General features: G+C 44.5%; 2 protein-coding genes across 6 annotated transcripts; one reads left to right on the top strand and one right to left on the bottom strand.

The window, feature by feature from the left end:
- The first annotated feature begins 4,678 nt into the window (after positions 1-4,678).
- On the top strand, positions 4,679-57,598 carry LOC134348259 (tubulin alpha chain-like). Its single transcript, XM_063051362.1, has 4 exons — positions 4,679-4,835; positions 51,779-52,001; positions 53,621-53,769; positions 56,213-57,598. The coding sequence occupies exons 1-4, from the start codon at positions 4,833-4,835 to the stop codon at positions 57,188-57,190; spliced, it is 1,353 nt and encodes a 450-aa protein (XP_062907432.1). The 5' UTR covers positions 4,679-4,832; the 3' UTR covers positions 57,191-57,598.
- Positions 57,599-73,295: 15,697 nt separating this feature from the next.
- stk16 (serine/threonine kinase 16) lies at positions 73,296-132,440 on the bottom strand. Of its 5 annotated transcripts, none has more exons than XM_063051367.1 (8): positions 112,373-112,480; positions 111,701-111,755; positions 110,707-110,926; positions 98,380-98,513; positions 95,382-95,502; positions 92,188-92,283; positions 83,135-83,256; positions 73,296-80,564 (listed from the first exon to the last, which is right to left on the bottom strand). In XM_063051367.1, the coding sequence occupies exons 1-8, from the start codon at positions 112,377-112,379 to the stop codon at positions 80,426-80,428; spliced, it is 894 nt and encodes a 297-aa protein (XP_062907437.1). In that variant the 5' UTR covers positions 112,380-112,480; the 3' UTR covers positions 73,296-80,425. The 5 variants fall into 5 exon arrangements, with proteins under 5 accessions (XP_062907437.1, XP_062907434.1, XP_062907436.1 ...); XM_063051364.1 differs by lacking the exon at positions 111,701-111,755 and adding an exon at positions 132,307-132,440 and having other exon boundaries at positions 73,297-80,564; positions 112,373-112,483; XM_063051366.1 differs by lacking the exon at positions 111,701-111,755 and adding an exon at positions 123,961-124,014 and having other exon boundaries at positions 73,297-80,564; positions 112,373-112,483.
- Positions 132,441-144,179: the final 11,739 nt, after the last annotated feature.

The following is a 144,179-nucleotide window of genomic DNA, read 5'->3' as shown; positions in this document are numbered from 1 at the left end:
ACATCTTTAGGGAGCGGTGTCTCAGAAAGGTAGCGTCCATTATTAAGGACCTCCAGCACCCAGGGAATGCCCTTTTCTCACTGTTACCATCAGGTAGGAGATACAGAAGCCTGAAGGCACACACTCAGTGATTCAGGAACAGCTTCTTCCCCTCTGCCATACGATTCCTAAATGGACATTGAAGCTTTGGACACTACCTCACTTTTTTAATATATAGTGTTTCCATTTTTGCACATTTTTAAAAATCTATTCAATATACGTAATTGATTTACTTGTTTATTTATTATTATGTTTTATTTAATTTATTATTATTATTTTCTCTGCTAGATTATGTATTGCATTGAACTGCTGCTGCTAAATTAACAAATTTCATGTCACATGCCGGTGATAATAGACCTGATTCTGATTCTGCAGTAATAACAGGGTTGTCGTGATGGGGATTTTAATTTCCCCAATATTGATTGGCATCTCCCTAGAGTGAGGGGTTTAGATGGGGTGGAGTTTGTTAGCTGTGTTCAGGAAGGTTTCTTGACACAATATGTAGATAAGCCTACAAGAGGAGATGCTGTACTTGATCTGGTATTGGGAAATGAACCTGGTCAGGTGTCAGGTCTCTCAATGGAAGAGCATTTTGGATATAGTGATCATAATTCTATCTTCTTTACCATAGCATTGGAGAGGGATAGGAACAGACAAGTTAGGAAAATCGTTTAATTGGAGTAAGGAGAAATATGAAGTTGTCAGGCAGGAACCTGGAAGCTTAAGTTAGGAACAGATGTTCTCAGGGAAATGTATGGCAGAACTGTGGCAAATATTCAAGGATATTTGCATGGTGTTCCACACGGGTACGCTCCAGTGAGACAGGGAAAGGATGGTAGGGTACAGGATCCATGGTGTGCAAAGGCAATTGAAAATCTAGTCAAGAAGAAAAGAAAAGCTCACGAACGGTTCAAAAAACTAGGTAATGATAGAGATCTAGAAAATTATAAGACTAGCAGGAAGGAGCATGGGAATGAAATTAGGAGAGCCAGAAGGGGCCATGAGAAGGCCTTGGCGAGTAGGATTAAGGAAAACCCCAAGGCATTCTATAAGTACGTGAAGAGCAAGAGGATAAGACGTGAGAGAATAGGACCAATCAAGTGTGACAGTGGAAAAATGTGTATGGAACTGGAGGAGATAGCAGAGGTACTTAACAAATACTTTGCTTCAGTATTCACTATGGACAAGGACCTTGGAGACTTACAGTGGACTGAAAAGCTTGAGAATATAGACATTAAGAAAGAGGATTTGGAAAGCATCAAGTTGGATAAGTCACTGGGACCAGACAAGATATACCCCAGGCTACTGTGGGAAGCGAGGGAGGAGATTGCTGAGCCTTTGGCGATGATCTTTGACATCGGTAAGTTGATGGAGAAGGTCCTGAGAGGCAGGATTTATGAACATTTGGAGAGCCATAATATGATTAGGAATAGTCAGCACAGCTTCATCAAAGGCAGGTCGTGTCTTACGGGCCTGATCGAATTTTTTGAGGATGTCACTAAACACATTATTGAAGGTAGAGTAGTAGGTGTAGTGTATATGGATTTCAGCAAGGCACTTAATAAGGTGCCCCATGCAAAGCTTATTGAGAAAGTAAGGTGGCATGGGATCCAAGGGGACATTGCTTTGTGGATCCAGAACTGGCTTGCCCACAGAAGGCAAAGAGTGGTCGTAGATGGGTCATATTCTGCATGGAGGTCAATGACCAGTGATGTGCTTCAGGGATCTGTTCTGGGACCTGTACTCTTCGTGATTTTTATAAATAACCTGGATGAGGAAGTGGAAGGATGGATTAGTAAATTTGCTAATGACACAAAGGTTGGGGGTGTTGTGGATAGTGTGGAGGGCTGTCAGAGATTACAGTGGGACATTGATAGGATTCAAAACTGGGCTGAGAAGCGGCAGATGGAGTTCAACCCAGGAAAGTGGTTCATTTTGGTAGGTCAAATATGATGGCAGAATATAGTATTAATGGTAAGAGTCTTGGCAGCGTGGAGGATCAGAGGGATCTTGGGGTCCGAGTCCATAGGACTCAAAGCTGCTGCGCAGGTTGACTGTGTGGTAAAGAAGGCATATGGTGCATTGTCCTTCATCAATTGTGGGATTGAGTTTAGGAGCCGAGAGGTAATGTTGCAACTATATAGGACCCTGGTCTGACCCCACTTGGAGTACTGTGCTCAGTTCTGGTCACCTCACTACAGGAAGGATGTGGAAACTATAGAAAGGGTGCAAAGGAGATTTACAAGGATTTTGCCTGGATTGGCGAGCATGCCTTATGAGAATAGATTGAGTGAACTTGGCCTTTTCTCCTTGGAGCAACGGAGGATGAGAGGTGACCTGATAGAGGTGTATAAGATGATGAGAGGCATTGATTGTGTGGATAGTCAGAGGCTTTTTCCCAGGGCTGAAATGGCTAACACGAGAGGACACAGTTTTAAGGTGCTTGGAAGAAGGTACAGAGGAGATGTCAGGGGTAAGTTTTTTACACAGAAAGTGGTGAGAGCGTGGAATGGGCTGCCAGCGACAGTGGTGGAGGTGGATACAACAAGGTCTTTTAAGAGACTCCTGGTTAGGTACATGGAGCTTAGAAAAATAAAAGGCTATGGGTAACCCAAGGAAATTTCTAAAGTACATGTTCAGCACAGAATTGTGGGCCGAAGGGCCTGTATTGTGTTGTAGGTTTTCTATGTTTCTTCCTATAATGGGGAGTCCAGAACTGTATGCAGTACTCCAGATGCGGCCTAACTACAGTTTTATAAAGCTGCAACATAACTTCCTGACTTTTGAACTCAGTGCCTGGACTAATAAAGGCGAGCATTCCATAAGTCTTCGTAACCATCTTATGGACCTGTGTAGCCACTTTCAGGGACCCCATGACCCCTCTGCTCATCAGCACTGGTAAGGAACAGTGTCCTGTCTTTCCACATTTGGACCTACCAAGGTACAACACTTCATACTTGGCTAGGTTAAACTCCATCTGCCATTTCTCCACCCATATCTGCAACCAATCTATATCCCGCTGTATTCTTTGCCAGTCATCTATGCTAAGTGCAAGGGCCACAATGAGGTAGGCTGTGGAATTACAAGCTCATCTTTATCGGCTGGTAAGATTTTCTTTTGAGGGCATTGTTCATTTAAGATTAATCCTACTTGGTGAGTTATAAGACTGTATGAGTTAGGAGCAGAATTAGGCCATTTGGCCTATCAAGTCTGCTCTACTATTCAATCATGGCCTATTTTTGTCAACCCCATTCTCCCACTAACCCCTTTTAAGCATAAACTTTTATCAATCTCTGCTTAAATGCCCCTAATGACTTGCCCACCATAACCATCTGTGGCAATGAATTCCACAAATTTACCACCCTCTGGCTGAAGAAAGTTCCCCTCATTTCTGTTCCAAAGAAACATCCCTTTATTCTGAGGTTGTGCCCGTTGGTCCCAGACTCTACTACAACTCTCCAACATTGATCTGATTGAGGTGTAGACAATGGTAAGAGGCATAGATGGATTGGACAACCAATACCCTTTCCCCAGGGTGGAACTGAGATGTCAGAGGAATTTTTTTTTTACACAGAGACTGCTAGGTGCATGGAACATGCTGCAAGTACTGGTGGTAGAGGCAGATACATGAGGGTTATTTAAGAAACTCTTAGATAGGTACATGGATGAAAGAGAAATTGAGGGAAGGGTTAGATCGATCTTGGAGTAGGTTAAAAGTCAGCACAGTGTCATAAACCGAAGGACTTGTCCTGTGCTGTACTATTCATGGAAACATCCTCTTCATGTCCACTCGATGCTATCTTGGTTGTCACATCTACTCTATGTCCTTTCCACGTCCTCTCCATGTCCACTCTATGCTATCTAGTTCAACATGTCCACTCCACATCCACTCCACGGTAGTTCGTTCACCACATCTACTCTCCATGTCCACTCTATCGAATTCTGTTCAAATGAAAAGCTTTCTCTAACCATACTCTCCATTAATTGCGATCCTTCCCCTCCCCGCAGATGTTGTTCATCCTGCAGCGTTCCCCCACCTCACTGTCTACCTGCACTGCATTTCCTGACCTTTCACCTCACTGTCTACCTGCACTGCATTTTCCTGACCTTTCACCTCACTGTCTACCTGCACTGCATTTTCCTGACCTTTCACCTCACTGTCTACCTGCAGTGCATTTTCCTGACCTTTCACCTCACTGTCTACCTGCACTGCACTTTCTCTGGAACTTTTTATTCTGCACCCCGCTATTGTTTTATCTTGCAGCTCAATGCACTGTGTAATGATCGGATCGGTATAAACAGTATGCAAGACAAGCTTTTCACTGTATCTCAGTACACGTGACAATACTAAACCAATTTATTAGCAGATTGTCAGAGATTCTGCAGATGCTAAAGCTGTCGACTGTTTATACCCCTGCATAGATGCAGCCTGACCTGCTGAGTTCCTCCGGCATTTTATGTGTGTTACCAGCAGATTGTGTGCTGCTCTAGATGCCAGTATCCGCAGTGTCTTCTGACTCCTTCTGACCCTCGCCCCGAAGCAGAGGTGGGAATGACCGGTACATCTGAGGCAGGGGGGAGCCCGGTGAATGGTGGGCGGTGTGGAACAGGGGACTCCGCCCTCTCTCTCTCTCTCTCTGCCCTGGTGCCAGTCGCAGCCTTAAAAGCGACAGGCGGCGGTGCGGGCGCAGCTAAGTCAGCGCTCACCCGGACGCGTCACTGGTTCTGAGTGTGAGACCAAAAGGAGCGAAAGAGCCGCCACCTCAAATCCCGCACCGCAGATCAATCCAAGCATGGTGAGTCGCGGGAACTTTACAAAATCTTTCTGCTAAATTGCTTTAAACAATCCTACAGGACAGGAGGGGGGTTTAAAGGGTCCAAATGTCTAATATCAGAGGATATGCATTTGAGGTGAGAGCGGCTAATTTAGAAGGAAATGCGAGGGCAAGTTTTTTTTACACAGAGTGGCGGGTGCCTGCAATGCGCAGCCTGGGGTGCTGGTGGAAACCGATACTGCAGGGACTTCGGATAAGACACATGAAAGTGGAAAAAGATGAAAGGATATGGACATTGTGCAGGCAAAGGGATTAGTTTAGTTGGCCATTTGATTACTATTTTATTTGGTTCGGTACAGCATTGTGGGCCGAAGGGCCTGACTGTACTGTACTGCTCTATGTTTTTAAAAAAACACCGGTGTCATGAATGTTTTGGTCAAATGAAGTTGTGTGGTTAAACACGGCGGGAAATAAGAGTTTTAAAGACGTGTCGAAAATGTCGCTGTTGATTTAAATAAATAATGAATTAATCCGCATGGGGAAAATATTCGCAGTGGACGTAAATGCATTTTATATAAGACAGCGAGGGCGGACAGTCACACGGATGGGGCTGGGTGAAAGTGACACGTAATCAGCCTGAAATTGACAGCCCCCGCGTTGCGTAATTTACACCTTCGCCGGTGGCACCTCTCCGGGCCTTTCAGCTCCACAACCACCCCTCCATTCCCCCATCCCCGGGAGGGGCGACTTGTAGCCGATGCGGTAGCCCTGTATTTTCTGGAAGTGATATGTACAGTATATTCCCGGGATGGGAGGTTGGCCGATTCCGTCCACCTGACCTCACACCCTCTTCCAAAAAAACATGTCACTCAGTTACTGGAATAGATGTGGGGTGGTGAGCAGAGCCCGCTCGGAGTCACGGCGTGGGGAGGGCGAGGGCGAGCTGTCTGCCTCCCCGTCCCGGGTTCCATTTCGGGCTGAGCGCTCGTCACCGGGAGGGTCCCGCTGGCGTTGCAGGTGTCGAGACCCGGCTTTACTCTGAGTCGGAGCTACGCCTTGGCCCCTGCGTCCGTCGTAGCGCCGACCGAAGCAGGTGACTGCGTGAGGGCTCAGGCGAGCGATCTCCGGACTCCCGTCTGGTCCGCTGTTCGGAGGCGCCCATCAAACCTCCTGGGAACGCCGGAGCCTGGGTTCTCCCTAGGCACCACCCAAAATGCTGTTTTGTTTAATTTCAAACCCCAATTCACAAGCAAAGCACATCACTAAGGTGGGACACGGCTCCCTCCGTGAACCGGTGCAGTCTCTCTTACATCGGCTGATAGAGTCATATAGCACAGAAACTGGCCCTTTGGCCCAACTAGCCTATACTGGCCAAAATAAATCCGAATCTGGTTTGATATCATCGGCACAGACTGTGAAATGTGGTGTTTAGGGACAACAATACAGCGCGCTACGTAATTTAAAAAAAACCTATAAATTGCAATAAGAAAAAAAAAGTATATTAAGTTCTTTGGGCACCATGCAGTTAGTGTGATGCTATTACACTGCGGAGTATCAGGCTTTGGCATTCAATTTCGGCTTCCTCTGTATGAAAATTTGTACATCCTTCCCGCGTGTGTGTGGGTTTCCTCCGGCTGCTCTGGTCTCCTCCCACAGTCCAAAAACAGACCGGTTAGTAGGTTAATTGGTCATTGTAAATTGTCCTGTTACCAGGCTAGTGTTAAGTAGGGGGTTGAGGGGAGCTGCAGCTGAGAGGGATGGAAGGGCCTTTTCCACATGGCATCTCTAAATAGGCCCCCTAGGCCTGAGTGGTATCTCTGAATATCTTCAGGCTCTGTACCTCCTCCTTGATGGTAGAAATGAGAAGAGAGCATGTCCTGCTGGGAGATGGGGTTCATGAATGATGGATCCACGTTTTCTGAGGCGTCTCTTTTTGAATGTGTCCTCGATGCTGGGGAGGCTAGTTCCCATGATGGAGCCGACAGAGTTTGCATCTTCCTGCAGCTTTTTCCAGTCCTGTCTGGTGGCCCCTCCAGACCAGATGGTGATGTGACCAGTTAGAATGCTCTCCACGGTACATTTGGTATGTCTTTGGTGACATACCAAATCTCCTCAAACTGCTAATGTAATATAGTCTTTGCCGTGCCTTCTTTGGTAATTGCACCAATGTGTTGGGCCCAGGATAGACCTTCAGAGATGATGACACCCAGGAGTTTGAAACTGTTCACTCTTTCCACTGCCGATCCCTCTGAGGAAAGGTGTTAGTTCCTCCACTTCCTTTTCCTGGAAGTTCACAATCAGTTCTTTGGTGTTGTTGGTGCTGAGTACAAGTTGTTGTTGCGACTCAGCTCAACCAGCTGATCTACCTACCTCACTCCTGTACGGTGCCTCGTCACCAACAATAATTGTCAGAATTTGTAGATGGTGTTTGAGCTGTGTCTAGCCACATAGTCGAGAGTAAAGCAGTGGGCTAAGCATGCATCCTTGAGGTGCGCCAGTGTTAATTGTCAGTGAAGAGGAGATGTTATTTCTGATCCACACTGACTAGTCTTCTGATGAGGACATCAAGAATCCAGTTGCAAAGGAAGGTTTTGAAGCTTGTTGATTCATACAGAGGGTATGATGCCCATCTAAGCCAGTTCCATTTGGCCCATATCCCTCTAAACCTTTCCTATCCATGTACCTGTTCAAGTGCCTTTTAACTGTTATTGCCTGTGTCTCAACCACTTCCTCTGGCAACTCGATCCATATACTAAACACTCTGAATTATGAAGTTGCTCCTCAGGTTTCTATTAAATCTCTCTCCTCTCCCCTTAAATTCATGCCCTCTAGTTTTTGATTGCCAAACCCTGGGAAAAACACTGCGTGCATTCACCCTATCTATACTCCTCATTCGCCCTTATTCTCCTAAGTTCCAATGAATCAAATCCCAGCTTGTTCAACTCTCTCCATAACTCGGTATCTCACTTTCGGACAACATCTTCATGAGTTTCCTCTGTACACTTTCTAGCTCATTGTCATCGCAGGGCGAGCATAACTGGACACAATATTCCGAATGCTGGCTCACCAATCGCCTGCACAACTCCAACATAACCTTGCAACTCCTATACTTAGTGTCCGAAACACAGGAGTCCTGATAGAGGGTTCTGGCCGGAAATGTTGATTGTTTATTCCCCTCCATAGATGCCGCCTGACTTGCTGAATTCCTCCAGTATTTTGTGTGTGTTACTAAATGTCCTGAATGATGAAGGCCAGCATGCCAAAAAATCTCTTCACCCTGTCCACTGTACCTGGAAAGGGGGTGGGGATGGGAGTAGAGGAGGGGGGCACATTAGTGTAGCAGTTAGCTTAATGCTTTGTAGTGCCAGTGTTTGGGGGGGGGGTCAAATCTGACCACTGTCTGTAGTGAGTTGTACATCCTCTACATGACAGTGTGGGTTTCCCCAGGGTGCTCTGCTTTCCACCCACATCCTAAAGTAAGGGCTAGGATTAGTGAGTTGTGGGTATACTATGTTGATGCTGGAAGCATGGCAACACTTGTAGGCTGCCCCGGTACATCTTCGGGACTGTGTTGGTCATTGATGCAAATGTTGCATTTCACTGCTTCAATGTACGTGTGACAAATAAAATGTATAATGCTTGGTGGGAGAGGGTGGTACCAGAGGGGCTGAGGGGTAACCCATACCAGTAACTGCAGACTGTGTGAAATGCTGGTGAAGTTAGTGAATGTCTTGCTGGTGGATGGGATAATAAACTAGCTTTGCTTTGGATGCTGATGTTATTGGTACTGCACCTTCTGGAGAATGCAGGTAGTCCTTGAGCACTACAACACAGAAGCAGGCCCTCCAGCCCAACTAGATTGTACCAAACTGTTATTCTACCTAGTCCCATGGACTTGCGCTGTTTGCACTCCAGCCTTGTGCCTTGGAAAGCCATAAAACATAGGAGCAGAATTCAGGCCCCGAGTCTGCCCTGCCATTTGATCATGGGTGCTTTATTCCCCCTCAACCCTATTCTCACCACAACATTTAGTGTCATTACCAACCAAGAACCTATCAACCTCTGCTTTAAATATACCCAATGACTTGGGCCTCCACAGATTCACCACCCTCTTGCTAAAGAAACTCCTCCTCATCTGTTCTATCGAGATGCCCTTCTATTCTGAGGCTGTGCCCTCTGGTCCTTGACTCCCCAATTATACTCTCCTTGTCCACTCTATCTAGGCCTTTCAATATTCAATAGGCTTCAGTGAGATTCCCCCCTCATTTTTCTAAACTCTGGTGAGTACAGGCCCAGAGCTAGCAAATGCTCCTTGTATGTTAACCCACTCATTCCCAGGAAAATTCTTGGAAATCTTCTTTGGACCTTAGATGAGGGGGCACAAGACTGTAACAAGGGTTAGTTGCCAGGCTAGCTTTCAACTGGGTCAGTTAAGGCAAAGTTCAGTAGCATTTACCTGTGGACTATCAGAAGCGTTGGCACGTGGCCAAGTGGTTAAGGCGTTTGTCTAATGATTTGAAGGTCGCTAGTTCGAGCCTCAGCTGAGGCAGCGTGTGTGTCCTTGAGCAAGGCACTTAACCACACATTGCTCTGCGACGACACCAGTGCCGAGTTGTATGGGTCCTAATGCCCTTCTCTTCGACAACATCGGTGGTGTGGAGAGGGGAGGCGTGCATCATGGGCAACTGCCGGTCTTCCATACAACCTTGCCCAGGCCTGCGTCCTGGAAACCTTCCAAGGTGCAAATCCATAGTCTCACGAGACTAACGGATGCCTATTATTACCAGAAGACATGTAGACCAGCTGGACCCAAGCACAAAGGAGACGAGAGACAAGGATGGAGTTGAACAAAGAATGTTTGCTAGAGGATTGGTTTGCAGGGAACTCAGAAATCACTGCAGACAAAGTAGGTAAACTCAAGACTGAGCAAAGGCAAATGAAACAGAGGGAACTTAAATAGAGAAACAAACCAAGATAGAGGTGCAGTGATAACTGAAACAAGACACAGGTGAACGTAATCAACTAAAAATTGGGGGAGGTGGTGTGTTGGAGCCTGGAGCACACCAACAACCCCTGGTGATTGGTCCAAAGCAGGACAACCATAAAACCACAAAACACGGGTTAGGCAATTCAATCCATGAGCCTGCTTTGCCATTTAACCTTTGCTGATTTATTTTCCCTCTCAACCCCATCCTCCTGCCTTCTCCCCTAACTTTTGATGCCCTTACTTATCAAGAACTTGTATCCACCAATTTGAATATACCCAATGACTTGCCTCCACTGCTGTCTGTGGCATTAATCCACAGATTCATCATCAACTGGCTAAAGAAATTCCTCCTCGTCTCTGTTCTGAAGAGATGTCCTTCTATCTAAGGCTGTGCCCTCTGGTCCTAAACTCCTCCCACAATTGGAAATACCCTCTGCACTTCCACTCTAGATAGGCCTTTCAATATTTGATGGATCTCAATGAATCTCTTCCCCCCCCACCCCACAATTCTTCTAAACACCAACTGTGGCATGCCCAGAGCCGTCAAATGCTCCTTACACAGTGCAGGCTTTTTGGCTGACAGTGTTGTGCAGGCCTTTTAACCTGCTTGGAGATCAATCTAACCCTTCACTCCCACATAGCCCTCTGTTTTTCTTTCATCCATGTGCCTACCTAAGAATTTCTTTAATGTCCCTGATGTATCTGCCTCTTCCGGCACCCCAACAGTGCATTCCACATACTTGCCACTCTGTAAAACAGGGGACAAATCTCCCCCTGATGTCCCTGTTCTTCCCCCACCCCCTCCCATACTTTTCTCCAATCACCTTAAAATTATGCCCTCTCATACGAGCTACTTCTGCCCTGAAGAAAAAGTCTTCTGGCAGTGACACAGTCCACTAGATCCATACCTCTTGTCATCTTAAACAGCTCTATCAAGTGCTGTTCTGTGTTCTATGGTGGAAGGATTCTGGAGTGTCAAGTGACTGCAGGATAGCCAGACTTGGACTTGTTGATATTGTACTTGTGTGGTGTGGATGCTGGGGAGTATCTGTGCACGTCACGAGTGAGTGGTTAGACTTGTTCCTCTTGGCCTGTGTCCAGCGCTTTTGTGTAAGAATCCTAACTTCCACTTGTGAGCTTGTGGCCATTGCCTGAAGCGCACACAAAACAACACATTGCAGTCAAAGAGTTTTACAGTGCAGAATCAGGCCCTTTGGCCCACTACACATATGCTAACCCTTTTCTCATCAGTATTAATGTCATTTTATATAATTATTTACAATCGTTGAATGTTGTTTTTTGTTACAATCATGGCAACACACTACAAATTCCTATACACGTTAATGTACATTCAGTGGCCACTTTATTAGGTGCCCTGATCATAAATGCAAAAATCTAACCAGTCAAACATGTGGTAGCAACTCAGTACAGAAGAACATGCAGACATGGTCAAGAGGTTCAGATGTTGTTCAGACCAAATATCAGAATGGGAAGAAATGTGATCTGAGTGACTTTGACTGTGGAATGATTGTTGGTGCCAGACAGGGTGGGTTGAGTTTCTCAGAAACTGCTGATCTCTTGGGACTTTAAAGAACAACAGTCTCTAGAGTTTACAGGGAATGGTTTTTAAAAAAAAAACTTTTAGTGGGCAAACGGCAGTTCTGTGGGCATAAACACTTTGTTATTGGGAGAGATCAGAAGAGCATGGTCAGATAGTCAAATAAACAGGAAGGCAACAGTAACTCAAATCACCACATGTTACAACAGTGGTGTACAGAAGAGCATCTCTCAATGCATAACATGTCAAATTTCGAAGTGGATGGGCTACAGCAGCAGAAGATCAGGAACAGACACTCAGTGGCCACTTTATTAGATACAGGGGGTACCTTGATGTGCACCCATTTGGCAACTTTTTCTTCTCTGCCTTGTTCTCTAGTTGTCTGTTAAACGTTGTGATTGTTTCTGAAGGCGCCACTTCCTCTGGCAGCGATTTCCTGACATCAATCATTCTCAGTGTGTAAGATTTTAAAAACTTGCCTGTGATTCCCTTCCGAACCTCTCCCTCTCATCTTAAAACCTTTTTGCTTTTTAACACCCTGTCAGACCTGCCAGCTCTGAGCCCTCCCAGCCCGCAAATGCAGACAGCTCCCAGTCTCCAGACAGCTAATAGGATTCACCTGCAGCCTATTTAACTCCATTCTCTGTTCACTCATCAAACCAGTTGCTCCGAGCCTTCGCTCTCCCTGCCAAGTGTTTACATGGATGTCTGTTCTGTTCTCCCTTGTCTTGTAGCTTCTTGTGGATTGTTATTTTGTGGTGTATTACTAAAACTCCTGTTCACTGCTGAATCATCTCTGCTGCTCTGCTTTTAGGTGAAACCTCCTCTACATTTCCTGACAACCCCGACTATAGTGGTAAAGATATTTTTGACATTCTGTGCTGTCTATGGTTTTCAAAACCTTGTTCATAGAACACTACAGTCCCTTCTGCCCATCTTTTGGTGCTGGCCTGGTCATCTGCCCAACCCCCTCCAACTGTCTCCTGACCACAGCCCTCCATACCCCTCCTCATCCATGTACCTACTAGACCTCTCTTCAATGTTACAATTGAACCCTCATCTACCACTCCCGCTGGGAACTTGTTCCACACTCTCACCACCCTCTGAGTGAAGGAGTTGCCCCTCAGGTTCCCCTTGAACATTTCACCTATTTCATCTTGTACACTTCTGTCAGGTCACCTGTCAGTCTCGGAAGCTGCTGGGGAACCAAGCCCAGCTTATCAAATCTCTTCCCATAAACCTTCAATCCAGGTAACACTCTGGTGTATCTCCTCTGCACTCTCTCCAATACAACCATGTGATCAGAACAGCACACGGTAGTTCAAGTGCAGCAGATGCCAGAATAAGATGTGGGAGGGGAAGTGTACTAGCTGGCAGGTGATGGGTGACAGCAGAAATCACAGGGAGCGGTGAGAGAGGGTCCCACGGAGCTTGCGTTGAGGAGAAGATTTAAATTTCTTCAGTAGGCAGGCATCCCTCCAAGACTTTACAGTGGAGCAGCGAATCATAGACACAAGCGATTCTGCAGATGTTGGAAATCCTGAACAATAAGCACAAAGTGCTGGAGGAACTCAGCAATTCAGGCAGCAACTATGGTGGGGAATAAACAGTTGTTATTTCAGGGTGAGACCCTTAAATAGTATACTGGGACACATCTACTCTCCCCACCTACTCTCTGCTTTCCCTTGTCCAATCATCCCTCCTGGCCCATATCCCCGCAAGCGACAGCTATACCTGCCCGTTCATTTCCTCCCTCACCTCCGTTCAGGGCCCCAAACAGTCCGTCCAGGTGAGGCCACAGCTCACCTGCGAATCTGGTGTGGTCATCTAATATATCCGGTGCTCCTGATGCAGCCTCCTCTACATGGCTAAGACATGACATAACTGCTTTGCCAAATACCTCCACTCCATCCACCAAAAACAGAATTTTCTTGTGGCCAACTACTTTAATTCATATCCCCATTGCCTCCCCTTTTGCCACGAGGAGGCCACTCTCAGGGTGGAGGAGCATAACCTCGTATTCTGTCTAGGTAGCCTCTAACCTAATGGCATTAACATTGATTTCTCCTTCCAGTGACTTTTCTCCCAGTTCTCTTCCCTTCCCCCCCACCCCTTTCTCCAGCCCTTTACCTTCCCACACATCTGGCTTCACCTGGCACCTTCGAGCTATCCACCTTCACCGCCCCCCCATCTTTTTATTCTGGCGTCTTCCCCCTTCCTTTCAAGTCCTGAAGCAGGGTCTCAGCCTGAAACATCGACTGTTCGTTCATTTCAGTAGATGCTGCCTGACCTGCTGAGTTCCTCCAGCATTTTGTGTGTGATGCAGGGGCCATGATGTGCTGATTAGGAGATCAAGTAGTTATCTTTAACATACAAGAGATCCAATCAAGAGACACTTTGACCCACTACCATCAGGACGGAGGTACAGGAGCAGCAGAATAGGGTCTACCAAACGGGGTAACAGCTCCTTCCCTCAGGCTGTGAGACTATTGAATACACTGCTACCACTGAGGGCTCCTCACTAGGATACCCAGCTGTCTACTGTTTACCTGTGCTGCACACTTTTTAAGCTTTTTGGATTATATTTTATTAACTCATTTGTGGTAATATTTTGGTTTACAGTATGTGCTGTGTGTGATATATTCTGTGGGCACACTGTGGTTTGGATGAATGTTTTTGTTTGGCTGTATAATATATACAGACAGATGACAATGAACTTGAACCTGGAAAGGTGCATTTGAGCTGCAGGCAGTGTAACAATGGTTCGTTAGGTTCATTCCATGATTGGAGGAGGAAAGGGTTGATTAATAAGGAAACCTTCCCTAACTTTAATAGTATTTACAGCCACCTCGTGTTAATTGAGGTTGCTACACTTGAGTAAGTACATCTTGGACTGTACAAAACCTAGAATATCCTCAGGTCATGAAAACATAAGCTTTTCCATCCAGTAATAAACACAAGAGAAGAGGGTAGATGGGTCCTTAATTATTCTTGCTGCTTTCCTGAGGCAGGGGTTAGTGTAGATGAAGTTAATAAAAGGGAGGCTGGTTTGTATGATGGGCTGGGTTGTGTACACAGTTCTCTGCAGTTTTTTGTGGGTTTCAGCAGAGCAGTTGCCATTCTTAGCCATGATGCATCCAGACAGGATTTGGAAACACTTCATGGTCTGAGGTTCTGTCTTTGGATAGTACTGAATTTCTCTTATCTCCTTCCCTGAGATGGAGTGGAAGTTGTTTGAATATAGATCGCAGAATATAGCACTGGACAAGCCCTTCAGCTCTGACGTTATGTCAACCTTTTGACCTAGTCTAAGATCAATCTAACCCTTCCCTCCTATGTGGCCCACCATTTTTCTACCATCCATGTGTTTATCTAAGAACCTCGTAAATGTTTCTAATGCTAATGTATCACCACCCCGGCAGAGCATTCACGCACCCCCCATTCTGACATCCTTCCACCCCCATTCTTCCCTCCAGTCACCTTAAAATAATGCCCTCTTGTATTGGCCATTTCCACCCTGGGAACGTGTCTGTCTGCCCACTCTGTCTGTGCCTCTTAACATCATGTACACTTCTGTTACCTTTCATCCTCGTTTACTCCAGACCTCAAACTGTTCTCATAAGACATGATTACTAATACCATAATGAGCTTTATTTCTGTCAGATTTATTTATGTTCAAAGTAAATTTATATTCGATGTCCATGTGTCACCATAAACTACCCTGAGATTCATTTTATTGTGGGCATTCACAGTAAATACAAAGAAAGAATAAAATGATAATAAGCAATAAATATTGAATACAGATGAGTCCATAGATTGTGGGACTGTTCAGCACTGGGGTGAGTGAAGTTATCCCCTCTGTTCAAAAGCCTGATGGTTGTAGGGTATAAATATTCTCGAATCTGGTGAGGTGGGACCTAAAGCTCCTTTACTTCCTTCCCAATGGTAGTAGCAAGAAGAGAGCTTGGGCTGGATGGTGGGGGTCCTTGATGAAGGATGTTTCTCTCCTGTGACAGTGCTGCATGTAGATGTGCTCAATGGTGGGGAGGGTTTTACCTGTGATAGACTGAGTTGAATCCACTACATTTTGTAGGCTTTTCCATTCTGTCCATCATTAATCTCTGGATCACTGTTCCAGGTCTGTGGTGTCCAGTAATGTAACTGTATCAAGCCACCTGACCATCTCCCATTGCCCTTAAGAATATGCTCTTGGTACTGTCATCACCATCTCAAAACAATAAACTCAAAAGATTACAAATCAATCTTATGCAAAATATTCTAATATTTGCATGATTTTAAACATTTGAATTTATAGATTTGAATTTTGAGGGAGGAGCTTGATAAACTTCTATTAAGTCAATAAAATTGAGAGGCAGAGATAAGGTAGACAGCCAGAACAATAGACAAAATGCTGGAGGAGCTCAGCAGGTCAGGCAGCATCTATGGAGAAGGGCAAGCTGGGAGGTGATAGGTCAAGCGAGAGGGAAGGTGAGAGGGAAGAAGTGAGAAGCTGGCAGGTGATTGGTGAAAAAGGTAAGGGGCTGAAGAAGAAGGAATCTGATAGGAAAGGAGGGTGGACCATTGGAGAAAGGGAAGGAGGAGAGGAACCAGAGGAAGGTGATGGGCAGGTGAGAAGGGAAGTGGTACAAGTAGAAGAAGACTATTTTTAATTTAAAGGTACAGCAGAGTAATAGCCATTCTGAGCCAATTAGTCCGTGCCACACACTTACACCAATGTGACCAATTAACCTACTAACCTGTAGTCTTTGGATTGTGGGAGGAAACCCACAAGAGATCGTACAAACTCTTTACACACAGTGGCAGAATTGAACCTGCGCTACTGGCACTGTAGTGGTGTTGCTCTGAGCACTATGCTGCTGTGACACACTGGGGCAGAGATGTCAAATACTAGAGTATTTGCATTTAAGGTGAGAGGAAAGGTTCAGTGAGATGTACTGGACAGGTTTAGGTGCCTGGAATGTACTGTATGGAGTGGTGGTAAAGACCGATACAACAGAGGCCGAAGGGCCTGTATTGTGCTGTAGAGCCACGGGCATAGACGGTGCTGTTAGGCATGTGAATATAGAGGGATATGGACAATGGATTAGTTGTCTTTAGCTTGTTTTGCTCTTGTCTTTGTTGTTGCTGCTTGTGGTGTTCTGCTGAACGTGGTGGGCATGCTCTCTTGGTGTCAGAGTGTGTCCAACACTTGTGGGCTGTCCCCAGCACATCCTTGGGCGTTCTGGTCATGAATGCAAACAACAGGTTTCAATGTTCTTGTGATAAATAAATCTGAGTTACTTTAGCAAAACACGATGGACTGAAGGACCTGTTCCTATGAGGACTTTCCTTCTGTCTACTTCCAAATCTTTGTTGTTCCTGTCCTAATATCAATGAACAATAATGTGCAGGGTGGGGAATGCATTGTCAAAGTTTAAGGTTAAGTTTATTGTCAAATGCACAAGTGCATGTCTGCACAGGTGCAGTGACTAACTGGCAGCAGCATTGCAGGTGCAGAACATCAGATAAGCAACATTCACAAGGCAAAACGTAAACATAAATAACACCACTCTGCAGCCCCGTCTTCCTCAGATCCCACCGTCAACTCCTGGGCCCTCAGAGGCTCCATCTTCCTCTCACCCCAACCCTCCCCTCTCCACTGACACCCCCAGCCTCCCCCCTCCCCCCTCTGATCCCAGCTCTCAAGATTCCAGCCTTGAACTCCAGGCCGGATCTTTATGTGCTGCTATTGTGACTCCCGTCTCCCCTTCCCCCACCAATACTCTGCAATCCCGTCTCCCTCAGATCCCACCGTCAACTCCTGGGCCCTCAGAGGCTCCATCTTCCTCTCACCCCAACCCTCCCCTCTCCACTGACACCCCCAGCCTCCCCCCTCCCCCCTCTGATCCCAGCTGTCACGATTCCAGCCTTGAATTCCAGGCCGGGTCTTTATGTGCTGCTATTGTGACTCCCGTCTCTCCTTCCCCCACCAATACTCTGCAATCCCGTCTCCCTCAGATCCCACCGTCAGCTCCTGGGCCCTCAGAGGCTCCATCTTCCTCTCACCCCAACCCTCCCCTCTCCACTGACACCCCCAGCCTCCCCCCTCCCCCCTCTGATCCCAGCTGTCACGATTCCAGCCTTGAATTCCAGGCCGGGTCTTTATGTGCTGCTATTGTGACTCCCGTCTCTCCTTCCCCCACCAATACTCTGCAATCCCGTCTCCCTCAGATCCCACCGTCAGCTCCTGGGCCCTCAGAGGCTCCATCTTCCTCTCACCCCAACCCTCCCCTCTCCATTGACACCCCCAGCCTCCCCCCTCCCCCCTCTGATCCCAGCTCTCATCCGTGCCGGGTCTTTACCATCCCCTCCGACCTTCAACTGTCGGAGGCAGAACGCTCTGTCCTCAGTAAGGGCCTCACGTTTGTCCCCCTTCGCCCACACCTCAGCGAGTTCCGTGTTCGCCATGATGCGGAACTTTTCTTCTGCTGTCTCCGTCTCCGAGCCTACTTCTTCGGCAAGGACTCTTCCACCCCCACCGATGACCCCTTCTCCCGTCTTCAACCCTCCTCTTCTTCATGGACACCCCGCTCTGGTCTTCTGCCTGCTCTGGATCTCTTTATTGCCAACTGCCGACGGGACATCAACCGTCTCGACTTCACCGCACCTTGTCCCCATTCCAACCTCACTCCTTCGGAACGCTCTGCTCTCCACTCCCTCCGCACTAATCCTAACCTTATTATTAAACCCGCTGATAAGGGGGGTGCTGTTGTAGTCTGGCGTACTGACCTCTACCTTGCCGAGGCACAGCGACAACTCGCGGATACCTCCTCTTATTTACCCCTCGATCGTGACCCCACTAAGGAGCACCAGGCTATTGTCTCCCACACTATCACCGACTTTATCCGCTCAGGGGATCTCCCATCCACTGCTACCAACCTTATAGTTCCCACACCCCACACTTCCCGTTTCTACCTCCTACCCAAGATCCACAAACCTGCCTGTCCTGGCCGACCTATTGTCTCAGCTTGCTCCTGCCCCACCGAACTCGTTTCTGCATACCTCGACACTGTTTTATCACCCCTTGTTCAATCCCTTCCGACCTATGTTCGTGACACTTCTCACGCTCTTAAACTTTTCGATGATTTTAAGTTCCCTGGCCCCCACCGCTTTATTTTCACCATGGATGTCCAGTCCTTATATAGTTCCATCCCCCATCAGGAAGGTCTCAAAGCTCTACGTTTCTTTTGGATTCCAGACCTAATCAATTCCCCTCTACCACCACTCTGCTCCGTCTAGCGGAATTAGTCCTTACTCTTAATAAATTTCTCCTTTGGCTCCTCCCATTTCCTCCAAACTAAAGGTGTAGCTATGGGCACCGGTATGGGTCCTAGCTATGCCTGCCTTTTTGCTGGGTTTGTGGAACAATCTATGTTCCGTGCCTATTCTGGTATCTGTCCCCCACTTTTCCTTCGCTACATCGACGACTGCATTGGCGCTGCTTCCTGCACGCATGCAGAACTCGTTGACTTTATTAACTTTGCCTCCAACTTTCACCCTGCCCTCAAGTTTACCTGGTCCATTTCCGACACCTCCCTCCCCTTTCTAGATCTTTCTGTCTCTGTCTCTGGAGACAGCTTATCCACTGATGTCTACTATAAGCCTACTGGCTCTCACAGCTATCTGGACTATTCCTCTTCTCACCCTGTCTCTTGCAAAAACGCCATCCCCTTCTCACAATTCCTCCGTCTCCACCGCATCTGCTCTCAGGATGAGGCTTTTCATTCTAGGACGAGGGAGATGTCTTCATTTTTTAAAGAAAGGGGCTTCCCTTCCTCCACTATCAACTCTGCTCTTAAACGCATCTCCCCCATTTCTTGTACATCTGTTCTCACTCTATCTTCCCACCACCCCACTAGGAATAGGGTTCCCCTGGTCCTCACCTACCACCCCACCAGCCTCCGGGTTCAACATATTATTCTCCGTAACTTCTGCCACCTCCAACGGGATCCCACCACTAAGCACATCTTTCCCTCCCCCCCTCTCTCGGCATTCCGCAGGGATCGCTCCCTACACAACTCCCTTGTCCATTCATCCCCCCCCATCCCTCCCCACTGATCTCCCTCCTGGCACTTATTCGTGTAAGCGGAACAAGTGCTACACATGCCCTTACACTTTCTCCCTTACCACCATTCAGGGCCCCAAACAGTCCTTCCAGGTGAGGCATCACTTCACCTGTGAGTCGACTGGGGTGATATACTGCGTCCGGTGCTCCCGATGTGGCCTTTTATATATTGGTGAGACCCGACGCAGACTGGGAGACCGCTTTGCTGAACATCTACGCTCTGTCCGCCAGAGAAAGCAGGATCTCCCAGTGGCCACACATTTTAATTCCACATCCCATTCCCATTCTGACATGTCTATCCACGGCCTCCTCTACTGTAAAGATGAAGCCACACTCAGGTTGGAGGAACAACACCTTATATTCCGTCTGGGTAGCCTCCAACCTGATGGCATGAACATTGACTTCCCTAACTTCCGCTAAGGCCCCACCTCCCCCTCGTACCCCATCTGTTACTCATTTTTATGCACACATTCTTTCTCTCACTCTCCTTTTTCTCCCTCTGTCCCTCTGAATATACCTCTTGCCCATCCTCTGGGTCACCCCACCCCCTTGTCTTTCTTCCCGGACCTCCTGTCCCATGATCCTCTCGTATCCCCTTTTGCCTATCACCTGTCCAGCTCTCGGCTCTATCCCTCCCCCTCCTGTCTTCTCCTATCATTTTGCATCTCCCCCTCCCCTCCAGCTTTCAAATCCCTTACTCATTCTTCCTTCAGTTAGTCCTGACGAAGGGTCTCGGCCTGAAATGTCGACTGCGCCTCTTCCTATAGATGCTGCTTGGCCTGCTGCGTTCACCAGCAACTTTGATGTATGTTGCTTGAATTTCCAGCATCTGCAGAATTCCTGTTGTTTGAACATAAATAATACACTTTTTTCCCCTCAGAAGAAACAACACAATTAGAACAGAGTATCCATTTTTGTGCAAAGCGATCAGAGGTCATTGGCACAAACACAGGAGATTCTGCAGATGCTGGAAATCCAGAGCAACACACACAAAATGCTGGAGGAGCTCGGCAAATCAGGCAGCATCTATGGAAATGAATAAACTGTCAGTGTTTTGGGCCAATACCCTTCTTCAAGACTGGAAAGGAAGGGTGCAGAAGTCCAAATAAGAGGTGGAGAGTGGAATGAGTAGGCAGGTGATGGGTGAGACCACGTGAGGGGAAAGGTAGGTGGTTCATAGTCACTAAACTGTACTGATTGGGGTTTGTTCAAGAATCGATTGGTTGACAGGAAGTATCTAGGTTTCCCCACCAGTGAGCAATTCTACGAGGAGCACTGCCGCAAGAAAGCACCCATCATCCAAGCCATGCTCTCCTTGCCGCTACCATCGGAAAAGAGGTACAGGAGCCTCTCCGGTCCCACGCCACCAGGTCCAGGAACAGTTATTATCCTTCAACCATCAGGGACCCTGAACCGATGTGGATAACTTCACTTACCTCAGCACTTTACTGACTCCACTACTTACAGACTCACTTTTCAAGAACTCTACAACTCGTGTTCTCCATATTATCTACTTATTTATTAGGATTATTTTTGTCTTTGCACTCTTTGCCTTTTGCACGTTGGTTATTTGTGTGTAGATTTTTATTAATGCTATCGTACTACTTTAGTGACACAAATATACTTAGTACTGTCCCTCAACCTTGTGGCGTGGAACTTCAGACTTCTGTGATGGCGGCTGTGAGAAGATGACATGGCTCGGATGGTGTGACCAGGGAGAGGAAATATCTGCTGATGATGTTTAACTGAACTTCCAGAAGGAATTTTATAATGCATTCCATATGAGACTGTTTTGTAAACTTGCTGAGGAAATGGGAGTGGTCAGGCCCTAAATGAACACTTTGTTGCTGTTACCAAACACAGGTGCATAGCATCAGATAAGCAGCATTCAAAAGAAAAACATCAACATAAATTTTACAATTGAGTGGTCATAGTTACCAACATAGGAAATTCTGCAGATGCTGGATATCTTGAGCAGCACACAAAATGCTGGAGGAATGCAGCAGGTCAGGCAGCATCTATGGAGAGGAATAAACAGTAGATATTTTTGGCCCAGAACCTTCTTCATGACTGGGAAGGAAGGGGGTAGAAGCCAGAATAAGAAACAAGAGCTGGCAGGTGATAGGTGGGTGGGCCATGGTGTTACTAAATTATAGTACTGATCAGGGTTGTGCAGATTGGTTGAAGGGGGTAGCCGTTCCTGAACCTGGTGATGTGGGACTTGAGGCTTCTACCTCCTGCCTGATAGTAACTGTGGAGATGGGATGATCCTGGCTGGAGCTGAGGATGAACAATGAATGGTCTTTATCTGCGGGGTTTGCTGGTTGTACTTCAGTGTTCGATGTGTTGTGTGTTGACAAATGTTCTTCAGTAACTTGTGGTTATTTGAGTTACTGTCAGCTGAACCAGTCTGGCCATTTTCTGCTGACCTCTCTCATTTACAAAGCATTTCCGCCCACAGAACTGCTGATCAATCAATGGTGTGAGGAAACAAAACATTCTCCGTAAACTCTAGAGACTCCAGGAGATCAGCAGTTTCTGAGATACTCAAACCACTCCATCTGGCACCAACAATCATTCCATGCTCAAAGTCACTTGGATCACATTTCTGATGTGTGGTCTGAACAACAAGGGGCAGTACACGAACGTAGTGGTTGGTACAATGCTTTACAGTACCAGCAACCAGGGTTCATTTCCCACTGCTGCCTGTAAGGAGCTTATGCGCTCTCCCCATGACTGTGTGTCTTTCCTCTGGGTGCTGAGGTTTCCTCCCACTGTCCACAGGTTGGTAGGTTAATTGGTCATTGTAAATTGTTCTGTGATTAAATGGAGGGGGGGGGGCGCTCCAAGGGCCTACTCTGACCTGTATCTCAATAAACACATAAGCTGAACCGCTTGACCACGTCTGCATGCTTTTATCCATTGCGCTGCTGCCACACGAATGGCTGGTGATATATCTGCACCAGTGAGCAGGTGCACCGAACTGAAGTGTCACTGAGTGTAAAGTGAATAGGGCAGGGTAATAACTTTTCCTGAACCTGCTAGAGTGCGCTCTATACGCTGAAAGTGTCTAACCCATCACCTCAGTGCTCGGTCCTTGTTGCACTGTGAGCAGAACAGAGTATCACAGCAGAGCAGCTGTTTGTGCCCTTTCAGTTTCCGCTCAAGCTGTGAAAACAAAGTGGTTCCTCTTTTATTTCTGCCTGCATTTGTCTTTGCTTGAGTGAATCTCCACTACTTTCTGTTTAATAATGAATAATCCTGCACTTAAGTTCCTGATGAAGTGCCTCTGCTCCATGTTGGCTATTTATTCCCCTCCACAGATGACCTGCTTTTCTCCAGGATTTTTGTGTGTTGCTCTGAATTTCCAGCGTCTGCAGAATCTCTTGTGTTTCTGATGATGATCACTCTGATTACTTTGCACTAAAATGGACTTTTTCTTTATTCTAATCTCGTTCCTTGTCAAAATCATGCACAGTTTGTTATTTTTGTGATTGCTACTTATCTGATGCTATGTGCCTATGTTCATAGGAAGATTTGGAAGCTGACAGAAGGGAAGTCCTTGGAACAGTACAGCATGGGAACAAATCTGCTTTTGGCAGTCCCAAGCCTGGCTGTGAAAGGAGTAGGACTGGACACGGGGCTATCAACAACATCCAGTTAAAAACCCAGAACTACATAAGTTCCAAAGACCTCCCTGGGAAAGGAAGGATCTTCGCCTGGAAGTCGTATGAAGTTGTGTTCTGAGAATGGAAGCCACAGGGCAGATCAACCTTCGGCCCAGGAAGGAGGACTCGGGCGAGCTGCTGTCGGCAGCTTTTGCCTCAGTAGCGGTGATGGGCTTAAGAAGGTAGCATAGGAACCGGCCATTCAGCCCATTGACTGCTAAACTAATTAACGTAATCCCTTCTGCTTTCACACGGACCTGATGATGGGTCTCAGTCCGAAATGTTGGCTCTTTATTCTCCTCCACAGATGCTGCCTGCCATGCTGATTTCAAGCACTTTGTGGCTGAATCAGATTTAATATCACTGGCACATGTCGTGAAATTTGTTGTTCTGCAACGGCAGTAGAATGCAACGTTAAAAAATCGTATAGAATAGTACAGCAGAGAAACAGACCCTCCTGCCCACAATATTGTGATGAACCAATTAAATTAGTAATCAAATAGCTAACTAATCTCTTCTGCCTACACAATGTCCATATCCTTCCATTTTCCCCACATAAATGTCTCTTAAAAGTTCCTAATGTGTCTGTCCCAACCACCACCACCAGGCAGTGCATTCCAGGCAGCCGCCAGTCTGTGTGTGTGGGGAGGGGGAGGCTAAAAAGACAACTTGCCCCTCACATCTCCTTTGAAAACAAGTAACCCCTCTCACCTTAAATGCTTGCCCTCTGTTATTAGACATTGAAATTATTAGGCACTTAGAATAAGAAATGTACATATAACACCTACTAAATTGCAAAAATAATGAGGTAGTGTTCATGAACTTTTCAGAAATGTGATGGCACTGGGGAAGAATCTGTTCCTAAGCATTGAGTGTGTGTTCGGGTATATGGTGTGTATACAGAGAGCAAAGTATTGAGGTATTGTTCATGGGGCCATGGACTGTTCAACAATTCTGATGGCAGAGGGGAAGGGCTGTTCCTTAGTGCAGGCAGAACTTCCTACTTTATTGCATCAGATTGTTTTCTCAGTAACTCCAACCAAAGTTCCCTACTCTGCCACTCAAGCTCATGGGTGTTATTTTTGCAAACAGCCTGACTCATAGTCTCAGGTTGACATGGTTACTGGCGTGGGTAGAATACATTGCTTACAATCTTCTTCCATGGAGAATCTTTCTTTTGTACAGGGCGGGTGTGGTGCTGATGATGATGAATCTTCAGGAACTTGTTTCTCTGCCAACAGGCCGGTATGTAGGTGGAACAAGTAATTAGGAGAGCTAGCTGAATGTAATGACTTATTGCAAGAGAAATTGAATACAGAAGTAGGGAAATTACTCAGTTAATTGGGGCAACACACATAAAAGTTGCTGGTGAATGCAGCAGGCCAGGCAGCATCTCTAGGAAGAGGTGCAGTCGACGTTTCAGGCCGAGACCCTTCGTCAGAAGTTGCTGGTGAACGCAGCAGGCCAGGCAGCATCCCTAGGAAGAGGTGCAGTCGACGTTTCAGGCCGACTGCACCTCTTCCTAGAGATGCTGCCTGACCTGCTGCGTTCACCAGCAACTTTTATGTGTGTTGCTTGAATTTCCAGCATCTGCAGAATTCCTGTTGTTTGCAGTTAATTGGGGCTCTGAGTTGCATTGGAAGCACTGTATGGACTTCTTTACTTGAGGAAGGGATGATGCAGTTGCAACAGTTCAATAAAGCTTCTGGTATTTTTTCCATCCCTTTCACTCTTTCATTTGTCTTCTATTCCCCACTCAGATGTTTTCTCATCTGCCTATCACCTCCCTCCTGGTGCTCCTCCTCCTTCCCTTCCCCCACCCCCATGGTCCACTCTCCTCTCCTATCGTATTCCTTCTCCAGCCCTTTGCCTTTCCCACCTATCAACTCCCAGCTTCTTGCTTTATCACCCCTTCCCAGCCACCTGGCTTTGCCTTTACACCTTGCCCCTCTTCTCCCTCCCCCACTCCATCTCACTTTCTTAGTCTGGCATCTTCCTCCTTGCTTTCCCGTCTTGAAGAAAGTTCTTGACTTGACTAACTATTTATTCATCTCCGTAGATGCTGCCTGACCTGCAGAGTTCCTCCAGCATTCTGTATGTTGTTATGGATTTCCAGCATCTGCAGAATCTCTTGTGTTTGGTCAATGAAGCTCTATTCGAATGGTAAACGCAAGACATTCTGCAGATGAAATGTGCTGTTTGCATTAACAGCCAACACCACCCAAGGATGTACTGTGAGCAGCCCACAGTTGTTGTCACGCATTCCAGCTCGGCATCATCCTGAGTCTGGTCTGATTTAAATCTAGTTGTTTTTTTCTGGTGAAACTGAACCTGAGCCACATTGCCTCTAGTTAGGCAGTGCCCAGAAATAAACATTTTGTCCCCCAGAAGAACTCTGGTTAGACCACACTTGGAGTATTATGTTTGGTTGGGTCATCTCATTATAGGAAGGATATGGAAGCTTTAGAGAGGATGCAGAGGAGATTTACCAGGATGTTGCCAGGATTAGAGTGCGTGTGTCTGGAGGACAGGTTGAGCAAGCTAGGGTTTTGCTCTTTGGAGCAAAGGAGGGTAAGAGGTGACTTGATAGAAGTGTATAGGAGGCAGAGATCAAATGGATAACCAGACTTTCCCTGCTTCTCCACCCCCCCGCCCCCCAGGACAAGAACTGAACACAGTAGTTTAAGTGTGATCTAACCAGGGTTTTATAGAACTGCAACATTATCTTTCAGCTCTTGGACTCTAGTGTTGGCACATGGCCAAGTGGTTAAGGCATTTGTCTAGTGATTTGAAGGTCGCTAGTTCGAGACTTAGCTGAGGCAGCGTATGTGTCCTTGAGCAAAGCACTTAACCACACATTGCTCTGCGATGACACCGATGCCAAGCTGTATGGGTCCTAATGCCCTTCCCTTGGATAACATCGGTGGCGTGGAGAGAGGAGACTTGCAGCATGGGCAACTGCCGGTCTTCCATACAACCTTGCCCAGGCCTGCACCCTGGAAACCTTCCAAGGCGCAAATCCCTGGTCTCATGAGACTAACGGATGCCTATTCTATTCTTGAACTCTATTGCCCAACTGGTCAACACCTGGATAATGAACATAATGAATATTCTATGGGAAGCAAGAATAATTAACCCAGTATAAATTGGGGTGTGTGTCCCCCATTGGGCAGAAGATACAAAGATACTGAAATCACGTACCACCAGGCAAGGGCTTCTTCTATCCTACCTACTGTTATGGACTCTTAAATGAACCTCTTGTACGATACTCTTGAGGTGTTCGGAGCAACAATCCTTCTAACTTGTTTACAACTGTGCAGACCAGCTATTGCTCTGAGCAGAAAACTTTTACACAGTCTGAAATCTCTGCAGTACTTTAAATGCTTTCTTTGTAGTATGTGTACAATGAATACTTATGGTATAATGAAATATAACAAAGGAAATCATACACGTTTCGTGAACTTTTCCTAGTTGCGTCCTGTTCCAGCTGTGTGACAACAAAGGCTATGTGTGCAGGAGCATTTCAGGTACGTTGTGTCTGCACACCCGCAGAGTTCAGAGGGAAGAGTGATTTGCAGTTCAATTCCAGTGCCATCTATAAGGAGTTTGTACATTCTTCCCATGAACCTCCAGGTGCTCCAGTCTCCTCCCACTGTAAATTTGCCCACGATCAGGCTAGGGTTAAATAGGTGGATTGCTGGGCATGGTAGCTCACTGGGCTGGAAGGCAATGTAATTCTAAATTGAGTAGATTCTTCCCTCTGCTCCCTGCCCAAACCCCAGTCATAATTTAGAAATGTATCGCCAGTCCTTTATTGTTACGTCCTGGGAGCCCTATCACCTGCACCTCAAGAAGACAGTTTTCAGCCATGATGAAATTGTGGAGCAGGCTTGATGGGTCAGATGGTTGAATTCTTCTCCTATATCTTCTGGTCTTATAGTTCTCAAGAGAGATTTGGGGTGGGTGACAAATGCTTAAGCAGAGGCAAGATTTTGTAGAAATTTTAGTCGAACCTCCCTCCCCACCCCAGAGTGCAAGAAGAAATGAAGCAAGACTCCGTGCTACAGCAAGGAGGCCTGAAGCCAAGGACGGCAGCTATATGAGCTGTAGATTTATATTTAGTGCATGCTCTAAAGGTCAGTGACATCATTAGCATCGTTTTAATTCTGCAGCAGCCTCGTTCTGAGTAAGGACTTGGGGAGAAGGAATAGCTTTATACAGTAAAATATATAGCTGAGAGATGTGGATCTGTGGTGTGACAAGAGGGGTTTCATTTATGAAAGTACTGGGCCTTCAGCCAAACTGTACTCGGTAGCTTGCCTCTGTGGTCTGAAGCCATTTCAGAAGGGGCAAAGTAAGCTGATACACAAGGGAAGAACAAGATACTGGAAATCTTGAGCAACACTGGAATTTGAAGGCAGAATGCAGACGGGAATATCAGCAATGTGGAAGAGCAGAGGGATCTTGGGATCCAGATCCATAGATCCCTCAAAGTTGGCATGCAAGTTGATGGGTTGTTAAGAGGGTATATGGTGTGTTGGCCTTCGTTTGTTGGGGAGTTGATTTCAAGAGCCGTGAGGTAATACTGCTGCTCTGTAAAACTCTGTTTAGAGCACACCTGGAGTGTTGTGTTCAATTCTGATCACCTCAGCAGATATAGGAGCAGATGAGCCGAATGGCCTACTTCTGCTCCTATATCTTATGGTCTTGTGGTCATTATAGGAAGAATATGGAAGTTCTAGGGAAGGTGCAGAGGAGATTTGCCATGAAACTGCCTGGATTAGAGAGTATGTCTTGTGAGGGTAGGTTGAGCAAGCTAGGGCTTTTCTCTGTTGGAGTGAAGGACGATGAGAGCATTCGGTAAAGGCATACAAGATGATAAGGGGCATAGATTGAGTGGACAGCAGAGTGTTTTCCCAGGACAGAAATGGCTAATATGCAGGGCATAATTTTAAGGTGGTTTGGAGGAAAACATAATGAGTAGGGATATCAGTGGTAGGCCTTCAGGATGGTAGGTGTGTGGAATGAACAGGAATGGCAAAGACAGATACATTAAGTACATTTAAGAGACACTTGGATAGGCACATGGATAACAGAAAATGGAGGCTATGTGGGAGTGACTGATTTTGGAATAAGCTAAAGGGTTGGCACATTGTGGGCCAAAGGGCCTGTACTGTTATATCACACAAAACGCTGGAATAACTCAGCAGGTCAGGCAGCATCCATGGAGGGGAATAAACACTTGATGTTTCAGATGGAGTCCTTTCATCAGGTCTGGAAAGGAAGGGGGAAGAAGCCAGAATAAGAAGGTGGGGTAGGGGAAGGACGACAAGTTGGCAGGAAATAGGTGAGTCCAGGACAAGACGCGGGACTAGTGCTCCTTTGTCATCTCTTACCACATTCCTCCTTCAGCCCTTTACCCCTTCCACCCATCACCTCCCAGCTTCCAACCATCTCCTCCCCTCCCCCACTCACTCACCTTCCCCAGCAGAAGAGCATCATTCCACTAATACTGCTGTGCATGGTCACAACACATCCCCATATTGATATACTGTATGATTTCTCTGCCTTCTGGTGACATTGATTCCACTAGCTTCTGGCAAGCACACCTCTTTGCCCCACCTTTACACACAATATTACAGCACAGTACAGGCCCATTGGCCCACAATGTTGTACCGACCTATTAACCCTCTCTAAGATCAATCTAACTCTTCCCTCCTACATAGTGCTTCATATTTCTTTCATTCATGTGCCCAAGAGTCTCCTGCATGTCCTTCCTATATCTACCTTAACCACCAGCCCGGCAGGAGTTTTACTGTTGTCCCACTGGCCCACATCACCCCATCTTTCCTCTCCATCTGCCTATCACCCACACAATGGTTCCCCTCCTCACCTCCTTCCCTTTATTCTGTGCTGCACTCTCCTATCAGATTCCATCTTCAGCTGTTTGTCACTTCCACCTATCACCTTGCATTGCCACTCTCCTCGCCTGCCTGCCTATCACCGCCACCCCCCCCCCCACCACCCCCCGGCTCCAGATCTACCTATTACCTCCAGCTTATTGCATTGTTCTGATTTCTTCCATCACCTGCTGGTTCCCCCTCCCCTCAACTGGATCCACCTCTCACCTGCCGGCTCTTGCTCCACCTGTCTTCCCCACCATTGTACACTGCCAATCTCCCCTCTTTCATTCAGGTCTTGATGAAAGATTTCTATCTGAAACATTGACAGTCCATTTCCCTCCACAGATGCTGCCTGATCCTCCAGCATTTCATGTGTTGCCCCAGATTTCCAGCAATCCCTTGTGCCTCCAATTTGTGACTGAAATGTAATGTCAAAACTTCCAGCTGCTCACAGTGAGGGATTCAGGAGCTAGGCAGCCAATTGTGACTCCCCACCATATTAGAATTGGGTTTAATATCGCTGGTGTGTATAAATACTGATTTTTTTTGTTTGTTTTGAGGCAGCAGTACATTATTTTTTGCTTTTGTGCGGGGGGTGGGGATTTGAGTGGTTGATGATCATGTTGGTAGGTTTGCTGTTTCTCTTTGAACTGCCTTTCATAGTTTTGCTTTGTTTCATGGCTATCTGGAGAAGAAGAATCTCAGAGTTGTATACTGCATACATACTTTGATAATAAATGAACCTTTAGAGAGAGACTGCAAAAAAAAAGGTAGTGTACATGTTCACTGTCCTTTCAGAAATCTGATGGTGCAGGGAAGAAGCTGTTTCTAAAGCACTGAGTAAGTGTCTTTATCTTTTCCTTTTCTCCATCTAATCTGGAATGGAGATGTGAAATGCACATTGCTCTATTTCACCTATCATGTATTAGCTACCTACAATATTGGCAACTGTAACAGACCATCCCAACTCCTATTCTTGTGTCCTAAACACAGAAGTCCTGATGAAGGTCTCAGTCTGAAACAGACTGTTTGTTCCCCTTCATAGATGATGCCTGACCTGTTGAGTTCTTCCAATGTACACAAATGGTTCCCCTCTCACCAGTCCATCAACTTCCTCTGCTGCCTCTCCTCCTTCCCTTTCTCCCATCAGACTGCCCTTTCAGCCCTTTACCTCTACTACCTATAACCCAGTTTCTTGCTTTATTCTCCCCCCCCCCCTCACCTGGTCTCAGTCATCACCTGCTAGCTTTTCCCCTCCCTCCAACCTTCTTATTATGGTTTTCTCCTCTCCCCCATCCTTTCTGGTCCCGATGAAGGATTGAAGGATCTGGGCCTGAAACATTGATGCTGTCTGACCTGCTGAATTCCTCTAGCGTTTTTTTTTTTCGGTCCCTCCAGATTTCGAGCATCTGCAGAATCTCTTGTGTTTGCTCTATTTTGGTGAAGGTATAGGGGCAAATTTCTGCATTGTTTTTGTGTAGAGAAATTCATCCTGTTTCACATGTAATCACAACAGCAGGAAGCCAAGCTAGCCCATGGTTTTGGATTTTCCCCAAGGTGACAATGATCTCCTGAGTTTTCCTGATAATATGGTGGTTGTACATCATATCCAACAATGATGGGAGCGTTTTTAAAGTTGAAAAGCCATTGCCCTGAGGCAGTTCCACTCTCTCAATCTTTGACGTTTTGGGTCTTGTGGTGCAAGTAGTCATCACAAACTGGGGTTGTTGCAGTAGATGACTGTGACTTGAGTGCCTTGTCACGCCCTTCGGTAGACGTCTGTGACTTGTGTGCCATGTCTTGTCCTTCAGCATTACAGAACTGCCTTCCTGGCCGTTTGATCTCATCTGTCCAGTCTGCAGGAGTTGACTTCATGTGCTAGGACGGGCATGCCCCATTCTCTTGATAACTAGCACCTAATACTTGCACAGATTCAAAGTTGTGTTTATTGCACCCGTGTACACGCCAATGAAGAAAACATACTTGCACCTGGATCGCAGGCACGCAGCTTTTACAAGAATAATGGACAATTTTTGAGAGAGCACAATTAGAACAAAAAAAGCTCACTTTAATGTAAAGTGATGAGAGTGGTCATGGTGCTGCTAAACTGTAGTGATTAGGGAACACACATCAAAATTGCTGGTGAACGCAGCAGGCCAGGCAGCATCTCTAGGAAGAGGTACAGTCGACGTTTCAGGCCGAGACCCTTCGTCAGGACTAACTGAAGGAAGAGTTAGTAAGAGATTTGAAAGTGGGAGAGGGAAGGGGAGATCCAAAATGATAGGAGAAGACAGGAGGGGGGGGGATGGAGCCAAGAGCTGGACAGGTGATTGGCAAAAGGGGTATGAGAGGATCATGGGGCAGGAGGCCCAGGGAGAAGGAAAAGGAGGGGGGGAAAGCCCAGAGGATGGGCAAGGGGTATAATGAGAGGGACAGACGGAGAAAAAGGAGAGAGAGAAAAAGAATGTGTGTATAAAAATAAATAACAGATGGGGTATGAGGGGGAGGTGGAGCATTAGCGGAAGTTAGAGAAGTCAATGTTCATGCCATCAGGTTGGAGGCTACACAGACGGAATATAAGGTGTTGTTCCTCCAACCTGAGTGTGGCTTCATCTTTACAGTAGAGGAGGCCGTGGATAGACATGTCAGAATGGGAATGGGATGTGGAATTAAAATGTGTGGCCACTGGGAGATCCTGCTTTCTCTGGTGGACAGAACGTAGGTGTTCAGCAAAATGATCTCCCAGTCTGCGTCGGGTCTCGCCAATATATAAAAGGCCACATCGGGAGCACCGGACGCAGTGTATCACCCCAGCCGACTCACAGGTGAAGTGTCGCCTCACCTGGAAGGACTGTCTGGGGCCCCGAATGGTGGTAAGGGAGGAAGTGTAAGGGCATGTGTAGCACTTGTTCCACTTACATGGATAAGTGCCAGGAGGGAGATCAGTGGGGAGGGATAGGGGGGACAAATGGACAAGGGAGTCGCGTAGGGAGCGATCCTTGCGGAAAGCCGGGTGGGGGAGGGAAAGATGTGCTTAGTGGTGGGATCCCGTTGGAAGTTACGGAGAATAATATGTTGGACCCGGAGGCTGGTGGGGTGGTAGGTGAGGACCAGGGGAACCCTATTCCTAGTGGGGTGACGGGAGGATGTAGTGAGAGCAGATGTGCGTGAAATGGGGGAGATGCTTTTGAGAGCAGAGTTGATGGTGGAGGAAGGGAAGCCCCTTTCTTTAAAAAAGGAGGACATCTCCCTCATCCTGGAATGAAAAGCCTCATCCTGAGAGCAGATGTGGCGGAGACGGAGGAATTGTGAGAAGGGGATGGCATTTTTGCAAGAGACAGGGTGAGAAGAGGAATAGTCCAGATAGCTGTGAGAGTCAGTAGGCTTATAATAGACATCAGTAGATAAGCTGTCTCCAGAGATAGAGACAGAAAGATTTAGAAAGGGGAGGAAGGTGTCGGAAATGGACCAGGTAAACTTGAGGGCAGGGTGATAGTTGGAGGCAAAGTGAATAAAGTCAACGAGCTCAGCATGCGTGCAGGAAGCAGTGCCAATGCAGTCAACCGTCTCGACTTCACCACACCTTGTTCGGGACATCAACCGTCTTGACTTCACCGCACCTTGTTCCAATTCCAACCTCACTCCTTCCGAATGCTCTGCTCTCCACTCCCTCCGCACTAATCCTAACCTTACTATAAAACCCGGCAATAAGGGGGGGCTGCTGTTGTAGTCTGGCGCACTGACCTCTACCTCGCCGAGGCACAGCGACAACTCGCGGTTACCTCCTCTTAATTACCCCTCGATCGTGACCCCACTAAGGAGCACCAGGCCATTGTCTCCCACACCATCACTGACTTTATCCGCTCAGGGTATCTCCCATCCACTGCTACCAACCTTATAGTTCCCACACCCCGCACTTCCCGTTTCTACCTCCTACCCAAGATCCACAAACCTGCCTGTCCTGGCCGACCTATTGTCTCAGCTTGCTCCTGCCCCACCGAACTCGTTTCTGCATACCTCGACACTGTTTTATCACCCCTTGTTCAATCCCTTCCTACCTATGTTCGTGACACTTCTCCCGCTCTTAAACTTTTCGATGATTTTAAGTTCCCTGGCCCCCACCGCTTTATCTTCACCATGGATGTCCAGTCCCTATATACTTCCATCCCTCATCAGGAAGGTCTCAAAGCTCTCTGCTTCTTTTTGGATTCCAGACCTAATCGGTTCCCCTCTACCACCACTCTGCTCCGTCTAGCGGAATTAGTCCTTACTCTTAATAATTTCTCCTTTGGCTCCTCCCACTTCCTCCAAACTAAAGGTGTGGCTATGGGCACCCGTATGGGTTCTAACTATGCCTGCTTTTTTGTTGGCTTTGTGGAACGATCTATGTTCCAAACCTATTCTGGTATCTGTCTCCACTTTTCCTTCGCTACATCGACGACTGCATTGGCGCTGCTTCCTGCACACATGCTGAGCTCGTTGACTTTATTAACTTTGCCTCCAACTTTCACCCTGCCCTCAAGTTTACCTGGTCCATTTCCGACACCTCCCTCCCCTTTCTAGATCTTTCTGTCTCTATCTCTGGAGACAAGCTTATCTACTGATGTCTACTATAAGCCTACTGACTCTCACAGCTATCTGGACTATTCCTCTTCTCACCCTGTCTCTTGCAAAAATGCCATCCCCTTCTCACAATTCCTCCGTCTCTGCCGCATCTGCTCTCAGGATGAGGCTTTTCATTCCAGGACGGGGGAGATGTCCTCCTTTTTTTAAAGAAAGGAGCTTCCCTTCCTCCACCATCAACTCTGCTCTCAAACACATCTCCCCCATTTCACGCACATCTGCTCTCACTCCATCCTCCCGCCACCCCACTAGGAATAGGATTCCCTTGGTCCTCACCTACCACCCCACCAGCCTCCGGGTCCAACATATTATTCTCTGTAACTTCTGCCACCTCCAACGGGATCCCACCACTAAGCACATCTTTCCCTCCCCCCCGCCCCCCCGGCTTTCCGCAGGGATCGCTCCCTACGCGACTCCCTTGTCCATTCGTCCCCCCTATCCCTTCCCACTGATCTCCCTCCTGGCACTTACCCTTGTAAGCAGAACAAGTGCCACACATGCCCTTACACTTCCTCCCTTACCACCATTCAGGGCCCCAGACAGTCCTTCCTGGTGAGGCGACACTTCACCTGTGAGTCGACTGGGGTGATATACTGCATCCGGTGCTCCCGATGTGGCCTTTTATATATTGGCGAGACCCGACGCAGACTGGGAGACCGCTTTGCTGAACACCTATGCTCTGTCCACCAGAGAAAGCAGGATCTCCCAGTGGCCACACATTTTAATTCCACATCCCATTCCCATTCTGACATGTCTATCCACGGCCTCCTCTACTGTAAAGATGAAGCCACACTCAGGTTGGAGGAACAACACCTTACATTCCGTCTGGGTAGCCTCCAACCTGATGGCATGAACATTGACTTCTCTAACTTCCGCTAATGCCCCACCTCCCCCTCGTACCCCATCTGTTATTTATCTATAGACACACATTCTTTCTCTCACTCTCCTTTTTCTCCCTCTGTCCCTCTGACTATACCCCTTGCCCATCCTCTGGGTTTCTACCCCCCCCCTTTCCTTCTCCCTAGGCCTCCTGTCCCATGATCCTCTCATATCCCTTTTGCCAATCAACTTTCCAGCTCTTGGCTCCATCCCTCCCCCTCCCGTCTTCTCCTATCATTTTAGATCTCCCCCTCCCCCTCCCACTTTCAAATCTCTTACTAACTCTTCCTTCAGTTAGTCCTGAAGAAGGGTCTCGGCCTGAAATGTCGACTGTACCTCTTCCTAGAGATGCTGCCTGGCCTGCTGTGTTCACCAGCAACTTTAATGTGTGTTGCTTGAATTTCCAGTATCTACAGAATTCCTCCTGTAGTGATTAGGGTTGTGTGATTAGTTCCAGAACCAAATGTTTAAAGGAAATTAGCTGTTCTTGATCCTGTGATGTGGGACTTCAGGCTTCTTTACCTGCTGACTGATGGTAGCTGTGAGAAGATGGCATTAGAGGGGGGATCTTTGACGGATGTTGCCTCCTGTAGATACCATTAGTGGGGAGGGGTGTGCCTGTGATGTATCACACTGATTCCAATTCCCTCTGCATCTTCTTGCATTCCTGAGCAGTCATCTTGCTTTACTGGAATGTGATGCAACCATTCGGGATATTTTTAACAGTACATCTGTGGAAGTTTCTCGGAATGTTGAGTGACAAACCAAACCTCCTTAATCAAAATCACATGCGATCAAATCATGCAGAGAAATGCATTGATGGCATTGAGAATATGCTGGAGACAGCCCGCAAGTGTCAAAACAGTTCCGGCACCAACATAGTAAGTCGACAACTCGACTCACTAGCCCCAACCTATGTTTCTGTAACGTGGGAGGAAACTGGAGTACCCAGAAGAGACTCTCAGTACAAACTCCTTACAGACAGCAGTGAGAATTGAACTGCAGTCTTACAGCTGATGCTCCAAAAGCACTATGCTAACTGTTACGATACTGTGCCACTCCTTTTCGTCTATGTACTTGTGACAAGTAGAGCGTATCTTTTTATTTAAATTTGCCCTGACAACGTAATACATTCATGCACAGTCGGCTCTTATCCTTATCTGCCCGTATCTTGAAGCTTAAGGAGTTGTAATCATGGTTTCCCAAGTGTTTAGCCAGTGAAAGGTCAGTTGCTTGGCCGAGCTGTCACCAGCACAAGATCCAGTATAACTTCCCCTCTGGTTGGACATCCATTATTTATCAGGTGTATATTGATGCAGCTTACAGACGGCAGTGGGAATTGAACCGATCTTGTAGCTGGCACTGCAAAGCATTGTGCTGGCCGCTATGCTACGTCACATTATTATCTGTGTCTTAGTCTCTGCTCGATGAGAGATGTTAAGTTTAGTAAATGAATCATCGGCACATGGAACTGTGCTGTGACACAGCAAGACAGCTGCTATTGAACTTTCAGCCCCACCCAGTGCCCTTGCCCTTCTCCTGTGCATGTCCCACTCGAGAGGAATGAGTATCCACTCCAGACTGATGCTCCCATTAGCAGTACTGCATTGTTGAAGGATCATTGCAAAGTTCAAAGTAAATTTATTATCTTTCCTGCTGTTATAAGACTATCGAACGCTCCTCTTGTACAATAAGGATTGTTATGGTCTTGCACCTCATCTGCCTGCACTGAATTTTTCCATGTAACTGTAATGCTTTATTTTGCATTCTCTTATTTTCCCTTGTACCACTGATGTGATGAAATGATCTATATGGATGGTGTACATTATGATGTTTTTCATTATACCTTGGAGAGATATGGACCATATGCAGAAAATTACTATTAGCTAGGTGGACATGGTGGTTGTCACAGACTCTTAGGCTGAAGGGCGTATATCCAGGCTGTGTTACTGTATGACTCAGTGACAATGATAAGCTAATTTACAGATGCCATCTTCCAATTGGCCGATGGCCATTTTTCTAAGTGATTTCAAGAATTTAACTAGACACCAGCTAAATCCTGTCAGCATCTTTGCTCCATCACTCTTATGACTGTGTATACTCTGCGTCGAAAGAGGTCCCTTTACTATTAGACAGGAGGTACAGGAGCCTGAAGACACACTGAGTGTTTTAGGAACCCACCGCCTTCCCCTCTGTCATCAGATTTCTAAACAGACAATGAACACACACACGTTATCTCACCATTTTGCTCTCTTTTTGCACCAATTTAATTAAAATTTTAATACATATTATTGCAATTTATAGTATTTTAATATATGTACTATACTGCTGCCGCAAAACAACAAATTTCACAATATATTCAGTTACTACCTTTGACTGTCAGGCTCCTGAACCAGTGTGGATAACCTCATTCACCTCAGCTCTGAACTGGTTCCACCATCTATGGATTCCTTTTCAAGGACTCTACAATTCGTGTTATCAGTATTTTAAATTTTTTTTTGTATTTCCACAGATTGCCTTCTGTTGCAAATTAGTTGCCTGCCAGTCTTTCTGTGTATTTTTCATTGATTCTGTTGTATTTCTTTGTTCTTCCATGAATGCCCACAAGAAAATGAATGTTAGGGCAGTATACTGTACTGTGAAATATACATACTTTGATAATAAATTTATGTTGAACTTTGATAATATGTTTCTGATTCCTCTTATCCCTGACCCTAAATCTGTCTTCTAGTTCATCATCCACATGAAGGATCTTGACCTGAAGCATTGGCTTCCATTTCCCTTTGTCGATCCTGAAACATTAGCCTCCATTTCCCTTTGTCGATCCTGAAACATTGGCTTCCATTTCCCTTTGTCGATCCTGAAACATTGGCTTCCATTTCCCTTTGTCGATCCTGAAACATTGGCTTCCATTTCCCTTTGTCAATCCTGAAACATTGGCCTCCATTTCCCTTTGTCAGTCCTACTTGATCTGCTGAGCTACTCCAGCTTTTGTGCGTGTTGCTATAGAATTCCAGCAGCTGCAGAATATCTTGTATTTGTGTCAGAACATGTCCAATTTCTGGTTAAAGAAGTTGGTCAGAGCTAGAACAATAGAACGTAGAACAGTACAGCATGGAGCCCTTTGGCCCATGAGGTTGTGCTGACCTTTTAACCTACTCCAAGATAAATTAACCCTTCCCTCCTACGTAAGTCTCCATTTTTTTCCCTGTCATCCATGTGCCTCTTTAAGAGTTTCTTAGATGTACCTAATATGCCTCAATAGCTACCTCTGGCAGAGCATTCCACTCTCTGTGACATCCTCCTTGTACTTTCCTCCAAACACCTTAAAATTGTGTCCCTTCGTAATGCCACAGTGGGGGTGGGGCAAGTCTCTGGCTGTCCACTATCTATGCCCCGTATCATCTTCTGCACCTCTTTAAGTCACCTCCCTTCCTCCTTTTGGAGCGGGGGAGAGAGATCCCTAAGTAACAATCAGGAGTAGAGGAAGGGGACACTGGTTGAAGGAGCTAAGCAGGACTGTTCACTGTCATACCACTCACAGCTGGGAAACAGGTTTACCCAAGGAGTGTTGTATGCAAGTTGTCACACCCAGCTCTGTATCTTTTCTTTTCAATCAGAATCATGGTGAAATTTGTTGTTTTGCAGCAGCAGTGCAATGCAATTAATTTTTTTTTAAAAAATCTACAAGTTACAAAAAGATGTATATAAAAAGGTAGCAAAATGATCTTTATGGGTTGGTGGTCTGTTGAGAAATCTGATTGTGGAGGGGAAGAAGATATTCTAAACACGTTGAGTGTGTTTTCAGGCAGTTGGTAGTAATGAGAAGAGTGCACAGTAGTGTAGTGGTTCGTGTAACACCATTATAGTGTTCAATTCCTGCTTCTGTCTGTAATGAGTTAGTTCACCCTGTGACCACGTGGATTTCCCTTGGGTGCTCTGTTTCCTCCCACTTCTCAAACAAGGTTAGTTGGACACATGGAGCAGTGCAGGCTCATTGGGCTGGAAAGGCCTGTTTCCAAGGTGTGTATTTAAAAAAAAAATGGAAAGCAAATATGTAGCGTTCATAGACCTTTCTAAAATCTGATGGCAGAGAGGAAAAAGCATTTCCTAAAATGTGGAGTTGGGGTCTTCAGGCTCCTGTACCTCCCTGGTGGTAGCAACAAGAAGAGGGCATGTCCTGGATGGCAAGGGCCCTTAGAGATAGGTTTCACATTCTTGAAGCACTGTCTGTTTATGTCCTCAATGGTGGTGAAGGCGAGTGCCCATGATGGATCTGGCGGAGTTTGCTAGTGCTGAATCTTCTTGCCTAGAGATTAGGGAAGGAGAGTCAACACAGCGAAGTGGGGCTTGAGTGGGTTTATAATTCATTGTCAGGTTTAAGGTGCCTACGGTATCGGTTAGCCCATGACCTAGGAGCAGAATCAGGTCCATCAAGTCTGCTCTGCCATTCTATCATGGCTGATTTGCCTCTCCATCCCATTCTCCTACCGCCCTGTATCCTTGTTGCCCTGACTAATCAAGAACCTATCAATCTCACCTCAGGAACAATCTAGGAATTCAGAAACTGACATCTCCAAATTTTTCACTCTTCAAGGTCATTCATGCTAAACATTTAGTTTTATTAATGTCTCTGTTCCTTCGTGGGTGAAGTTTGCTTGAGTGGTGAGGTGAACAGGCTTGGCTGCCCATCTCATTGGATCTCATTAAAACCTATCAAATATTGAAAGGACCAGATAGAATGCACATGGACGTTTCCTATATTGGGGAGTCTAGGACCAGAAGCCACAGCCTCAATACAAGGACGCTCTTTAGAACAAGGAAGGTCTTAATAAGCAGGTGGTGAATCTGTGGAGGCCAAGTCATTGGGTATTTTTAAAGTGGAGGTTGATAGGTTCTTTATTAGTAAGGGCGTCAAAGGTTATGGGGAGAAGGCAAGAGAATGAGGTTGAGATGGTATGGCAGAGCAGATTTGATGGACTAAATGGCCGAATTCTGCTCCTTCTGTAGGTCTTGATGTTATTTTTAGTTCCTTTTCATGCCTTGTGGCACACCGGGCAGCAACCTTGCCGTCTCTTTTAACACTTTTTTATGAGGCCAAGTTGCTAGATCGACACCTTATGGTCTTGGGTCGATATTATTTTACAACGCAAGAAGTCAGCAGGCCAGGCTGGGGATCACTGCACAGTCAAAGTCAAGGTTGAGTTTATTGCAAAGGTGCAGTGTAAGTCTTATTTGCAGCAGCATCACAGGCACAAAGCAGCAGAGATACAACTCCGCTGGCAGCTCGTTCCACCCTCTGAGTGAGCAAGTTCCCCCTCGGGTTCCCCTTAAGTATTTCACCCTTCACGCTTAACCTGTGACCTAATCCATTACACTTTGTATTTTTTCTTTTTTTCCTGGGTTTATGGTTTATTTCGGCAGGTTACAATCAAGGATAAGCATACCCTGCAGGACTAGCAGTTCATGAACTGCTCCAGTTTCAGCTTGTATCAATGGGTTAATCATTAAACCAGTTGTTAACTGGAATGCAAATAGAGTACTGCAGAGCTGCTGCTGATGTGTGTAACCACTTATGAGTGGTTATCGTTTCCTGTTCACATAATGCCGGAGGTTTCATCGTATTGTGCATGGACTCCACAGGTCCCCAATTCAAGATTCGTCTATCACATCAAGTTCAAGTTTAATTGTCATTCAACCATACACATGAATACAGCCAGATGAAAGGGTTCATCAGGCGTTAAGATGCAAAACACAGAGCAACAGTCACACTCAGCACAAGTTGCATACAATTACAACAGCAGCAAGTCAAGTCAAGTCACTTCTTACGTCATTTCAACCATAACTACTGGTACAGTACACAGTAAAAATGAGACAGCATTTTTCAGGACCATGGTGTTACATGAAACAATACAAAAATTACACTGAACTACGTAAAACAACACAAAAACTACACTAGACTACAGACCTACCCAGGACTGCATAAAGTGCACAAAACAGTGCAGGCATTACAATAAATAATAAACAAGACAATAGGCACAGTAGAGGGCAGTAGGTTGGTGTCAGTCCAGGCTCTGAGTATTGAGGAGTCTGATGGCTTGGGGGAAGAAACTGTTACGTAGTCTGGTCGTGAGAGCCCGAATACTTCGGTACCTTTTGTCAGATGGCAGGAGGGAGAAGAGTTTGTATGAGGGGTGCATGGGGTCCTTCATAATGTTGTTTGCTTTACGGGTGTAGCATGTGGTGTAAACATCTGTAATGGTGGGAAGAAAGACCCCGATGATCTTCTAACCTGACCTCACTATCCGCTGCAGGGTCTTGCGATCCGAGATGGTGCAAAATACAATTACAAAAAATAACATGGACCAAGTCCCTGAGTGTCATGGCCTGTAGATTGATGGTCCATGGGATATTGTCCTGGAGCCACATGTACAGTGAAATGTGTCATTAGTGTTAACAACAGACACAACTTAAGGATGTGCTGAAAACAGCCCTCAACTGGCGCCAAACCAGAAAACAACTTGGCATGCTTACATTGCTCAGCAGAACAATACAATGCAACAAAACAGCACAACAACAGCAAAACAACAACCACAACAGCAAAACAAGACCCGTCCCTCCCTCACACCCAGACGCATACGAAGTCCTCTCACCCCAGACCTTCTTTGGCCTCCAGCCTCCATCACACTCTGATTCGGGCTTGTAGACGCTGCGCATTGACTTCACAGAACTGGGGTTCCAGCCAACAGGCCTTAACTTCTGGCCTTCCAGCTTGACCCTCTGGCGTCGTTCCTTGATCCTCAGCATCGACCCCAAAGATGCGCTGATCACTGAACGGTAGGCTTCGAACTCTGGACTCACTAATGAAGGGACCCTGAACATTGGGTCTCAAACTAGGGTTTCACTAATCTTTGAACCCGGGGATCATCGGACCTGGATAGCTACACCATTCTTGCCAAAGCTACTCTTTCATAGCAGTTTTCCTCTCCTTATGGAATGTGGATGTCACTGATTTATTGATTTATTGACCATCCCTAAATGGTCAAAATAAATGTAGAATGATGCCCCCTTTGACCCTCACCAATTTTTATCTGTACACCAAAGAAAGCATCCAATCTGGATGCATCATGGCAAATGCTCTGCACGTGACCACAAGTAACTGCAGAGAGTTGTGGACAGAGCTCAGTACTTCACGTCGCCCTTGAACCTTATTGTCTGCCTGCATGACATTTTCTTTCTAACTGTAACACTATATTCTGCTTTTCCCTTTTTCTACCTTAATATACCTATACTGTATATAGCAGATCTGTCTGACTGACTTGAAAACAAAAATCTTTCTCTCAATATCTGGGTACATGTGACAATAATAAAGTAATGTAAATTCTACAAACGTAATTGCAATCCCACCAACCAGAACCGTTGGTATTTCCTCTCAGATCAGGCAGTCCAGTGCATTATGTCGCCGTATGTCACTTCCTCCAAATGGCGTGCAAGCCATTAACCTCAGCAACTGATGGTTCCTCCAGCATTTCTGTCTGCCTTTGACACCCAAAGGTTACAGGGAGAAAACAGGAGAATGGGGTTGAGAGGGGAAAATAGATTAGCCATGATGGAAAAATAGGAGCAGAATTAGGTGACAGCCCACTGAGTCCACTTTAAGTCTTGCGGTTATGGGAGATGTGATAGGAAGAGAGTTTGGGGGGGCGGAAATCAGCCGTGGTTGAATGGTGGATCAGACTCCATTGTTCACCTTCTCATGTTCTTGTCAGAACTCGTGTTCTTGATATTTATTGCTTGCTTATTAATTTATTATTATTTCTTTTTGTATTTTCAGTTTGTTTTTGCACTTTGGTTGTTGTCTACCCTGTTGAGTGTGGACTTTAATTGATTCTGTTGTTTCTCGTATTTTCTGTGATTGCCTGCAAGAAAAGGAATTTCAGGATTGTATACGATGGCGTGCATGTAATTTTAGAATAAATTTAGTTTGAAATGTTTTGAACTTTGAGTAGCCTAATTCTACTCCTATATCATGAGGTCTTTTCAGGTTCTTGAGCTAACCTGTGCAACCCTAACCCTACCTCAACCATGGAACACTACGGACCACCTTTTGCACTACCATGGATGTTTCTGTTGCCTTTTATGTGCAAATATCTTGTTTTGCAGTCCTTTTCTTCACTGTCCTGTATAATTTGTGGCACAAGAAGATTTACCAGTCTGCTGCCTGGATTAGAGTGCATATCTTGTGAGGATGGGTTAATCGAACTAGGGATTTTCTTTTTGGCGAGAATGAGGATGAGGTGACGATAGAGGTGTACAAAATGAAAAGAAGCATTTGCTGAACATTTTCGCAAGATGAAAATGGCTAATATGAGAGCGCATAATTTTAAGGAGATTGAAGGAGGTTGTCAGTTTTTTTTACACGGAATGATGGGTGCATGAAACACCCTGCTGGGGTGGTGGTAAAAGCAGATACATTTGGGACATACAGGAGACTCTTAGACAGGGACATGGATGATAAGGGAAAAAAAAGGAGGGCTGTGTGGGAGGGAGGGGTTAGATTGATCATAGAGTAGATTAAAAGGTCAGTACAACATAGTGGGCTAAAGGGCCTGTACTGTGCTGTAGGATTCTATGCTCAAATCAGATTTAGTTTGATATTCAGATGCATTTATTTATTACGGGTATATTGAAACATATAAGGAAATGGCTTGTTTGTATTAACAACCAACACAACCTAAGGATGTGCTGGGACAAGCCTGTAACTGTTGCCATACATTCTGTTACCAACATAGCAGCCCTCGGTGTTCGGCCGAACACAGAACATTACAAAACAGAACCCAGCAAAACTAAGCCTTTCTCACTATGTTCCGTGACATTAAACCCAACTTGTTTCGAATGGCAGAGATTCCTATCTGGTTTGATATTGATTCTTAGAATACCACAGCTGAAACAGGCCCTTCGGCCCATCTAGTCCATGTCGAGCTACTATTCTGCCTAGTCCCAACAAATTGCACCCAGACCATAGTCTTCCATACCCCTCCCATTCACGTACCTGTCAACATTTCTCTCAGGTGTTCAAATCCTAATCCACCACTTCCGCTGGTAGCTTGTTGCGCACTCTCACCACCCTCTGAGTCCTTGTTATGTTCTACTTTACCTTTCACCCTTAACCCATGAACTATATTCTAGTCTCACCCAACCTCAGTGGGGGGGGGGGTGAGACCCTATCTATACCCTTCATGTCTCCTTTGTAAACTCTTCTCTGTTGTCCTGATGATGGGTCTCAGCCCAAAATGTCGACTGCTTACTCATCCCCATAGATGCTGCCTGACCTGCTGAGTTCCTCCAGCACTTTGTGTGTGTGTGTGTGTGTTACTCTGGACTTCCTGCAACTGCAGAATCTCTCGTGTCCCTGTTGTCCTTGCAGTGTGAGAGTCGGGACTGTGAAAAGGTGCGGTGGAGATGGTCAAACCATGCATTTCAGTGATTGCATATCCAGTTTCCCACTCTGCAAATTAATCTTGTACCATTTGTTTTACTGTCTCACTACAGCCAAGCTGTGATGCAACAATTGGGGATGGGCTGTCCTGTACACCGATCTCCATTGTTACATAACCGCACTTCCCCAGGGACCTGTCAATCAAAAATAAACATGCCCTCAGGACACAAAGCAACATTTGGCGGGGCAGTGGGACCAGGAAGGATGTCAATCGTCAACCCTATTTCTCTCTCTATAAGCGCTGGCTGACCTGATGGACCTTTCTCTGGGTTTATAACATAAAATATACTGTAGTCAGTCACAGAGCAAACAGCACAGAAACAAGCCCATTGGCCTATCTAGTCTGTGCCGAGCTATTACTCTACCTAGTCCAAAAGACCATAAAACATAGGAGCAGAATTGGGTTATCAGCTGATTGAGTTTGCAACACCGTTCCTACATGGCTGATTTATTATCCTTCTCAAATCTATTTTCCTGCCTTCTTCCCATAAGTGCACCTGGACCATAGTCCTCCATACCCCTCCCATCCATGTACTGATTCAAATATCTCATAAATGTTGGAATTGAGCTCCCATCCACACTTCCACCGGCAGCTCAATCCACACTGTCACCACCCTCTGAGTGAAGAAATTCCCCCTCAGGTTTCCCTTCAACATTTCACCTCTCACCCCTAACCCATGACATTCAGTTCTAGTCTCACCCAACCTTGGAAAATCAGCACAGGAACAGGCCCTTCAGCCCGCGATGTTCTGCTAAACTGATTCATCCCCCTCTATGCATGGTCCATAATCTACCTACCACCCCGCCCCCTATTCTCTGCACGTTCATGAGACTCTTAAATGCTTCTGTGTCTGCTTCCATTACCAGCCTGCAGTAGTCTGTTCCAGGCACCCATAGGGTATACATGCAGAATTAGGCCAGTCAGCCCATTCAGTCTGCTCTGCCAGTTCATTATGGCTGATTTATTTCCCCCTCAACCCCATTCTCCTGCCATCCTGTGTGTGTGTATGTGGGGGGGAGCCATACCCCAAACATCTCCTTTAAACTTGCCCTCTCGCCTTAAGTTAATATCCTGTAGTATTTGATACTTTGACCCTGTGGAAAAGATTCTGCCTACCTTATAACCCACCCTGGCATTCTCTCTTCTCTCCTCTCCCATCGGTCAGAAGATACAAATGCTTGAAAGCACTTTCCACCAGGCTAAAGAACAGCTTCTGACCTGTTATCAAACTCTTGAACGGTCCTCTTCGATTAGATTATGAGGACACGCAGTCCTCTTTTATTGTCATTTAGTAATACATGCATTAAGAAATGATACAATGTTTCTCCAGAATGAAATCACAGAAACACATGACAAACGGACTGAAAAACTAACAAAAACCACATAATTCTAACATATAGTTACAACAGTGCAAAGCAATACCGTAATTTGATAAAGAACAGACCATGGGCATGGTAAAAAGTCTGGAAAGTCTCTCGAAAGTCCCATCATCTGACGCAGACGGTGAACCTCCAGTGCCGCAAGCTTGTCCATGTGGCATCCTGGAAGCATCCGACCACAGTCCGACTCCGAGTTCGTCCGATAACTCCGAGCCTCCGACCAGCTCTCCAACAGCGAGCACCAAGAACCATCTCTGCCGAGCGCTTCGACCTCGACCCCGGCAACAGGCAATAGGCAAAGCCAAGGACTCGGGTCCTTCCCCTCCGGAGATTCTTGATCGCACAGTAGCAGCGGCAGCGAAGCGGGCATTTCAGAAGTTTCTCCAGGTGTTCCTCTGTGCTTCTCACGGCTGTCTCCATCAAATCAGGATTGTGCATGGCATCCTAATTAACACATACGATATCTTTCGGAACGGCCGCGCGCGCTGCATCGTGCCGCCATCTTCTCCTCCCTCCTATGATCTTGTACCATAAGATCTAGGATGGAGGAGTAACTTTATTTGCCATATTAGGAATTTGCAGTGGTGTGTTGGTCGGGGTGCGACATGCAATAAAAACAATAACATTCAACAATTATAAAGAATTATATAAAAAATAAAGTTGGAGATTAAAGTATGGATATGGAATAAAACGTACATAAATACCAGCATGTTTTTACAATGTAAGTGGCGTTATAAAATGTGGTTTAAAGTGTTTACAGTGATGTGAATAATAGATAGAGGGAGTGGGAGGGGGTGGTGCTAAAAGAATGGTTGTTCAGATTAGCTGCTTGGTGTAAAGATTTTGTTTTAATAGCTCTGTAGTGCTCTCCAGAAAGGCACTTTTGGGAAAAGCAGTTTGCTGTGTAGGTAGTGCGCACAATTATTTTTCCTGCCTACTTCTTTATCCTGGACTCGTACAAGTCCTGCAGTGATGGTAGACAGCAGCTATCGCTGGTCATTGACGCAAACAATGCATTTCACTGTTTTGATGTACATGTGACAAATAAAGCTAATAAAACATAGAATAGTACAGCACAGTACAGGCCCTTCGGACCACATTGTTGTGCTGACCCTCAAACCCAGCCTCCCATATAACCCCCCCACCTTAAATTCCTCCATATACCTGTCTAGTAGTCTCTTAAACTTCACTAGTGTATCTGCCTCCACCACTGACTCAGGCAGTGTATTCCATGCACCAACCACTCTCTGAGTAAAGAACCTTCCTCGAATATCCCTCTTGAACTTCCCATCCCTTACCTTAAAGCCATGTCTTTTATCTTTTAATGTTGGCTGCTTTCCTGAGGCAGTGGGAAGTGACAGGGGATCTGATGTCAATGGTTTTGTCATTGACTCTCTTGATACAGAGTCAGGACTTGTTGGACAGGCCACATCATCCTTGAAGACACAAGAGACTGCAGGTGCTAGAGTAATAAATAATCTGTTGGAGGAACTCGGGTTGAATAGTGTCTGTGGAGGGAAAGAAATTGTTGGCTGAAATATCTCTCCTCTTCTCTCTATGCTGCCATCTCAGTTCTCCACTCTCTGTCCTGAAGCAAGGTTTTGACCCAAAACATCAAAATGTTCATTACAGGTTAATAAGACTAAAATAACACTTGGAATATTGTGTTTTAGTTCTGGGTCACCTCAGAGGAAGGATGAGATTTTAAGAAAGTTTATGGTATGTTGGTCTTCAATAGTTGAGGAATTTAATTCAAGAGCTACAAGTGATAATGCAGCTTTATAAAATGCTGGTTAGAACATTGTGTTCAGTTCTGGTCGTCTCCTTATAGGAAGGATATGGAAGCTTTAGAGAAGGTGCAGAGGAGATTTACCAGGATGCTGCCTGGAATGGAGAGCATATCTTATGAGGATAGGTTGAGTGAGCTAGGGCTTTTCTCTCTGGAGCACAGGAAGATGAGATGTGACTTGACAGAGATATACAAGATGGCAGGAGGCATAGATTGAGTGGACAGCCAGGGAGGAAATGACTAATAGGAGGGGGGCATAATTTTAAGGTGATTGGAGGAAGGTATGGAATGTTTTTTTTACTCAGAGTGGTGGGTGCATTGAATGCACTGCCAGGTTGGTGGTAGAGGCAGATACATCAGCGATGAATAAACTCTTAGATAGGCTCATGGATGTAAGAAAAATGTAGGGCTATTTGGGGTGGAAGGGTTAGATTGATCTTTGTGTAGGTTAACATTGTGGGACAAAGAATAGTACGGCACAGTACTACTCCTACGTTGTATGTTTTAACACAAGGTTAAAGAGGAGATACAAGGATAGTTTGTCATCGTAGTTTCTATAACACTCTGATATAACCGCAGAGCAGCAACAATGGCTTTACAGTTGGACGTTATGATCAAGCTGGGGGAAATGTATTGATGTGATGTCTCCTTTGTGTTTGGGGATTACACACTGGGTTGTTTTGTGTTCCATCATTTGCTCCTGTTCGTCATGGAAATTCACTTGAAGTTCTTTTCCATTTATATTTAGGACTAAGATGAATGCATCCTCACAGGTTAAGGGGATTTTTTTCCCTTTACATTCCCAATGAGCTTGCAAACTTTTGTCTAAAATTAATGTCAATGCCTTGGGATGCAGAGAAATTAGTAAATTGGATTATTATTGTCACATGTACTGAGATACAGTGGAAAAACTTGTCTTGCTTTCCGTCCATATAGGTCAATTGGTTACAACAGTACATTGAGGTAAAGATCATTTATATTTATCACCTGTACAGTGACACATTGAAACATGCAGTGAAATGCTTTGTTTTGTGTCAAGGATGTGCTGGATTGCCATGTTTCCGGCACCAACATAGCATGGCACAACTCAGTAAACCGAACCTGTGTGCCCTTTTGGAATGTGGGAGGTAACTGGAGCACACACACAGTCACAGAGAGAACAAACTCCTTGCAGACAGTGGTGGGAATTGAACCCTAATCACTGGTGCTATAAAGTGTTGCTCACCACTACCCTACTACCAAGATAAAACAATAACAGAATAAATAATAAAGTGTAACAGTTACACAGAAAGTGTAATACATGTGGACAATAAGGAGCAAGATCATAACAATGGCTTTGAGGTCAAGAATATTGTACGAGGAGACAGTTAAATAGTCTTGTAACAACAGTCCTTGAGCCTGATGGTAGTGCTTTCGGGCTTTTGTATCTACTTCCCAATGGAAGAGGGGAGAAGAGGGAATATCCGGGGTGGGTGGGGTCTTTGGTTTAGCCGAGGCAGTGAGAAACGTAGAGAGAATTGAAGGATATGGGTCTATAAAAAGCCAGAACATAGTGGCAATACTCAGCGGGTCAGTCTGTGAATGTAGATGGAGAAATTATCACCAGCTTGGGTTCAGCAGCTTTTGTCAGACCCAGTGGACATCAGCTGTGCCAAGGGAGGATGGAGGGAGGGTATGTGATTGGGCAGAATGCAGATGTTTTCATCGAATATAGCACAGTATGGGTCTTTGGCCACAATATTGTGCCAACCTTTTAACCTACTCCACGATCAAGATAATCCTTCCCTTCTACAGAGCTATAACCCTCCATTTTTCGTACATCCATGTGTATTAGAGCATAAAACGTGAAGCAATATAGCACAGTGTAGGCCGTTCAGCTGTGCTGACCTGTACAAACCTACTTCACGATCAGTCTAGCCCTTCCTTCCCTCCCACACAGTCCGTAACATTCCATCCAAATGCTTAGCTAAGAGTCCTTTAAGTGTCCCTATTGTACCAACCCAATTTCTCTTGCCATGACAAAAGGTGGTTTGTTCAATAAGGGTCATAGGCTAATTCTGTTTTGGTCTCCTCTTTCTGAGCAAATACTCCACCCTGGATTTTAGCACTCACTCACACACAGTAGCCAATTAACCTACACCATCTTTGAGATGTGGGAGGAAATGGGAGTATCAGGAGGAAGCCCAGGTGGTCGCAGGGAGAGCTCACAAACTCGACAGGTCGAAGTCAGGATTGAACCCAGGTCCGCAGCTGGTGACATCTCTTGAAGAGATGGGTTATAGATCTAGAAAATGGTGAAAAGACTGAAATCAGCAGAAGATCCTGTTGAATAGAGATGTGAGATTCTGCAAGTGCTGGAAAACTTGGGCAACACACACAAAATGCTGGAGGAACTCTGCTAAACAAGATAAGAGCCTAGGGTATACAGGAAAGATCCTAGCATGGATAGAACATTAGCGATTGGTAGGAGGCAAAGACTGGGAATAAAGGGAGTCTTTCTGGGTTGGCTGCAGGTGACTAGTGGTGTTCCACAGGGTTGTGTTGGGATTTCTTTTTACGTTATATTTCAATGATTTGGAAGGTGAAATTGATGGCTTTGTGGACAAGTTGCAGGTGATACAAAGACAGGTGGAGGGGCAGGTAGTGTTGAGGACGACAAGAGGTTGCAGTACAATTTAGACAGATTAGGAGAATGGGCAAAGAAGTGGTAAATGGAATACATTGTAGGAAGTGCATGGTCATACACTTTGGTAAAAGGAGTAAAAGCATAGACTATTTTCTGAATGGGAGAACATTCAGAAATCCAAGGTGCAAAGGCATTTGGGAGTTCTCATGCAGGATTCCCTAAAGGTTAATTTGCAGGTTGACTCAGTGGTGAGGAAGGTGAATTCAATGTTAGCATTCAATTTTGAGAGGACTAGAATATAAAAGCAAGGATGTAATGCTGAGGCTTTATAAGCCACTGGTGAGGCCCCACAGTTTTGGTCCCCCTTATTTAAGAATGAATGTGCTGACATTGGAGATGGTTCAGAGGAGGTTCACGAGAATGATTCTGGGAATGAAAGGGCTATAAATTGAGCAGCGATTGAAGGCTCTAGGCCTGTATTCCCTGGAATTTAGAAGAATGGGGGGGGGCGGATCTCAGTGAAACCTATTGAATGTTGAAAGATCTACATAAGAGTGGACATGGAGAGGATGTTTCCTTTGGTGGGGGAATCCAGGACCAGAGGGCACAACCTCAAAACAGATGAATATTTAGAACAGAGATGAGGAATTTTGTTAGCCAGGGGTTGGTGAATCTGTGGAAGTCATTGCCACAGGTGGCTGTAGAGGCTAGGTCACTGGGTGCATTTAAATCGGAGGTTGATTGGTTCTTGACTAGTCACGAGCATGAAAAGCTATGGGGAGAGGCAGGAGGATGGGGTTCAGAGGGAAATGGATCAGCCATGATGATTCAATGGGTCGAATGGCCTAATCTTGTCTTACAGTCTAGCGCAGCAGGTCAGAGGTGTGCGAGTGAGAGAGAGAGAGAGAGATAGCGATCTGGAGGACATTCTAACTGGTTGCATCGCGATCTGGCATGGAGGAGCCACTGTACAGGATTGGGAAAAAGCTGCAGGGGGTTGTAAGACTAGCCTCCCCACCATCAAGGACATCTTGAAAAAGGCAATGCCTCAAAAAGGCAGCATCTACCATTAACAATCCCCACTGCCAGAACATGCTCTCTTACTAGCATCAATAGCATCAATGAGGAGATATAGGAGCCCAAATACACGCACTTAACATTATAGGAACAGCTTCTTTCCCTCTGCCATTAGATTTCTGAATAGACAATGAAACCATGAACACTACCTCACCACTTTTTTATATATACACATACTCAGTGACCACTTTATTAGGTACACCTGCTTGTTAATGCAGATATCTAATCAGCCAATCATGTGGCAGCAACTCAATGCATAAAAGCATGCAAACATAATTAAGAGGTTCAGTTGTTGTTCAGACCAAACATCAGCATGTGGAAGAAATGTGATCTACATAAGTGGCTTTCACTGTGGAATGATTGTTGGTGCAAGATAGGGTGGTTTGAGATATTCTGTAGGTGAAGGTGTCTTGTTAGTGAGAGGTCAGGAGACTGGTTCAAGCTGACAGGAAGGTGACAGTAACTCAAATAAACACGCGTTACAATGGTGTGCAGAAGAGCATCTGTGAAAGCACAACATGTCGAACCTTGAAGTGGATGGTCTACACTGCAGCAGAAGACCATGAACATACACTCAGTGCCCACTTTATTAGGTTCAGGACGCCTTGGCTGAGGAAACGGCAGGCTAGTGTTGACAGAGAAAATCATCAGATTGTTTGTTTTCCTGGAGTGGATGAGGCTGCACTGCACTGATCCTGCAGAAAAACAGATTTTGCAGCATATTTCAGTAATAATAAATCTGATTCTTGAATAGAGGAGTATGTTTGAGAGGGCCTTCTGACTTTGGTCCTGGCCCAATTCTTGTATTTTTGTTTCTAATTCTGACTTGGTGTTGTTTGTTTATTCCCAGCGTGAATGTATCTCCATCCATGTTGGCCAGGCTGGTGTCCAGATGGGCAATGCCTGCTGGGAGCTGTACTGCTTGGAGCACGGCATCCAGCCAGATGGACAGATGATAAGTGACAAGGGCGTCGGAGGAGGGGATGACTCCTACACTACGTTCTTCAGCCAGACTGGAGCTGGTAAACACGTTCCCAGGGCAGTGATGGTGGATCTAGAACCTACTGTGATAGGTTGGTAATGGGCTCTTTGGCAATTTGTTAACCGTTTGTATTCACCTTTTCACATTTTCCAGTGCACAAGTGTTAAAGGAGCACAAAATAATTATTACTCCAGTTCCAGTGCTCAAACTGCCCAATGAATCATGGCCTACCTGCCATTAAGGACATACTGCATACTTAGAAAGCTGCCAGAAAGAGTGGAGTGACATTTGCAGTTTTCCAGTCTCCCAGAACCATGCCAGAATGAATTGATTCTTGAAAGATCATTACTAATGCTTCCACAATCTCTTCAGCCACCTATTTCAGAACTCTGGGGTGTGCACCCCATCTCGTCCAAGTAACCTGTCTACCTTCAGACCTTTCAATTTTTCAAGCACCTTCTCCCTCGTGATGACAACTGCTCACTTCTGCCCCTGACACTCTCAAATGTTACGATAAAAAAAAATGAAGTGCAGAAGAGGAATAGTGAGGTAGTTTTCATGGATCATTCATAAATCTGGCAGTGGGGAAGAAACTGTTCCCAAAAATCTTGAGCAACGTCTTCAGGCTATTGCACCTCCTCCCTCATGGTAGTAATGAGAAAAGGGCATGTCCCGGATGGTGAGAGTCCTTAATAATTTATGCCACGTTCTTGAGGCACTGATTTTTTTTTTGAAAAAGCCTACGACATTGTGTAGGGTTGTGTCTGTGATGGAACTAGCTGAGTTTATAATCCTATGCAACCTCTTTTATCCCGCGCATTGGAGCCCTCCCTACCAGTCAGAATGCTCTCCACTGTACATCTGTAGAACTTGAGATGATTTGGTATGTCATCACAGTTGAGCCCCTGGCATCCCTTCTGACAAACATCAGAGCATTATGCCTGGGATAGTTCCTCTAAGATGTTGTCAACCAGAAACTTCATGCTGCTCACCCTTTCCATTGCTGACTACTCGAAGAGGACTGGTGGGTGTTCCTTCGACTTCCCCATCCTGAAAGTCCGCAGTTAATTCCTTGGTCTTGATGACTTTGAGTGCAAGATTGTTGTTGTGACACCACTCAACTGGCTGATCTATCTCACTCCTGTCACCATGTCCAGGATGCTGTCTGGATTTGAGAACATGTCTTATGAGGATAGACTGAGCGAGCTGGGATTTTCATTTTTGGAGCCGAGGACAAGGGGTACCTTGATAGAGGTTTACAAAATGATAAAAGGCATAGATAGTGTGGACAAGTAGTGTCTTTTTCACAGGATGCAATTGGCTAATACGGGAAGGCATAATTTTAAGGTGATTGGAGAAAAGTATAGGGGGGAATGTCAGATGATGTTTTTTCTCACACAGAGTGGTGCATGTATGGACCCAGGAGTGCCAGAGGCAAATACATTAGGGACATTTCAGAGACTTTCAGGCACATGGATGATAGAAAAACGGAGGGCTATGTGGGAGGAAGGGTTAGATTGATCTTGGAGTAGGTTAAAGTGTCAGCACAGCATCGTGCTGTACTCCTACAGTATTTGTGCTGGCATCTCACTGAGAACTGGTGTGTATTCTTCTGAATTTTCCTTCCTGATGTCCACAGTCAACTTCTTGGCCTTGCACTGCTTCCTTCTGCTTTCTAACCTGACTTCTGTCCACCATTCTGAATTTTAGATGAGGTCCGCACCGGTACTTATCGGCAGCTTTTCCACCCTGAGCAACTCATCTCTGGCAAGGAAGATGCTGCCAACAATTATGCTCGTGGACACTACACCATTGGCAAGGAGTTGATTGACTCTGTCTTGGACAGAATCCGTAAACTGGTGAGTGAGGACTCTCCATTGCATTCTCTTGTACAGTAATCACCGTCAGGTAAGCAAAAAAGGTATTTGGCTCTCTACCATCACTGCAGGACTTGTGTGTGTCCAGGATAAAGAGGTGGGCAGGAAAAATCATTGTGGACACAACCTACACTGTAAACTGTCCTTTTTAAAGGACAGTAGTGGGTGCATGGAACACCCTGCCAGGGGTGGTTGTAGAGGTTTGAGAGAGGAGCTGGACAAAGTTGATTGGAAGGGGACACTAGCAGTGATGATGGCAGAGCAGCAATGGCTGGAGCTTCTGGGGGCAATTTGGAAGGCGTGTTTAAGATGCATCCCAAGGTGAGGAAATATTCTAAAAGGATGATGACGCAACTGTAACTGACGAGAGAAGTCAAAGACAGCATAAAAACAAAAGAGAGGACATGTAATATAGTGAAATTAGTTAGATGTTAGAGGATTGTGAAGCTTCTAAAAATCAACAGAGGTAACTAAAAAAAAAACCATAAAGGGGGGAAAGATGAAATATGAAGGGAAGGTAAGCTAGCCAGTAATATTGAAGAGGATCAAAGTGGCAGATGGAATATAGCATAAGATCTTGCACTTGGTTAGAAGGAACAAGAGTTCAGACCATTTCCTAAATGGGATGAAAATTCAAAAATCAAGATGTGCAAAAGGGACTTGGGAGTTTTTGTGTGGGATTTCCTAAAGGTTAACTTGTTGTGGTAAAGAAAGAAAATGGGCTGAGAAGTGGCAGATGGAATTCAACCCGGAGAAGTGGAGGTGGTACACTTCGGAAGGACAAACTCCAAGGCAGAGTACAAAGTAAATGGCAGGATACTTGGTAGTGTGGAGGAGCAGAGGGATCTGGGGGTACATGTCCACAGATCCCTGAAAGTTGCCTCACAGGTGGATAGGGTAGTTAAGAAAGCTTATGGGGTGTTAGCTTTTATAAGTCGAGGGATAGAGTTTAAGAGTCGCGATGTAATGATGCAGCTCTATAAAACTCTGGTTAGGCCACACTTGGAGTACTGTGTCCATTTCTGGTCACCTCACTATAGGAAGGATGTGGAAGCATTGGAAAGGGTACAGAGGAGATTTACCAGGATGCTGCCTGGTTTAGAGAGTATGCATTATGATCAGAGATTAAGGAAGCTAGGGCTTTACTCTTTGGAGAGAAGGAGGATGAGAGGAGACATGAGAGAGGTGTGCAAGATAATAAGAGGAATAGATAGAGTGGATAGCCAGCGCCTCTTCCCTAGGGCACCACTGCTCAATACAAGAGGACATGGCTTTAAGGTAAGGGGTGGGAAGTTCAAGGGGGATATTAGAGGAAGGTTTTTTACTCAGAGAGTGGTTGGTGAGTGGAATGCACTGCCTGAGTCAGTGGTGGAGGCAGATACACTAGTGAAGTTTAAGAGACTACTAGACAGGTATATGGAGGAATTTAAGGTGGGGGCTTATATGGGAGGCAGGGTTTGAGGGTCGGCACAACATTGTGGGCCGAAGGGCCTGTACTGTGCTGTACTATTGTATGTTCTAAAATGCAAAGTTAGCATTTATTTCATGAGGACTAGAATATAAGGGCAAGGATGTGACACTGAGGCTTATAAGGCATTTGTCATACTTGGAGTATTATGAGCAGTTTTGGGCCCCTTATCTAAGAAAAGTTGTGCTGTCATTGGAGTGGGTCCAGAAGAAGTGCATGAGAATGATTGCGGGAATGAAAGGGTAAACGTATTAGGAGCGTTTGTTGGCTCTGGGCCTGAACTCACTGGAGTTTATAAGATTGGGGTGGGGGGGGAGAGTGAGGTGGGGGAGGGAATCTCATTGAAACCTATTGAATATTGAAAGGCCTAGATGGAGTGGATGTAGAAAGGATGACTCCTTTAAGGAGTGAGTCTAGGACCAACAGGCAGAGCCTCTGAATGGAGGGACGTTCATTTAGAACAGAGATGAGAAAGAATTTCATTAGCCAGAGGGTGGTGCATCTGTGAATTCATTGCCAAAGACAGTTGTGGAGGCCAAGTCATTGAGTATATTTAGAGCTGAGGTTATTAGGTTCTTTGGTTAGTCAGGGTTTCAAAGGTTTTAGAGGGAAGGCAGGAGAACGGGGTTGGGAAGGTTAATTAATCAGCCATGATAGAATAGCGGAGCAGAATTGATGGGCCGAGTGGCCTAATTCTGTTCCTATGTTTTAGGGGCAATTAAGAAACTCTTAGAATGGTAATAGATGAAAAAAAATGGAGAGCTATAAGATCACAGGACATGGGAGCAGAATTATGCTTTTGGCCCATCGATTGGCACATCATTCAATTGTGGCTGATATATTATCTCTCTCAACCCCATGTTCCTGCCTATATTGGCAGGGAGGGTTAAATTGATCTTGGCATAGTTTAAAGGTCAGCTGATAGCCCTGCCCTCTTCTGTGTTCTATGTTCCACAGGCTGACCAGTGCACAGGGCTCCAGGGATTCCTCGTTTTCCACAGCTTTGGCGGAGGCACTGGTTCTGGTTTCACTTCTCTGCTGATGGAACGTCTCTCTGTGGACTTTGGCAAGAAGTCCAAGCTGGAGTTCTCCATCTACCCAGCTCCGCAAGTCTCCACCGCCGTGGTTGAACCCTACAACTCTATCCTGACCACCCACACCACCCTAGAGCATTCAGACTGCGCCTTCATGGTAGATAATGAGGCCATCTATGACATCTGCCGGAGAAACCTGGACATAGAGCGCCCAACCTACACCAATCTGAATCGCCTCATTAGTCAGATTGTGTCATCTATCACAGCCTCTCTTCGCTTTGATGGTGCCTTGAATGTTGATCTGACAGAGTTCCAGACCAATTTAGTCCCTTACCCACGTATCCACTTCCCTCTGGCTACCTATGCCCCTGTGATCTCAGCTGAGAAGGCTTACCATGAACAACTGTCTGTGGCTGAGATCACCAATGCCTGTTTTGAGCCAGCGAACCAGATGGTGAAGTGTGATCCTCGCCATGGCAAGTACATGGCTTGTTGTCTGCTTTACCGGGGTGACGTGGTGCCAAAAGATGTCAATGTTGCCATTGGTGCTATCAAAACCAAACGCAGCATCCAGTTTGTTGACTGGTGCCCCACTGGCTTCAAGGTTGGCATCAACTACCAGCCTCCCACTGTGGTGCCTGGTGGCGACCTGGCCAAGGTGCAGCGTGCAGTCTGTATGCTGAGCAACACCACAGCCATTGCTGAAGCCTGGGCTCGCCTGGACCACAAGTTTGATCTGATGTATGCCAAGCGTGCCTTTGTTCATTGGTATGTGGGGGAGGGGATGGAGGAGGGGGAGTTCTCTGAGGCCCGGGAAGACATGGCAGCCTTGGAGAAGGATTATGAAGAGGTTGGCATTGACTCATTTGAGGGTGATGAAGAGGGGGAGGAAGAGTATTAATTAACACTTCATAATCAATGCACAATCTGAAAAATGAGGCTCAATTTTATTTCTTAACTCTCTGAAAGTTCACAAGATGGTATGTCTGTACTGGACTTTTATTTTCTGATATTTAATAAAAGGATATTTGGAGCCAACACCTGTTACAAGTTTTAATGTCTTGGTTTGAATTATCACCGTGCTGTTGATCTGATGTTTGTTGGATTTAACTGATCCTCTTCTGAATTCAAAGTTCCAGGTTCGGAGTAAAATTATTATCACAGTACATGTATGCTGCCATTTACTACCTTGAGATTCATTTTCTTGCAGGTATTTGCAGGAAAAATAAAGAAATACAATAGAATCTACAAATAGCCATACATAAACAAAGACTGACAAATAGCCAATGTGCAGAAGAATACAAACTGCAAATTAGAAACAGTAATTTCAAGAGTCTGAAAGTGAGTCCATTGGCTGTGTAATCAGTTCAGACTTGAGGTGAGTGAAGCTATTCACACCTGTTCAGAAGCCTGACGGTTATTGGGTAATAACTGAACTTGTTGGTATGGGATCTAAGGCTCCTGTACCTCTTACCCAATGGTGGTAGCGAGAAGAGAGAATGGCCTGGATGGTGGGGGTTCCTTGATGATAGGTGCAGCTTTCTTGTGACAGTGCTCCTTGTAGATGTGCTCAATGGTGGGGGGGGGGGGCACATTGCCTGGGCCATATCCACCACTTTCTGTAGACACTTTTCCCATTCCTGGGCATTGGTGTTTCCATACCAGGCTGTGATGCAAGCAGTTAGGATATTTTGCATTTGAATTTACTGGGAGCTGGGTACACTGTTCATTTGGCATTTGTGCTTTGCCAGCTCCGGAAGAACATGATTCAGTTTCTCAAACACTTTCTTTGTCAGTGTGAAAGAACTGGCATTCCCCATGCTGTGCTGACAATGTTGAACTGCCATGGTTTTCAGAGGGCACATTAAGATGCAGTCTCTGTTTTGGATTAAGGGAAAAGGTCACACGCACGTTCTGACCGAGTATCCTGATATCCCTAAGAACCATAATTCTAAATGCAAGAATCCTAAAGGTTAATTTGCAGGTTGACTCTGTGATAAGGAAGCCAAATGCAACATTAGCACTCATTTTGAGTGGACTGGAATATAAAAGCAAGGACGTAATGCCGAGGCTCTATAAAGCATTGAGATTATAAGCTGTTTTAGAGCCTTTATCTAAGAACAGACATGCTGGCATTGGAAAGGGTCTAGAATAGGTTCATGAGAATAAATCCGGGAATAAAGGGGTTAATGTATGAGGAGCATTTGATGGCCCTGAGCCTGTACTCACTGGAGTTTAAAAGAATGAGGGGGAATCTCATTGAAACCTATCCAATGTTGAAAGGCCTCGAGTGGATGTGGAGAGGGTGTTTCCTATAGTGGGAGAGTCTAGAAAGTGGATACAGTTTCAGAATAGAGGGACATTCCTTTAGAACAGAAAAGAGGGGGAATTTCTTCAGCCAGAGGATGGTGAATCTGTGGAATTCATTGCCACAGATGGCTGTGAAGGCCAAGTCATTGGGGATATTTAAAGTGGAGCTTGACATGTTCTTGATTAGTAAGGGTGTCAAAGGTGATGGCCAGAAGGCAGGAGGATAGGGCTGAGATAATAAATCAGCCATGCTGGAGTGGTGGAGCAGATTCGAAGGGCCAAATGGCATGATTCTGTTCCTATGTCTTATGGTCTTATAATGACTGACTTAAATGACATTTGTTGTGTTGTGGCAGCAGCACAGCGCAAGGACAAATTACTAGAGATGGACAAGTAAATAAAAAGTGAAAATAAATTAATATGGGTTCATGGACCATTCAGAAATCTGATGGCGGAGGGAAAGAAGCTGTTCCTAAGACATTGTGTGTGCTTTCAGGCTTTCGTACCTCCTCCCTGACAAATGTACTTAGTGACGGATGCCACTTTGCTGCAGCACCACCTCTTACAAAAATCTTCATCTTTAAAACGATGTAAAGATTAGCTTTTATTTGCCACATGTGCATCGAAGCATCGAACATACAGTGAAATGTATCATTTGCATCAATGACCAAACAGTCCGAGGATGTGCTGGAGGTAGCTTGCATGTGTTGACGTACTTCATGCCCACAACTCACTAACCCTAATCTGTGTGTCTTTGGAATCTGGGAGGAAACTGGAGCACCTGGAGGAAACCCATGTGGTCACAGGAAGAATGTACAAACCCCATACACACACTGGTGGGAATTAAACCCTAATTTTCTAATTTGCTGTAAATTGTGACACTAATCACTATGCTACCATGTCACCCATCTAAGTCTTTGATGGGGTTGTGCCCATAACGGGGCTGGCTGAGTCTACAATCCTCTGCAGCCTCTTACAGTCTTATGCACTGAAGCCTCCATATCAGATCAGAATGGTCTCCACCATGCATCCCTGGAAATTTGTAAGAGTCTCTGCTGGCATACAAATTGCTTATCACCTAGAAATGCCACCTTGTGTAATTGCCATTCACAGAACTGTGTATTGCCTGCCAATAACAACACTTTAGAATTAATTACCATGGGATGCCAGCAAAGTCATAGGATCATAGGGAACTACAGCAGACAGACCATTCAGCCCATCTAGTCTATGCTGAGTTGATCTACCCATCTGGACCACAGCCCTTCATATCACTCCTGTTCATGTATCTATCTGAACTTCTCAAATGTTGCAAATGAACCCGAATCCACCGCTTCCGCTGGCAGCTCATTCCGTATTCTCACACCCTCTGGAAAAAAGTTCCTCTGAAATATTTCACTTTTTTTCTCATCTCTCCTTTTTCTACACTGTTGGGAATAAAATCTATCCTGTTGTGGATGGAAGAAAAACGGAGGGCTATGTGGGAGGGAAGGATTAGACTTATGCTGGAGTAGTTTAAAGGGTTAGCACTAAATTGTGGGCCAAATTTTATTTTTAAGTTCTATTCATCGTTTCCCTATAATTCAGGTCTTCTAGTCCCGGCAACATCCTTGTAAATTTTCTCTATACTCTTTCAAAATTATTGCTATCTTCCCTGTAGATAGGTGACCGGAACTGCACACAATACTTCAAGTAGCAGATAAATAAACAGGTGAAAAAGGAGAAACATCTGCTGAAACAATGTGGGAAAAAAAAACAATGGAAGTTCTGTAATGAGGCCATTTAGTAGCCATCTATATGAACTTATTATTGTCAAAATATCTAACTGTCAGCATATACTACCATGAGATTCATTTTCCTGCAGGCATTTACAGGAAAATAAATACAATAGAATTAATGAACAAAGACTGACAAACAGCCAATGTGCAATCTATTGACAAACTTCAACTCATTCAGAATGCCGTTGCTAGACTTTTAACTGAAACCTGGATGAGGGAGCCTATCACTCCTGTCTTAGGTACTCTGCCTTGGCTTCCTGTGTCTTTTAGAATTGATTTTAAAGTTATCTTACTTCTTTTTAAAGTTCTAAATGGTCTGGGACCAAAGTACATCACAAATTGCTTTCATTTTATAATCCTGCTTGACCTCTCAAGTTTTCTTCCACCAGAGTCTTAAATTCAAATGATCTCTTTCAAAACATAATTGGAAGGTCAGCTTTTTTGAACTACACTCCTACACTGTGGAAATCAATCCCTAAAAATACAGGGATGTAAACTCAGTTGACACTTTTAAACATCAGCTCAAAAGCTGTTTAATTAACCCTGCTTTTAAATAACATCTTTATGTCTTTTATTTTCATGTTTGTACTTTCCCATTGTAAAGCACTTTGTTCTACATGGTCTGTATGAAAGATGCTCTCTACATAAATGAATTATTAAAAAAGACAAACTGGCTTGGTGTGTCAGCCCTACATATTCAGTAGCAGTGGGTCAGATCATGGGTTTTAGCTTCACACAAGCAAAGAACCTTCATGGAGTCTCCAGGGTAAAGCCGAAGGATTGCTTTATCGCCCTTCTCATAAAACATTTAAACAAGGCTTCACCTGTTATTCCAGTCTTTCGGTTGGATGTTTAAAAATCTCCCATGACACGATAAGGAGTTAATGTTCTCTCATTTGCCTGGAATAGGCACAGGATTAACACTGAGACCAAAATAGTAGTGTTCTCTAGATCCAATTTTGCCCACATTCGCAATCATTGCTTTACAAAATTACACTGGAGACTTCACAGTCACCACCCACGGCAGCATGGTCGTCCTCCGTATCACACACGCACGTAATGATGTCATGACTTAGCAGCAGCATGGTAGCATAGTGGTTAGCATGACGGTATTACAGGGACACCCACCCAGGTTCAATTCTCACCGCTGCCCATAAGGAGAGTTCCTCTGGGCGCTCTGATTTCCTCCCACAGGTTAGCTGGTTAATTGGTCACATGGGTGTAATTGGGTTGTAGGGCTCATTGGACCAGAAGGGGCCCATCACTGTGCTGCTAAATAAATAAAACATCCAGCAGAAAGAGAGGAGCTGACCAAGATTTGAAAGGGCAGTAAGAGAATATGGTGGTGGGGCAGTCCGGATGAAAGAGCAGTAATCTTCGAGTTTGATTGGAGATTCTCTTTCCAAAACCCATATCACTGGTGAAGAAAAGGTTACCTGTTCTGAAATCATCATACAGCAATGAATCTCTAACTTTTTGAGAGAACAATGTTCCATTTTTCTTCTGTCCATTGTATGAAGTAATTCTTCTTGATATCACTCTTAAACGGCCCGGCTGAGATTTGTTACGCATCCCTTCTCTGGATTCCACTGGAGGAAATAGACAAATAGTTGATCTTTTTAATCTGATCAACTAGTAAATTTCTTCACCCATTCATCTTCTATGTTCCTTCACCCCTTCCTTTCAACTCCTGATGAAGAGTCTTGGCCCAAAGCATTGACTGTTTATTCTGCTCCATAATTACTGCCTGACCTACTGAGTTCCTCCAACATTTTGTGTGTGTTGCTCAGGATTTCCACCATCTCCTGTGTTTCTGAATCTGAATCTTCTGCCCAACAGAGGAATGAAAGGTATGTCCCTTGATGCTCCCAGTGACTTTCTCACGTTCTCACAGGGATGAGGACGTATGATAATGTATGAGGAGCTTTTTGTGGCTCTGGGCCTACACTCATTGGATTTAGAAAAATGAAGGGGCATGTCATTGAGCTGTAGTGAATATTGAAAGGCCTAGATAGAGTGGATGTGGAGATTATGCTTCCTATAGTGGGAGAGTCTAGGACCAAAGGGCACAACATCAGAATAGAGGGATGCCCCTTTAGGACAAGATAAGGAGGATTCTCTTTAGCCAGAGACTGGTGAATCCATGGAATTCATTGTGCAAGATGGCTGTGGAGGCCAGGTCATTGGATATATTTAAATGGAGGTTGATAGATTCTTGATTAGTAATGGGGCGTCAAAGGTTATGGGAGAAGGTGTGAGAATGGGGTCGAGAGGGATAATAAATCAGCCATGATGAAATGGTGGAGCAGACTTGAAAGGCCAAATTACCTAATTCTGCGGTCTTATGGCTATGGCAGCAGAGTGATTAAGTTGGAGACGATAGACTGCTGGAGGAACTAGTGAATCCTCCTTTTAGAGAGAAAGATGGTTAATGTTTTGGGTCTCAAGCCAAAACACCGACCATCTCTTTGCCTTTATCAATGCTGCTTGACTTTCTGAGTTCTTCCAGTTTGCTTTTTTTTTTGCTCCAAATTCTAGTATCTTCATTCTCACATTTTCAGGGGTGATGTACACCCATCAAGGATATTTCCTCACATCAGAAGGAGCATCTGGAGGACAACCCTTTTGAACAGAGATGAGGAGGAATTTCTTTAGCCAGGGGGCAATGATTCTGTGGAATTCACTGCCACAAATGGCTGTGGGGGCCAAATCATTGGTATACTTAAAGCAGAGGTTGATAGGTTCTTGATTAGCAAGGGAGTCAAAGGTTATGGAAAGAAGGCAGGACAATGTGGTTTGAATGAAAAAAATAATCAGCCACAATGGACCAAGTAGCCTAATTCTGCTCCTATGACTTATGGTCTTATAGCCCACCAAGCCCATGCCTGCTCATGAAGTATCCCATCCCACACTAGTTCTCTTGTATGCTATTTCTTGTGTTCCCATCAACTTCCCTCCAGATTACACCACTCCATCATCCACAGGGGCAATGGACCTATCAACCTGCTCTGTGATGTGAAAGAAAACCGGAACATAGAACAGAGAACATTACAGCACAGAACCTACTCCAAGATCAATCTAACCCTTCCCTCCCACATAGCTCTCCATCTGTCTTTCATCCATGTGGCTACCTAGGAGTTTTAAGATATGTTCCTAATGCATCTGGCTTGACCACAACCCATGCAGGGCATTCCACAAACCCATCACTCTGTGTAAAAAAACTGCCTCTGCGATCCCCTCTATATATTCCTCCAATCACCTTAAAATGATGTCCCCATGTATTAACCATTTCCACCACAGGAAAAAGTATCTGGTGATCCATTCAATAGACAATAGACAATAGGTGCAGGAGTAGGCCATTCGGCCCTTCAAGCCAGCACCGCCATTCACTGTGATCATGGCTGATCATCCACAATCAGTATCCAGTTCCTGCCTTATCCCCATAACCTTTGATTCCGCTATCTTTAAGAGCTCTATCCATCTCTTTCTTGAAAACATCCAGAGACTTGGCCTCCACAGCCTTCTGGGGCAAAGCATTCCACATATCCACCACTCTCTGGGTGAAAAAGTTTTTCCTCAACTCCGTTCTAAATTGCCTACCCCTTATTCTTAAACTGTGGCCTCCGGTTCTGGACTCACCCATCAGCGGGAACATGCTTCCTGCCTCCAGCGTGTCCAATCCCTTAATAATCTTATATGTTTCAATCAGATCCCCTCTCATCCTTCTAAATTCCAGTGTATACAAGCCCAGTCGCTCCAATCTTTCAACATATGACAGTCCCGCCATCCCAGGAATTAACCTTGTGAACCTACGCTGCACTTCTTCAATAGCAAGAATGTCCTTCCTCAAATTTAGAGATCAAAACTGCACACAATACTCCAGGTGTGGTCTCACCAGGGCCCTGTACAGCTGCAGAAGGACCTCTTTGCTCCTATACTCAATTCCCCTTGTTATGAAGGCCAGCATGCCATTAGCTTTCTTCATTGCCTGCTGTACCTGCATGCTTGCTTTCAGTGAGTGATGTACAAGAACACCTAGATCTCGTTGTACTTCCCCTTTTCCTAACTTGACTCCATTTAGATAATAATCTGCCTTCCTGTTCTTACCACCAGAGTGGATAACCTCACATTTATCCACATTAAACTGCATCTGCCCACTCACCCAGCCTGTCCAAGTCACCCTGCATTCTCATAACATCCTCCTCACATTTTACACTGCCACCCAGCTTTGTGTCATCTGCAAATTTGCTAATGTTACTTTTAATCCCTTCATCTAAATCATTAATGTATATTGTAAATAGCTGTGGTCCCAGCACTGAACCCTGCGGTACCCCACTAGTCACTGCTTGCCATTCTGAAAAGGACCCGTTAATCCCTGCTCTTTGTTTCCTGTCAGCCAGCCAATTTTCAATCCATGTCAGTACTCTGCCCCCAATACCATGTGCCCTAATTTTGCCCACTAATCTCCTATGTAGGACTTTATCAAAGGCTTTCTCAAAGTCCAGGTACACTACATCCACTGGCTCTCCCTTGTCCATTTTCATCCTCAAAAAATTCCAGATTAGTCAAGCACGATCTCTCCTTCGTAAATCCATGCTGACTCGGACCTATCCTGTTACTGCCATCCAAATGTGTCGTAATTTTATCTTTTATAATTGACTCCAGCATCTTTCCCACCACTGACGTCAAGCTAACCGGTCTATAAATCCCTGTTTTCTCTCTCCCTCCTTTCTTGAAAAGTGGGACAACATTAGCCACCCTCCAATCCACAGGAACTGATCCTGAATCTATAGAACATTGGAAAATGATTACCAATGTGTCCACGATTTCTAAAGCCACTTCCTTAAGTACCCTGTGATGCAGAGTATCAGGTCCCGGGGACTTATCAGCCTTCAGACCCAACAGTCTATCCAACACCATTTCCTGCCTAATATAAATTTCCTTCAGTTCATCCATTACCCTAGGTCCTTTGGCCACTATTATATCTGGGAGATTGTTTGTGTCTTCCCTAGTGAAGACAGATCCAAAGTACCTGTTCAACTCATCTGTCATTTCCTTGTTCCCCATAATAAATTCACCCTTTTCTGTCTTCAAGGGCCCAATTTTGGTCTTAACTACTTTTTTTCCTTTTCACATACCTAAAGAAGATTTTACTATCCTCCTTTATATTCTTGGCTAGTTTACCTTCGTACTTCATTTTTTCTCCGCGTATTACCTTTTTAGTTATCTTCTGTTGCTCTTTAAAAGATTCAATCTATGCCACTCATCATCTTCTACATGTCTAGCAAGTCATCTCTTATCTTCCTTCACTCCAAACAGAAAACCCTCGGTCACTTAACGTATCACCATAAGACACATTCTCTAATTCAGAGAGCATCCTGGTGAATCTCCTCTGCATCCTCTCTAAAGCTTCCACATCCTTTCTATAGTGAGACAACCACAACTGAACAAAGCACCCAGAGAAATCCCATCCAGTCACAGGGAGAATGTGCAAACTCGATACCAGGGTTGCTGGTGCAGAGGAAGGAGCTGGCTGTGTGCTCCAGACACTATACATGCACTTAACTCAAATTGCCAGAGTCAATTAATGATGGCCAATACATGCTGCCCTCTATTGCCATGGATGTGGGATGAAATTATATCAGGCATTGAGTATAGGAGTTTGGATGTTGAAGTTGAAGTTGTATAAGATGTTTGTAATAAATACAAGAGATCCTGCAGATGTTGGAAATCCAGAGCAACACACACAAAATGCTGGAGGAATTCAGCAAGTCAGCCAGTATCCATGGGGAGGAATAAACAATCGATATTTCAGGCCAACAGAGTGGAATCAGGGGTGGAAAGGAAGAGCAAAGATGCCAGAATAGGAAGGTGGAGAGGGGAAGGAAGACAAGCTAAAAAGTATTAGTTGAAGCAAGGTGGATGAGGGAGGGGAGATGATACAAGAAGTTGGGAGGTGACAGGTGGAAAAGATAAAGGACTAGAGAGGAAGGAATCTGATAGGAGAGGCAAATGGACTATGGGAGAAAGGGAGGAGTGGGGACCAGGGGAAGGTGATAGGCAGGTGAGGAGAAGAGGCAAGTGGTCAGAGTGGGGATTTGAAGAAGGAGAAAGTTTGAGAAGTCAGTGTTCATGCCATCAGGTTGGAGGCTACCTAGCTGGAATATGAAGTGTTGTTCCTCCAACCTGATTGTGACTTCATGGTGGCAGAAGAGGAGGCTACAGACTGACATGTCAGAATGGGAGTAGGGATACAAATTAAAATGGTTGGTCATCAGAAAATCCCACATTTTGCAGATGGAGTAGAGGTGCTTGTCAAAGCTGTAGGCTGAATTTAGAGTTTTGTGTATAATTCTACTTACTTACCTACAGGAAAGATACCTACAAACTTGAAAGATTGCAGAGAAAATTTAAAAGGTTGTTACCAGGACTTGAGAATCTGAGTTATAGGTTGAATAGGATAAGATTTATTCACTGGAATGCGAGAGATATACAACAAACAAAGGGTATAGGTTAGGGTCTATGCATGCAAGCTTTGTCCCATTTGGTGAGACTAGAACTAGAAGTCATAAGTTAAAGGTGAAAGAAGAATTATTTAAGGGGAATCTGAGGGTGTATTTCTTCACTCAGAGGATGGTGTAAGTGTGGAATGAGCTGCCAGTGGAAGTGGTGAATATAGATTCATTTGCAACTTTTAAGAGAAGTTTGGACAGCTATATAAATGAGAGCAGGTAAATAGGACTAGGCAGAAGACCAGGCTGGCATAGACTAGATGGACCTAAGGGACTGTTTCTGTGTTGTCTGATTCTATATCTGCGTCAAAGACTATGTTGAATTGAACAAAATCTCTTCTGCCTGCATATGATCTACATCCCTCTATATCCATGTGTCTAACAGCCTCTTAAATGCTTGTATCATAGCAGCCATCATCTACAATTAATGGCTTTATAACTAAGTTTAAGAATGATTCAGATGGGTAATGTTGAGGAAGCAGGGAGTCAGCAAATAGACTTGGACAGATTAGGAGATCAGACTGGCATGGACTAGATGGGCCAAAGGGCCCCTTTTTATGCTGTAGTGTCTATGACTCTATGCAGCTGAATGTTCCAACATAAGCAGCTGTGGATCCACAGTCTGGGTGCTACATTATGGAGTTTCCTCATTGAATCTTTCAGCCTCTCACTCTCCTTCACAATGCTCCTGAACATCACCTGTCTCAACATCTCAGCCTCAGCTTACATATTGTTGGCAAGTATCTTGAGCTGCCCTATCATGTTATAGGCACTATATAAATATTGCCATGTCAGCAACGCGTTGACATTAATACCAGTATTAGAAAGTTGTGGCACAGATCCAGTTTTTTAAAAAATCTATGATAAAGTCTGTGATTTAAACGTGAAAGGAGCAAAACAGAGGTGAAACATTCACCCTTTCATGGTACAGTAGCATACCAGTTAGTGCAACACTGTACAGTGCTAATGACATGGGTCCAATTCCTAATGTTGACTGTAAGGTGTTAGTACATTCTCCCCATGACAATGTGGGTTTCCTCCCAAATACCAAAGATGTGTAGGTTAGTCATAGTCATAGTCATACTTTATTGATCCCGGGGGAAATTGGTTTTTGTTACAGTTGCACCATAAATAAGTAAATAGTAATAAAACCATAAATAGTTAAATAGTAATATGTGAATTATGCCAGGAAATAAGTCCAGGACCAGCCTATTGGTGTTCAAAGTAACACACACAAAATGCTGTAAGAACTCAGCAGGTCAAGCAGCATCTATGGAGAGGAATAAAGAAGCCAACGTGATAAAGGGTCTTGGCCCAAAATGTTGGCTCTTTATTCCTTTCTATAGATACTGCTTGACCTGCTGACTTCCTCTAGTATTTTGTGTGTGTTACTCTGGACTTCCAGCATCTGCAGAACCTCTGTATTTATAGGTTAGGATTAGTAAATTATGGGTATGCTGTGCTGGCGTCGTTGTGGGCTGCCCCAGCACATCCTTGGACTGTGTTGGTTGTTGATGCAAATAATGCATTTCACTGTGTGTTTTGATGTACACATAACAAGTTATCAATCAATCTATGTAGACAAGCTATCATATGTATTGACATGTATTGTACTTATTATTATTGTGTTCTTTATCTTACCGTGTTTTTTTGTGCTGCATCAGATCTGTAGTAACAATTATTTAGTTCTCCTTTTACACTTGTGTACTGTAAATGAAATCATACAAACCTTAAATCTTAAACTCATCTCAAATTATTCAATTGGACCACAAGGCTGTAAACAAACATTAACCACTCCCCATAAAAGACCTTTTTTAAAAATGCACCAAATTGAATGACCAAATAAATTGTGAAATCAACATATTTTAAATTCTTCATTTCTCTGGAGTTAAATACAGATGCAATGATTCAAATAAAACCTTAAATGACTAAAACAGACTTTTAAAGCATTCAAGCTGCCATTTTCCACTTTGAATGGCATTGTTGGAAATACCGTATGTGAAAGTCAGAGAATACTGACACTAATCTTCACCTTAGATATTGCCAGATTCAAAGATGCAAAGAATTGCTCAAATAGACACATAACATAGAGGTACCAACTGCCCAAGTAGATAACTGGCTATTTCACAGGACAAAGCCTGTGAGAGACTTTCAGATCATGTTCCTTAATCAACAAGTTAAGGCCAGTCCCACTGCATTCCTCAATTTTGGCAGCTACTTCGGAAAACAAAATGTGCAAAGCAGCTCTCATTTATATCCTGCTACTACTGCTCTTCCTGCCTTGGCAATGAGGGAATGTAATTCATTTCACCACTTCAAGGTGATGTACCAGCAACCCCCTTCGCCCCCAGCACACAATTTAGTCGCAGTCGCAGTGCAATCACATGGGAGGAGGGCTTCCACATGGTCACTTGACATTTGAGATCAGATACAAATGATCAGCTTTGTAAAGATTAAGTTTATTCTATAAAATTAATTTTATTTTCTATCATCTATGTGCCCCTGTTAAATGCCCCCTAATGTATCTGCCTCCACTACCACCACTGACAGGGTGTTCCACATACTCACTGCTCTACGTGTAACAAAACTTACACTTGACATCCCCCTATAATTTCCTCCAATCACCCTAAAAGTTATGCCCCCCTCATTTTTGCCATATTAGCTGGATAGTGTGGCAACACTTGAACGCTGCCCTCAGCCCATCCGTAGGTTGTGTTAGTTGTTAACAGCACTTTTATTTTTGTCCTCTATCATCCATGATAGAACATAGAATACGGCACCAGTACAGCCCTTTGGCCCACGATATTCACTCTGTACCATCCATGTGAGGACCACCAGACTCAAAAACAGCTACTTTCCCCAAGCAGTAAAGCTAATCAACATCTCCGCCCACTAACCACCACTCCGCATCCCAATCACCACTACTTTATCATTTCCAGTCAGTCACCTTACGTATAGACACTTCTGTGCCTAGCGTTACTTTATGGATGTGCAATCAATCTATGTACAGTGTCTATAAAAATAATTCGTGCCCCCCCCACAAAAATTTTCATGTTTTATTGTTTTACAGTGGATTTAATTTGGCTTTTTTGATACTGGTCAGCAGAAAAAGACTCTTTCATGCCAAAGTGAAAACAGATCTCTGCAAAGTGATCTAAATTAATTATGGATATAAAACACAAAATAATTGATTACACAAGTATTCACCCCCCCCTTTAATATGACACACCAAATCATCACTGTTGTAGCCAATTAGGTTTAGAAATCACATAATTAGTTAAGATGTCGTAGATAAACCAGCTGCTGGTGAGCCACTGTTGAAAAAACTCACATGAAATCTCGGCTAGAGTTTGCCAGAAGGCATATGGGAGACCCTGAAGTCAGTTGGAAGAAGGTTCTATGGTCTGATGAAACCAAAATTGAGCTTTTTGGCCATCAGACTAAACGCTATGTTTGGCATAAGTCAAACATCGCACTCACCTAAAACACACCGTGAGGCATGGTGGCGGCAGCACCATGATGTGGGCATGCTTCACTCCAGCAGGCCCTGGATGGCTTGTGAAGGGAGAGAGTAAAATGAATGCAGCACAGTACAGGGAAATCCTGAAGGAAAATCTGATGCAGTCTGCAAGAGAACTGAGACTTGGGAAAAGATTTTTTTCCAGTAAGACTCTGACTCCAAGTATAAAGCCAAAGCTACACAGGAATGGCTTAAAACATCAAAGTTACTGACCTGGCGTGGCCAAATCAGAGTCCAAACCTCAATCCAATTAAGGATTTGTGGCTGGACTTGAAAAGAGCTGTTCATTCATGATTCCCATGCAATCTGACAGAGCTTGAGCATTTTGTAAAGAATAGAGAAAAATTGCAATGTCCAGATGTGCAAAAGCTGATAGACTACCCATACCTTGCTGCCAAAGGTGCCTCTACTAAGTACTGACTTGAAGTGGGTGAGTACTTATGCAATCAATTCTTTCGTGCTTTATATTTGTAATTAATTTAGATCACTTTGTAGAGATCTATTTTCATTTGGCACAAAAGAGACTTTTTCTGTAGATCAGTGTCAGAAAGTCAAATTAAATCCACTGTGATTCAATGTTGTAAAACAATAAAACACGAATGCTTCCGGGGGGGCGGGGGAGATGAATACTCTTTATAGGCAATATATATAAGCTATTTTATGTATTTATATTGTGTTTTTTTAAAATCTTGAATTTTTTCGATGTATGTGTGATAAATAAATAAATGAACCTGAAACCCACATTAATATAGCCAACTGGTACAAAGCACTCAGCAGTATCAAACTGTACAAACTGATTCAAGGACGGAGAGCGGTATTAATGTAGCAGTGTTGAATATGCAAAACATCACAAAAGCTCTTCTCTTGGCTGCATAATCAGGTCAGAAGATTTTGTTTCAATGGCTCAGTCCAATCAAGGCAGATAGTCAATTCCTTCAGTTAGTCCTGACGAAGGGTCTCGGCCTGAAACGTCGACTGCGCCTCTTCCTATAGATGCTGCCTGGCCTGCTGCGTTCACCAGCAACTTTGATGTGTGTTGCTTGAATTTCCAGCATCTGCAGAATTCCTGTTGTTTGCATTTAAATTCACTACTGCGAAGCCTCTTCCGGTGATGCCTACACCGAAGAAGTTTAGATCCTCTCTTCGACGGGAGTTCAGTGAAACCATCTCTCACTGCTCCCCATCTGTAATTTCTTCGGCTCTTCAACTTTTCGACCACACTTTGACTCAAACTCGCTATCAACTCTTCCTTCAGTTAGTCCTGACGAAGGGTCTCGGCCTGAAACGTCGACTGCGCCTCTTCCTATAGATGCTGCCTGGCCTGCTGCGTTCACCAGCAACTTTGATGTGTGTTGCTTGAATTTCCAGCATCTGCAGAATTCCTGTTGTTTGCAGATAGTCAATTATTTGGTTAAGAGGTAGTTTTATTTTTAAAATTCATTTTTTAAATGTATCTGTGTGTTGTTTCCAATGCCAGCATTTATTACCTGGACTTGAAGAAGCAGTATGGGATCAGCTACATTAGTGGATCTGGATGGCGCCTGCATACAACGCTCCTTCGGTCGGCACCTTCTGGATAGATCATTTCACTTCTTTTATGTCCCTTACGTTTGTTTTTCATCTTGGATGTGATTCTGGAACTGTTGGAGCCTGTGATTTGCTGTTTGGAGATCATTTTGGTGTTCCAGCGTTCTGCAGTCTCTGAGAGGATTCACGAGGCAGAGGTAGCATGCGGGAACCTCAAGGTGGGCAGGCTGCGGGATGCGAATCAATGTTTGACTCCATTTCGCTGATTAAAGCTTCCATTGTGTGCCGACTAAAGCGATGAGGGAGATTAAGCTTTGGGGTGAGTGCCAGCTGCCTGTCTTTTGATTGTTCAGGGTCACGCTACCAGAGAGGGGAGAGCCTGCCGCTGTGCCCGGAGAATGCTGCCCAGGTTTTCGGCGTTTTGGACTTGGATGTGGACACTTTTTCCAGCCTAATAGATTTTTATGTTCTGTGTTTTTCGCCTGATCTTTCTCATTTTTTGTGTGGGGAAGGGGTATGTGGAGGTTGATGCACCTGTTCCATCTTTACTCTTTTTTTGTGCAGGGAGTGGTATTTGGGGGATTGACGATCGTGCTGCCTTTCTTTTCTTTCTTGGTTTCATGGCAGAAGAATTTCAGAGTTGAATAGTTTGATAATAAATGAACCTCTGACCTTTCGAATCATAAACAGGTCTGGATACGTATGGCAGATTACCCTTAGATAGGCACATAGAAGATAGAAAAATGCAGGGCTATGAGGGAGGGAAGGCTTAGATTGAACTTAGAGTAAGTTCAAAGGTTGGCATGATATTGGGCCAAAGGAACTGTACTGTGCTGTTCTAAGTTCAACTTCCTTCTTGGTAGTTTATAGTCACCATTAGACTTCATTTTTTCATTAAATTCCAGATTTAATCACTCAAATTTAAATGTAAATGCTGTCGTGGCACCAGCACCGAAATCAATGACCAAACTTCATTAATAATTCAGTGATGGCGGCCACAGTGATGTAACAATTAGTGCAAGGGGACTGTAAGGGGTTTGTATGTTCTCCTCTTGACCATTTGGGGTTCCTCTCATATTTCAAAGATGTATGGTTTCGGGTTAGAAAGTTATGGTCATGCTATATTGGCACAGGAAACATGGTCACACTTGGGGCTGCCCTCGGCACATAGAAAAATAGAAACATAGAAACATAGAAAATAGGTGCAGGAGTAGGCCATTCGGCCCTTCGAGCCTGCACCGCCATTTATTATGATCATGGCTGATCATCCAACTCAGAACCCCGCCCCAGCCTTCCCTCCATACCCCCTGACCCCTGTAGCCACAGGGGCCATATCTAACTCCCTCTTAAACATAGCCAATGAACTGGCCTCAACAGTTTCCTGTGGCAGAGAATTCCACAGATTCACCACTCTCTCCGTGAAGAAGTTTTTCCTAATCTCGGTCCTAAAAGGCTTCCCCTCTATCCTCAAACTGTGACCCCTCGTTCTGGACTTCCCCAACATCGGGAACAATCTTCCTGCATCTAGCCTGTCCAATCCCTTTAGGATCTTATACGTTTCAATAAGATCCCCCCTCAATCTTCTAAATTCCAACGAGTACAAGCCCAGTTCATCCAGTCTTTCTTCATATGAAAGTCCTGCCATCCCAGGAATCAATCTGGTGAACCTTCTTTGTACTCCCTCTATGGCAAAGATGTCTTTCCTCAGATTAGGGGACCAAAACTACACACAATACTCCAGGTGTGGTCTCACCAAGGCCTTGTACAACTGCAGTAGTACCTCTCTGCTCCTGTACTCGAATCCTCTCGCTATAAATGCCAGCATACCATTCGCCTTTTTCACCGCCTGCTGTACCTGCATGCCCACTTTCAATGACTGGTGTATAATGACACCCAGGTCTCGTTGCACATCCTTGCACTGTATTGGTCATTGACGCAAATGAAGTATTTCATGGTATGTTTCAATGTACGTGTGACAAATAAAGCTCATCTTTTAAGACCTTTAATTTTTTCATACCTCTGGATGGTAATCCAGTTAACTACCACAACCCCGTCAGAATTTTTAAAAGGAGGTGGAGCGATTATTATCAAAGAAGGTAAAGAGGCAGAGGGAATTAGCCATGGATCTCTAAAACTTAAAACAGAGGGAGGTGCAAACATGAGCATCAATGGTGGGGCAACTAAAATCTGTAATGCTGATTTGCTGGACGATGTCCACTTCAGCAGCAACAAGAGTTGGACAATGGTCTGTGATCTTCAAAGTAATAAATTGATTAGAAAAATGATCAGCAGTTCAGTATTACTAATAAGATCATAAGTGTGCAATGCTTTAGAGCTAAACATTTAGACATTTAAGAGGCTCTTAGATTGGCACATGCATGATAGAAAAGTGGAAGGCTCTATGGCAGGGTACAGTTAGATAAATTTAAAAGGCTAGCACAACATTGTGGGCTGAAGTAGCTGTATTGCGCTATAATGTTCAATGTTCCATATCTGATGATGTTAACTAACATCACAACCAGAGGAAAACCTGCCTGGTAGACTAACTTCTCTTGCCCTGTAGGTGGTTGTGTTGGTACCATAGGAGGTGTGAATGAGGTTGATATAAAAGGGTTATGGAGCAAGAGGGGTTTCAATTCACTCACCAGCTCAAAGGAAAATAAAAATCACTGAATTATTTTAAAATTACAGGGAGGGAATAGTGATTCTTGATAAAGATCCACAGTGGCATTGATCTGAACAAGATATTTATAACCTCAAATGCAGAACAACTCAAAGGTGTATGTGACAGATTGATTTAAGCCACTGCCTCAAAACTAATACTGGGGAGCAAAATTTTTAAGGTGACTGGAGGAAAGTATGTTAGATGTAGTTTTTTTTTAAACACAGAGAGTGGTGGGTGTGTAAAATGTGTTCCTAGGGGTGGTGACAGAGGCACATACATTAGGGACATTTAAAAGACTTTTAAATAGCCACATGGATGATAAAAAAGAGGAGGGCTATGTGAGAAGGAAGGTTTAGTATAAGTTAAAAGATCGGCACAACACCATTGGCCAAAAGGCCCATACTGTGCTGTAGTGTTCCATGTTCCAGGGACCAGGATTCATTCCTGACCTCTGTTGCTATCTGGGCACAGTTCTCTCTGTGACTGAGTGAGTTTCCTCCGGGATGGTCCAGTTTTTTTCCACATCCCGGGTTGTGAATTGCCCCAAGTGTAAGATGGGTGGCCGAAGATCTGTGGGTGCTTGTGGGAAAGGGATCAACAAAATAAGGTATGCATGTAGCTGGGTACTTGATAATTAGTGCAGAAATTGAGGGATGAAGGGCTATTTCTGGGCTGTATTGACTTTATAAATTTTAAATTTTTTTAATATTTAGAGATAGTGTGGAACAGGCCCTTCCAGCCCTACGAGCCGCTCTCCCCAGCAGCCCAACCTATTAAACCCTAACTTAATCACAGGACAATTTCTAATGACCAAATTACCTACAAGCCTGTACGTCTTTGGACTGTGGAAGGAAACCAAAGCACTCGCAGGAAACCCGTGCGCTCACAGGAAGGGTGTACAGACTTCTTACAGATGGTGCTGGAATTGAACTCCAAACTCCAATTCCCTGAGCTCTAATACAGTCACATTAATCACTATGCTACTGTCCCAGATAAAGTAGGTTACATAAAAGTAACAGTATTTTCAACAGAAAGGATATCGATAAACTCAAACCGACATCCAAGCATCATCAGGGCTCTGTCCAACACTTTTCAAATTGAGGTAAAATTTAAGCACATCATACCCATGGTAATGCTGGTATACAAATGCCTAATTGCACTGAGTAATTTTGTCATAAATGACACAATAGCCAGGGAGAAAGTAACACCCAGCAAATGCACTAGACGTTTACACACTTGTAACCACCTTCCGCAACCACAACACACATCAGAGGGTCAAAACAGCAAAGAATTTAACAAACAGACCATTTTATCTTAAAGGCATGCAAATAATTGGAACTGCAGACATAACATATCCATTGTACATACAAAGATATAATAGAAAATCAGGACAAGGCATCTGAATGGAGTATACAGGTCCAGAATATGATCACAATCCTATGGTGATGATCTCAAAGAATCAATATTCCCCAAAAAATTAGTCTCTTTAAATACTATCTGTGCTATGACAATGGAATTAGATCAAATACAAATTGATTTAAGCAACTTATAATGAGAGCTCCTGCCGATGAGCAGGTTCCCTCGTTATGGCAGAGACCCTGCATTGCTTCGTACCATATCCAAGAAGCTTCCTGAAATGAATTACAGTATCCCAGGAAACTGTCACTCACCGTGTGCATAGTAAAATCCCTCAAAGAGCATACAAATGGAGAATGATTACTATTGTACTTCACTTGAAAGAATATGCATGGATAATTTACAATATTGAAAAGGTTGCATTTATCTTGGTCTGAGTTGATTCGGGCCACATTAAAGCAGGATAAGGTGGAAAAAGAAAGGTTAAAAAAACTCTCTCCCTCTAATCCAAGGATTTTTTTAAACCTACAGAATTGAAATCAAGTACTTCTAAGATTTGGATTGATAAATTGCCAGATGCCAAGTGCTACTGGGTTCTGCTAGGAGAATGCTGAAGTACACGAGTGCTGGTGGCCTCACTGAGTGGTGCAGCAATGCTGATGACTGCATAAAATACTCTTTGCTTCTAATGTGTTGTGATATGTAGTTACCAGAAACAGGTTTACAGGGGACAGGGACTAATTAGAGAGCTGTTTTCAACATGGGAAGGGAAGGATAAATTTCACCCTTCTTTGCTTTCTGACTCTGTGCCCATACGTTATGGAAACACCTGTCAGCAATTGCATGTACAGTGAATTCTAGCTTCAATCCATTACATCCAATAAACCTCAAGGGTTTGGTTTCTAGAGCCTCACTACAACATCCATTTCAGATTCTGTTAATATAAAGTCCTAAATTTTTCCTTCTTCAAATTTTACACTGCATTTTTATGCTCTGTTACTACCATTCCAATGTGGAATCATTGATAGTTTGTGCATCTCTCAGGCTGTTAAAAGCCAAGCATTCATTATTCTTCCAATAACTGAACACAATAATTATGTCATCTTCAATAGTCTTTCAGACGAGGATGTCATTTTATGAGAAAGCCTATCCTCCTCTCCAAATGAGCCAATAGGGAAAGACAAACAGTTTTGCAGGCCTCTGAAGATCACCACATTATACTTGTCTTTTCCTGCAGCTATCCTTTGCACTTCAAACATTCCTTTCTTCTGATATCTAGCTCTTCACTATTTTGTTATAACATTTTGGTATTGGCTTCCTCAAAGCTGAGGTGGTTAAGTTGAGATTTGACCAATGCACTAAATATATTCGTCCTTCCACATGAGGCAACACTTCACCTGCGAGTCTGTCAGGGTCACCTACTGCACCCGGCACGGCCTCCTCTGCATCGGTGAGGCCCAACGTAGACTGAGGGGCCGCTTTGTTGAGCACCTCTGCTCTGACTAAAACAAGCATAGATTCAGCCATGCCACTGAATGGTGGAAGCTCAAGGGGCTCATCCCTCTTCTCCTCAGTAAAATCTGAGAAACTGTAAGCCATAGATGAGGGGCTAAGAAGTTTTAAAAGAACCAGAGGCACCCAAGTTAAATGGCTTGTTTAAATGAATGCATAGTTAGGATGATAAAACACTTGCTGATGGTAGTAGAAAGGATGGTAGCCCTTGAAAGGGAATGGGAGATATTTTTCCAAGGGTAGGGTAAGAACTGTTGGCTCCAGATAAACAGTGGCACTCATTAGACTGTTGTTAGAAGACAGCAACCAGACCAAACTGAATGCTCTCGTGTTGCACTTTATATTGCAAAGTAGGTAACAGACAATATCCACCCCATCACAGACTGTTTTATTTAGTTCTTTCCCTGATCACTGACCCCTCAAGAACTTTCAGTTCTGATGAAAAAGTCATAGCTCGAATTGCCAGCCTGGTTTCCACATTAATTCCAATTTTTTTTTTCTCCCACAAGCTTTATGTTTAGTTTCAGGCTTTCTGTATTATTTTGAAACTAAAGCAAGTTTCAAACACAACCACGTACCTAGCTGGTAAGCACTGAGAGTACTTTTGTTTGTAGTGTTGGGGAAAGGAAGAATTGGTGGGTGGGGTGGAAGTGAAAGCATTGAACAGGAGGGAACGTCGACTCAGACCATGAGAGGCCTGCGTTGGGCATTTTCATGCCTTACAAGACGCAGATTGGAAGTCTGTGTGGGGCGCCACTCCTCGTACAGACACTAGAGCAATGTGTGGTTAAGTGCCTTGCTCAAGGACACAAAGGTGCTGCCACAGCTGAGGCTCAAACTAGCGACCTTGAAATCACTAGACAAACGCCTTAACCACTTGGCCACCTGCCCACACTGGAAGGAAAAATAATAATCAGTTTTAATATAGAATTACAAATCAGGAGGGAATAAAAGTGCAACTTCAGGAATCAACCACGTCTCTAACAACCTTTTAAAATTATTTTGCACATTTTTTTTTGCAGATTTAAAAGAGCTAAGTTTAGAATTAGGTACGCATTGTTATCATTGTACAGGGCACTGACGAGGCCATACCAAGAGTATCCTGCATAGTTTTGGTCCCCTTATTTAAGAATGGATATTCCAACACTGGGAGAAGTCTGAAAGAAATTCACTGGGCTAATTCCTGGTAACAGAATGTTGTCTTATCAGAAGTAGCTATATAAGTTGTATCCATATTCTTTGGAAAGTAGAAGAATAAGAGGTGATTTTATAGAAACACATAAGATCCCATGGTGTATAACAGGGTAGATGTTAAAAGGTTTTCACTCATGAGACAGTCAAACAAGGGGACAGAGTTACAAAACAAGAAAATAATCATGAATTGCAATATTTTGAAAAAAGCGATGTACCTCTGGAATTTACCTTAAAGTTGTGGAGACTAGATCATTGGAGGTATTTAAAGAGGAGGTAGATATGTTTTTGAAGGATTGGCAAGTTGAAGGTTATGTGGAACTAGCAATGAGAAAGACAAGGTTTGGGATAGATCAGCCACGATCATGTTCAACTGCAGGCCTTTCCCTATTTTCTAGTGTTCAATACATTGTTCTTAGAATTACTCAAGATTCAGAAGGTGGTGTGCAATGCAGGGCAAGAAAGAAATATGTTATCTACAGATGCTTATGAGGATACAAACTCAGAAAAGGAACTGAAATATTTCTGTAGCAGAAAATTTGACATTGCTGTTTGTGGAAATGACTCAATCTCAAGTGGCAAGCCAACTATCGGACATCTTGAGATTGTTCCAAAAGACAAGGCCACTCATCTTGAATAGGCATGTACTTGAAAAATAACACTGATGGGGCTAAATAAGCTCCTACAAAAAGGAATAGACAGAGTGGGAAGTGATGTTCCCTTAATGGGTAATGCACCATCGAGGAAAATATTCACCTGGCTTTGGCTCTGCTTTCATTTCCTGTTTGGCTGGGGTGGAGGGGTGGTGTGGGAGTGATGAGGGTTGAGTTTCCTAGCAGTTAATTTGGCTTGAATGGATTCAAACTTGCCCATTCTACAATTGGAATCAATGTAGTGATATCCAATCTTTAATTTTTTTTTTTGGAAGAGGGAAAGGGTACACGGGGATGAAAGATAGAAAAAAAATGATTTAATTAGAAAAACACACTACAAAATATTATAGAGATAGATGCCAGCACCCTCAGCATGTAATCCAATTGAAACCAATCCCTATCCCATTATGTGACTGGATGGAGTCTTTAAAGCTTATGAGGTTTCTACACTTGCTCCCAAAATTTAACCATTTCTGATTTAGTTCTCTGTCACACACCCGGAGGTCAGGCGTTGAGTCCACATTAATAAGTTGTGTCATGGCAGCATTCAATACACACTTAGCAGTGCACGGCCACGTTTTTACTTGCCTTTTTACACATAGTTAGAATTAATGCACTCCAAAACTTAACCCCGGTAAGTTCTGATGGAAGAGAGCAGACAGGCAGCACCCAAGAACAGTGACCAAACAGACAAGTGAATCACACCTTTCGCACTCAATGAGACTTGCTTCTTGAGCAAGGTGTTGTATGCAAATTCTACACACGTAACCACAGCAGGTACCAAAGGGTTTGGTGGTTGTGATTAACTTACAGCACATGTAGTACCAATGGTGCAAAACAAAGAGCTAAATCCTTCTGGGATGAAGAAAAATGTGTAATTTCTTCTACTTTGCTCTCCATTGAAAACTGAACAATTCTGTACAAACTGGAGTGGGAATACAGGACATAATGGAGAGAGAACACACAGGATCCTACCCAGTTGGCAGAAATACTGAAGCAAGGATGACTGATGATATTTTTTTTCTCCCTGTGTAGAAATAATGAAAGTCTGACAGATGACAAATTCGAACTGCCTCCTAGGATAGATGGAGCCACTCTTGTTAATGCTGCCAATATCAGATCATTCTGGTGTCCTGGATGGCTCCGGCAGGCTGCAGTTGTTCAGTCTGGTTCAATACCCAGGTAATATTTGGCCTCTCTTGGAGGTTAACAACCATCATAGAGGTTAGCAGATGCTGTAGGGACTGTGTGTACCTGGATAGGGACAAAGATCAGAGGCAACTTCAACTAACTGAATGGTAGTATGCAATAAAAAATAATTTACATAAAATTTAAAGCAATAAACAGCTCAATTCTTCTTTATACTGCACAGCATCATCCTTCAATTCTCTCAACATGTACTCAGCATGTCCTTCTATTTTTTTTCTCCTACATCTGCCCACCTAACATCCAGGAACAGTAGGACATCTTATCTGTTGTCCTCCTCTCACAAAAAAGTTTAATTCTAACCACTTTCACTGGATATTCTCCTTTGTGACCTCAATCAAGATATACATAGAATTCACTATGACCACTTTAAGAAACGTTAAAGATCTCTACCAGATAATTTTCTAAGCAAAGAATGAATATAGAGTACTGGACAAACACCTTTGCACTGACTTGCCTGCCCTATACAAATGAAAAAAAGGAAGCACTCTAAGCCACTCTCAGGGTGTACTCATATTCACCTGGGTAGCCTTCAACCTGACGGCATGAACATCGATTTTTCTAACTTCCAGTAATTTCTTCACCTTTCCCCTTCTCTTTTTTACCATTCCTCAATCTGGCTCTCCTCTTCCCCTTATCACTTCCCTCTAGGGCTCCTCCTCCTTCCCTTTCTCCCCTCCTATGAGATTCCTTCTTCTTCAGCCCTTTACCTTATCATCTGCCAGCTTCTCACTTCACCCCCCTCACCCACCCACCCACTTTCATCCTCACCTGGCCTTACCTATCACCTGCCAGATTATACTCCTTCTCCTCCTCAGTACCTTTGTATGCTGGCTTCTGTCCCCTTCCTCTTCAGCCCTGATGAAGGGTCTTGGCCTGAAACATAAACTGCTTGTTCCCCTCCATAGTTGCTGCCTGACCTGCTGAGTTCCTCCATCATTTTGTATGTGTTATACTATTTTAAAACTTTTACTTTACTTTATTGTCGCCAAACAATTGATACCAGAGCGTACAATCATCACAGTGATATTTGATTCTGCGCTTCGATGAATTCATTTACCACATTTAACTCTCTAGTGTCTTCAGAAAAGAACATCTGCAGTTTCTTGCTCTTATTCAGATTCACCAATTTTGTTGACTTTCAACAGCCCCCTCATCCAGTTTAGCATTTTAAATCACTCAGTTCATAGGGCAATAGGATGGGTGATGGGATGGACAAAAGGCACTACACTTGCCAGCAAAGTCCACATGCCATTAATGAATAAATTTAAAAAAATTAGTATGTTAATAAAGCTATTAGCTGTTGGATAAAGATAATTGAGTCTCCCCTGCTCTTCTTTGGAGCAGTGTTTGCAGCAACTTTCATATCCACCTGGGCAGCCAAACAGAGAAGTTAAGTTTAGTAATGTAGGATTACCAGTAGCTACACTACAGCAACAAGCATAGTGTCACACCCATGTGTCTGAAGCTCATCAAATTTAATGCCTTATAGTTCAGAGAGGAGAACCAACTCTATAAAGTCTATTCTCATCTTCCTTAATATCTATGCTTCTGCTTTATATGAACGATAAGGCAGGACTTAGATACCAACTCACACTTGGAAAAGAATATATCACTATTATTCAGTTACTCTTCCCAATTTATCATGACGCAGGGAACAGCAGAGGATGAGACTAAAACAGCATTTCAAGGACATGGAGTCACCAAAGACTAGCAAATTTCTGCAGATGCACTGTGGAGAGCATTCTAACTGGTTGCATCACTGTCTTGTATGGAGCCACAACTGCACAGGATTGGAAAAAGCTACAAAGGGATGTACGCTTGCCCAGCTCCATCACAGGCACCAGCCTCGCCACCACTGAAGACATCTTCAAAAGGCGATGCCTCAGAAAGGTGGCATCCATCATCAAGGCTGCCCACCACACAGGACAGACCCTCTTCTCATTACTACCGTCAGAGAGGAGTCACAGGAGCCTGAATATACACACTCAATGTTTTAGGTACAGCTTCTTCCCCTACACCAACAGATTTCTGAATGGATAATATGAACACTACCTCACTACTTTTGAACTCTTTTTACACTACCTTTTAATATATATTTCTTCTTATAATTTATAGTGTACTTTATGTCTTGCACAATATTGCTACTGCAAAACAACAAAATTTCACAACATATATCAGTGATAATAAACCTGATTCTCAAACACAACAATGTCGGCAGATGCTGAAAATCCAAAGCAACACACACAAAATGCTGGTGGAACTCAGCAGGCCAGGCAGCATCTATGGAAAAGAGTAAACAGTCAACGTTTTGAGCTGAGACCCTATTTCAGGACTCTGATTCTGCCATTTCACTCTGTTCCACCCTGAGTCTGATTCTTAATATCCAAAGCTTCCAAGGGAATCACTTCCAAATTAATTGCCATGAATCCTGATACCTATTACTTCAAATCACCAAATTTCAGGAGACATGAACGGTACATGAGAGAAGGGTAACCCAAAGCCCAATTTCAAAGGTTTATCTCTTCCAAACTTTTGAGATAACTAAATTTCTTCTCCATTCATGTGAAAGTTTTAAGAAACTATTGCAGTTTTCTCACCTCCCCACCTGACTTTACCTGCAGTTTTCTGGAATGGTTATCGGATTCTGTACAGCCAATGCGACACAATCTCCTTTCTGGAAGATGCCATCATACGGTCCTTCCAGGAACATCATAGCATAGAGCACACATCCTAGGGACTAGAAATAAATCACCATGACACATTGAAAAAAAAACTTGGATACCATTAACAGCTCAATCAATAACAGCAAGAAGCTTTGTGGCTAATGCTAGTTAGATTTTAAGATGTGGACTACACAATCTGAGAATCACAGAGTCATACAGCACAGAAACAGGCCTTTTGGCCCATCCACTCAATTCCCAACTGCTATTCTGTCTAGTCTCATTGACCTGTACCTGGACCATATCCCTCCCTACTCCTCCCATCCATGGACTCTTTCAATCTTTAAGCTTTCCTGCAGGCAGGTGACCAGAATTGCACACAAAACTCCAATTTTGACCTCACCAACGTCTTTTAAAACTTCATTGTTACATCCCAACAGTGTACTCAGGACCTGGGCTTATGAATGCCAATGTGACAAAAGCTTGCTTTATGATCTACCTGTGATGACACTTCTAAAGAATTATAGATCTATATTTTTAAAAATGCAAACAAGAGAAATTCTGCAGATGCTGGAAATTCAAGCAACACACATCAAAGTTGCTGATGAACGCAGCAGGCCAGGCAGCATCTCTAGGAAGAGGTACAGTCGACGTTTCAGGCCGAGACCCTTCGTCAGGACTAACTGAAGGAAGAGTGAGTAAGGGATTTGGAAGTTGGAGGGGGAGGGGGAGATCCAAAATGATAGGAGAAGACAGGAGGGGGAGGGATGGAGCCAAGAGCTGGACAGGTGATTGGCAAAGGGGATATGAGAGGATAACGGGACAGGAGGCCCAGGGAGAAGGAAAAGGGGGACGGGGGGAAACCCAGAGGATGGGCAAGGGGTATAGTCAGAGGGACAGAGGGAGAAAAAGGAGAGAGAGAGAAAGAATGTGTGTATACAAATAAATAACGGATGGGGTACGAGGGGTAGGTGGGACATTAGCGGAAGTTAGAGAAGTTCATGCCATCAGGTTGGAGGCTACCCAGACGGAATATAGGGTGTTGTTCCTCCGGATCCTCTCATATCCCCTTTGCCAATCACCTGTCCAGCTCTTGGCTCCATCCCTCCCTCTCCTGTCTTCTCCTATCATTTTGGATCTCCCCCTCCCCCTCCCACTTTCAAATCTCTTACTAACTCTTCCTTCAGTTAGTCCTGACGAAGGGTCTCGGCCTGAAACGTCGACTGTACCTCTTCCTAGAGATGCTGCCTGGCCTGCTGCGTTCACCAGCAACTTTGATGTGTGTTGCATAGATCTATATTTCCTCTGTTCTACTGAGGGGGAGAGGGGGAGGGGGGAGAGGGGGACACATATTCACAAGGAGAGAGGCTTTATTTAGATCCCATCCACTACCATCCTACATTTGCTACTATGGAGAGGATAGAGCCAGTATTAGCCCAGCCACTTCCGCAAACTTTACCAAAATAAATTCTGGCTTGGAATATTTGGCTACCTGCACTTGCTTGTGGATGGTATGTATCAGGGTACATAATTTGAAATCTTGCAGCCTGAGTTTGACATTTCTTTAGCTCAAAAATTACTGGCCAATCCGAGAAGTTAGAGGTGAAACAGCTCTTAACAGAATGTGCAGCTACCACTCTACATCAGCCATCAGATACTATGCACTCAATTAGTGTCTACTCAAGCATTAGTCCCCAGGAACAACAACAGACAAAACTTGTAGCTGAAACTATGGCAAAAATTCACAATAAAAAGGATTACTTTACCAGAAATAAAGTAGATTTCCAAATAATGTGCATAAAACCAATGCCCACACTTCCAGCAGCATAGTCTCCAAATGTGACAAAGGAAAACAAAATAAGACCATAAGAGATAGGAGCAGAACTAAGTCACCTGGCTCATCAAATCTGCTCTGCCATTCCATCATGGCTGATTGATTTTCCCTCTCAAACCCACTTTCTTGCTTTCTCCTTATAATCTTTGATGCCTTTACTAATCAAGAACCCGTTAATATCAGCTTTAACTATACAGCTGCAAGAAAAAAATTGTGAACCCTTTGCAATTACCTGGTTTTCTGCATTAATTACTCATAAAATGTGGTCTGATATAATCTAAGTCATCGCAATTATAGGCAAACGTAATCTGCCTAACAAACAATTGTACTTTTCATGACTTTATTGAACACATTGTTTAATCATTCACAGTCCAGACTGGAAAAAGTATGTACTTAATAACTCGTAGAACCTCCTTTAGCAGCAATAACCTCTACCGAACGTTTCCTGTCTGGGTAGCCTCCAACCTGATGGCATGTACATTGACTTCTCTAACTTCTGTTAATTGCCCCACCTCCCCTTTGTACCCCATCTGTTATTTATTTATTATTATTATTATTTTTTCTCTCTCTCCTTTTTCCCCCTCTGTTCCTCTCACTATACTCCTTGACCATCCTCTGGGCTTCCCCCCTCCCCCTTCCTTTCTCCCTGGGCCTCCCATCCCATGTTCCTCTCATATCCCTTTTGCCAATCAACTTTCCAGCTCTTGGCTCCATCCCTCCCACCTCCTGTCTTCTCCTATCATTTTGGATCTCCCCCTCCCCCTCTCACTTTCAAATCTCTTACTATTTCTTCTTTCAGTTAGCTCTGAGTTAGTTCTGATGAAGGGTGTCGGCCCGAAACGTCGACTGTACCTCTTCCCATAGATGCTGCCTGGCCTGCTGCGTTCCACCAGCAATTTTTATGTGTGTTGCTTGAAATTCCAGCATCTGCAGATTTCCTCGTGTTTGCGATTTCCTGTAGCTGCTGATCAGACTTGCACAACAGCAAGGAGAAATTTTACACTGTCCTCCATACAAAACTGTCTCAGTTCATCAATATCTCTGGGATACCTTGCCTGTACAGCCCTCTTCAGGTCATGTCACAGTATCTCAATTGGGTTAAGGTCTGGACTCTGACTTGGCCATTCCCAAACAAGATTTTTCTACTTTTTAAACCATTCTGTTATTGATTTACTCTTGTGTTTCTGATCATTGTTTTGTTGCGTCATCCAAGTTTAATGAAGCTTCAGGTAACGGACTACCACCCCGACATTCTCCGGTAAAATGTCTTGATACAATTTTGAATTCATTGTTCCCTTAACAATTGCAAGTTGTCCAGGCCCTGGTGCAGCAAAGTACCCCAGATCAAGATGTTCCTTCCACCATGCTTCACAGTTGGGATGAGGATTTGCTGTTGGTGTGTAATGCCCTTTTCCTCCAAACATAGCAGTGTGCATTTCTGCCAAAAAGTTCAACTTTTGTCTCATCTTGCACATTGTCCCTGAAGCATTGTGGAACATCCAGGTGGTCTTTTGCAAACTCGAGACATGCAGCAACTTTTTTTTGGAGCGTAGTGGTTTCCTCCATGGTGTCCTTCCATGAACACCATGCTTGTTCAGTGCTTTTCTTATTGTGGACACATGAACACAAGTTCGAGAGATTTCTGCCGGTCTTTTGCTGTTACCCTTGGGTTCTTTTTCACTTCTTTCAGTATTGCACGTTGTGCTCTTGATGTGATCTTTGAAGGACACTCACTCCTAGGGAGAGTAGCAACAATACTGAATTTCCTCCATTTGTAGACAATTTCTCTTCCTATGAACTGATGAAGATTCAGGTCTTTAGAAATGATTTTGTAGCCTTCTCCAGCTTCATGCATCTCTATAATTCTTCTTCTAAGGCCCTCTGAAAGTTGTTTTGATCGAGGCATGGTGCACATAAACAAATCTTTCTTGAGAAGAGTAAGCTCTGTCAGTAACCTCTACAGACCACACCTCCAATATAATCTCATTGATGGGAACACCTGACTTCAAATAGCTTTGTAGAAGGCACCACCCCAGAGGTTCACATACTTTTTTGAACCTAGACTGTGATTGTTTAAATGGTGTACTCAATACTGATGAAGTACTGAAGAAGTTCAATTCTTTGTGTGAAATATTGTGTGTTATTAGTTTAGGCAGATTGTGTTTGTCTATTACTGTGACTTAGATGAAGATCAAACCACATTTTATGAGTAATTAATGCAGAAAACCAGGTAACGCAAAGGGTTCACAAACTTTTTCTTACAACTGTACCTAATGGCCTGGCTTCCGCTGTCTGCGGCAATGAATTTCACCAAATCAACACCCTCTAATTAAAAACATACCCCAATTCTAACTTGAATAATAAATTCAATAGAATTGGGAAGAGTTAAAAAGAAAAATATTTTATCAATTTGCACAAAACTTTAGAGCTCTAGTTGTACGATCAGGGTTTGATTCCTGTCACTACCTGTAAGGAATTTGTATACTCTCCCCATAACCACACGAGTTCCCTTGGGCTGGTCTAGTTTCCTTCCACATTCTAAAGATGTATGGGCTAGGGTTAGTAAGTTGTGGGCATGCTTTGTTGGCACCGAAGTAAGACGACACTCATCAGCTGCCCAGCACAATTCTCGTTGATTTGATTTAATGCATATGATGCATATTATGGTGTCTCGATGTACATGTGACAAATAATGCTAATCTCTAATCAGAGAATGATGGGTTATGGAATTCACCACAGAAGCACTATTGTGAAGCACCATTTAAAAATCATTTAGGTATTCACTTGAAAAACTGTAATTTACAAAGCTGTGGATTTCACAGAAAGAATGATATAATTCACAGAAAGAATGATATAATTCAAACAGTCCAGTTCTAGAGGACATGCAGGAACAGAGTGAACCAAATTAATTGAAGTACACATTTTCAAAGACTGCACAGCATGTTGAGAGATTGATTATCAACGGGTTGATGCAATCTACATCTGGCAGGGAGGCACGTGTGTCAACATCTGGCCGAGATTATGGGCTCTGTAATTAAAAACTCTGTGTAGAAAAACAGGGAAATTATCTTGAATGTTTAGGCCACAACTGGAACAATAGTGCCCAATTCTAGTCAACACATAATTAAAGATGTGAAAATAATGGAGTGAGTTTAAAAACATGGTTCCAGGTTTCCACAAATGCCATTTAAAACTAATGAATATTTCTAGCCTTTTCTTATTTTAATCCACAGAATTTAGTTGCAAATTCAAATGAGAGAATTTGGGGCTATTCCTCTATCAGAATGTTGAGAAGAAATTTGATAAGATGACTGTAGGATTAGACAGCATAACTAGAAGGAAAATGTTCTGATTAGTAAGAGTTTGAGGATCAGGGGATACAAATTCAAAGTGGTGAGTGAAAACACTTATTTGGTACTTGGTTTATTATTATCACATGTACCGTGATCTAGTGAAAACTTTGTTCTCCATGCCATCCAGACAGATCATTCCAACCATGCGGCTATCAAGGTAGTACAAAGGGAAAGGCATTAGTAGAATGCAGAATATTTTGTTACAGTTACAGAGAAAGTGCAATGCAGGGAGACAGATAAGGTGCAATGCAAGCTAAGATCTGAAATGCCTTCTGAATAAAGGGGAAAAATATAGAGTTAATTAGAGCTTTCAAAGGGCTCCAATGTGATGGTCTGAATGGCATATTTCCCTTTGTTCACTGTGAATAGTATTTGGAATTGGGATTGGTTTATTATTGTCATGTTACCAAGACACAATGAAAAGCTTGTATTGCATAGTTGTTTATACGTATCAACTCATTACACAGTACATTGAGATAGAACAAGAATGAAGAATAATTGTAGCAGTTACAGGGAAAGTGCCTGCAGGTGGACAATAAAGTGCAACATCATAACAAGGTAGATTGTGAGTCAATAATCTATCTTATCGTTTAAGTCTTTTAACAGTGGGATAGAAGCAGTCCTTGAGCCTGATGGTATGTGCTTTTGTATCTCCTGTCTGATGGGAGAGGGCAGAAGAGAGGCTGCTTTACAGATGTAGTGAGAAATATAGACAGAGTTCATGGAGGGGAGGCTGGTTTCAGTGATGTACTGAGCTGTGCCCACAATTCTGCAGTTTCTTGCAGTTATGATGTTGTGGCCACTACTGAGACTTGGATGGCTCAGGGGCATGAATGGTTACTTCGAGTGCCAGGTTTCAGATGTTTCAGAAAGGACAGGGAGGGAGGCAAAAGAGGTGGGGTGTGGCACTGTTGATCAGAGATAGTGTCATGGCTGCAGAAAAGGAGGAAGTCATGGAGGGATTGTCTATGGAATCTCTGTGGGTGGAAGTTAGGAACAAGAAGGGGTCAATAACTCTACTGGGTGTTTTTTTATAGACCACCCAATAGTAACAGGGACATCAAGGAGCAGACAGGGAGACAGATTCTGGAAAAGTGTAATAATAACAGGGTTGTCGTGGTGGGAGATTTTAATTTTCTAAATATCGATTGGCATGTCCCTAGAGTGAGGGGTTTAGATGGCGAGGAATTTGTTAGGTGTGTTCAGGAAGGTTTCTTGACACAATATGTAGATAAGCCTACAAGAGGAGAGGCTGTACTTGATCTGGTACTGGGAAATGAACCTGGTCAGGTGTCAGGTCTCTCAATGGGAGAGCATTTTGGAGATAATGATCACAATTCTATCTCCTTTACCATACCATTGGAGAGGGATGGGAACAGACAAGTTTGGAAAGTGTTTAATTGGAGTAAGGAGAAATATGAGGCATCAGGCAGGAACTATTATTAAAAAATTATTATAAAATTAGGAACAGATGTTCTCATGGAAATGTACGGAAGAAATGTGGCAAATGCTCAGGGGATATTTGTGTGGAGTTCTGCATAGGTACGTTCCAATGAGAGGGAAAAGATGGTAGGGTACAGGAGCAGTGGTGTGCAAAGGCTGTTGTAAATCAAAAAACTAGGTAATGATAGAGATCTAGAGGATTATAAGACTAGCAGGAAGGAGCTTAAGAATAAAATTAGGTGAGCCAGAAGGGGCCATGAGAAGGCCTTAGCGGACAGGATTAAGGAAAACCCCAAGGCATTCTATAAGTATGTGAAGAGCAAGAAGATAAGACGTGAGAGAATAGGACCAATCAAGTGTGACAGTGGAAAAATGTGTATGGAACTGGAGGAGATAGCAGAGGTACTTAACAAATACTTTGCTTCAGTATTCACTACAGAAAATGATCTTGGCAATTATAAGGATGACTTATAGCGGACTGAAATGCTTGAGCATATAGATATTATGAAAGAGGATGTGTTGGAGCTTTTGGAAAGCATCAAGTTAGATAAGTCACCGGGACTGGACGAGATATACCCTAGGGTATTGTGGGAGGCGAGGGAGGAGATTGCTGAGCCTCTGGCGATGATCTTGGCATCATCAATGGGGACAGTAAAGGTTCCGGAGGATTGGAGGGTTGTGGATGTTGTTCCCTTATTCAAGAAAGGGAGTAGGGATAACCCAGGAAATTATAGACCAGTGAGTCTTACTTCTGTGGTTGGTAAGTTGATGGAGAAGATCCTGAGAGGCAGGATTTATGAACAATTGGAGAGGTATAATATGATTAGGAATAGTCAGCATGGCTTTGTCAAAGGCAAGTCATGCCTTATGAGCCTGATTGAATTTTTTGAGGATGTGACTAAACACACTGATGAAGGTAGAGCAGTAGATGTTTGTGTATATGGATTTCAGCAAGGCATTTGACGAGGTACCCTATGCGAGGCTTACTGAGAAAGTAAGGAGTCATGGGATCCAAGGGGATATTGCTTTTTGGATCCAGAACTGGCTTGCCTACAGAAGGCAAAGAGTGGTTATAGATGAGTCATATTCTGCATGGAGGTCGGTGACCAGTGGAGTTCTGGGACCCTACTCTTCGTGATTTTTATAAATGACCTGGATGAGGAAGTGGAGGGATGGGTTAGTAAATTACTGATGACACAAAGGTTGGGGGTGTTGTATATAGTGAGGGGGGCTGTCAGAGATTACAACGGGACATTGATAGGATCCAAAACTAGGCTGAGAAGTGGCAAATGGAGTTCATCCCAGATAATTGTGAGGTGGTTCATTTTGGTAGGTCACATATGATGGCAAAATATAGTATTACAGACTCTTGGAAGTGTGGAGGATCAGAGGGATCTTGGGGTCCGAGTCCATGGGACACTCAAAGCTGCTGCACAGGTTGACTGTGTGGTTAAGAAAGCATACGGTGCATTAGCCTTCATCAATCGTGCGATTGAGTTTAGGAGCTGAGAGGTAATGTTGCAGCTATATAGGACCCTGGTCAGACCCCCACTTGGAATACTGTGCTCAGTTCTGGTCGCCTCACTACAGGAAAGATGTGGAAACCATAGAAAGGGTGCAGAGGAAATTTACGAGGATGTTGCCTGGATTGGGGAGCATGCCTTATGAGAATAGGTTGAGTGAACTCTGCCTTTTCTCCTTGGAGCGACGGAGGGTGACAGGTAACCTGATGGAGGTGTATAAGATGATGAGAGGCATTGATCGTTTGGATAGTCAAGCGGCTTTTTCCCAGGGCTGGAATGGCTAGCACATGAGTGCACAGTTCTAAGGTGCTTGGAAGTAGGTACAGAGGAGATGTCAGGGGTAAGTTTTTTGTTTTACGCAGAGAGTGGTGAGTGCGTGGAATGGGCTGCCGGTGACAGCAGGGGAGGCGGATACAATAGGGTCTTTTAAGAGACTCCTGGATAGGTACATGAATACTTTTTAAGGTAAGGACATGTTCAGCCAGTTTTGTGGGCTGAAAGGCCTGTGTAGTGCTGTATGTTTTCTATGTTTCTATGTGCAGAGCAGTTGCCATATCGAGCTCTTATGCATCCAGTTAGAATGGTAAAATGGTGTATTGAAGAAAGTGGTAAGAGCTGATAAGGACATGACATTTTTTTTTAGCCTCCTGAGGAAGTAGAGGCATTGGTGAGCATCACTGACATAACTAGAACCATTTTATTTTGGGCTAGGACCCCAAGGCATTAAATTGCTGTAAGACTGTTTCAGATCACTCTGGTACAGAGATAGCACAAACATGATAGGTTGCTGTGAATGGTTCTAACTACATTTACAACCAAAAGTGTTCAATGTGAAATGGCAACTTTTATACATACCCATATGTCTGTGCGTTCATCTATGATGCAGTGACTTTCCACAGTGAAGAGCTCAGGGGCTCGGTATGATATGGTACATCGCTCTGCTGCCCAGTCCTGCAACAGGACAACTAAAGTCAACACGGTGATGTGTTAGATGGCACACATAGAACAAAAAAAAATCAGTGTCATGTGGTGTTTAAGCTCCAATCCTCTATCTTGCCCTATCCCATATTCTATCTTCAATCTTTCTCCCTTTATACTTCTCTGCTGCCCACCACAATGTTGGAGCGTGGTCTGTGTTCATAACACTTGAAGGAACGAATATTTTCCCTTGATTTCCCTTTGGGTTTGTGTCAAAGGCACAAATTGATGTTAATAGCCCTAATTTTGGTCTCAGAAACATAGTAAAGTCCCAGCCCCTGAATCTGTCCAGCCAAATCCATTTGTAATAGACCGAGCATTTGATGTCTCTGGGCCCTGCACTCTATGTAAAGTTCAGAAGGATGGTTGGGAAGGAGAGGGTGGATCTCATTAAGACTACCAGACACTGAAAGGCATTGTTAGAGTAGCTTTGGAGAGGATGTTTCTTATATCAGGGAAGTCTGGGATCTGAGGGCACTGCAACAGAATAAAAGGACATTTGTTTAGAATAGGAGGAATTTCTTTAGCCAGAGGGTGGTGAATCTGTGGAATTTGTTGTCACAAACAGCTGTGGAAGCCGAGTCATTGGGTGCACTGTGAGGCAGAGATTGATAGGTTTTTGATTGGCAAGGGGGTAAAGGGCTACAGGAGGAAAACAAGAGAATGAGGTTGAAAAAGATATCAGCCATGATTGAGCAGTGGACCAGACTCCACGAGGTGATTGACTTTGGAAGGTCCAATTTGAAGACTGAATACAGGGTTAATGGCAGTGTGGAGAATTTTAGGGTCCATATCCATAGATCCTTCAAAGTTGCTGTGAAAGTTGAGAAGGTATATGGTACGCTGGCCTTCAGAAGCTGGAGGATTGAGTTCAATAGCCACGAGGTAATGTTACAGCTCTATAAAGTGCTGCTTAGACCACATTTGGAATATTGCATTCAATTCTGGTCACCTCATTATAGAAAGATGTGGAAGCTTTAGAGAGGGTACCAAGGAGACTTATGAGAATATGAGGAGAGTATATCTTCTGAGGAAAGATTAAGTGAGCCAGGGCTTTTCTCTTTGCGTGAAGGAAGGTGAGAGATGACTTGATAGAGGTGTACAAGATGATAAGAGACATAGAAAGATACTTTTTCCCAGGGTGGAAATGGCTAATACAAGGGGGTATTAATTATAAGGTGAGTGAAGGGAAGTATGCGGGGGGGGGGTGGAGAATGACAGAGATAAGTTCTTTACACAGAGAGTGGTGGGCATGTGAGACACGCTGCCAGGGATACTGGTCGAGGCAGATATATTAGGGACATTTAAGAAACACTTAAATAGGCGCATGGATGAAAGGAAAATGAAGGGCTATGTGGTAGGGAAGGGTTAGGTTGATCTTGGAATAGGTTAACAGGTCGGCACAACATTGCTGGGTGTAGGACCTGCACTGTCCTATGTTCTAACCCACAAGTTTCGATTCAATTATTCATCCATTGTAGGTAATCTTTGTATTCTCCAGACTCCTAACATTGGAAGAGGAGACCCACAGCAGCTTCAGCCATTGTTTGATGGTGACACAAGTCGTTCCTTAGAACATGCTCTGCCAGTAGTAGTTCTACCCCTTTGTAAAAAATTGCTCTGTATAAAAGTACGCAGACATAGTCAAAACACTCAGTTGTTATTCACACCAAACGCAGAATGAGGAAGGAATGTGATCCAAGTGCTTTTGACCGTGGACTTCACTCAGCTTCACTTGCCCCATCGCTGAAACCAATGGCCTGACTTTCAAGAACTCATCATCTCATATTCTCAATATTCATTGCTTATTTATTTGTTTTTGTATTTGTACAGTTTGTTGTGTTCTGCACTCTGGTTTGAGTGGTCTTTCATTGATTCTGTTATGGTTATTATTCTATAGATTTATGAGTATGTCCATAAGAAAATTAATTACAGGGTTGTATATGGCAATAATAAATAGACTTTGAACTTTGAATGATTGTTGGTGCCAGACAGGGTGGTTTGAGTAGCTCAGAAACTGCCATCTCCTGGGATTTTCGCACGCAACAGTCTCTAGAGTTTACAGCGAATGGTGAGAAAAACAAAAAAAATCCAGCAAATGCCAGTTCTGTGGGTGAAAACGCCTTGTTAATGAGAGAGGTCAGAGGAAAATGGCCAGATCAAGCTGACAGGAATGTGACAGTAACTCAAACAACCATGTGTTAACAACAGTGGTGCACCAACGAGCATCTGTGAACGCGCAACACATCAAACCTTGAAGTGGATGGGCTACACAGCAGAAAACCACGAATATAAACTCAGCGGCTGCTTCATTACCATAGGCGCTACAATATTGTAGTGGTTAGTACATTGCTATTACAGCTCAGGGTGTCGGAGTTTGAAGTTCAATTCTGGCATCATCTGTAAGAAATTTGTACGTCCACCCTGTGACTGTGTGTTTCCTCTGGGTGTTCTGGCTTCCTCCCACAGTCCAAAGATGTACTGGTTAGAAGGTTAATTGGTCATTGTAAATTGTCCTGTGATTAGTGTTAAATAGGTGGTTTGCTGGGCAGTGCGGCTCGTTGAGCTGGAAGGGCCTGTTCCACACTGTATCTCTAAAACAGGAAGTATTAGGTACAGGAGGTACCTAGCAAAGTGGCCACTGAGTGTGAATATTTCAAAAAGGATATGGGAAAGGACTGAGAGTTGGAACTAATAAGTAAGCTCTTTCAGAGAATCAGAAGACATAATGGGACAGCTGGTCTCTGATTGTGATTATAACTGCTAACTAATTAAGATTGTATTATATAATAAAATGAAAAATTAACAATTATCCTGTGATGGGTGGGAACTAAAGTTTTATATATATATATGTATAAATAAGTCCTGTCCTGACGAAGGGTCTCGGCCCGAAACATCAACTGTACCTCTTCCTAGAGATGCTGTCTGGCCTGCTGCGTTCACCAGCAACTTTTATGTGTGTTGTATGTGGGTATATGTATACAGACACACACACACACACACACACACACACACACACACACACACACACATATATATAAAAAACTGATTTTCAACAGACTTTCTTTTACCTGGATTGTCAAAGCTTCTCGTGACCCTTTGACTTCAATCCTAGCCTTTGTCATCGACCCCAGGTCCATAAGTACAGGCTGCTGATTGTCATCTAGAAGAACATTTGTGGGCTTCACGTCCCTGAGATGGCATGAACAATGAAAGATAAATCATTTATAGTTTCATTTGCAATGTCAGCATCTCTCACATTACAATCTGTTAAGTAGAGTACTTCTGAAATGTCCTGTCACAAACAAGAGAAAATCTGCAGATGCTGGAAATCCAAGCAACACACACAAAATGCTGGGGGAACTTAGCAGGCCAGGCAGTATCTAGGAAAAGAGTACAGTCGATGTTTCGGCTTGAACTCTTTTCCGACTAGACGTTGCCTGGCCTGCTGAACTCCTCCAACATTTTGGGTGTGTTGCTCAAACTTACCTGGTCCATTTCTGACACCTCCCTCTCCTTTCTCGATCTCTCTGTCTCTATCTCTGCAGATAGCTTATCCACTGATGTCTATTATAAACACACTGACTCACAGCTACCTGGAATATAGGCATTCTAACCGTTACCTGTAAAAATGACATCACCTTCTCTCAATTCCTCTGTCTCCACCGCATCTGCTCTCAGGATGATGCTTTTCATTCTGGAACGAATGAGATGTCCTCCTCCTTTAAAGAAAGGTGCTACCCTTCCTCCACCATCAATGCTGCCCTGTACCGCATCTCTTCCATTTCAGACTCATCTGCCTTCACCCCACCCTCCCTCCATCCCATCTGGGATAAGGTTCCTCTTGTCCTTACCTACCACCCCACCAGCCTCCGCATCCAACACATAATTCTCTGTAACTTCAGCCACCTCCAACAGGATCCCACCACCAAGCACATCCTTCCCTCCCCCTCAACTTTCTACTTTCCATACAGATTGCTCCCTTGTCCATTTGTCCCTCCAACACTGATCTCCCTCTTGGTGCTTATCCTTACAAGCAAGTGCTACACCTGCCTCTACATCTCCTCCCTCACTACCATTCAGGGCCTCAAATTGACCTTCCAGGTGAGGCAACACTTCACCTGTGAGTCTGTTGGGGTCATCTACTGCATTCAGTGCTGCCAGAGTGGCCTCCTGTATATCGGTGAGACCCGACGAGCACCTACACTCCATCCACCTGAAAAAGGGGGATCTCCCAGGGGCCACCTATTTTAATTCCACTTCCCATTCCCATATGTCAGTCCATGGCTTCCTCTACTGTCACGACGAGGCCACACTCAGGTTGAAGGAGCAACCCCTTTATTCCATTTGGGTAGCCTACAATCTGATGGCGTGAACATCGATTTCTCAAACTTCCGATAATGCCCAACCCTTCCTCTCCTTCACCATTCCCTTTTCCTTCTCTCACCTTATCTCCTCACCTGCCCATCTGGTGCTCCTCGCCTTTTTCTTTCTGTCCTCTCCCATCAGATTCCCCTTTCTCCAGCCCAGTATCCCTTTCACCAATCAACTTCCCAGCTCTTTACTTCACCGCACACCCACCCCCCCAAGTTTCACCTTGTGTTTCTTCCTCCCCTCACCCTTCATCTCCTTACTCTGACTCTTTCTCTTTTTCTCTCTCCAGATCGAAACGTCAGCCATACTCTTTTCCCTAGATGCTGCATGGCCTGCTGAGTTTTTCCAGCATTTTGTGTATGTTGTTTTTTCTGAAATGTCCTCACCGTTAGGACAGGGAACAGTACAGCAAAAGCCACTTTGCCTCACAATGTTGTGCCAAAATAATTAAATGCCTAACTACACTAATCCCTTCTGTCTACGCAATGTTCCTATTCTTCCATTCTCTGCACATTCGTGTGCCTATCCAAGAGCCTCCTTAATGCCTCCATGGTACTTGCATGCACCAGCACCCAGCACATTCCAGGCACTCACCACTGATGTCATGTAAAAAATGTGATAATTAATTTGCATGTGGCTGTCTCCCATAAACAGAAATGGAATTACTTTCTTAAAAAAAGACAAGGTTGATTGAGTGATAAAGATCATCCAGGGAACTAGGGAGAACTCCCTTCCTCCTCCTTTTCAACATAATGCCTTTGGATTTTTTACATACAGTGTCTTGTAAAATTATTCAGCCCCCAACCCTATGCTCACATAAATGAGTATTACAACCAGGGATTTTTATCAATTTAACAGAGAATTTTTATTTGTGAATCACATGCTCCTAAAGCATGAATACTAAAAATTCAAAAACTGAAATGTCGGCAGTTTAAAGGCATTTATCTCCCTTTGCTCAGGACAGTTGAGTCACCTCTTGCAGCTATTACAGCTAGGAGTTTTTTTGGATAAGTCTCTATTAGCTTTGCGGAACGTAATGGAGCAAGATTTGCCCATTCCTCTTTGCAAAATTGCACAAATTGTTCCAGGTTAGTTGGGAAATTAGTTAGTTTGGTTTTTAATTTTTAGCAAATTGTTGACAGGTTTTGAAATTTTTCTTTTGATTAAGCATGATGCACAAAGTTTTCTAGATCAGCTCAAAAATCCTACTTCAATATATTTTAAATTTAGAAAATGAGACAACAAAATATGAAAATAGTTGTGGGGGCTGAATACTATGTCAAGGCACTGTACATAGAGGAGGTTTATAATTTCATTGCATCATCTTGCAAGCCTGAAGCAATAGTAGTATCTATAGATTATGGATCTCACACACACCTCACTGATGTTCAATGCCTACAAGTTACAGAGCTATACATTTATAAAGCACAGAAACTTTCACTTCAGCCCAACGCATCCATGCCTCAACCAATTTGCTTAGCTCAGCTAATCCCACTTGCCTGCATTTGGCCCATATTCCCCCAAAGCATTCCTATCCACGTACCAATCTAAGTGTCCTTTAGATGCTGTAATTATACCTGCCTCTACCACTTCCTCTGACAGTTCCTCCCACATACCCACTTCCATTTATGTGAAAAAGTTGCCTCCAGTCCCCTTTACGTCTCTCCTTAAACACAGTTAAAGGACAAGATTTACCTGTGTGCATAGCCCTTGTCATGGATAGCCTTCAGTCCCTTGCAGAGTCCTAGGAAGATGCTTAGTATCTGTTCTTCAGCCATGAAGTTATTAGCATTTCTCAGCTTCTCAAGCTCTGTCCAAAGTGAGCCATTCTGTAAGGGAAGAGTTGGAAATGGTCTAACTCTCTGTGATTAAAACAGAGGCATCGTTTTCAATCTGGGTCAGATGCTTGATAGAGTTTTAGATTCATAGAGCACTATGCTCTACACAGCACAGAAACAGCCCCCTCTACCCTTTCAGTGGATGCAAAAGATCCTTAGAAACTATTTTAATGAACAATTCAAAACAAAAAAGCTGATCATTTAAAGTAAGATAAAGTAAGCTTAACAACAGGAATTCTGCAGATGCTGGAAATTCAAGCAACATACATCAAAGTTGCTGGTGAACGCAGCAGGCCAGGCAGCATCTATAGGAAGAGGCGCAGTCGACGTTTCAGGCCGAGACCCTTCGTCAGGACGAAGGGTCTCGGCCTGAAACGTCGACTGCGCCTCTTCCTATAGATGCTGCCTGGCCTGCTGCGTTCACCAGCAACTTTAAAGTAAGCTTAGCTTTATTTGTCATATGTACATCAAAATATACAGTGAAATGTGTCGGTTTGCATCAATGACCAACACAGTCTGACAATGTGTTGGGGACAGCCTGCAAAGGTTGCCATGGTTCAGGTGCCAACATAACATGCCCACAACACACTAACTCTAACCTCTAGGTCTTTGGAATGTGAGAGGAACCCTGACCGGAGGAAACCCAAGCAGTCACAGATAGAAGGTACACACTCCTATAAACAGCGGTGGGAATTGAACCCTAATTGGTAATTGCTAGCTCTGTAAAGTGATTGTGCTAACTGCTACACTGCTGTGCTGTTTGCAAGAATTTTCGAGGGTGCAAACCTAGCTACCATATTTCCCCACAGTAACAACAGTAGCTCCGTCTTCAAGTGTACTTCATGGCTGTGAAGCAGTTCTGAACGCTTGAAGCTGTTAAAGTCCGTGAGCCTCTTTCTGTCATTAACTAGCACAGCAGAAACATTAGACCTAGGTGCTCACTAGGCACAGTTCAGACAGAGCTGAAAGTTTCCAAAAAGAACTGAGACCTTTACACACATCCCACAAGTTGCTGCCTGTAGTCATTGAATTCATTGGACAGGAAGTTCTTCGCAGCATACTGATGATATGAGACATGGCATAAATCCTAGTTGTGACTTTATTTATTCACCTAGTTACAACACACATTTATATAAATCTTTAAGATAGCAGATTCCAAGTTACTTTAAAGGTTACTTGCAAATCAACCTCCACCCAGTAACCTACCCCTCCACCACTACGTACACATCACCTAGTGTCACTTTATTTCTATGTTATAATAAATATTATGTACAACAGGATCATCAATATAAGTTACTATAATTGCACATTACACATCTGAACAGAGACTTACTCCTCATGTATTTGAAGGATGCAAGTAATAAAGTCAACTCAATTCAATTTCTGTACATAAAATCAGACTACGTATCTGTGCATTGTGTTTTATAGCATTGCTTTTATAGTTATATTTGTGTTTCTTTTCTGTTGCATTGGATCTGGAGCAACAATCATCTTTTCTCCTTTACACTCATGTACTGAGGAATAACAATAAATAAATCTTGAATTTTGAAAAGGGATATGGCTATTCTCAGGTTGGAGGAGCAACACCTTATATTCCATCTGGACAGCAACCAACCTGATGGCATGAAGATTGATTTCTCTAGCTTCCAGTAATTTCTCTCTTCTCCCCTCTCTCTTTTACTGTTCCCCATTCTGGTTCTCCTTTTACCTCTTCTCTTCTCCTCACCACCCACCACCAGCCTCTCTGGTTCTCCTCCTCCTTCTCTTTCTCCCATGGTCCACTCTCCTCTCCTATCCTATCAGATTCTACGTTCTTCAGCCCTTTATCTCTTCCACCTATCACCTGCCAGCTTGTACACCTCCCCCTCCCACCCCACCTTTTTTATTCTAGCTTTTACCTCCTTCTTTTCCAATCCTGATGAAGGGTCTCAGCCTGAAATATTGACTATTTATTCCCCTCCTCAGACGCTGCCTGACCTGTTGAATCACACCAGCATTTTTTGCGTTGATCTGTGTTTCCAGCAGAAATCTCTCATGTCATGAAAATGGATATTTGGCAGATGATTGAAAAGGGAGCTGGTCAAAACATGCATATATCAAGGCGCATCTTTAAAGTTAGAAGAAAGGTTGAGAAGTGGAGAGTTTTAACATTTGAATTCCATCCTAGGTACTTGGCAAATGATAGGATCACTGGCTCCTATCAACTCATGTCAACAACCTTGCATATCCCTGCTGGAATAGTACCACGACAGCAAAGAGCTGTAGCTTGCCAAGGGGAAACAGTAAGTCCACCCTCTACACCACCATGCTGTTGTAAAAACATGCTTAAATTTGCACTGTAGCTTCTTCCCTACAATTACAGGTAGTAGTGTGATCATTCAAGTCGAGTATGATGTTCTCATAAGACCATACGACAGAGGAGCAGAATCAGACCATGTGGCCCATCGAGTCTGCTCCGCCATTCCATGACGGTTGATTTATTTTCCCTCACAACCCCATTCTCCTGCTTTTTCCACATAATCTATGACACCCTCACTAATTAAGAACCTATCAACCTCTGCTTCAAAGACTTGGCCTCCACAGCCACCTGTGGCAATGAATTCCACAGATTCACTGCCCTCTTGCTGAAGAAACTTCTTCTCATCTCTGTTCTAAAGGGACATCCTTGTATTCTGAGACTGTCCTCAGGTCCTAGGCTCCCCTACTACAGGAAACATCCTCTCCACATCCACTCTATCCAGCTTTTCAATTCAGTAGCTTTCTATGAGATTCCCCTCATTCTTCTAAACTCCAGCACGTACAGTCCGGCAGCCATCAAATGCTCCTCATTCGTTAACCCTTTCATTCCTGGGATCATTCTTGTGAATCGCCTCTTAACTCTCAACAATGCCAGCACATCCTTTCTTACAGAAGTGGCAGTTTAAACATCACAAGCCCAATGGGGGAGGAAAAAAAAGGCCAATTCCCCCAATGCGAAGAGGAGACGAGAATCAACATTTTGTATCAAAGATCTGCCTCACCGCAAGCAACGTACAACAGTGAGTACAGGAGTGAGTGAGTCCACTAAGAAGACAAGTTTGTGATGATCTTGTGGTACTGAGGAAGATTAGCCAGAGAGGCTACAGGGAATGACCTTCGGTGCCATAGAGTGAGAGATAAACAAATGACAGTTATGGTGTCAGATGTCCATCTCAGGATCAAAAATGACAACCGTGCTATGTCCCAAATACCAGAGAGAGAGAGAGAGAGACTGAGCGAACATCCAGAGAAGAGATTCTATGACACAGCTCTAGACAATTTTCTCAAATCGGTTTGGAGACACCTTCTATTTTATTTGTAGTTCAACTTATTCGTAATTCTTGCTGTATCTGCACAAGGAGCAGCACAGCCCCACCTAGTGTTTGAAATCAGACACTGCACAAATGCAATGGGAAAAATCAGAGGAAAACATTCAAATCTGGCAAATCTGAAATGAATCCACAGCCTGGTAATGCAGAGCAGGTCTGCCAGTGTCTTGATAGTTTTAAGAAAACACTCTGGCGAGTGTTTACCTATCATCAGATGCCCTTCTGACAATATGCAGGAAGCTAGGAATAACTCCTGCTTTTCTTCAAATTGTACAATAAGATCTCTCACAGCCACACAGAGGAGAAAACAGAACTATGAACACAAGAGATTCTGCAGATGCTGGAAATTTTGAGCAACAAACACAAATTGCTGAAGAAACTCAGCAGGGCAGCCAGCATCCAGTGGAGAAAAATAAACAGTTGATATTTTGGTTGCAATTCTTCATCAGGACTAATGAAGGACCTGATGAAAGGTCTTGGCCCAAAATATTGACTGTCCAAAACTATTCGTCTCCAAAAATGCTGCCAGACAGAGATATGACTTCATGCTTTATCTAAAAGAGGGCACCTCTACTGATACAACATGCAATAAATATTAAACAGTTATCCCAGAGGAACGGTTAGATTCCGAGGACCGAGGGTCTAGTGAGATGGAGGAACTGAGGGAAATACATGTTAGTAGGGAAGTGGTGTTAGGTAAATTGAAGGGATTAAAGGCAGATAAATCCCCCGGGCCAGATGGTCTGCATCCTAGAGTGCTTAAGGAAGTAGCACAAGAAATAGTGGATGCATTAGTGATAATTTTTCAAAACTCTTTCGATTCTGGATTAGTTCCTGAGGATTAGAGGGTGGCTAATGTAACCCCGCTTTTTAAAAAAGGAGGGAGAGAAACCGGAGAATTATAGACCGGTAAGCCTGACATCGGTGGTGGGGAAAATGCTAGAGTCAGTTATCAAAGATGTGATAACAGCACATTTGGAAAGCGGTGAAATCTTCCGACAGAGTCAGCATGGATTTGTGAAAGGAAAATCATGTCTGACGAATCTCACAGAATTTTTTGAGGATGTAACTAGTAGAGTGGATAGGGGAGAACCAGTGGATGTGGTATATTTGGATTTTCAAAAGGCTTTTGACAAGGTCCCACACAGGAGATTAGTGTGCAAACTTAAAGCACACGGTATTGGAGGTATGGTGTTGATGTGGATAGAGAATTGGTTGGCAGACAGGAAGCAAAGAGTGGGACTAAATCGCACCTTTTCAGAATGGCAGGCAGTGACGAGTGGGGTACCGCAAGGCTCAGTGCTGGGACCCCAGTTGTTTACAATATATATTAATGACTTAGATGAGGGAATTAAATGCAGCATCTCCAAGTTTGTGGATGACACAAAACTGGGCGGCAGTGTTAGCTGTGAGGAGGATGCTAAGAGGATCCAGGGTGACTTGGATAGGTTAGGTGACTGGGCAAATTCATGGCAGATGCAGTTTAATGTGGATAAATGTGAGGTTATCCACTTTGGTGGCAAGAACAGGAAAACAGATTATTATCTGAATGGTGGCCGATTAGGAAAAGGGGAGGTGCAACAAGACCTGGGTGTCATTGAAAGTGGCACGCAGGTACAGCAGGCGGTGAAAAAGGCGAATGGTATGCTGGCATTCATAGCAAGAGGATTCGAGAACAGGAGCAGAGAGGTACTACTGCAGTTGTACAAGGCCTTGGTGAGACCACAACTGGAGTACTGTGTGCAGTTTTGGTCCCCTAATCTGAGGAAAGACATTCTTGCCATAGAGGGAGTACAAAGAAGGTTTACCAGATTGATTCCTGGGATGGCAGGACTTTCATATGATGAAAGACTGGATCGACTAGGCTTATACTCTCTGGAATTTAGAAGATTGAGGGGGGATCTGATTGAAACGTATAAAATTCTAAAGGGATTGGACAGGCTAGATGCAGGAAGATTGTTCCCAATGTTGGGGAAGTCCAGAACAAAGGGTCACAGTTTGAGGATAAAGGGGAAGCCTTTTAAGACCGAGATTAGGAAAAACTTCTTCACACAGAGAGTGGTGAATCTGTGGAATTCTCTGCCACAGGAAACAGTTGAGGCCAGTTCATTGGCTATATTTAAGAGGGAGTTAGATATGGCCCTTGTGGCTAAGGGGATCAGGGGGTATGGAGAGAAGGCAGGTATAGAGTTCTGAGTTGGATGATCAGCCAGGATCGTACTGAATGGCAGTGCAGGCTCGAAGGGCCGAATGGCCAACTCCTGCACCTATTTTCTATGTTTCTATTCCTGGAGCCTGACTTCATCTCACAACCTTCAGATTCAGAAGTGATGGTGCTATCAGTTCAGGTAATTCGAAAGTACACTAAGGTTGTAAAGTGGAAAGACCATAAACCAGGACAGTAGAATTGGCCCATTCGGCTCATCAGATCTACTCCATCATTCCATTATGGCTGATTTATTATCCCTCTCAACCTCATTATCCTGCCTTCGTCCTGTAGCATTTGACACCATTACAAATCCAAAACCCATCAGCCTCTACTTTAAATATACCCAAAGACTTAGCCTCCACAGCCGTCTACGAAAACGAATTCCACAGATTCACTACCTTCTCGCAAATTCCTAATTTCTGTTCTAAATGGACATATCTCTATTTTGAGGCTGTGTCCTCTTGTCCTAGACTCAGACACTATAGGAAACATCCACTCCATATCAACTCTGTCTTGGCCTTTCGATATTCAATAGGTTTCAATGAGATACTCCCTCATTCTTCTAAACTCCAGCGACTACAGGCCCAGAGCCATCATCGTTCATTATACATAAACCCTTTCATTCCTGGAATCACTCTCGTGAACCTCCTAAGGGCCCTATCCCAGGGGTCTCCAACCTTTTTTGCACTGTGGACCAGTTTAATATTGACAATATTCTTGTGAACCGGCCGACTGGGGTGGGGAGGTGTTCAAGTAGGGTTAAACTCACCTCAACATGTCTTTTACAGTTAGGGTTGCCAACTTTCTCACTTCCAAATAAGGGACAAAAGTAGCAGTCAAATCTTGACGAAGGGTCCCGGCCCGAAACGTCGACTGTACCTTTTCCTATAGATGCTGCCCGGCCTGCTGCATTCACCAGCAGTTTTTGTGTGTGTTGATGGGACACTTGTGTTTACCCCGAGAAAGACTACCATGACCATGAAGCCTTGCGCAGGCACCTGTGTGCGCACATGTGATGTGCGCATGCGCGTACGTGCCGATTTTTTTTTCCACAAATCAGTTTTGGCTGAATCTTCCCGACTACACTGTACATATATTATTTCTACTTTATATAGGCTGTGTACTTATCATATCATTCCTGCTTTTACTATATGTTAGTGTTATTTTAGGTTTTATGTGTTATTTGGTATCATTTGGTAGGTTATTTTTTGGGTCTGGGAACGCTCAAAAATTTTTCCCATATAAATTAATGGTAATTGCTTCTTCGCTTTACGCCATTTCAGCACAAAAGGTCTCACAGGAACACTCTACCTTAGTGGGGGAAATGCGGGACAAGGGCAGTCCTGTATGGGACAAACCAATTTAGCCCAATATACGGGATGTCCTGGCAAATACGGGACAGTTGGCAACCCTATGTTCAAGTTCAACAGTGTGTGACAGGGAATGAGGAAAGGTGCAGCTGACTCATATCGTTTCCTCGCAGCCCAGTACCACATGCTTCGCGGCCCGGTGGTTGGGGACCACTGCCCTATCCGATCCTGCACATCTTTTTCTGAGACACAGGACCTAAATCTGTTTACAATACTGTGGTCTTGTATAGTGTGGTCTGACTAATGCCTTATATAGCCTCAGCATTATATCCTTACTCTTATATTCTAGTCCTTTCAAAATGAATGCCAACATTGCATTTGCTTTCCTTACCACTGACTCAACTTGCAAGTTGACTTTTAGGGAAGCCTGCATGAGGACTCCCAAGTCCCTTCGCAGCCATGAGTTTTGAATGATCTCCCATTTAGAAAACAGTCTACACCTTTATTCTTTCTACCGAAATGAATGACTGTATTTCCCTATACTACATTCCACCTACCACTTCTTTCCCATTCTCTCAGCCTGTCAAAGTCCTTCTGCACACCCCCTACTTCTTCAACGCTACTTGACTCACCACCTGTCGTTGCACTGTTTGCAAACTTGGTCTCAAAGCCATCAATTCCAACATCAAAATTGTTGACATATAACGTGAAAAGACGCAGTCCAACACCAACTCCCTCAGAACCCCACTTGCCACCGACAGCCAACCAGAAAAGACTCCTTTTATCCCCAACTCTTTGTCTGCCCCAGTCTGCCAATCCTCTATTCATGCTAGTATCTTTCCTGTAATACCATGGGCTCTTATCTTGTTAGCTGCCTCATGTGCCGCACCTTGTCAAACGACTTCTGAAAATCCAAGTAAACAACATCCAATGACTCACCTTTGTATACTCTGTTTATTATTTCCTCAAAGAATTCCAACAGATTTGTCAGGCAAAATTTCCCCTTAAGGAAGCCATACTGACTTTGGCCTATTTTATCATGTGCCTCAAAGTATCTCAAAACCTCATCCTTAATAATGGACTCCAATATCTTCCCAAACACTGAGGTCAGACTAACTGGCCTATAATTTCCTTTCTTCTGCATTTCTCTCTTCTTAAAGAGTGGAGTGACATTTGCAATTTTCCAATCCTCTAGAACCATTCCAAAATCTAGTGATTCTTGAAAGATCATAACTAATGCCTCCACAATCTCTTCAGCTACCTCTTTCAGAAACCTGGGGTGCAGTCCATCTGGTGCAGGTAACTTCTCTTCCTTCAGATCGTTGAGCTTCTTAAGCACCTGCTCCTTAGTAACAGCAACTACACTCACTTCAGTCTTGAATTTCCGGCATACTGCTAGTATCTTCTACAGTCCAATACAACCTCTCCAACTTTAATTTCTAATAGTCTGATATCCAGCCATGCCTCTCTTTTACTTTTTATACATCTGAAAAAATTGTTATCCCTTTTTATATTATTGATTAGCTTAACTTCATATTTCATCTTTTCTCTCCTTATGGCTTTTTAGTTGCCTTCTGATGCTTTTTAAAAGCTCCCCAATCCTCTAACTTCTCACACATTTTTGCTATATTATACGTCCTCTCTTTTGCTTTTATGCTGCATTTGACTTCTCTTATCAGCCACGGTTGCCTCATCCTCTCTTTAGAATACCTCTTCATCTTTGCAAAGCATCTATCCTAGACCTTCCAAATTGCTTCTAGAAACTCCAGCCTTAGTTGTTCTGCTGTCATCCCTGCTAGTGTCACCTCCCAATCTACTTCGGCCAGCTCCTCTCCCACACATCCGTCATTCCCTTTACTCCACTGTAATATTAATATAGCAGAGTTCAGCATCTCTCTCTCAAATTGCAGGGTGAATCTATGATTTTATCATCACTGTCTCCTTAGGGTCCCTTTACCGTAAGCTCCTTAATCAAATCTGGTTCATTACACAATACTCAATCCAGAATTGCCTCTTCACTAGTAGGTTCAATCACAAGCTGCTCGTAGGTATTCCTCAAATTCCCTCTCTAGGGATCCAGCATCAACCTGATTTTCCCAATCTACCTGCATATTGAAATCCCCCATGACTATCATAACATTGCCCTTTTTATATGCCTTTTCCATCTCCCACTGTAATTTGTATCCCACATTCTGGCTGCTGTTCAGAGGCCTGTATTTAACTCCTATCATGGTCTTTTCACCCTTACAGTTTGATTACACCATTGTTGTGGGCTGTATCAAAGCTGGTGATGGATCAGGATATAGGAGGAAGATTGAAAATTTGGCTGTGTGGTGTAATAACAACAACCTCTCTCTCAATGTCAATAAGACCAAGGAACTGATAGTAGACTTCTGGAGGGTGAAACCAGGGGTCGGTGATCCAGTAATCATTGAAGGATCAGAAGTGAAGAGCGTCAGTAACTTCAAATTCCTGGGCGTCACTGTCTCAGAGGACCTGTCATATAAACATAATTGCGAAGAAAGCATGACAGCGCCTTTACTTCCTCGGGAGTCTGCAGAGATTTGGCACATCATCGAAAGCCTAGGCAAACTTTTATAGTTGTGTGTGGAAAGTGTGCTGACTGGCTGCATTACAGCCTGGTATGGGAACACCAATGCCTTTGAGTGGAAAATCCTACAAAAGGTAGTGGATTTGGCCCAGTACATCACAGGTAAAACCCTCCAAACCATTGAGCACATCGACATGAAAAGGTGCTGTAGAAAAATAGCATCCATCATCAAAGATCCTCTCCACCCAGGCCATGCTCTTTTCTTGCTGCTGCCATCAGGTAGAAGGTACAGGTGCCTCAGGTCTCACATCAATAGGTTCAAGACCAGTTACCACCCCTCAACCATCAGGCTCTTGAACATAAAGGGATAACTACACTCACTTAAGGACTCTTTTATCCAGTTATTTCATGCTCATTATTTATCTAGCATTTGCACAGTTTCTTTACAGTTCCTGATGCTTACAGTTTACAGACCCTGTTTACAGTTGCTGTTCTATAGATTTGCTAAGATGACCTGCAGAAAAAAAGAATCTCAGGGATGTATGTGGTAATATGTATGTACCCTGATAATAAATTTTACTTTCAACTTTGAACTCTGTTATTAGTAGTTCTTCTCATGATTGCATTGTTTCATCCAGGGACTGAATCCTTTTAGACAGGCAATGCAATATTTTCCCGTGACTGCTTGGGATTCCTCTGTGGGCTCCGGTTTCCCCTCAAATTCCAAAGATGTATGGGTTAGGGTTAGTAAGTTCTGGTCATACTATGTTGGTGTCAGAAGCATCACAACACATGTGAGCTGCTCCAGCACACTGTGTTGCTCAATGAAGCAAATGATGCATTTCACTGGATGTTTCAATGCTTAGATCTACATGAGACAAATAAAGCTAATTATCATCTTTTATATTTATGATGATCACAACCTTCCCCATCACGGAGGGCATCTTCAAGAGGCAACATCCATCACTAAGGATGCTTACCATACAGTACATGTCTGTATGGTGGGGAGGAGAAACAGGAGCCTGGACACCCACACTCAATGATTCAGGAACAGCTTCTTCCCCTCCACCATCAGATTTTCCAAACAGTCCATGAGTCCATGAACGCTGCCTCATTATTTTTGTTTGCATTGTTAATCCATTTTTGTAATTCATAGTAATCTTACATCTTTCCACTCTCTTGAGGGTAAAATGCCCTTGCTGGCCAAAGTCATTATGCTTGATTGTTAAGAACAGCGGTCCCCAACCACTGGGCCGTGGACCGGTACCGGGCTGCAAAGCATGTGCTACCGGGCCGTGAGGAAACGGTATGAGTCAGCTGCACCTTTCCTCATTCCCTGTCATGCATTGTTGAACTTGAACATAGGGTTGCCACCTGTCCCGTATTTGCTGGGACATCCCGTATATTGGGCTAAATTGGTTGGTCCTGTATTTCCCCCGCTAAGGTAGAGCAATCCTATGAAACTTTTTGTGCCGAAATGGCGTGAAGAGAAGAAGCAATTACCATTAATTTATATGGGAAAATTTTTTGAGCGTTCCCAGACCCAAAAAGTAACCTACCAAATCATACCAAATAACACATAAAACCGAAAATAAATAACACTAACATATAGTAAAAGCAGGAATGATATGATAAATACACAGCCTATATAAAGTAGAAATAACGTATGTACAGTGTAGTCAGGAAGATGAAGGCAAAACTGATTTGTGGGGAGAAAATTGGCACGTACGCGCATGCGCACATCACATACGTACACAGGTTCCCGCGCAAGGCTTCACGGTCATGCTAGTCTTTCTTGGGGTAAAGTGTCCCGGGATTTGACTGCTACTTTTGTCCCTTATTTGGGAGTGAGAAAGTTGGCAACCCTAACTTTAAAAGACATGTTGAGGTGAGTTTAACCCTACTTGAACACCACCTCTTCCCCCCGGTCGGCCGGTCCGCAAGAATATTGTCAATATTAAACCAGTCTGCTGTGCAAAAAAGGTTGGGGACCCCTGGTTAAGAACATAGATCATAGAACAGTACAGCACATTAATAGGCCCTGTGGCCCACAATGTTGTGCCGAACCAAATGAATTAGTAATCAAATGGCAAACTAAATTAATCCCTTATGCCCACACAATGTCCACATCACTCACATTCATGTGCCTATCTAAACGTCTCTTTAGTCCCTGACGTATTTGTGTCTGCCACCACCCAAGACAGCGCATTTCAGAAACCCACCACTCCTTACGTAAAAAACTTGCCCCTCACATCTCCTTTGAAATCACCCACCTTCATCTTAAATGCGTATCCTCTGGTATTAGACATTTCAACCCTGTCTACTCTGTCTATGACTCCCATAATCTTATAAACCTCAGCCTCCGCTGATCCAGAGAAAACAACTGAAATTAGTCCAACCTCTAATCCAGGCAGCATCCTATTAATAGAGTGACCAGAATTGTTATGATGTTCTAATTAATTGATTGATTGAGATACAGTGCAGAAAGAAATGTTATTTATTCCTTTCTTGTCCCAATGTGTCAGCGAGAAAGATCATATAACCCAGTGCCATTAGCCTGTTGTAGAAAAGTGGCAATGAGATGATTCTCATTGTGAGGAAAATTTCTATTGCTACCGCAAAACAACAAATTTCAAGTCATACAAGTCAGCGATAAATCAGATAACAATAAATTTATGTTAACATAGTAATTCCCCAATTCCTCGCTGCAGGCACAGAGTTGTGTAACTTACAATTCTTTGCTAAGTGAACAGAAGGCTTGACTTACCTTAATGTAAGGCAGAAGAAGCCAAGTCTCACACTTTGGACTTTTGTCTATGATGCTGTATGCTTCTAGAGACAGGACGTTTGGGTGGTTGAACATTCGGTGCATTTCCACCTCGGTGAGTGCATTCTTCCGGTCTTCTTTGTCATGGCAGATGATGCGTTTAAGGGCATAGAACTTGCCATCCTGTACACTCTCCACAAGATCTACATAACTGAAACCCCTGGGGCAGAAAGGGATATCAAAACTTCAAGATTTCAAAGTAACATTTATGGAGGCACAAGAGTCTGTAGATTGTAAAAACAGTAACAACACCTAAGATGTTGAAAGAAGTCAGCAGGACAGGCAGGATGTGCTGAGGAATGTGGACAGCCGACAGTTTGAGTTTTGACCCTTTATCCAAAATATCATCTGTCCATTTCCCACCTGTCCAGATGAAAGGAGTCAACTGGATACGTTGACTGTCCATTTCCCTCCAAAGATGCTGCCTGACCCACTGAGCTCATCCAGTGGGCTCGATTTAAGAGTAATTTGGAAGGGTGGGGTGAGGAGGGTTATAGTCCAGCTGTGGGTCAATGGATTAGGCAGAATGACATAAACACAAAAGATTCTGCAAATGCTGGAAATCCAGAAAACCACACATAAAATGCTGGTGGAACTCACAGGGCAGCATCTATGGTGAGGAACAAACAGTCAATGTTTGGGGCCGAGACCCTTCATCAGGACTGATTTCTCAGTCCAAAATGTCAACTGTTTATTCCTCTCTATAGAAGCTGCCTGACCTGCTGAGTTCCTCCAGCACTTTGTGTAGGCAGAATAATAATTTGGTGTGGACTAGATGGGCCAAAGAGCCTGTTTCTGTGCTGTAGTGTTCTATGATTCTATCTAGTGCGACCATAGAGCGTATAGCAAGGCTTGGTAGAGCTGCCCATGTCCCCTAAGTAAACAAGAACCGTGAGAGACCCTCTTTGAGATGACGTTCATACAGCTTCCGTACCTTCTGAGTTTAAGTGTCTGACCTTCTGCCCTCTTTTCTTCAGATAACTCAGCAGCTGAAGCAGCAGGAGTAGTGAAGAGAAAACAGAAAAACTGGCTTCATTATCTTTATCTTTCCAAACCTTCATTTTGTAGTTTGCTTTCCTTATGAATTCTCAAATATGAGGGCTGTGTGTTTGATGTGGTAAATGTGATTGACAAGCCCCACATTGGCAGATAAATACATTAACAAAACTGTGGGATAGTGACACGTTGAATTAACAGCTAGCAGAGCCATCGAATAAATACTTCAAATGTGGCCTTGGTTAAATCAGATAACCACAGAAAATGAAGCATAATCTACCTCTCTTGTGATGTGTGCTCATTTGGACTTACTGTATCGGAGACACTTCCTTTGCACGACTCATTCCTCCTGCACTTTCGCTGTAACCTAGAATTTCTGTTTTCCAAATTATAGTCAGAGTCATAAGCATGACAGAGCAGAAACAGGCCATTCTGCCCATCTAGTCATGTGAACGTTTATTCTGGGTAGTCCCATTGCCCTGCACCTATCTCATAGCCCTCCCTACCCACTGAGCATTAATGTGCTAAATTAATTTTACAACAATCCAAAATTGCATTGAAGCATAACTACGTTGAAACAAAGAGGCCAGACAAAGTAGCAATAACATACCCCTCATCCAGATTTTGGATAAATAAATAACGCTTATTGTCAATGGTGATTATCCCACGAGAGCAGATGCAGATAGCTTGGCCCATGGTTGAAGGGACATCCTTTAGGTCACTAATCAAAAGGAAAGTAGGAATCATTTTCCAAGTGAAAAGTCTGTAGATCACAGTTCTATAAACAAGTGTCCACTCGCAGAAATACAATCCACCATGACTGTAACAAGTTCATATTCACTTCCCAGAGAATCAGGATCAATTTTATTATTTTTAAAAATTTTTTTATGCGTTTCTACAATAGAACTAAAAGAAAAAAACCCAACAACAAAATGGAGATTTATACAGTGCAAAACAAACAAATCCAATATATATAATTCATAACAATAAAAAAAGCACCCAAAATAGAGTTATGGAAAATTAGTATCCTCCCCAATCTCCCACTGAAAAAAAACCCAAGCCAACAACCCCAGAGAACTGTAAATATATAAAGGAAAAAAGAATGTATACTGCCAACTACCAAAAGTATAAAGTAATTCACAACAAAAAAAACCGTATAACTTACAAAAAAAAGCTGAAAGGGATTGTAGCATACAAAAAAAAGGATAAACTTAACCTGAAGAGGAGTTATGAAAATATTCAAGAAAAGGTCCCCACACCTTATGAAACTTTATGTCCAAATTAAGAAGTGAATATGAATCTTTTCAAGGTCTAAACAGGCCATAATATCATTAAGCCATTGAATGTGAGTGGGTGGGGCAGCATCTTTCTACCTAAGAAGAACCAACCGGCTAGACAAGAGAGAGGCAAAAGATAATGTTTAACGTTTAGTCGACTGAAGTGCATAAAAAGAGCACCTTCACCCAAGGTGCCAAAAAGAGCAAGCAGAGGGTCAGGTTCTAAATGGTAATTAAGAATATGAGATAGGGTTGAAAAAACTTCTCTCCAGAATTTCTCTAGACTGGGACAGGCCCAGTACATACGAATAAGGGAAGCCTCAGCCCCTTTACACTTATCACAAAGAGGACTAATGTCGGGGTAAAACCGCGATAATTTAGTTTTAGATATATGAGCTCTGTGTACAACCTTAAACTGCAAACGGCAGTGGCGAGCACATAGAGAGGTTGAGTTAACTGACTTAAGAATTGAATCCCAAACCGCATCAGATAAGGAGATATTTAGATCATGTTCCCAGGCAGTTCTAATTTTATCGAAGGGGGCGTGCCTCAAGATCACTAACTTATCCCGAATAGCAGATATTAAACCTTTACCCTTTACCCAATGGATTGATACAAAGGAACAAGTCCAGAACATTTTTCTCAGGCATCTCAGCAAAGTTTGATATTAAAAGGTTAATGAAATGTCTAATTTGAAGATATCTAAAGAAATGAGTATTAGGTAGATTAAACTTTACAGACAGTTGTTGAAAAGTTGCAAAACAATTATCTATAAAAGATCTTCAAAGCGTCTAATACCCTTTCTATACAATCATAAAATGTTGAATCCCGTATAGAAGGTAGGAAAAGATGACTGTGTAAAATCGGGCTAGAGAGAGAAAAACCATGAAGACCATTAAATTTTCTAAACTGAGCCCATATTTTTAAAGTATGTCTGATAAGAGGATTAAAAATAAGTTTAGGCAAATAACAAGGAAGTGCAGAAATAGAAAAATCCTTAGTAGAGTTCTACTCCATTGCCACCCATTTTGGGCAGTCAGACTTATTATGGAAGAAAGACCAAAAAATAAGACAACGAGTATTGGCTGCCCAATAATATAAACCAAAATTAGACAAGGCCAAACCACCGACCTTTTTAGATTTTTGAAGGTGAGTTTTATTAAGTCTAGGGCGTTTACCCTTCCATAGATAGGACGAAATAATAGAATCTAACCCATCAAAAAAAGCTTTAGAAATAAGAATGGGTAAAGACTGAAATAGATACAAAAATTTAGGAAGGATATACAGAGCCACTTGCCATTGTGTTTTGTAGCTGTGCTGAATTGATGGGGATTTGGAGGAGAGGTGTTGAGCATAAAGTTTCCCTTTAGGCTGACGATCTTTTACTTTTTATATCAAACCTGACTACCTCCTTACCCTTAACGTTTCCACTTCTTAATAAATTTAGTCAGCTTTCTGGTTATAAACTTAATTTATATAAGAGTGAACTATTTCCAATTAATAGAGAAGCACAAGCTTTAGTATTCGATGATCCCCCTTTTAAAGTAGTTAACAATCAATTCTCTTATCTTGGTATTACAGTAACAAGGAACTTTAAGAATCTTTTTCGAGAAAATTTTACCAATCTTATAAACTCTACAAAACAGAGTTTGACACAGTGGTCACCCTTGTCTATGTCTCTTGAAGGTCGAATTAATGTTATTAAAATGTATATCTTAAATTTTTGTACCTATTTCAGTCTTTACCAATTTTATTATAACTAACATTGTGAAGTTTGCTGTTTTGCAACAGCAGTATGGTGCAATTTACAAAATACAGAACAGTACCGCACAGGAACAGGCCCTGTGGCCCACATTGTTGTGCCAAACCAATTAAGTCAGTATTCAAATGTCAACTGAACTATTCCCTGCTGCCTACACAATGTTCATATCTTTCCATTTTGCTCACATTCATGTGCCTACCTAAATGTCTGTTAACTCTGCCTTTGCTACCACCGCAGGCACCCACCACTCTCTGTGTAAAACACTTGCCCCTCACATCTCCTTTGAATTCACCCCCTCTTACCTCAAGTGCATGCCTTATTTATATACGGTAAATTACAATCAAAAACGTATATTAACATTTTTAATTAAACCAGTAGAGCAAAAGCAGTGAGGTGATCCTCATGGGCTGGTTCATTAACATGAGCAGTTCTGTAATTTTCTACACAGAAAGTTAGTTCTTGCATATGATCAAAATTTGGACTGGCAATGGTAATAATGTAACAGAGAGAGAGTGCATTGGATGATGTCGAGATAGAAGATTAGTCATGACTGAATTGTGATACAAGATCACAAAACCATGTGGCAGCTCCTGTTGATTTTGCTGTGATTCCAGACGCAGGCATTAAGTGAAAGACACTCTTTGGCTGCTTTATTAGACACAGGAATGGAACCCAGAGTGGTCTTCCGCTTCTGCAGCTCATGCACTTCAAGGTTTGACATCTTGCACGTTCAGGATTGCCCTCTTGTACACCACTGTTGTAAAGTAAGGTTATTCGAGTTAGTCGCCTTACTGTTGAAGCAATCCAGCTTTTCTCCTCTGACCTCTCTCATTAAAAAGGTATTTTCACCCACAGAACTGGCACTCACTGGACATGTTTTTTTTTTGCTTTTCATACTATTCTCTGTAAACTCTAGAGATTGTTGCCTGTGAAAATCCCAGGAGATCAGCAGTTTATCAGATACTCAAATTGCCCAGTATGTCACCAACAGTCATTCAATAGTCAAAGTCACTTAGATCACAATTCTTCCCCGTTCTGATGTTTGGTCTGAACAACAATTGGACTACATGTCTGCATGCTTTTATGCACTGAGCTGCTGCCACATGATCAGCAGATTAGATACTTTCCTAGTACCTAGTAATGTGGCCATTAAGTGTAAATATGATGTGGATCTTCTGGATCAGAACAAGAGAGCAGGTCATTTAGTGTCACGTCTGTCTGTCATCCCATCTGACCTTGATTCATAACCAAAATAAGTGCAGGTGCAAGGAATGGAAATAGTGTATCCTGAAAACCCCAGTAGGCCATGCAACATTTGTTGAGGAAAAAATATAGTCATAGTCATACTTTATTGATCCCGGGGGAAATTGTTTTTCATTACAGTTGCACCATAAATAATAAATAGTAATAGAACCTTAAATAGTTAAATAGTAATATGTAAATTATGCCAGTAAATTATGAAATAAGTCCAGGACCAGCCTATTGGCTCAGGGTGTCTGACCCTCCAAGGGAGGAGTTGTAAAGTTTGATGACCACAGGTAGGAATGACTTCCTATGACGCTCTGTGTTGCATCTCGGTGGAATGAGTCTCTGGCTGAATGTACTCCTGTTCCCAACCAGTACATTATGTAGTGGATGGGAGACATTGTCCAAGATGGCATGCAACTTGGACAGCATCCTCTTTTCAGACACCACCGTGAGAGAGTCCAGTTCCATCCCCACAACATCACTGGCCTTACGAATGAGTTTGTTGATTCTGTTGGTGTCTGCTACCCTCAGCCTGCTGCCCCAGCACACAACAGTAAACATGATAGCACTGGCCACCACAGACTCGTAGAACATCCTCAGCATCGTCCAGGAGATGTTAAAGGACCTCAGTCTTCTCAGGAAATAGAGACGGCTCTGTCCCTTGCTTCAACTCAATAGATCTTTATCAAATCTCGAAAGTCAGTCTCATGAGGATAGGTTGAGCAAGCCAGGGCTTTTCTCTTTGGAGCAAAGGAGGATGAGAGGTGACTTGATGGAGGTCTACAAGATTATAAGAGGCATAGATCAAGTGGACAGCCAGTGCCTTTTTCCAAGGGCAGTAATAGCTAATACGAGAGGGAATAATTTTAAGGTTGTTGGAGCAAAGTAAAGGCAGGATGTCAGAGGTATTTTTTTTATATACAGAGAGTGAGTGGCAGCTGCTTGGAACACACAGCCAGGGGTGGTGGTAGAGGGAGATACATGAGGGACAGTTAAGAGACTGTTTGATAGACACAAGTTGAAAAAAAATGTAGGGCTAAGTGGGAGGGAAGGGTTAGATTGAACTTAGAGGAAGTTTAAAAAGACAGCACAACATCATGGATCAAAAAGCAGTAGTGTTCTATGATCTATGTTAAAGCAACATAAATTACTGAGAACGGAGTGGAGAGAGAGAACGAAAGGGAAAGTCATTGAATCAAAGGGCACTACAGCACAGAACCAGGCCCTTCAGCCCAACTAGTCCATGCTGAACCATTACTCTGCCTTGTCCCATTGACCTGCACCTGAACTGTAGCCCTCCATACCCCTCCCATCTATGTACCTATCTAAACTTACTTTAAATACTGAAACTGAATCCACATCCACTGCTTCTGCTGGCAGCTTGTTCCACACTCTCACCACGCTGAGTGAAGAAGTTCACCCTCATGTTCCCCTTTAACTTTCCACCTTTCAACATTAACCTGTAGTTGTAATCTCACTCGGGCTCGGGCGAAAGGACTACTTGCATTTACCCTATCAGTATTTAATATATATTTTGATTGGGTGCAGACTGAATGACACAGGTAGTAGCAGTACTAGGTGACAGAGGGGTAAAGCTCATGAATAACTAAAGCTGAGTCTGCAGGGAGGTGGATGACCTACTTCTGCTGTAATTTTTGTATGTTTTATGGAAACCAGAGACAAGCCAAACAATGAAGATGATGTGCCTATGGAGTCACTGTCAGCAGGAAAAAATGACCAGAGACACAAGACACTGCTAATGCTTTAATCCGAAAAAAAAATCAATCAGCTGGGGTAATTCACCAGGTAAGCAACCTATGTAGGGGAAAAGAACTGTCAATTTAAGTTGGAGTTGGAACTGGTTCATTATTGTCATGTAAAGCACTTTTCTTGAGTACCATACTTGAAGATCAAATCATTGCACAGTACATTGAGGTAGAACAAGGTAAACCAATAACAATACAGAATAAAGTGTAAAAATTACAGAGAAAGAGCAGTGCAGGTAAACAATAAGGTGCAAGGTTATAATAAAGTAGATCCATCTTATATACTAGGGAACCATTTAATGATCTTACAGCAACTGGATAGAAGCTGAAACTGGTAGAACATGCTTTCAGGCTTTTGTACCTTCTTGCCAATGGCAGAGGGGAGAAGAGAGAATGTCCGGGCTGGGTGGGCTCTTTGATTATGCTGGCTGCTTTACTGAGGCAGTGAGGCAGTAACGTGCAGAGCAGTTGCCAAACCAGGCCACGGTGCATCCAGACAGGATGCCTTCTCTGGTACATCGACTAAGATTGGTAAAGTTCATCAGGGACGCGCCAAATTTCTTCAGCCTTCTGAGGAAGTGAGGTTTCTTGACAATGGCATCTATGAGGTTGGAACAGGACAGGCTATGTTCACTCCTAGGAACTCGAAGCTCTAAACCTCAACACCGTTAACGTAGATAGGAGGATGTGCACCGCCTGCTCTTTCTGAAGTCAAAGAGCAGCTCTCTTGCTTTGCTAATATTAAGGGAAATGCTGTTGTCACTAAGCTTTCTATCTCTCTCCTGAATTCTAACTCATATTTGAAATGCTGTTCACTACAGTGGCATCATCTGCAAATTTCTATCAGGAGTTAAAGCAGAACCTGGCCACGCACTCAGGGAGTAGAGTAGGGCCTAAGGACACAACCTTGTGGAACATCAGTATTTAGAGTAATTATGGCTGAGGTGTTGCTGCCTGTCCTTACTGATTATGAGCTGTTGGTCAGGAACTCAGGGATCCAGTTGCAGAGGGATGTGATGGCTCACAGGGTCTGGAGTTTGGCGATGAATTTTTTATTATTATAGCACTAAGGCAGAGCTTTAATCAATAAACAATATTCTAATGTAGGTGCCTGTACTGTCCAGATGCTCCAGAGGTGAGTGTAGGGGCAGGGAGACAGTGCCTGCCATCGACCTGTTTCAGCAGAAGGTTGATACCGAGAAGCAGCTCAGGATGTTTGGTGCTGAGTTTTCAGACTGGCTGCATCACAGCTTGTTATGGATACTCCAATACACAGGAGGCCGCAGAGTGGTGTAGACTGAGGCAGCAGGATCACAGGCACAATCCTTCCCATGATCGAGAACACTGGTGCCTCAAGATGGTGGCAGCCATTATTAAATGCCCTCAACATCCACCATAAACAAGAGATTCTGCAGATGCTGATAATCTTGAGCAACACGTGCAAAATGTTTGAGGAACTCAGGATGAGAGGCAGCATCTATGAAGAGTCCTGGTCAAGGACCTCAGACTGAAATGTTGACCGTTCATTCCGTGCAAAGGTTCTGCCTGACTTGCTAATGCTTCCATTATTCAGGACATATGAAGGAACTGAGGGAAATACATGTTAGTAGGGAAGTGGTGTTAGGTAAATTGAAGGGATTAAAGGCAGATAAATCCCCCAGGCCAGATGGTCTCCATCCCAGAGTGCTTAAGGAAGTAGCCCAAGAAATAGTGGATGCATTAGTGATAATTTTTCAAACTCTTTAGATTCTAGACTAGTTCCTGAGGATTGGAGGGTGGCTAATGTAACCCCACTTTTTAAAAAAGGAGGGAGAGAGAAACCGGGCAATTATAGACCGGTTAGCCTGACATCGGTGGTGGGGAAAATGCTAGAGTCAGTTATCAAAGATGTGATAACAGCACATTTGGAAAGCGGTGAAATCATCGGACAAAGTCAGCATGGATTTGTGAAAGGAAAATCATGTCTGACGAATCTCATAGAGTTTTTTGAAGATGTAACTAGTAGAGTTGATCGGGGAGAACCAGTGGATGTGGTATATTTGGATTTTCAAAAGGCTTTTGACAAGGTCCCACACAGGAGATTAGTGTGCAAACTTAAAGCACACGGTATTGGGGGTAAGGTATTGATGTGGATAGAGAATTGGTTGGCAGACAGGAAGCAAAGAGTGGGAATAAATGGGACCTTTTCAGAATGGCAGGAAGTGACAAGTGGGGTACCGCAAGGCTCAGTGCTGGAACCCCAGTTTACAATATATATTAATGACTTAGATGAGGGAATTAAATGCAGCATCTCCAAGTTTGCGGATGACACGAAGCTGGGTGGCAGTGTTAGCTGTGAGGAGGATGCTAAGAGGATGCAGGGTGACTTGGATAGGTTAGGTGAGTGGGCAATTTCATGGCAGATGCAATTTAATGTGGATAAATGTGAGGTTATCCACTTTGGTGGCAAAAACAGGAAAACAGATTATTATCTGAATGGTGTCCAATTAGGAAAAGGGGAGGTGAAATGAGACCTGGGTGTCATTATACACCAGTCATTGAAAGTGGGCATGCAGGTACAGCAGGTGGTGAAAAAGGCGAATGGTATGCTGGCATTTATAGCAAGAGGATTCGAGTACAGGAGCAGGGAGGTACTACTGCAGTTGTACAAGGCCTTGATGAGACCACACCTGGAGTATTGTGTGCAGTTTTGGTCCCCTAATCTGAGGAAAGACATCCTTGCCATAGAGGGAGTACAAAGAAGGTTCACCAGATTGATTCCTGGGATGGCAGGACTTTTATATGATGAAAGACTGGATCAACTAGGCTTATACTCATTGGAATTTAGAAGATTGAGGGGGGATCTAATTGAAACGTATAAAATCCTAAAGGGATTGGACAGGCTAGATGCAGGAAGATTGTTCCCGATGTTGGGGAAGTCCAGAACGAGGGGTCACAGTTTGAGGATAAAGGGGAAGCCTTTTAAGACCGAGATTAGGAAAAACTTCTTCACACAGAGAGTGGTGAATCTGTGGAATTCTCTGCCACAGGAAACAGTTGAGGCCAGTTCATTGGCTATATTTAAGAGGGAGTTAGATATGGCCCTTGTGGCTAAAGGGATCAGGGGTTATGGAGGGAAGGCTGGTACAGGGTTCTGAGTTGGATGATCAGCCATGATCATACTGAATGGCGGTGCAGGCTCGAAGGGCCGAATGGCTGACTCCTGCACCTATTTTCTATGTTTCTATATACCAGAAACACTGCAGTCGCAGAGCCCTCGGCATTGTCAAGAATCCTTCCCATCTGTCCCACAATCACTTTGACCTCCTACCGTCAGGCAGAAGTTACCTGTTAGGCTGGGTAACAGCTCTTCTCCCAGGTTGTGAGACCTCTGAACACAGTTCCACCACTGAGTATACATTATTAATGACGGTACCAGTAGCAGTAATACTGTTGTATATTTAACTTTGGCAACTTGTATATGGACAGAATATTAATTATCTGTTAACATTATTGTTATTCTATTATGTGCTGTTTGTGATATATGCACAGTTTTACAGCTAGGTTTCAGAGGAACATAGTTTCATTTAGCTGTCCACATAAATATGGTTAAATAGCGAAACTTGAACTTAAACTTGAAGAGGTCCTTTTCTCATTACTACCATTGGGGTAAGGTACAGGAGCCTGAATATTCACACTCAACGTTTAAAGAAGCTTCTTCCCCTTTGCCATCAGACTTCTGAACTGCCCATGAACACTACTGCGTTTTTGTCTTTTTCACTATTTATGTATTTCCTAAGTTTTATTTGGGGCTTTGCATTTTAATGCTGCCACAAAATAAAATTCGCAACATTTGCCAGTGATTCTGATTATTGGAGAGCTGGAAAGATTTTATAATCAGAATCAGAATTAATATCACTGACATATGTTGTGAATTTTTTTGTTTTACAGCAGCAGTACAGTAAATAAAATAGACTAAAGTACTTAAAAATTTATATATATATATATACACACACACAAAATATATATACGTAACCAGTACAAAAATAGTGAGATAATGTACATGGATTCATTGTCCATTCAGAAATCTGATGGAGGGGTTGAAGTTGTTCTTAAAGTGTTGAGTGTATATTTTCAGTCTCCTGCACCTCCTCCCTGATGGTAGAAATGATAAGAGGGCATGTCCTGGGTGATGGGGGTCCCTAATGATGGATGCCGCGTTTCCGAGACATCAGTTTGTGAAGATGTCCTCAATGATGGAGAGGCTAGTACCCATGATGGAGTTAGTTAAGTTCACAACTATCTGCAGTTTAGTGCGATCCCATGCAGTAGCCCCTCCATACCAGATGGTGATAGAACCAGTTAGAATGCTCTCCAGGGTACATTTGTAGAAAATTGTTAGGAGCCTTTGGTGACATACCAAATCTCCTCAGACTTCATAATTGCATCAATATGCTGGGCTCAGGATAGATCTTCAAAAATTTTGAAACTGCTCATCCTTTCCACTCCTGATCCCTCAAAGAGGATTAGTTTAGGTTCCCTCAACTTCCCCCACCTCCTTGAAGTATACAGTCAATCCCTTGGTCTTACTGATTTAACTAAACATGTGGCCCAATTCAATTATTTCTTATAACTATACTAATTTCCAACTCTGCCATCAATGTTTGAATTTGTGTAGTGAAAACGGAAGCCCTATGGTCCAGGACCAAGGCCTCTGCTGAGCTGCTCTCACGGTGGACTGTGACACAGGAAGGGTGATGGGCAGAAGAAGAATAAGAATACGGATTTCCATTCAACTTTCTGCTGGCAGGGAGCCTGCCTTGGAGAGGATCATTACCCCTTCACTACAACTCACTTCCCACCAAAACAACGGCCACTCTACCCTACAGTTACAGAAACACTAACCTGTTATTCATCTTTTGCACTATTTTTATTATCTTATAGAAATACTTTTATGTATCACACTATACTGCAAAATAACAAATGTCCTGACTTATGTCAGTGATAATAAACATGTTTCTGATTCTGAATGGTCACCTAATATGATAAGATGGACTCCTGACAGCCTACCTCATCATGACCTCACAGCCTACCTCACCATGACCCCTGCACCTTATTGTTTGCCTACACTGCACTCTCTGTAGCTGCAAGATTTTATTTGGCACTCTGTTATTGTTCTACCTTGTCCTTTCCCCAATGCACTATGTAATGAACTGATCTGTATGAACAGTGCACAAGTTTTTCACTGTATCTCAGTACATGTGACAATAATAATAAACAAAACCAATGGGTGAGCTGAGGCCTCTGCACACATGCATTCCCTCACTCGGTGTGGTTCAGCCAACCCTACAAATGCCGAGAACCTTAAAACAAAAACAACAAATTGCTTAAAATACTCAGGGGGTCAGGCAGCTCCTGCAGAAAGATGAAAAAGAAAACCCACCTAAGCTTTCCAATCAACAGTAGCTCAACAGCATTTGACACTGCTATGCAACTGGATCCTTGACTTCCTCACTGGAGACCACTAGTACAAATCAGGAAAAACATCTCCTCCTCGCTGACAATCAGCACAGGCACACCTCAAGAATGCTTGCTTAACCCACTGCTCTACAACAGTGATCACGACCGGATTCAATTCCCACCACAGTTTGTACGTTCTCCCCGTGACCGTGTGGGTTTCCTACCACATTCCGAAGATGTACCAGTTACAGTCAGTGAGTTGTGGCTGGAGATATGGTGACACTTGCAGGCTGACCCAGCACATTGTCAGACTGTGTTGGCCGTTGACACAAACAATGCCATTCATGCTAAGTTTCAATATACATGTGTGTAAGTGAAAAGGGGGTTAGAGTACGGGATAAGAAGGGTTAAATGGTGTATGTGACCTGGAAAATATAGCAGGGGCGGGAACTAGACAACAGAACCGGGCACGGTTAGGATGTTGCAACTGCATGCTCATCTCTTAGAATAGAAGCGCTTACTGACCTGTACCTCTGCACGTGAAGCTGTTGTGACCATGATGAAATTGCTAACCACAAAACGGTCATAAGCGTGGACAGGGGAAACAGGTGCTAACTGAAACCTTTTTCTCTGGATATAAATGTACCCTTGTACTCGTGTTAGGCAGAGTTGATTGCCAGATGCTGCAAATGGGTATGGTGGTTACCTCTCCTCGGATCAAATTAAATAAAGAATTGATCGAGCGAATATGTGGTCTCTGATTGTTTTCTCCGACTGAATAGCGAATGGGTATGGACAATTTGGCGAGCCAGCCAGGAGTCCCAACAGGAGCCTCCAGCGATCCTGGTGTTAGTGAACTGGCGATCCACTGCACGCCGCTGAGATGGACGGGCCCACAGGGTGACTTTCCCCCGGTCCTCGCACGGTCTCCTTTGATTGCTTGCTCCCCTCAGGGTTCCTGTTGAGCTGCTCAGCGGATTGCACAGACCACAGTCGGTAGAGGCCACGAGGGTAGGTGGTTTTAACGTTGATTGATTTCTGATAAGAGAATCTGTATGAGAAATAGTGTCTGAAAAATGGGGAGTCGGGGACTCCAAGACCAGGGGCCGACGCGCAGTGAAATAGTGTCTGAAAAACGGGGAGTCGGGGACCCCGGGGCCGACACGCAGAGAAACAGTGTCTGAGAAACGGGGAGTCGGGGACCCCGGGGCCAGGGGCCGACGCGCAGAGAAACAGTGTCTGAGAAACGGGGAGTCGGGGACCCCGGGGCCAGGGGCCGACGTGCAGAGAAACAGTGTCTGAGAAACGGGGAGTCGGGGACCCCGGGGCCAGGGGCTGACGCGCAGAGAAACAGTGTCTGAGAAACGGGGAGTCGGGGACCCCGGGGCCAGGGGCCGACGCGCAGAGAAACAGTGTCTGAGAAACGGGGAGTCGGGGACCCCGGGGCCAGGGGCCAACGCGCAGTGAAATAGTGTCTGAAAAACGGGGAGTCGGGGACTCCGAGGCCAGGGGCCGACGCGCAGAGAAACAGTGTCTGAAAAACGGGGAGTCAGGGACTCCAAGACCAGGGGCCGACGCACAGAGAAACAGTGTGTGAGAAACAGGGAGTCCGGGACTCCGAGGCCAGGGGCCGACGCGCAGAGAAATAGTGTCTGAAGAACGGGGAGTCGGGGACTCCGAGGCCAGGGGCTGACGCGCAGAGAAACAGTGTCTGAAAAACGAGGAGTCCGGGACTCCGAGGCCAGGGGCCGACGAGCAGGATTTGTTTTGGAGGTCCGGGACCTCAATGAGGGGTTAGAATCCCCGAAGAAGTATTGTGAGTATTAAAGCCTGCCGGTGCTAATAAATTGGGCAGCAGATCATTGGTAGTGATCTATTACATTTTTCTTTGAGTGTGTTACAGCAAATTGGTCAGCGGGTTAGTGGCGGTAACCTATTACATTTTGAAGCTGGTAACCATTCTAATTGGCGTAGGAGGGGACAGGGCGTGTAGATTAAATTGATCAGCACAGGGCAGAGCAGACGTTTGGCCAAACACAGGGGAAGTGGCTCTCCCCTGCAGTCTATCCGGATGCTGTAAAAACGTTTTAGGTACACTTGTGAATTAGTGGAAATCTCGCTTTTCTACGAGTGACTGAGTTGGGGTCGCCTCACACGTGAGTACCGCAGTAAAAAGAATCAGGAAGGGGCAGGTGATATTTCACCGAAACTGCATCCAGCCTTAGACTGGTTGTCAAGAGGGGAAATCCCCCACGCAAAGGTCAGGACCTGGAAGTGGATGTGGGAGTAAAGTGATAAACATGGGTCAGACTTTGGATAAGGGGGACGTTACCACCCCACTCGGAAAGATGTGTAAGGAGAATCCGGAGCTGGAAAAGAATCTAAGACGTCTTAGTGCGCGCTTAAATAAAAGATTGGGGAGGGGGGGAATTGGCCGTTGGGAGGAACTTGGGACCTGGTCAAATGCAAAAAAGCAGTGACTGAAGTCTGGAAGCAAAATCACTCTCAGTAATGGAAAGATTCGATTACGAAGTGGGTAAAAATAGCGGACAGATTAAATGAGCGTTCCAGACAGACATCCTGGGAAGAAAATACCAAAAAACGAAACATCCCTATTACCGAGGATCAGGGCCAGGTCCGACCAACCATATGTAATTTTAAGGCCTTATGTGAATTATTTGATAAACAAATTAAATCAACTGGGAAAGGTGCACCTTTGGATATGTCAGGACTGCAGATTTTATTTGACACCGGCGAAGAAACCGACAATGAGGGTGTAATAGTTCCTTCAGGCCCTGCAGAAATCCCACTTCCTCCCCCACCCGGTTTACCAAATCCTTCAGGTCAGGTCTCGAAACCACCCTATTCTCCTATTCCCACATCAACCCCCGTAACGGCCCCCGTCCCGGCATCCTCCATACTTCCCGGGACTATTACTAATGGCGGATCAGGTACCCCACAATTTTCGAACTATGTTGCTACCCGAACTCGCTGGTGGACCACACAGCACTCCCAGATTCCAGTCCCAAAGCCCTGGCCGAAGCACAACGCGGTGGCTCGCCAACTGACGGGCTGTTGGGCAATGGTCCCACCCTAGACCCCCCGGACCCTGATGATCCAGACCCCAACTCTAATTTTGATCATGATTCCCGGAATGACTGGCCTCCATTGACTCGACAATTCCCACTTAGGACTGTGCAACAGCGGTTTTGGCACAAACACGCGGAGACCAACGCCGTCCGGTTGCCTGCTATTCCGTAGCCTTGGACCCAGTGGCCCAGGGCTTTCCCCCGTGTACTAAAGCATTACCCACCGTCTACAGCATGGTCACGGCAGCTGCTAATATCACCAGCCAGCCGGTAGCAGTTTATACCTCCCACATGATTACGGCGCTGCTCACTACACACAGTACCCAACATCTTACCCAGGCCCGCCTTAATCGATACGAGATTGCCCTCCTTCAGAACCCTCTCCTTACTTTTGAATATTGCTCTGCTATCAATCCAGTGTCCTTTTTACAGGGGCCACCGACACCCCTAACCAACCCCCCTCACTCTTGCATAGAACTTAACTACTTTCTTACCTCCCCCTGACCTGACCTTTCTGACCATGCACTACCCAACCCTGACCTTACTCTTTTCGTGGACGGATCCTCTTCGATCTCCCCTGCAGGCGACTGGGTGGCTGACTACGCTATGTCATCCCCCTCCCAGACCTTAGAAGCAGCGGCCCTTAAATCTCCCGTTTCGGCCCAGAAGGCGGAATTGTTCGCCCTTACTAGGGCTTGCATTTCAGCGCAAATATATATACGGACTCCCGCTATGCCTTTGGCGTTGCCCATGACTTCAGGTCCCTCTGGGCGCATCGCGGATTCCAGACCTCGATGGGCAAACCTATTGCCAATTCCGATTATATGTCCAACTTGCTTAAAGCCATACTCTTGCCCTCCAAATTGGCAATTATTAAATGCGCTGCCCATTTAACAGACGCCTCCTCGGTGACCCAGGGTAACTCCGCGCCGACGCAGCAGCGAAAGAAGCGTCCCTACTTGGCCCCTGGGAAGTGAGCATAGAACAGCGTGCATTGCTATCACGCAGGCCCCTAATAGTCCTGACATATCCACCATTTTGCAGTCCCAGAGGGACACCCATGAGGCTGAGACTGACCTGAGGCGCGACCACAATTGCGTTCAAGACTCTAACGCGTTTCTGGCAGACACCAGCGGGACAAATATGTGCCCCAGATGCATGGTTACCCCTTCTTGTCAATAAAATACACACTGATACACATCTGGGCAAGGAGGGAATGTGTGCGATATTGCTCAGAACCGGGTGGAGCCCTAACATGCAGGAGGCAGCAAAGGACAGAGCCAGGCGATGCCTAACCTGCCAGAAGGTAAACCCTGGAAAATCTATCAGATGCGAAAGAGGCTGGACTCCACTTCCAGGAGGGCCTTTTGAAGTGTTACAAATGGACTTTACTGAGCTGCCTCGAGTACACTGTTACAAATATTGCTTGGTGATAGTAGATGTGTTTAGCAGGTGGATAGAGGCTTTTCTAACCACCAATAACAAAGCAAGTACGGTGGTTAAGATACTAGTAAAGGACACCATACCACGATTTGGAATCCTCTGTCGCTTGTCTTCAGACAACGGGCCGCACTTCGTTGGAAAGATCAATAAGGAACTCTGTGAATTACTAAAGATAGACCAGCAGTTCCATTACTCCCACCATCCTGTAGCGGCAGGACTGGAGGAAAGGGTTAATGGGATACTAAAGGACAAATTGACTAAACTAACCCTAGAGACCAGACAGAATTGGTTGAAAGTGCTTCCGCTGGCACTATATCATATGCGGATCACTCCCCAGATTGGGACAGGACTAACCGCAGCAGAGATAGTTTATGGATGATCTGGCAGGACTCCCTGGGACAGTGACAGATCTCCCCCTCCCGTAGTGGACTTACAAGTAATGGGACAAGAATTACAGGACTATTGTAGGCGATTAACTCTCTCTTTGAAGTTCCTCCATACTCAGGTTGTGAAAGCCTATAAGGAGGGAGCAAGCACAGCGACTGGCCTAACCCCAAACCTGGCGACTGGGTGCTGATCCCAGACTAGAAAAGACCAAAGCTGGGACCTCGGTGGAAGGGACCGCACCAGGTCCTCCTGCAGACCCCTTCAGTGGTCAAGGTGGAAGGACAAGAGTGCTGGATCCATCTGAGCGACTGCAAATGCTGGGACCCAGAATTACCAGGAACTATGAAGGACTAAAAGAGTACTGGTAATTGTACTAAGATTGCCCCCTGTGTATGATTGAACTTTGTCTTTTTGGAGTGCCACAGCCCTAAAACCGTGCCCGGGGGGATGGAAGGTAGGATAACTTTGATTGTTTGTATCCTTCTAGGGATAGTAGGAACTATGGGTAGGATCAGGGGACGAGTACATACCTGCAATACAGAGTGGGAAAATAGGGAATATCATCTCTGCAGTCAGGATGTTCTGATGTGTGAGGGTGATGGGGATGATGAATTGGGGGAATGGAACATTACCAAGATCAATTACTGTTCCGGAAAGCTCGAGCAACCGGACCGCTGGGCTAGTCCTGGACGGAAGGAAGTCTTGGGTCCTCCCCTGTCGGTACGGAAGCTGCAGGTTTGATTTTGAATGCAGAAGGAACTGAATGGAGAACTAACTAGTAAACAAGTACTATAAAGGAAGGTGTTCCCAGGGAGCCCTAAAAGGGACCTCAACATCCTTAGTGGGCTCAAAGAGGGGCACCTTGAGAAAAAAAAAGAATTGGGGTTTCACCGAAAGCTCCACGCTTGGAAGGCGCCCCCCCCCCCCCAGGGTATATCAGTGAAAATTATTTTCAAAAGGTACATAAGACAATTATCTGGAACCACTATCGTCTGTTATCCTCCCCCCCCCCCCCGCCCCACAAGTGTCTCCTCCCTATTCACTATCTTCCCGCACTGGGACCGCACTTACCAACCTTTCTGGTGCGCCCCCCCCCCCCGTGACAGTACCCTGCCTAAGGAAAGGAGGGTGAAACTTATCTATGACCCCACCAAGGCCCCTGTGGCGGACTGTCTACTTCCTCCGGCTAACATTACATGGACAAGTAGCGACCACCGTTACAGTGCGGAATGGTTTAAGGGAGACCTCTGGTGGGAGGGCAACCCCAAACCCCCATGGGGAGGCCCAGGCTTTGACAACTGTTACACTGGGACAGGATGAGGATGCTCCGACATTTTTGCCTGCACACCCCTCGCCTGCCTATATGGCATCTGCAAAGAAGGCAATGTCACCCCTCAAACAAAGGGCAGAGCGTCATCTGTACCTGTAGTAAGTCGAATTGTGTGCCCCTGTCCCGGGGAGAACACCTTCTATGCGGAGAAGGAAACTGCACACACCTCCGAGTTTACAACCACCTGTTCCCCCGCCCAGACTACATCCAGGGGATCAAATGGGCCTCTTGTCCTCCCGGTAAAAGCCCAAGTGCCTGGAAGGACCATGGGTATCTGATGACAGCCAAGGGATGTACTGAAACCCTGTACACTTCTCAGGGTTATTTCTTCTTCCACAATGGCACGGCCACCAATTTCCTGGAATACCCTGATCTTTCCTCAGTGGCCTATGGCACCTTCTTCCCCACTGCGGTTCCCTGCCCAGGGGCCTGCGGGCCCCTGGCACCGCCACCTGCAAGACTTAAGAGAGAGGTTTCCCAAGAGTTCTGTGTGGACTACCGGAAACTGACTACCCTCACCCCGGGACAAGTGGCTGGGTATTGGGCGGCTGGCTTTTTCTCCCTAGGGGCTTCCGGAGCAGTCATGGCAGCCCACAATAGGAGCTACTTAGCTTGCAGCCTCACAAGTCTTGGAAACGCTACCTGTGGGGCATTAAAGCTCATAACGGACAACCTTAGCCAACTACGCCTCTTCTCCATGCAGAACCGTTATGCCCTTGATTATCTCCTTGCGAAGGAAGGTGAGGTATGTGTTATCGTAAAAGACCAATGCATAATGGGCCTGGACGATGCCACTGCAAACATAAGACGCTATGTGAACCAAATAGATGAACAATTAGGATCAATTAAGGAAGGAACAGACTGGGGAGGATGGGGAAACTGGGGATTAGGAGCATGGAAGGACTGGTTGATTAATGGTGCCATCTACGCACTAATGGCTATCATAGGAATCTCTGTCTGTATTGCCGTAGTAAAGTGTGTTCTGAACCGAATGATGGCCTCCCTAGGGAACTTAATGCCAGCAAAACCAATGATGGTAGTGAAGAATCCTGTAGAAGCCGGTGAGCTGCTTGAACCAATACCTGAGGATTTCCATGATATTGGTGGTTATCATTGAGATGATAAAAGGAGGGAATGTGTAAGTGAAAAGGGAGTTAGAGTATGGGATAGGAAGGGTTAAATGGTGTATGTGGCCTGGAAAATATAGCAGGGGCGGGAACTAGACAACAGAACCGGGCACGGTTAGGATGTTGCAACTGCATGCTCATCTCTTAGAATAGAAGCGCTTACTGACCTGTACCTCTGCACGTGAAGCTGTTGTGACCATGATGAAATTGCTAACCACAAAACGGTCATAAGCGTGGACAGGGGAAACAGGTGCTAACTGAAACCTTTTTCTCTGGATATAAATGTACCCTTGTACTCGTGCTAGGCAGAGTTGATTGCCAGACGCTGCAAATGGGTATGGTGGTTACCTCTCCTCGGATCAAATTAAATAAAGAATTGATCGAGCGAAAACGTGGCCTCTGAGTGTTTTCTCTGACTGAATAATAAATCGGTATGGACACGTGACAAATAAAGTTAATGTACGTGGCTAGGCATGGCACAAATACCATTTATAAATTTGCTGATGACACAACTACAGTTGGCAGAACCTTAGATGGCAACAAGGAGGCATACAGGAGAGAGGGAGATTAAGTGTGTATCTCATCAGCTAGTTGCATGGTGTCACAACAATTCAATGTCAATAAGGCAAGGAATTCGTTGTGGCCTTCGGGAAGGGGATGCACAGCAGTTCTCATTGAGGGATCAGCAATGGAAAGGGTGAGTAGCTTCAAGTTTCTGGGCGCCAACATCTCAGGGGATCTATCCTGGGCTCAAAACATTGATGCAGTCATGAAGAACACACACCAGTGACTATACATAGAGGACAGAAAATCTACAGCACATTACTGGCCCTTTAGCCCACAATGTAACCTACTCTAGAAGCTGCCTAGAATTTCCCTACCGCATAGCCCTCTATTTTTCTAAGCTCCATGTAACTAGCTAAGAGTCTCTTGATTACGAGTTTGAGGAGATTTGGTATGTCACCAAAGACTCCAACAGATTTCTACAGATGTACCACGGTATTCTGGCTCGTTCATCGCTGCCTGGTATGGCGGCCCCAATGCGCATGATTGTAAGAGACCGCAGAGGGTTGTACCCTAACCCTACTTCCCACCATCAAAGACATCTTCAAAATGCAGTGCCTCAAGATGACGGCAACCATCATCAATGACGCTCTTCCCTATCCAGCACAAGCCCTCTTCACGTTACCATAATTAGCGTGGAGTTACAGGAGCCTGAAGACACACGTATTCAATGTATAAGAACAGCTTCTTTCCCTCCGCCATCAAATTTCTGAATAGACAATGAACCATGTACACCACTTCCGTATTTTGCTTTTCGTACTATTTATATTTTATTGTAAATTATATATTTTTTTATGTATGGCCCTACACTGCTATGGAAAAACAACAAACTTCCCAACATAGGTCAGTGATAATAAATTGACGACACTAGGCTCAGCCTGACACATTCTGCGCATGTGTTAGCCTCATTCCGCCCCCACTGCCTGCTGGGAGTTGTAGTACAAATTCCTTTCCGTATGCGGCAACGGCGTATTTACGGGCCCCTTAGCAACACAAGCTTGTTAAGTATTTCTGTAATGAAACTTTCTCCCAGTTATTATCCGCCTTCCAGCAATCATTACCTCTTCCCCTGAAAATATTCCGTTCGAAAATAAGACAATAAGTACGGGTACCTGAAGAATCCACTGATACCAGCCCATCATCGCCGGCGACAATAACGTCCGCCGTCCCACCATCAGATCTCGCGAGAATGGGTGATGGATTGTTCCTCCTCTCCCCACACTTCCGGGTGAGATCTCGCGGGAGCTGGGTCTCCTGAGCACCAGCTTGGAACACGTGCCAGTGGGCTGTCCTGCACATGCTCCGGGACCTTTGCAGGCGCATTGCGTTAAGTTGAATGGTTTATTCAACTTAATCGTTCTGAATTCCAGGAGAGCCAAGGTCAGGTTTATTGTCATATGCAAAATTACATGTATGCACGGGTACAATAAAAAACTTAACAGAAGCGCCAAACTTAAGAGTTCGAAGTATATTTGATGTTCAAGTACGTATATGCAAATGGCAAGTAAATAAATAATGCAGAGAACTTGAGTCCCAGAAAGTGAGTCCATAGGTTGTGAAAACAGTTTAGAGTTGAGGTGAGTGAAATTAACCACATTACTTCAGGAGCCTGATAGCAGACGGACCACCCTGCAAAAACTCATTTCAGGGAGGTAGCACCATCAATTTGTGGGAGACTCCCAGAACTTCCGGGAGAGGTGGGATGTCTGCAATAGAGTAGCTCCTTAGCAGCTGGCCAGCTAGTTTAAATAATGTTAGCTATGCTGGTGAACGAATGACACCTGTTAAACTCACCTCAACATGTCTTTTACATTTTAACCCACCATGGGCAATAGAAAAGTCACTGTTGCAAACAGTGCAGCGAGCAACACTCATTATTTTTGACCCCTATTAGGCAGGGGTACACTTTAGATAGTCTGGGGTGACGTACGATTTATATTATTTTTTGGAACACTGTCCCATGGCGCGCTCTCGCTTTCTCTCTCTCGCTCTTGCGCTTGCTTTCTCTCTCGCCCTCGCTCTTGCCATCTCTCGTCACTCTCGCTCGCTCTGTCATAAGGTGATGGCTGGGAACGGACCCAGGTGCAAGACACAGACACTGAAGTACTACGGACAGGACTAGGATACAGGGCGATGGCAAGGACATGGACAGGAAAACCAGGAACCTGGAACAGGACTGGACAAAAGAGCTAGGAGCCCGGGCTTGGACTCCAAGCCAGAGACTGGACAAGGACCCAGTACCTGGGTCTTGCCTCTGGCTCGGACCCCAGAACTAGGCAAGGACGAGGCTTGGCAGGCAGGCAGGACGAGGCTGGAATCTTCAGGCTTGAGGCTAGAGACTAGGGACTTGACTTGGCAGGAGACTAGAGACTTGGCTCGGCAAGGGGCTGGGCAGGGGGCCGGAGTCTTCAGGCCTGGGGTGGGGCAGGGGGCCAGAGTCTTCAGGCCTGGGGCTTGAGGCGAGGCTAGGCAGGAGGCAGGATGAACTCCGAGCCAGAGACTGGACAAGGACCTAGTACCTGGGACTTGCCTCTGGCTCAGACCCCAGAACTAGGCAAGGACGAGGCTTGGCAGGCAGGCTGGATGAGGCTGGAGTCTTCAGGCTAGAGACTAGAGACCTGGCTTGGCAGGAGGCAGGAAGCTGGAGTCTGGAGACTCAAGGCAAGGTGAGGCTGGAGGCTGGAGGCAGGATACTTGAGGCAAGGCCTGGCAGGCTCCTCCTGGGCAGGGCGCAGATCACCACCCGACAGAGGCAAGGGACAGAACCAACCCCAGGTAACGGCAAGACGGCCTGGCTTACCTGGGCGGAGGCAAGGGACAGGAAGGGAGCTGGGTACAGGGTGGCTCCAGGACAAGACTGCAGGCGAGACGAGGCGAGAGTTGCTGGCAGGACAAGGCAAGGCTTCTGGCAAAGCAAGGCGAGACAAGAACGTCAGGCGAGGCGAGAGTTACCGGCAAGACAAGGCAGGGCTTCAGGCGAGGAAACAGAAGGCAGAGCAAGGGATACAAGGAGTAAGGACAAGAACAATCCAGCAGCCACACCCTGCTCTCTGGAGGTATTTATGCAGCCAGACCCCAACTAGCATCAGCTGCCTCAATTAGAGCTCAACAAAACAGAAACAGGGTAGTCAGGTAAGGGTCGATGGACTGGACTGTGAACCGGAATACAGACTTCACGGACCGGACCATGACACGCTCACTCTCAAAAAAATTGATTTCCGTGACATTGTATATAATTTGCGGACATCAGGGAGCCACTATTAATATGCCGGAGACTCCCGGAACTTCTGGGAGAGGTGGGATGTCTGTGATAGTTGTAGGGTCAGAACAGCTCCTGAATCTGGTGGTGGTTCTTGCGGCAGCGCTCGTTAAAGAGGTGATGGTTGGATGGGGTGTCTTTGCCTGTGATGGACTGGGCTGTATGCTCTACAGTTTGCAGGGTTTTCCATTCTTGGGGTATTTCCATAGCAGCCTGTGGTGCAAACAGGATATTCTCAAATGTGCATTTGTAGAAGTTTATCAAAGTTTTAGATGCCATGCCGAATGAGCGCAGACTTCTAAGAAAATAGAGGTGCTGTTTGTGCCTTAGTGATGCCACTTACTCACTGGTCCCAGGCAGGGCCGGGGCCCCTGGGCTGGAGGCTCTGATGGGCCCCTGCCGACACTATAAAATGCTGCTGTGCCAAGCAAAAAAAGGCAAGAACAAGAGTAAAATTCGTACTGGTCTAAATATCAAAGCTGTGGATCAAGACATTGGTTTAGTACAATATGTAGGCTATAAACTTACAGGCCTAAAGAGGGAGGACAGAAAGTAATGCAGATTCTTAGTTTGAAGGACAGCATCTAAAGCGCCCAAAAATTGACCTAGGGTTAGTTGGCTTAGTAAAGTTATGAGGGAGATGAAGTATGATGTATCCAATCTTAAATCTTTATTTAGCTATCGCTGCACAGACCATAGGCCTTATTTCTCAAACAATGCCAAAGCATTTTTATCTCGGTATTTTTCTCCACCGTGTGTTCTGAGAAAGTAAAATGGAAATGAGAGACAAAAAGGCCAAGAGGGACGGCACTAGGAAACTAGACAATAACTAGGGAACTTGACAACAATCTTTTTGAAAAATGAGATCATGGCTTGCAGAGTAAAGACCACTTATTACTTACTAGGTTTGTAAACAGTCAACTATTAGCCTGTTGCCACTAAAACAGGAACAGCACTGACACACAAGCCCAGATATTTACAAAGTCAGGTGCTCGTTTTTCAAAATTACAGCCTAGTTCTTCTGGATTTCTTTGCAGCAAAGTTCCTGATTAGATCACTAAAATCAAATTTCCAAACAAGATCACTTTCAGGTGACATCAGAGTGAGATGATTCAGCCTGTCCTGTCCCATTGTGGATCTGAGCCCGTGTAGTTGCCGTTATCAGGCCTGCCAAATATGTCACTGGAGCCTTGGATAGTCAGTCCCCTCTCAACCAAAAACTTCACAACCACCACCTCTCTTCTCAATACGTTGGTCCAGTAGACACACTCTGACTCGAACTGTTCTTGCAGTTCTGGATCTATTCTTCTGCTGTCAGACGCTAGTGTAACGGAGGTCAGTTTCATTTTCCTGCGGTGTTTGCTATTTTCATGCTCTCCTATGTGCTCAGCGGCATGTTTCCAGTCGCTAAAGCCAGTTTCGAAGCTGGACTGACAGTTCTCACTGAAGATGCAGCATGCAAAACAAAACACACAGCCGGTGGAAGGGGAATATAAGAGCCATTGCCTTGATAGGTACTCACCATTTACGAGCTTGCGTTTGAAGTGAAATTTGGAGAAAAGATGTCTGCTGTTTGTATACTCGTTCCAAAGCTTTGATATACACATCCTTATTCTGGCAGGACTCCGGCCCTTTCTTAGCCCAGTATGCTCGGACTGAATCATCTAACGTTTCCTTTCCCCAGCGAGCAGGATCAGTGCTGTAAGGATCCTCAGTAGCGGTAACGTTAACATTAATGGCAGCCTGACTTGGTTGTTCAGAGGCCTCTGTGGTTGGGAATCCCAAAGTCCTGCTCTCTGCCTCTCCAACGTTAGCTGCTGAGTGGCAAGGACGGTGGTCCTGTGCTAACGTCGGTGCTAGCGCTAGCTGTTGAACAAGTCTCTGTTTGTCCACCGGTCTCAGACTGTGACAAGAGCGATGTACTGCTCCATCATCGAGAACAGGTTTAAAAAATTCTGTCAATTTCAATGTCTTTTTCAATGCTTCTTTCTCACAGTCCTCTCTTTCTTGTTTCTTTTTTCTTTTCTGTGCTTCACTCTCGTATTTTTTTTGTCCGCCATGATGAAAGCTACCTACTTTGGGCCCCTCTGCAGCTCGGGCTCCTGGGCTGTAGCCCAGCCTAGCCCTGCCTGAAGTCCAGCCCTGGTCCCAGGGCATACCCTCTGAAATGATAACACCAAGGAATTTAAAGTGACTGACCCTCTCCAACCCCGGTTTCTTCTTCATTCCAAAAGACGCACGAGTTAGGATTAGTGAGTTGTGTGCATACTATGTTGCAGGGTTGCCAGATAGAAATTTTAATCTAAAGCCAAACAATACTAGAAAAAAACCAGAAAATAGCCAAACAGATTTCAATATTTTTCTCATACTGACATCATAAGGAAAGCTCCAGATCCAGGTCATTACTATCCTCTTCACCGGAATGAGTGGAACGTACGGCATAAACCTTGTCCCAGGTGAAGTCTTTTAGCATTTCTGGAGATGCAGTGAAGTCTTTGCAACAGTTGCTTGGAAGCAATTGTTCTGTCCTGATTCAAGAAGATTCAGCTGCATTTCTGTTTCTTGCCTTCCTTTTAACGCAGGATACAAGAGAAAATATCCTCCCAACTACAGCATTGCTGACAGGGGTTATTAGGCAAGTAAGGGCAAAGGTGACGACCTCTTTAAATGCCTGATGCTGAAGTACACCAAGCCAAAACTCTTCAGTGTCTGTAGGGAGTCCATCTTTCTTAAATGCACCTTCTTTCCAATCCACAAAAGGCATTTTTCTGTATTGTTCTTTAATAGTGCTGCTGTTGTTTCCTGCAAGGTGTGTAAAGGGTACCTCAGAAAACATGGGCCTTGAAGCCTGATTTAAAATTATCACAGGGCTCAATTTTGATAAACTTTCAAATGTATCTCTTGCTGACGGAAGTCTACATGTAACTTGACTGAGAGCTTCTTCTAGCATTGAAGCACCTTCAATAACTCCAAAAGACTGAGGTTAGGTAAAATACCAAAAGGCTTTTATTCGCTGTACAATACGACCTCCATGCTGAGTGTCTGCCCCCGGACTGAGGGGGAGGGGCAAGGCGAAACACCTTTATACAGGACTCTGTGGGAGGAGCCACAGGGGCAGTCAGCAGAGGGGTGTGTCCGGACAGTGAACCCAGTTACAACATATATACATGGTTTACCACATTCACCCCTCCTTTTTTTAAAAAGAGTCCCGCGGGGTGAAGTGACTGACAATATTTACAAGAGGTATATTTACAGGTTAAGTCTATCAGGCGGTCGAGTCCGTCGCTGTGATCTACGTAGCACCGGCGGTGATCGCACCGGCAACGGCGGTTGTGCTGGCTCCGGCCTGACTTCAGGTGCCAGCACGTTAGGCGTCGGTAATCCCTCGTGTGTGTGCGTCATGCCCGGTATGGGAGTGTCGTGTGGTGTCTGTATAGGGTTTGGGGTGCACGGTGTCTCGTAGGTACATACATCAGTGGGTACGGGGTCAATAGTCACCACGGAGTGTTCAGGGTAGGGGCCCGGAGCTCCTGCGGGCGCCAGGTCGCGGATGGAGACCGTGTCCTCCCGCCCATCAGGTAAAACCACATGGACATACGGGGGGTCCACATGAAGTAAGTGAACCCTCTCGTCTATCGGGGAGTATTTATTGCTCCTTGCATGTTTCCGGAGCAGCACTGGCCCCAGGGACATCAGCCAAGTTGATAGGGTGGTCCCAGTGGTCGATTTTCTGGGAAAAGAAAAGAGTCGCTCATGAGGGGTGGCATTGGTGGCCGTGCATAACAGGGAGCGGATGGAGTGGAGTGCCTCGGGAAGGACCTCCTGCCAGCGGGAGACTGGCAGTCCCTTTGACCTGAGGGCTAAGAGTGTGGTTTTCCACACTGTGTCATTCTCCTTCTCTACCTGTCCATTCCCCCGGGGATTATAGCTCGTGGTCCTACTGGTTGCAATTCCCCTAGCCAGTAGGTATTGGCGCAGCTCGTCACTCATAACGAGGACCCTCCGTCACTGTGGATATAGCATGGGTATCCGAACAGAGTGAAGAGCTTGCGCAGGGCTTTTATAACTGATGTGGTAGTGGTGTCGGGGCAGGGGATGGCGAAGGGGAACCGCGAGTACTCGTCAATTACGTTAAGAAAGTACACATTGCAGTTGGTGGAGGGAAGGGGGCCCTTAAAGTCAACACTCAGTCGCTCAAAGGGGCGGGTGGCCTTGATGAGTGGTGCCTTTTCAGGTCGGTAGAAGTGCGGTTTGCACTCTGCGCAGACTTGGCAGTCCCTGGTCATCATCCTGATCTCCTCAAGGGAGTAAGGCAGGTTCCGGGCTTTCATGAAGTGGAAAAGCCGGGTGACTCCCAGGTGGCAAAGTTCTACATGTAGGGCGTATAGCCGGTCGATCTGCGCGCTGGCACGTTCCCCGGGATAGGGCATCGGAGGGCTCGTTGAGCTTCCCAGGCCTGTACATGATGTCATAGTTGTAGGTGGAGAGTTTGATTCTCCACCTCAGAATTTTATCATTTTTGATTTTGCTCCGCTGCTGATTATTAAACATGAACGCGACTGAGCGCTGGTCAGTTAGCAGAGTGAACCTTTTGCCGGCGAGATAGTGCCTCCAGTGCCTGATAGCTTCCACTACGGCCTGGGCCTCTTTCTCTACCGCAGAGTACCGAATTTCCAGGCCTTGAAGGGTACGGGAGAAGAACGCCACTGGTCCTCCTGCCTGGTTGAGGGTAGCAGCCAGTGCAAAGTCAGAAGCGTCACTCTCTACTTGGAAGGGAATGGCCTCATTCACCGCATGCATTGCTGCTTTGGCAATGTCCCCTTTTATGCGGTTGAAGGCCGCGTGGGCCTCGGCAGAGAGGGGGAATGTGGTGGACTTGACCAGGGGGGCGGGCCTTGTCTGCATAGTTAGAAACCCATTGGACGTAATATGAAAAGAAGCCCAGGCACCTTTTGAGGGCTCTGAGGGTATTGGGAAGAAGGAGTTCCAACAAGGGGCGCATACGGTCGGGGTCAGGGCCAATGACTCCATTCTCCACGACACACCCAAGAATAGCAAGTCGGGTGGTCCCAAACACACACTGGTCCTTGTTATAGGTGAGATTGCAAGCTTTGGCCGCTTGGAGAAATTTTTGGAGGTTGTTGTCGTGCTCCTGCTGGTCGTGACCGCAGATGGTGATGTTATCCAGATATGGGAGCATGGCCTTCGGTTGGCACTGGTCCAACATCCGGTCCATTGCCCTCTGGAAGACAGATACACCATTCGTGATACCGAAGGGGATGCGCAGAAATTGATAAAGCCTGCCGTCCGCCTGGAAGGCAGTGTAAGGGCGGTCCTCCCGGCGGATGGGGAGCTGTTGGTAAGCGGATTTTAGGTCTATGGTCAAATACACCTTGTACTGTGCTATCTGATTGACCATATCCGCGATGCGGGGTAGAGGGTACGTGTCGAGCTGCGTGAACCTATTGATGGTCCGGCTATAGTCCACGACCATCCTATTCTTCTCCCCGTTCCGAACAACCACTACCTGCACCCTCCAAGGACTTGTGCTTGTCTCAATGACCCCCTCCCTGAGCAGCCGCTGCACCTCCGACTTAATGAAGGCTCTGTCCCCCGCGCTGTACCTCCTGCTTTTAGTTGCCACAGGTTTACAGTCAGGGGTCAGGTTGGCGAACAGCGATGGGGGAGGGATCCTGAGGGTGGAGAGGCCGCAAGTGGTGTCGGTAGTGTGGCAGTTGGCATGGTGTTGGGTGGGATGCGCGGGTCGGTGTGTGTGTGTGGTCAGTAGTGGGGTACGTGACATATCTCTACAAAACGGGATTTATGAGAGTAATTGGCGGGAGGGGCCCATCATACTTCATTGTCACGCTTTTCAGGTGGCTCTGGAAATCGAGCCCCAATAGCACAGGGGCACACAGTTGAGGCAAGACCAGTAACGTAAAGTCTCGATATTCTGTGCCCTGCACCACTAGTGTCGCTACACAACCCACCCGGATGTCTGTTGTATGCGACCCGGAAGCCATGGTGACCCTCTGACTTAACTGCCGTATCATGAGTCCGCAATGCTGCACCGTGTCCGGGTGGATAAAACTCTCCATGCTGCCTGTGTCAAACAGGCAGCTTGTCCTGCGCCCCTCCACCAGGATGTCCATCATTCCCTTTGCGAGCTGGTGGGGAGCACTTTGGTCGAGGGTCAGGGAAGCCAGGGTTGGGTTGCTGTCTTGGTCCAGCGCGGCGGGGTGCCCTGTGAGCACCCGTTGGTCGTAGGCGGTGGGAGGTGGCGCCGACCAAGATGGCCGCCCCCATGTCTCGCACGTGGTGGCGGCGTGCAGAGAAGATGGCGGCAGGGAAAATGGCGGCCCCCACGTCTCGCACGCGGCGCTGCTCAATCCCGCTCGCGGTTTGGACTTACAGACCTTCGCGAAGTGGCCCTTCTTTCCGCAGCTGGAGCAGGTAGCTTCTTGGGCCGGGCAGCATTTCTGGGGGTACTTCTCCAGTCCGCAGAAGTAGCACTTCGCGAACTCGCGACTGGCGGCAGCTGAGGTCGATTCACTGGCGGGTTGCGGGAACTTGCGACTGGCGGCAGCCGAGGTCGATTCACTGGCGGGTTGCGGGTTCCAGCATGTCGGCCCATTCGATCGCTGAACTTAAGGTACGATTGGCTTTTTCTGACAGCCGACACTGGCCTGGTCCCCGTGACGAAGGCGTCACCCACTAGGAGCTCTGCATGCTGCGCTGCCGTCAGCTCCTGGCTATTGCAGGCCCGCACGAGTGTCTGTAGGGCTTGGACGAACTCAGCACTTGATTCCCCGGGCCATTGTTGCCGTGTCACTAAGTGGTGCTGAGCATAGACGCTGTTTATCAGCCGCAGGTATTGTCTTTTGAGTGCGCTCATTGTGCCATTGTAGCTCGGCTGGTCTCTGATCAGCGAATAGACCCGTGGACTGACCCTGGAGAGTAGAACTCTGCACTTCGCTACGGGGTCGGTCGCTTTAATCTCCTCTAGATACGCTTCGAAGCAGGCCAGCCAGAGTTCGAAAGCGTTTCCAGCTTCAGGTGTTTGTTGGGTCTCAGTGCGTGTTCCATGCTTTAAAATGTATAGCAAATAAGATTGAAGCACCTTCAAAAACTTCAAAAGACTGAGGTTTGGTAAAATACTGAAAGATTTTTATTCGCTGTACAATGCAGCCTCCACAGTGAGTGTCTGCCCCGGACTGAGGGGGAGGGGCAAGACGAAACACCTTTATACAGGAATCTGTGGGAGGAGCCACAGGGGCAGTCAGCAGAGGGGCGTGTCCAGTTACAACATATATATGTTACCACAAGCATAGACATACATCTTTCTTTGACATTTTTTATTTCTAGATGGGCCTCAGTACTGTTGTTCTGCTGTAGGAACTTATTACATGCTGTTAACAATTTGATACCAGAATCAACTTCATGATTTTTTTTCCTGTCTTTTGGCATCATACAGTCTGTTCTGAAGACTTCTGCTGTAAGAATATTTGTTGCTACAATTCATGAGGGTCAGCTTTGGTTCGCTGAAAAAGGCTGTTCAGTCTTTCAAATTCCTGCACAACAGGTATTGCAAACTCAAAGAACAAGTAGTTTTTGTAGTCTGACCACATTTCCCTTAAGAGTCTTGCTTTGAATTTTGTATCAAACTTTGATTGGGCTAGTTCAGCGGAAGTGAAATAAGCCTTTAGCTCTTCCCAGTTCATCAAAATATTAAACATAACCTTTCCACGCACAAGCCACCGAGTAGATGAAGGATTTTCAAAAGGGAGGGGGGCAGTTCAGGTTAGCTCAAATTCTGTAGCTGTGTTCATCACCCTAAACAATTCTTTGTATGCTTCTCATCTTAATTCACTATGGTGAAACCAATTGGGTATTTCTGACAGCAAAAATCCAATATTTGATGGTAGTTTGGATACTGCATACTGAATGCACAGTGCCAGTGAATGACAGATACATTTGAGTTGCACACAGAAAGGAGACATCTTTTAGTCTAGATCACACAGAGCTGTTGCACCCAACCATGCCTGATGTACCATCCGATGCAAAACCAATGCAATTTGCAAGACTCTTTTGATTTCCTCGTCAATCAAATTGAAGATGTTTTTTTCCTGTAGCCTCTTGCACCGGAATTAAACCTAGAAATCCAGTTACAATTTCCCTTTGTCCTATCACTTAAAAATCGAACTAAAATACACAAGTGTTTTTGTGTTGAAATGTCAGTAGATTCATCTATAATGATGGCATATTTCTTGTTCTGAAAGTCATCAATGAGATCAGTTTTCAGTGCAGGCGAAATTATGTTTTTGATTAAGCATACACATTTAGTTTTATGTAACTTTATGTGCTCCAGTATGCTCCCATGCCCATGTGCTATCATGATTTCACTCAGGTGGTCAACTGTACGTATCGCACAATGGCAGGTCATGCTTACAGCCATTTGCAGCTCTACTGCCTTAACTTTATTATTATCTTGCCTAGGAGTCTTTGTTACATTAAGTTGCGTCTGGCCTTTTGATGGAGTTCTCCGCTTGTGTTTCCCCGATTTTTCATGATTTGAAAGGTTGCTAGCTCTTGGTACAATGGTGCAGTGCACAATTTACAATAAGCTGCCTCCGATCCAACAGCAGTCTTTTGGACCCATACAAATGTTTCTTCCCATTTGCTATTGTACTTACGATTGCTATCATAAGAAGCTTTCCATTTCTTTAACGACATGGCCATGGGTGTTGATAATAAATGATTTATAAAAACAGCCGAAGGCGTCACAGTTTCACCACAAAACTTTACTACATATAGAAATACACTTCACGGTCGATTAGTATAATTATAAATCACATCCAAACACTTCGGAGGTCCAAGAAAAACTGCACCCACCTGGATGGGTCGGCATGTGATCGTGTTGCTGACTTGCCAGTTGGTGCCTTCTTACCCAGACTCTTGGCGGCAGAAATATTGCCAAATGTAATGGACCAAAAAATATTTTTCTGAAAGGAAAATGTTTTAGAAAAAGGATGGTATGTAATTTTCATGCAGATAATCTTAGCATGTAGAAAAGCCAGGAAAAAGTCAAAAAGCCAAATGAATTTTCTGACACCAACCAAATTAGGAAAAAGCCAGCTTTCTGGAATTTGGCACCAATGCAGCCAATCTGGCAACCCTGCTATGTTGGCACAGGTGGCATGGCAACACTCGTGGGCTGCCTCCAGCACATCCTCAGACTTTGTTGTTGATCAAGCGATACAATTCATTGTATTGTTCCAAGTACATTTGACAAATAAAGCTAATCTTTCTTTTACCATTAAAAAAATTGAAGTGACTTCAAAGTAAATTTATTATCAAAACACCTGTATGTCACAGTATTCTAATTTGAGATTTATTTTCTTGCAGGCATTTGCAGTCAAACACAAGAACAGAAAATACAATAGAATCAATGAAAAACTACTACTAAACACAAAGACCCACAAACAACCAATGTGCAAAATGATACATACTGTGCAAATACAAAAGTCAAATGAGAAATAAGCAAACAGATAAATAGATACAGGCAACACCAGTTGTAGAGTCCTTACAGGTGAGTCCACAGGGGCCACTCCCAGGACAGATCCACTGAAATGATAACAACAAGGCATTTAAAGTTACTGACCTTTTCCACCTCCAGACTGGTTCATGGACTTTTGGTTTCTTCCTCATGTAGTCAATATGCAGCTT

Source organism: Mobula hypostoma, chromosome 6, assembly GCF_963921235.1.
Source record: "Mobula hypostoma chromosome 6, sMobHyp1.1, whole genome shotgun sequence".
NCBI lineage: Eukaryota > Metazoa > Chordata > Chondrichthyes > Myliobatiformes > Myliobatidae > Mobula > Mobula hypostoma.
Note: the sequence above shows the minus strand (reverse complement) of the source record. Positions and strands in the feature narration are given on the sequence as shown.

Bases quoted from the DNA above. Each gene is read 5' to 3' on its own strand.
- LOC134348259 (XM_063051362.1), top strand. The intron at 52,002-53,620 runs GTTGGTAATGGG...TCTGAATTTTAG, and splicing joins TCTAGAACCTACTGTGATAG to ATGAGGTCCGCACCGGTACT. The intron at 53,770-56,212 runs GTGAGTGAGGAC...TATGTTCCACAG, and splicing joins TGGACAGAATCCGTAAACTG to GCTGACCAGTGCACAGGGCT.
- stk16 (XM_063051363.1), bottom strand. From the start codon at position 123,841: ATGACCGTTTTGTGGTTAGCAATTTCATCATGGTCACAACAGCTTCAC. The intron at 98,514-110,706 runs GTAAGTCAAGCC...CTTCCCTTACAG, and splicing joins TTCTTCTGCCTTACATTAAG to AATGGCTCACTTTGGACAGA. The intron at 95,503-98,379 runs GTAAATCTTGTC...ATGCCATCTCAG, and splicing joins GACAAGGGCTATGCACACAG to GGACGTGAAGCCCACAAATG.